Source organism: Hyperoodon ampullatus (genome assembly GCF_949752795.1).
Source record: "Hyperoodon ampullatus genome assembly, chromosome: 19".
NCBI lineage: Eukaryota > Metazoa > Chordata > Mammalia > Artiodactyla > Ziphiidae > Hyperoodon > Hyperoodon ampullatus.
The window spans coordinates 51,868,858-52,013,036 of record NC_136932.1 but is presented as its reverse complement, the minus strand read 5'-3'; the positions used below and the strand labels follow the sequence as shown (position 1 = coordinate 52,013,036).

The 144,179-nt window shown below is 44.7% G+C and overlaps 2 protein-coding genes across 4 annotated transcripts; both read left to right on the top strand.

Annotated features, from left to right (window-relative positions):
- Positions 1 to 15,675: 15,675 nt before the first annotated feature.
- On the top strand, positions 15,676 to 20,588 carry LHX1 (LIM homeobox 1; the record flags this gene model as incomplete). The annotated part of the gene is made up of 5 exons (XM_079724992.1): positions 15,676 to 15,845; positions 17,690 to 17,916; positions 18,015 to 18,292; positions 19,660 to 19,825; positions 20,209 to 20,588. The coding sequence occupies 5 exons, from the start codon at positions 15,676 to 15,678 to the stop codon at positions 20,586 to 20,588; spliced, it is 1,221 nt and encodes a 406-aa protein (XP_079581118.1).
- Positions 20,589 to 26,521: 5,933 nt separating this feature from the next.
- Positions 26,522 to 131,121, top strand: AATF (apoptosis antagonizing transcription factor; the record flags this gene model as incomplete). 3 transcript variants are annotated; one of them, XM_079725398.1, is made up of 13 exons in its annotated part: positions 26,522 to 26,612; positions 27,642 to 27,824; positions 29,311 to 29,410; positions 29,501 to 29,736; positions 30,194 to 30,331; positions 64,465 to 64,579; positions 66,129 to 66,336; positions 66,873 to 67,037; positions 69,895 to 69,978; positions 96,372 to 96,439; positions 98,656 to 98,736; positions 106,436 to 106,507; positions 130,826 to 131,121. In XM_079725398.1, 13 exons carry the CDS (start codon positions 26,522 to 26,524, stop codon positions 130,887 to 130,889), a joined length of 1,605 nt encoding a protein of 534 aa, XP_079581524.1. In that variant the 3' UTR covers positions 130,890 to 131,121. The 3 variants fall into 3 exon arrangements, with proteins under 3 accessions (XP_079581524.1, XP_079581522.1, XP_079581523.1); XM_079725396.1 differs by having other exon boundaries at positions 29,311 to 29,736; XM_079725397.1 differs by lacking the exon at positions 106,436 to 106,507 and having other exon boundaries at positions 29,311 to 29,736.
- Between the last annotated feature and the right edge of the window lie 13,058 nt (positions 131,122 to 144,179).

Here is a 144,179-nt window from a genome sequence, read left to right as displayed (position 1 = left end):
CTTACACCAAAGAGGGGCTCAAAGGGGAACAGCTTGCTACCACCTCTGCCGACCCTCTCCTCCCATGAAGACCTCAGGTCTGCAGATGGATCCAGAAGAATGGCTCAGAGAGGTGAAGTGACTTGCTCTAAGCCTCACAGCAAGTAAAGGGCAATCAAGATGGTTTCCTGACTGTGGCTGGATTTATGGGCACGTGTTTTCTGTAGAGTGAGCCAGGTCTGTGCCAGGGACTGGAAGGAGCCCAAGCTGCTCTTCTTCCATTACTAGAGGTGAGCTTCCTCATCCTCAACATCACCTTTAAAGGGAACGGAGCCCTGGTCCCATTCCATCTCTGAGGCTGCAGGGGACCAGATCATAGCAGATGGTGAAGGGGAGGGGAGGGGAAGGGAGGGGAAATGGAAAGGCGATTAGGCTTAAAGAATCTGAATTCTTCAGGTCTAATCCCAGTCTTACCACCAACTTGCTGTGTGACCTTGGGCAACCCAGCGCCCCTCTCTGAGCTTCAACTGCCTTATCTGCAAAACGGAGATAACATCTCTTTCAGAATTATTTTGAAGGTACTGGAAGAGCATCAAGCATAGCACCTGGTACATACTAGCTGCTCAAAATGATGGTAGGAGCAAAATGGGAGGTGATTTTATTTCCTTTACCCGGAGCTGTGCCCATTCCCCGGAACAAGGGGCTCCAATGCGCATTCAAGCAACTGGTTCTTCCCACTGAGAGGGCAAATCCATCATGTTCAGCAACTATTGGCCTCCCCCACCTGGTGTAAGGTTATTGGGGGGTCATGCCTCCACACCCTGTGTCCACTTTCTAGAAAGAGGCCCAAAGCCCGCCACCCTAGCCCTGTATGGCCCCTAGAGGCCTTTTGCTAAAAAAGGGGCCTTCTCTGACCTTCCCGATGGCCTATGTTCTTTCCAGCCAGAAAATTCTATGATCCTGTGACCCCTGAAAGCCCTGCCCTGCTAATGGTTTTATGATCTTCCCTATGGAATCCTCTCTTTGCCCTCCCTAACCCCCAGTCCCCTTTCAGTAGGTCCTAGTCAAAATAAACAACATTTATGACCAGAGCAGGATTCAAGGTCTGCACTGCAAACAAATGTGGAGCCCTTTGAAGGTGCCTGGGGAATCCATCACATCCTGGGGTGTGATGCTCCCCAGGGAAGGGGCACAGGCGTGGGAAGCTGGGCTCTGGATCTAGATTTAGAATCCGAGGATCCTGAGCTGCGTCTGGGGCTCCCTCCTCGGTACCAAGTCCGGCCTCCCTGCGAGGGACGGTGAGGAGAAGGGGGAAAGGACTGGGCAGGACCTGAGATGTCCACTGCGATCGGCAACATTTCTTGCCCTGTGTGCAGGCCCCCCTTGGGGGCCGAGACCAGATTTGGTATGTCGTCAGGGGAGACAATGAAAGGAGACAAAATGAAGGAGACGGAAAAATCGAGGCAGTTGGAGAAAAAACAAGCCTGAGCAGATGAGAGGGTGAGAGCCCAAACCACAGGGTTCTCTGGGCCCATCATGGCCTCCAGTGCTCACCTGGACAGTAGAGCAAAGGTAGGTGCATTGGGACAACCTTCCGAAGGAAGAAAACTAGTCCAAACGCCTTCAGGAGAAAGATCACCCCAGCCTGGCTTGCCTCCTGGGCCGGCCAGCAGAGCTACAGAGAGAGGGAGATTGTGGGAAAGAGCAAGACCCAGACTCCGTCCCGAGTCTCTCCGGGAGACCCTAACCTGGACTTGAGTGATGGTAACACTGATGGAGGAGTAGAAGCTGTGTGTCCAGAACGAACACCTCCTCCTCCGTCCCACCCGGGTGAAAGGCAGAGCCTCTCCCCTACGCTCTGTTAAGCATCCTCCAACTGAGAAAGGGGCCCACAGGCGGCAGCCCGCGTCGCCTCATCCCTGCCTCCTGCTTGCCATGTGGCTGAGATGCCTCAGCTGGACTCCGCCTCTTCCAGCAGGTGCGGCTGTGAGCAGATTTGTTTTCGAGAGGGACCGGCTCTGCCTGGGGAACTGTGGTTGCAGAATATTAAGGTAAGATTCCCAAAGGCCCAAGTCTGAGAGCAGCTTTCTAGGACACGCAGCTCAAGGCTTTTTCTTCAGCTAGCACACCAGCCTCCAGAACTGGGGCATGGGCCTAGGGGCTGGTGTTCTCTGACTCAGGGCTGGGGCAGGGGGACTTTCCCCAGGAGACCTGTGCCTCATCATGTACCCTACTAAAAATACCGTGCTACCTGACAGGTTGGGTGAGGAGCTAGACAGGAAGTATGTGCAGTTAACAAGGTATCGATCACACTTATCAGGGACCTGCTCATACTATTTGCAGCTATGGCAGATAATTAATATATGGAAGATTGGGACAAAGATGGAAGGGAACAAAGAGGGAGCTGGAAACGCAGTCCTGAGTTCTTCCAGCATAAATAGAATTTGTTCAGAAATTATCCTCTTCGGGGCTTCCCTGGTGGCGCAGTGGTTGAGAGTCCGCCTGCCGATGCAGGAGACATGGGTTCGTGCCCCGGTCCGGGAGGATCCCACATGCCGCAGAGCGGCTGGGCCCGTGAGCCATGGCCGCTGAGCTTGCGTGTCCGGAGCCTGTGCTCCGCAACGGGAGAGGCCACAGCAGTGAGAGGCTCGCGTACCGCCAAAAAAAAAAAAAATTATCCTCTTCCTAAACTGAAAGAAGAATAATTTTAATGACTTTTTATGATCTTATACAAGTGAATTAGAACTTTCGGCAGAGTACCCTGGTGCCCAGCACAGTGCTTTATAAATTAAAAGGTCCTCCGTGGCATAGAATTTTAGGGCTAGAAGGGCCTTGGAGAGCATCTAGGCCAGTGGATTCCAACATTGGTTGAACATAGAATCACCTGGGGCACTTTTTTTTTTTTTCTTTCTGGCCGCACCGCTCGGCTTGTGGGATCTTAGTTCCCTGACCAGGGATTGAACCCGGGCCCCAGAAGTGAAAGCACCGAGTCCTAACCACTGGACCACCAGGGAATTCCTTGGGGCACTTTTTAAAAAATGAAATGCCAGGTACTCACCTCCAGAGATTCTGATCTAATTGCTCTGGGGTGGAGCCCAGGTGTTTTATTTTTTAAAAGCTCCCCAGGTGTTTCTACTATGTAGGCAGGGTTGAGAACTACTGGTCTAGGCCAATACTTCAACTAACAGATGTAGAAACTGAGGCCCAGCGAGCAGATTACCTAGGCTCACACAGATCACTGGCAGCAGAACCAGGACCACAGAAGCCAATCAGATATCTGCCTCATTTGTTAAATGAGCAAACAACAGATTGATCCTCTTTTGGAGGCATCTCCTTCTGCAGAGACCAGCTACCCAACCCCTACATGCCAGCCCCACGTTTTCGTATTATTTTCATCAGAGGCCGGGCGGGCTGGCATCTTAACCTTACTCCTCCTGGCCTCCCATCCTGAAGGCCTCAGGGCTCATCCAAGGCAAACATGCAATTCAGACAATGTCCACCAGGTCTGGAGAGGAACAGGGCAGCTGTGGCACCTTGGCCATATGGAGTGTCAGTGTGTACCCAGGAGCAGGGGTGTGGGAGTGTGTGTGTGTGCAAATGTGCACATATACATAGATTCACACTTTTGTGGAGAGGACTCTTCTGCATGTGGGCATGCGTCTTTCCAGGCATGTGTGCACTCTCACTGAGAACATTTGCATGTGGACATATAAATATGCACATGTGGGATGGTACACATGTTCACATCAGCATCTGTCTACGCAGCAGGGTGGTTATGGGAGGAGATAACGCGTAAGTGTACCAGAGAGTCTAAAATGCTGGTATATGTGTCTGTAATTGTGTACTAGTGTATAAAGCTGCATCTACATTTACAGAATCGACATTTGCATTTACTGGTGGAGGCCTGTATATAACAATAGGTACGTGGCCAGCTGGCCATATGAGTATGTGTGACTGGCAGTCTGTGTGTTTGCGGTGCAAGTTTATGTGGAGAGAGAAAAGGTTTCTGCTGTTTTCATCACATTTCTCCTAAGGAATCACTGGGACATGTATGTGTGGAAAAACTGTATCTTTCATGCTTAGATGTATCTGGCATACATAAACAAAACATGATATTGTGCCAACTGAGATGCTACACATTAACATCGTATATCTATCATTGATAGAATTAAATAAGCCATGCAAGGCCCGGTAGCATTTCTTACAATTTTATTTAACACTGTTTCGGCCAAGCAGGTTTGGCAAACGCCACGTACACACTGTAGATTACCGCCACAAATGCATAATTTGTCGGATATGATATACAACACATGAGAAGTGTAACAGAGGGGCATCATCTAAAAACGCCAACTGTCCCCATCTTTGGGCTCAACTTAGTCTCCTTCCTTCCCCAAACCTGATTAAAACCCATCCCTTCGCACTTCCCTAGGAGGTCTGTGCATTTGTGGTGAAGAGAGATAAAATGAAGGGTGAGGATTTGGGGTGGGGGAAGAGATAACACTCTAAGACCTGGTCTCTGGAATGTTTCTACTCCTCCCCAGTCTGTCAGAGGCAGGCTCAAGCCCCAGCATGTGTTAAAACAGGGAGGCCGAAGAGAGCGTCTTTGTAGGTTTTTCAGCCCCTCGGGTTGACTGACGAAGTTATTCATTCAGAATGAGTAAAAAGAGCATTGAACTTATCAAACTGGTAGTAAATCCTTCATTAAGAGATTCATAGACGTGGTTCCCTGCTTCTCTTTCTTAAGGAGAAACAATATCCTCTCTTTAGCCCAAAGGAGAACAACCTTGCACATAGTTACAGGCCCACCAGCTCTCCTTTCAAAACGTGGGCTGACCGATGGCCTAAAACGTCAGCTAAATTATGAATGGCCTGAGAGAAAAGAAAATCTCAAGAGCTGGGAAGGCTGGGGTCCAAACTAGAACATGAGCAAGAAAATGGGAGAACCACCACTGAGGGCCATCCAAGCGGGAAATGCTCCCTGCCCAGCCACTGGGCCATGAAAAGAGGTCAAGATCCCACGTGGAACCTCCAAGCCCTGTTCTCTGGGATCTCTTCTTACCATCTGTGGGCTTCATTTTGGCTTGGCGCTACCAAGATTGAGACAAGGAACTCCCTACACCTGCCTTCCTGTGTTCTAAGTTTCTGTAACTTCCCTCCGACTGAGACTCCAGAGGCCTGTAAGGTAAAGACAAGCAGCCTAATTGGAACAGCGATTAGAACCGCCCCCGCCCCGCACTCCCCAAATCCTCTGTCACCTGCAGCAAAGCAGTCATCAGAACTATCTTTCCAGGCAGCCCCCGGCCCCTCTCCGCCAGCAGTGATATCAGCCAACCTGCTTCAGTGCCAGCACCAAAGAGTACTGTATCATCTTCACACGCTGAAGTCTCCAGAGCCTGATGCTGTGGGCTGGCTCCTGAGTGAATATAGAAAAAAGAAAGTTTCCTAATGTTTGGATTAGAAGTAAGAATGGGGAAAAGCATCCATCAATGTGTGTGCCCCTCCCCAGCAGGCACACACACACACACACACACACACACACACACGTCCATGCAGACAAATCATGAATCATCTCCGTGGCTGAACACTTTAAGCGTTCAGTAATATTCTCAGAGGCCCATGGTTTTCAGGCAAATCCCAGGTCTGTGCACAAGGACACTGCATAAATCCCTCCCCTTATGAAAGGCAAGTCTGAGCAGATGGGACCACTCTTAAGTACTGCAGAGCCCTCCCCATCTCTTGAGGCGCAGCAGGGGGCCAGCCCTACCAGCCCAGAGAGCAGAGATCAACAGAAGCTGCTCATTTTGAAGCGAATGTTCACATCCCCAACTCCTCTCTCTGAGGGAGGTGTCCTGTTTGACCACACAATCCTCCCTCCCCTCCCCCAAGGGGAAATCAGATCTTAAAGGGAGATTGGAGGAACCCACTGCAGACCAAGTGGTGGCCAGAGTTGGGAAAGCAAAGATGAGCATCAGAGAGCGATCCAGGGCTGGGAGGAGGTAAGAGGCAAAAGGGTCCCTCCAACCCAGTTTCTTTCCATGCTAAGTCTGGGGAAATAACCTCACAGCAATTCCACTTTCTGATAACCTGCCTCATTCATATTTATTCAACAATAGATTTTTTTTTTTTTTAAGAAGAAGGAAGGGCCAGATAACTAAACACTCGGCAGAGGTCGAGGCTTCCACCCCGTTCTCTGTCCAGCGCCCCACCTGCAGCCTAGGCCAGATATATATGCCACACCATCTACCACCCAGCCCCTACTCAGCTCCCCAGGTGTGTCAGAAAGAAAGAAGGCAGGTGGATGGAGAGAGAGAGACAGACCTGGGCACCCCAGGTGCTCCCCAGGAAATGCACGGACTGTGAAATTACAACAGGGCTGGACAACTTACCACCACGCTGGAACCCTTGGGGTACTGAAATAATTAACTTGCTAATCGGCTACACCTTGCTCTTTCCTTTCTTCCTGGAAAAAACAATTGCAAATCGCCTTCACATCAGGTTCCTATGTCAGTTACTTGGAGACAATCGACGCTTTGGAAGAAATACACTCTCTGCCTGCATTTAAACTGAAATGGGCCCTACCAAGTGAGGCCTCCTCATCCTCCCCACCCCTTCCCACCAGGCCTGGGGGGTAGGAGTGCCTAGAGACAATGTTTCTGGAGAGACAGAGGTTTTTTTTCTGTCCATGGCACAGAGCTTTTCCACCTCTGCTACGCTTTCTCGCTGTCGGTCCCCTTCAGCCTGCTTGCTGGCTCTAACCAGCCAAGATCCACGTGGAGAAAAGAGGATTGATTAGAATCGTAATAATAATCCCTGGCATTCCTCCGGTTTTAGCGTTTACAAAGTGTTTCCACACATTATCTCATTGGGTCAGAGGAGGTTGGAGCTGGAAGGGACCTGAGCAATTATGTAGCCAAATTCCCTCAGATTACAGATGGGGAAACTGACACCCCAAAAGGTTAAATGTATTCCCCAAAGGTCACGGCTAAGGACAGTGTGGCCAGATCCTCATGTTCACTGTCCAGAGACCCTGTGCTGTCTCCCATCCTCTGAAAAGAGGGAAACGGCATGATCACCTTTTTGCTCCACTGTGGATGTAAACCAAGAAAGCAAAAAATTACAAGAGTAGGACATGAGAATGAGTAAAAGCTACTCTCATAAGAAATGGTTTGTGGAGGCTGGGAGTGGAGGAGACTAGTGAACATGCTTCCCCGCCGTCTTTGTCTCTTCACTTCCCCTTCTCTCCAGGTTTAAAAATGTGAACATTACGCAGTTTGGGATCTAAGGCTTAATTCGGCCACAGGTCCCAGGGGAGGGGGCCGGGGTGGGAGGTGCTTTCCTTGGATTCAAATCTGGCACCTACACTCCCAGGATTCATAGCGTGATGGGCTCATGTGTGCACACGTGTGTCCACTCAAGACCTTGGATCTAGTGGTGAAAAACGGGCATCTTGATCCTTTCACAGATCAGATCATTTGCAAATTAATAGCTCTCCCCCCACTCCAGGCTCTGAGGAGGTGAAAAAAGATTTCTGGTGAAGGGAGAAACTAGAGTGGGAAAATATCAAATGGGACAAGGAAGCAAACTGACATTGGATTCTATAGGAAAATACTTCCCTGTGAATGGCACGTGCGTATTTCGACGTGGGTCTTGGCATTTCCATGGGGCTGCCTTGCCCCTGTTGGAAGGTAAGCGGTTCCTTTGTGTGTTCCGTTTATTACTAAGCCCAACTCTTTTCCCTCTAAAACTCCTTCTTCTCCCTGTTGAGCTGACCATGCTTCTGGATTTATGAAGAGAGATGTTTTAGCAGAAATCCCCCAGAGTGGCCCATCAGCCCTAAATCCCAGGCCCGCTCACCCCCCCAAGACCCCATGACACACAGCATGCCAACACGCTTTCCTGTTGCCTATGCATTAGCCATCCATTGTGGCAACCTGACATCTCTCACACATAAAACCGTAAGAGAGAAATAAAATATCTGTCTCTTGGCGAAAATAAAGCTTTGCCTCCCTCCTGATGTATAGGATATAAAATAAAGCCACAGCTCCAATAGTGGCTTTTCCTTATGCCGGAGTTGCCTTTGCACACACGGAGACAATGAAGACGGATGGTTTGGGACTGAGGCCCAACCTCCTGGGGCCGCCTTCACCCTGTTTTATTATCGTCTCTGCCCCCCCACCTCCCTGTCTTTTTCTTTCTTCTTCACTTTCTTTCCTTTCTGCTTTGGATGTGCCTTTTATATGCCCTTCTCTTTCTTTCCTCTGGAACTTTATTCCTCTTGCTCACTTTCTTTCTAAAGCATGACGGCAAGAGGGAGAGAAGAGCCAAGTTTCTCACTTTCTCAAATACATGCCCACCATCTCTCCCCACCTCCCTCTTCTCCAGACCCCCAACTCTCTCCGGACTGCCAGCCCCTAGGACGAATTTTGCTGTTACTGCTTGGGGATTTGCTTTGGTCAAATGTACAGATGTTCCCAAGGGACAATTAAAAATGTATTTAGTGGGGGGAGTGGATTTTTTTTTTTCCTGAGGAACTGCCCTCCCCCCTTTCCTCTCCCTAGACCGGGTGGTTTACGGATCTCAGCAATTATTTAGCCTCTAAGGAGCCAACGGAGCAAAACTGCCACCTCGAAGGGGCGAGAGTTGACATTCACCTCCCACACCCAAGCCTCAAAGCTGCATCATCAGACAGACTGTGGGCCTCGGGCCCCTTTGGCCCAACTCAGCTACCAGAGGTTTCGTCCCAGTGCAACCCTCTCTCCCCTGCCTCTCTCCCCAGTCCTGAGAACTGAGGGTGCTGTGGGGCAAATAAGAGGGGCCCCTCCCTGTGCTCACACAGAGAGAACCGTCGCCCTCGCAGTCACAGACATGGTCACCTTCCTGCCCTCTCACACGCCTGACACTCTCTCCCACGGTACATAGCGGCCACCTTTTTTCTCCTCTGTCCCCAGAGGCCTCACTCCTGCCAGGTGTGTGTTGCTCCCCTCTTGCGTCCCTCCACCCAAGTCTGAGTGGGTTTGTCCCCAGAAGCTTCTTACCATCCTTGCCCTGAACTCATCCCTCCTGCTGCTTCCTGACTCATTGGAAACCTCGACTGCTCTCCTAGGGGCTGCAGGACACGTCCCAGGTCGGGGAAGAGTAAGTAGTGACTGAAAGAAGGGGGTGCAGGGTCTGGGCTCCTGGGGGAACAACAGGGAGGGGGGAGCTTTGGTGTTGCCTGGAGGTAGGCAATGTCCAACAGAGGGGCAGTGGGTGGTTTCAGCCTCTGAGACTGATGAAGGGCGTGTGTGTGTGTGTGTGTGTGTGTCTGTCTGTGTGTGTGTGTGTGTGTGTGTGTGTGTAGGGCTCCTGGGCACCCCTAATCTGAGGAGAGCTTTCTTAATGCAAACATGGAGGCGCTGGTGAGGCAGCAACATCTATGGAACTCTGTCCCCCAAAAAGGGGGGGCTTAGAGCTGCCAAGTCCAGAGAGAACTCAATCCCAGTCCCAAAGGTGGTTAGCTTTGGGGTGTCTCTCTCTCTCTCTCTCTCTCCCCACCTGATGTCTCTCCAGATATCAGCAGTGACCACCACCATTAGGTAAGGGGAGAGAGTCAATTAGTGAGAGGATTAATTACTCGGAGGCACGAGCCCCGTTTGTCTTCCTTACCGGGTGTGAGTGTGTGCAGACAGAGGAACACGGGCACCCACCCAAATACACATTGTTGTCACGCTGTCTTAGACGTTTTATTTATTTGTTGGATTCCTGCCCGGAGCTGCTCACACGCTTTTCCACGGGCTCTGAGTCTCCCACCAAAAAGGCCGCCTCCTTTTCTCCTGCCTGCGATCCCGACTGTCACACACCAGACACCCTCCAGTCACTGCCAGGACCCGCCCGCAGCACCTGCTGGGTCCTGGGCTCTGAGCCTCTCCCCGCCGCCTTTTCTGTCGCTGGGTTTCTTTTCCTGCACTCCTCCACGCATTTCCCCCAGTATGTCTTTCCTCCTTTTATTCCCCGCTTACTTTTCCACAGTCCTTCTCCGTTTTCCTCTGGGTTTCTGCCCTTATTCGCTGTTCCCATCCCCCTGCCCTCACTTCTGTCTTTCTCTCTCTGTCCCGCCCAGACTCTCCGTCCCAGGCTCTCCGTGTCCTGTCTTTGCTCCGCGCGGCGGTGCTGACTTGCATCTGAGATCACCACGCTCGACCTGGCTCCCCGCTTCGTGCCCAGGGTGCCTCCAAGCCCTCGTGGGAAGCCTGGCGTTGTTTACCCAGCCCGAGCGCACACCGTGAAGGCCCGGCCGGATGCTGCCCTTTCCCGGCCTCGAGGTCCCCCGCCTCCCCCAACCCGGGCCTTAGAAACGTGGCCGGGCCAAGTACACAAAGGGGCAGGGTGACAAGACCCCCAAACTTCTCGCTTTCAGTAGCACACTGACCCAGGAATCTCGGGCAAACCCCCTAACTTGCGTTTCTTCCCCGCGAAGGAGATAATACCGATCCCCCCCTTACTATGTGGTTCTGGGCAGGTTGCGATAAAAGCTGTAAAGTGCTGCACGCAAGTAGATCATTTCCAGGAGAGAGTGTTGGAGTGAGATTAAGGCAACCCGAGGCACGAGCAAACGAGAGAGGGAAAGGAGAGGGCAAGGGGAGCGGCCGGATCAGATCCCGGGGACTCGGGCCAGCTTCCTGCGTCGCACGTGGCGTCCTCACCGAGTCTGTGCGGAGTTTGCGTGGCCTCCGGTACTGGAAGGGTCCCGGACGCGCCCGGCTCGCTCCCTCCTCCCTCTTCCTGGAAGGTGGCGGCTGGTCGCGCCCTATTGCTGCGGGCCCGGCGCAGGTACCCATCCAGAGCCCGCTCCGCCCCCAGGCGCCCCCTTTCGCGGCCTCACCGCCGGTTTCTGGAGGCCGCGGGCTGTACAGGAGCGCCCTGGGCGAGGAGGGAAGCGGCCGGGGCGGTGGGCGTTATCGGGACCAACAGCAGCCGACCTTGTCGGCAAGCTCGGGTCCTTGGGCCTCCCAAGCCACTCGTCGAGGAGGGAGGCCATGTAGGGCTCGGAATCAAGGAGGCGGCGGGAAGAAGGGGGGTGCAGGAAGGGGAGCCTTCAGCCCCCCAACTGCAGGGCGGCTGGGAAGAGCTGGCAGAACCTTCCCATGCCCCGTTGCCGGGCCAGGTCCCTCCTCTTGGGCTGATCCTCAAGGCGATTCTCATAGCAGAAACCTGTGATGTGAAAGCCGCTTCCAGGGCCCTCTGGGGTCTTTTCCAAGAGCGCCTGGGATGAGGTTCAGAGGATTCTGCGGCCACTGAGCGATGACTGGGCGGCAGATTGCCCCTCCCGGCACCCGGTGCAGGATTTACACCACCTGGCAGCCGGGCGCTGTGCGCGGTTGTGGGTATGGGAGACGTGAAGAGCTCTGGGGAGAAAGCGCCTGCGGACTTCAGGACGCAGGCAGTAAGCGTGGCGGAGAGGGCGAGGAGGCAAGGTTGGTGCCCTTGGCTGAGCAGACATGGGTTTAAAAGCAGAGCTGAGCTGAAAGCTTCGGAGACGGTCAGTTTTCTCTCCATGTCTCTGCGACCAATTACATTTAAAAATAAAAGCTCAATGGAAATGGGGGGAAAACCCATTAATCTGCTGTGCGGTCGCCTTGGAGGCGTTAAAATTGGACTTAAATTTCTAGAATCAGGAGCCAGGAGGCGCGCTTCGAGTTGCTCTCCCCGACGCCCTGCGAGACACCGGTTAGTTCCCGCGGACCCGTTCACTGAGCCATCTGGACCCCGGAGCCCGATGGCCTAGAGTCCGCGTCCTGCCCTCGCCTTCAACTCCCTTCCGCGCTAGTCCGCCCGCAGGGGGGGACCCTCTTTCCCCCACGTCGGGGTCCCCGCACCCCCAAACGGCTGCAGCAAACCTCCTCCAGCCCACTCGAAAGGAGGCGGCAGGCCTCGGGTTCAGGAAGGGCCGGCAGCCGGGTCCAGCTGTCGCCCCGTAAGTCCCCGCCGACTGCCCCCCACCCCCGCGGTCCCTCTGCTTTGCATGAGAAGGAGCCCAGCTGGGGCGGGGGCGGGGTGGAGCCACTCGGGACAGGGTCCGCTATAGATTCCAGAAAGGGGCGGTTGAGTTGAGGGCGCTGGCGGCGAGAACCAAGACAGCTGGGGGTGTGGGGGCGTGGTGGGGAGACCGTGGAGACCGCTCACAGGACCACCAGCCCCCCGCGGGCCTCACCCGGCGCAGCGGACTGGGGAGGTGCCTCCGGGACAGGGTGGAGGAGGCGAGGACCCCGCGCCACGCAGCTCTTAGCGCCTCCCCGGGTTCTGGAGTACGGGCTACGGGTCGGCTGGCTCCTGGAAATGCCGGGTCCGCGGGAGGAGCACAAAGCCAAGTCGCATCCTTCGAAGCCGGCCTGCTGGGTTGGAGAACCGCCCTCCGCATCCCCAGCTCTGCCCCGAGCCCCGGCCAGGGAGAGAGCCGCGTAGGGAGCTGTTGCGAGAGACAACCAGCCCCAACGCCGCCCTCCCCGCAGTGGGGAGCCAGAGGCCAGGTGTGTGTGGAGGGGGTGCGGAGAAGGCAAAAGGGCCCTCGCGCCCAGAGGTCAAGATGGGCGGAGCGCCAAAGAGCCTCACTGCCGGCCTTGGCTGCGGCTTCCAATGAAAAGGTGACGCGGGCGGCAAGGCGGGGGCTGCCGGCGGGCCTCGGGGGTGCAGCGCTGGGCGGGCAGAGGCTTAGAGGAAGGAAAAGAATGTTGGCAGAGTCCTAAAATCCCAGTCCACAGAGCGCAAACCAAATTCGCTGTAGCGGCTAACCGGTTCGTTCGAAGAGGGTATTCCATTTTGCAAAGAACTGGATTCCTTGCCTGCCACGTTCATAACAATTGCATTGCAGGGCGCATTTCTCCCAACTTAGCTCCGGCCCTGTGTGAGATGTCTGAACCCAGCACCGCGTGGGGGGTCAAAAGGCCATTCTCAAAATACCGGCTAGACCTTGCTGGCTGGCTGCCCACCCTTATTTCCTTCTACACTAGGGCCGAATGCGCCTAACACCCCTGCCCCCCAAAAACAAAAACGAGGAGCAAATGCGGGACTGCCCAGCCCTGCCACCTTCAGATTTCACTTGGGGAGAAGTGCCGGTTAGGCATAGAAATGGTGCTGTCGAAACGGAATTTGGTACTTGACTGGTGTGGGCCGCGGAACTAGAGTGACTTTTCGAGGCTAAGAGTCTCAGGACCCGGACCCGACCCCCACTTCTGGGAAAATCTGCCCCCGTGGGCAGTGGTCCCTAGTTTATACCCTGAAGAAAATTAGGGAAGTATAGGGTGCCTAAGACGTGAACTACCGGAGGTTGTTCTGCGCTTGTCCGGGGAAGCTGGTGCCAGCCCGGAGCCTGGAAAAGGGGACAGGGCGGCCGGGCCCGTACTCTGCACACCCCAATCCTCTGCAGCCTCGCCGTGGAGCCCCCAGGACGTCCCCGTTCCCACCGTCACTACCGCCACCCCCCAGCCGCCGCTACTGCCCCACGGTTTCCCGCCTAGTCTTTTGTTTTTGTATGGAAAAGGTGTCTCCGGATCACAGTTTTCTCACAACTTCTCGCCGGGGTTGCAACTCCTCAACCGAGGCGCTTCCCCACCCACTCTTTTCCCCCGCCCCGGCGCCGCGCCTCCGGTCTCCCCCGCCCCACCAGGAAACCGCCGGAATCAACTTTCCAAGACTGCGCTGCGGGAAACAGACACCCAGCTCTCCCAGAGACCCGGACCCTGTGGACTTTGGATGGATTGGGGGAGGGGGCACAGAAGGAGGGACCGGAGGAAGGAGATTGTGCTGCCAAACGCCCTCCCCCGCCCAGCTCCCCAAAAGACAAGCGCTGCGCCCGGGGCAAACTTCTAGGCCAAGAAAGCAAGAGGAAAAAAAAAAAAAAAAAAAAAAAAGCCAGCACCCGCTGAACTGCAAAGCCAAAGAGTGCACCTGGGCCGCCGAGGCTCCCGGACCCAGCTGCACCCCAACCTCCAACAAGCCTCGATCTTGGGTTACTGCCCCTCTCCGGCAGAACTCTGCCCTCCGCCTGCGCCTGCTCCCGCGCGCTCTCAGTCTCTCCCACCGAAACCGACGCCTTACCGGAGCAGCAGGGGACCCGGGCACCTCGCTGCCCGCCGCCCGCACCGCGCCGGGCCGCGGTTGCCGCCGCCACTGATCCTCTAAACGCGGTCTCCCGGCACTCTCCCCAGCCGGGGGATGCAGAATGGTTTACAGAGGGACCACGAGCCGCTGATTGGTCGCAGGCCGCCGTGACGTCGGCGGGCGCTGCATTAAGGCGAGGGGGCTTCCAGAGCCCAGCCAACAGCCAGGAGCAGTGACCGAGCCGCCGGAACTGGGGAGAGACGCGCCGGGGCAGCGGACTGGGCCAGGAGACCAGGGACAGAGGGACGCTTGTCCGGGGACAGCCTGCAACGAACTGCGGCCCGGAAGGCGAGAGCGGCGGCCCGTGCCGAGCTGTTCCAGCCGCACAGAACTGTAGCCGCTGCACCAGGACGTTTTTTAAAAAGCTCTTCAAGCTACTCCCCCTCCCCCCGACTCCTCCCGCTGCAAAAGAAAAGAAAAAAAAAAAGGAAGGAAGGAAAGAGGCTAGAAAGGAAACCCAGATTTGCCATCACAACGAAAAAAGAGGGGAAAAGGAAAAGAAAAGGAAGTCGAGAGACTGGGGTTGCACGCAGGCAGCTGGAGCGTGGGCCGAGCGATGTGGGGCTGCGCGCCCAGGCGGCCGCGAGTTGCTACTGGAGCCACGATGCACGGCCAGGCGCGGTGAGGAGCCAGACGGCACCCCTCCCCGAAGGAGTCCAGGCGCAGGGAGGGCCGTCCCGAGGAGACGGAGGCCGCCAGGCAGGCCACGGGCCGAGGTGACGGGGCTGGGGCGGCGGGGAGCGGGCGCGCGCACCTGGCTGCGTCCGCCCGGAGTTGTCCCTCTAACTGTCGATTGACACAAACACTTCTCCAGAAAGGGGGAAACCTAAGCAACGACAGCAATCAACAACGCGATCTTCCTCCTTTCCTCCCTCCCTCCCTTCCCCCGCGGCCTGCCCCCGCCCCCTCCCCCAGGCCCACCGCAGGCTCCCAGGGCATCCCGACCCGTTGCGCGGGGCCGACAGTTTAGGATCCAAAGCTTCCCTAGTCGTTTGGTTCTTCTCTTTTATAAAAAGAGGAGGGGAAATTCCGGTGACGGGCAGCCCTGCACACACACACACACACCCGCCCTCATACCCCGACAAAAGCAGATGCACTTTGACTTCTGACAGCTCTACCTCAAGCCCGAGAGAACTCAGCGGCGCTTTCCCTGCAAGCCGAGCTCGCCGCGTCGTCCTCTTCCTTCTCCGACTCCGTTTTATTTATTTATTTCCGTTCCCGTCGCCGTTCTCGGTGACCTTCACTCCTTCGCGGGCTCTGGGCAGAAGAGTCGCTTTCTCGCCCGCCGGAGACTCTTTCCTCGCCCCAGGAGCGGCGGCGGCGCTGCTGTGCCCCGGGGCCCCGGGACTGTCGGGCTGCACACTCCACCGAGGCGCCCCCCGCCCCCCATCAGCCTCCTCCCTCTCTCTGATTTTCCGGCGCGGGTTTCGGTTTGCACTGCCAAGTGTGTCTCCCCATTTTGGAGGGGCTGGGGAGTTCCTGCCGGTCGTCTTGGTGAATCATCCCCTCGGCTCTACCTGCGCTTCTCTCTCCGGGCCTCACCCGACCAAACCAAAGACCATGGTGCACTGTGCCGGCTGCAAAAGGCCCATCCTGGACCGCTTCCTCTTGAACGTGCTGGACAGGGCCTGGCACGTCAAGTGCGTCCAGTGCTGTGAATGTAAATGCAACCTGACCGAGAAGTGCTTCTCCCGGGAAGGCAAGCTCTACTGCAAAAACGACTTCTTCCGGTGAGTACTTCCTTCGCGCGCCTCTGCTGCTCCTTCCCCGCGGGCCCTTCCCAGCCAGCTTCGGATCAGAGGTCAGCGTGGCCGCGGCGGCCGCGTTAGGAGCTGCTTTTGGAGAGGGCAGCCAAGTCCCGGGGGCTCCCGCCTCTTCGCCAGCTGGCGCGCTGGGCTCCCCGGGACGCGGCCTGCTTTCGTCCTGGAAATTGTGGGTCTGGGCTTGGCTGCACGTGCCTGGGAAGAAAGAGTCTGAGCTCGCCTGTGAGCCAGAAGCCTCTCCAAGCTTGGAAGGAGGTAGCTCAGCCTCAGGAGATGTAGCCCCGGCTCCTGCCTTTCCCCTTGCAGAGCTCTCCAGCGACTGCATTCTCCGGGCCTCCCGGCTTTCCTCGTCCTCCAGGCTGAGCTTGGAAGCCCAGGCTAGCTCCATGCCACTGTCCTTTCCGTCTCCGAGAAGTCTTGGCGGGAACCGCCGAGCCTTTTGCATGGAGTGTCCGAGTCGCCTGCGGTGGCAGCGGCAGGGAAGCGCTCGGCCATGGTGCCTATCCTGCACGCCCCAGGGTCTTCCTGAAACCCGGTTGGGCCTCCCAGCGCCGACCTGGGCACACTACTGCACGGTAGCCTAGACCTTATCCGGCTGCCCGGGTTGGCGGGATGTTCGGCCTCCGCCCAACGCTGACCTCAGCTCTGAGGCCCAGGCTCCGCTCGGAGCTCTCCCAGGCTCTGCCCGCCACAGCCCGCCACCTCCTTGCCGAAACCTGAGGAAAAGCCGAGACCCGGGTCGTCGGAGCCGGGGGACTTCTCCCGACAACCCTCCTCCGTTTACATTTTAATTGAATCCTCCTAAAGTTACTATCTTGCCACCAAATCCACACAACACACGAGAACTGTAGCAAACTCGAATTGAAATTCCCTTGTGCCCGTTTGAAATCTCCCAGTTTACTTGGCTGACTTGGTCTCTGCTTTTCTCTGAGTTTGTGGTAACAGATCAAACTGGGGGACAGAGTGGGGGTTCGAAGCCACCCGGGTCGCTTTGCTCAGAGGCCTGGGACGCGCTGTCCCCAGTGCATGCCCGGGACGCGCGGCTCTGGTTGCGGCGGACCATGGAGCAAAGCTCTGTCCGCTGGTATTGCCGAGAGCAAGCGCAGGTTGAGCCTCTGGGCCTCGGCCGGTGCTGCCGGGCCTCCCGCTACTGGCGGGAGCCGAGCCAGGGAGCGGCGAACGGTGCCGACTGCCAGTGGGCCCCAGAAGCCTGGCTCCCGCGAAGCGCGGCCCGGCACCTAGAGCCCCCATGCGGTCTAGCTTGCGCCAACCTGCTGGGCTTTGGGCTTGAACGTGGCGACGGCCTGGCTGTGGCCATCCGGGCTCTCCGCGGCTGTTTGTTTACCCGCGGCTGGACTGGACCTTGCCAACCCCCAGCCCGTGCGCGCGTTCTTTTGCGACGAAGGAGAGGCAATATGGAGAAAAGCGGCGGTCGAGACGCATTTGTATGGCGCTCTAATTTTGTTCTCTGAATCTAATCGGAAAATAGGTGCCTCCCTCTCCCTTACCGTCGCCACCTTGCCGCCTTCTTCGGCAGCGCTTTTTCCCTCTGGAACAACGCTGGGCGAGAGGCTAGGGGTGGGGGCAGCTTGAGCTCCTTACTCCATCATTCTAACCATGCGTATCTCCTCCCTGACTTTTCACTGGTGCCCCGCGCTTTCTCCTGCCTTCTTGCCTGCTTAATCGGCATTCTGCCTCTCTTCTTGGCTCTCTCTCCCTTTCTCCTTTTCCTCTTTCCTATTTTCCTTCCTCCACTTTCTTTCTCCCTGTTTCTGTCTTCCCTTGGCCCTCGCCAACCTGCCCCCCTGCAGGTGTTTCGGTACCAAATGCGCAGGCTGCGCGCAGGGCATCTCCCCTAGCGACCTGGTGCGGAGAGCCCGGAGCAAAGTGTTTCACCTGAACTGCTTCACCTGCATGATGTGTAACAAGCAGCTCTCCACCGGCGAGGAGCTCTACATCATCGATGAGAACAAGTTCGTCTGCAAAGAGGATTACCTAAGCAACAGCAGCGTCGCCAAAGAGAACAGCCTCCACTCGGGTGAGGCCCTAATTCCCGGCTGCTTAGGGGCGGGTGGGTCCTGGGGGCAAGGAAGGGCCGCCACGGTTGCTGCTCACCTGTCCTTTCCCTCTCCCCAGCCACCACGGGCAGTGACCCCAGTTTGTCTCCGGACTCCCAAGACCCGTCGCAGGACGACGCCAAGGACTCGGAGAGCGCCAACGTGTCGGACAAGGAAGGCGGCAGCAATGAGAATGACGACCAGAACCTGGGGGCCAAGCGGAGAGGGCCGCGCACCACCATCAAGGCCAAGCAGCTGGAGACGCTGAAGGCCGCCTTTGCCGCTACACCCAAGCCCACGCGCCACATCCGCGAGCAGCTGGCTCAGGAGACTGGCCTCAACATGCGTGTCATTCAGGTCAGGGCCGGAGTGTGCCACTCAGTTTCCTAGAGGCCCACACAGCTACTCCGTGCAGGCCGAGCTGGGGCGGGGGGCTGTTTTGAGCAGCAGAGCGAGTCCCTGGAGGCTGGCGGAGGGGGAGGGGAGAGGCGCAGACACAACCCTACCCGGTTCGAACTTCGAAGCGTCGCCAGATGCGTAGAGCATCTGGAATTCCCTATACCTCCTCGTCTTCCTGGTCCAGCGCAGGTGAGAGTGGTGACGGTGGGGGAGGGACGGGGAGCGTGAGGCTGGAGGAGGGGACACTGTCGGACACTGCGACGAGAGTTGGGACCCATCTGTCTGCACTACCACCCCTGTTCGGGAGGAGCTAAGAGGTCGCTGTGCCTCCCGGAATTAATCGGTTCCGCTGGCTTCTGCACTACGTGATCTCCCTCTGCGGGTCCCCACCCCCAACTTTGTGGGTCTCTTGCCCCAGTGAAGCCCCAGAGCAGAGACTTGCCCTCCGAAGAGAGGTGGGCTGTCCAGGTTTGAAGGGAAGGTGGTCGGGGCGGGAGTCAGCTCTACCTCGGCCTGTCCAGAGTAGCATGCGATGGGAGGTGGCCATCCAGGCGGCTGCGCAGGTGCCCACTGTGAGGTCTTGAGACTGCGTGGGAACCGGGGCCCGAGTCCTGGGCCCAAGGTTAGGTGTCCGGTGCCTGGAGGCTCTGCGACGGTATGGGTGGATGTGCCTGGGAGGCTGTGTGCCTGGGCGCACTATTCAGGCTGCCCTCCACGGGGTCCCTCTGCCTCTGAAAGGTTGTGCGATCTTGTGCGCAGGGGAAGGGGAGGCTGCATGTCTGTGTCACTACCAGTGAGAGGCTGTGGATAAGTACGTTTGGCACCGGGAGATTGTACGTGGGTGGAAAAGGAGACTGTGGCTTTTGGTGTCACTATCTTTGGGAGACTGAGTGTCAACAGGAGGCTGTTTGGATCTCTGTCACTGTCATGCGGGGGAGGGGGCTGCCAGGGTCCCTGAAAGGGAAGCTGTGTGTCTGATACTATTTGGGGAGGTTGAGCCTCGGTGTGTACAGCCCCCGGGAAGCTGCAACTGTGTCGGTGGAATTATTAGAAACAACTCCAACTGCCTCATGTTGAGCAGGGCGGCTTGCCCAGGTTCCTCTGTCGGGAATCCGGTTCACCATGGGCGCAAGGGCCACCCTGCGCGGTCCTACTCAGAGACCGCGCCCCCCGCCCACCCATGTACAACACACAGACACACCACACGGCCCGGAATCCGCGAGTTAGACGGTGAGGGGCCAGGTCCGGCGGCGCACCCGAAGTCGGAGGTGGGGTCTCCGGGGCCTCACCGCCCCCCCACCGCCACCACCGCGTGTGTGCTTCAGGTCTGGTTCCAGAACCGACGGTCCAAGGAACGGAGGATGAAGCAGCTAAGCGCGCTGGGCGCCCGGCGCCACGCCTTCTTCCGCAGTCCGCGCCGGATGCGGCCGCTCGTGGACCGCCTGGAGCCGGGCGAGCTCATCCCCAACGGGCCCTTCTCATTCTATGGAGGTGGGTGCGCTGCCTAGGGGCAGGGCGCGGGCAGGGCGGGCGGGGTTGGCTTCGTCCGAAGCGGGTGGCAGCGCGGAGGCGCTTCTGGCTTTCTATAGAGAAGTGGAGAGTAGGGAAGAGATGGGTGGAGGCTGGGGAGTAAATCGAGGGGAGGTAGTGGGACCAGACCGAATTCCCGACCCTGAATGAGGCGAATGGGCAGGTAGGGAGCAGCTCCAGCGTTCGCACCCAGCCTTCTCCGTGCTCCCGGCCCGGCAGGGGAGCCCGGCGAGTGGCGACTTCCCCGAGTTGCCCTCCCCAGCCGGCTCGCGGGCACGCCTTCCCGCCCTGTCACCCCGCCCCACCCAGGGCCCCGCCCTGACAGCCTCCTCGCTGCTCCGCAGATTACCAGAGCGAGTACTACGCTCCCGGAGGCAACTACGATTTCTTCCCGCAAGGCCCTCCGTCCTCGCAGGCTCAGACGCCAGTAGACCTGCCTTTTGTGCCGTCGTCCGGGCCTTCCGGGACACCCCTGGGTGGCCTGGAGCACCCGCTGCCCGGCCACCACCCGTCGAGCGAGGCTCAGCGGTTCACCGACATCCTGGCGCATCCTCCCGGGGACTCGCCCAGCCCCGAGCCCAGCCTGCCCGGGCCTCTCCACTCAATGTCGGCCGAGGTCTTCGGGCCCAGCCCACCCTTCTCGTCGCTGTCGGTCAACGGCGGGGCGAGCTACGGAAACCACCTGTCTCATCCCCCCGAAATGAACGAGGCGGCCGTGTGGTAGCGGAGTCGCTCACGATCCGCGGAGTTCGTGGTTGTACAGAAACGAACCTTTATTTAAGAAAAACAGGAAAAAAAACAAAAAAAAACCATAAAAGCAAGTCACCCCCCCCCACTTCCTCCAGCTTGGGGGACCATTTTCCGTCTGGAGAGACCGGATGGGGAAGGGGGACACGAAATAGAATCCAAATCCGCCTGGAGGTAAAACGGATCCGTGCGCTGGCTGGCAAGGTGCGGAACTGGGGCTCCCGCAGGGAAACGCAGACCTCTCCCCACCTCCCACCTGGACCCGGATCCTCGGACAGACACCGCCGGCGTGAGCGAGAGCCCGACGGGCTGCATACAAACACCCACGGCAGCCGCAGGGGGCGGCCAGTCGGTGGTGACGCCAGGAGCCGCGGGGAGGGAGGCTGCGCCCGCAGCCGGTTGAGGGCGGTGAAGCGGCCGGGGCGCTCCCGGGCCAGCCAGGAGGGTTCTGGCTCTGGGAAATTTATTAGTGTTGTCTCAGAGTTCAGCAACAGCGACAACAAACTTATAGCTTCAGAAACGCCGACCTGCTGTGCATCAGGTGGGACTATATATATATATATTTTTTGTCTCTCTGGGTTTTTTGGTTTTTTTGTTTTTGCCAAAATTGCAAAATTCTAAATGTAAAGCCCTCAGTATCAACTCTTCTACCTTCACAAAGCTCTACACACACACACACACACACACACACACACACACACACACACACACACACACACACTCTCTCTCTCTCAATAGGATGGTCTCCAGCCAGACCTCTTAGTAAAATGACTTGAACATCAGCTGTACAAGAAAAGTATTCTACCTTTCACACACACAAAATTAAAAAAAAAAACTATTGAACTAAAAACAGTCAACTGTTTACGTATAACGTTAAATTCAGGAGTTCAGTGTTTTACTAATATATCCTGTTTTGAAACCTCTTGTTCAAAACAAAATGTTTTGAGCAATCAACCAAAATTGTTCATTTTCTTTTCCTGTAGATGTTCTGACAGATTTACAGGGCTCACAGCTCACTGTGCTAGTATGTAAAAAGGTGTTGTTTACACAAGGCAAAGAGAAAACGCGATATTCAGACACTTGCCAAATAGAGTAATTATAGCACAAATACTGTAAAGGTGCCTGGCACCACAACCTGAAAAAGTGTTTAAAAAAAAAAGTGTTACAAGGTTTAAAAAAAAACATCTTTGCTAATTTTTAGTCCTGTTGAACATTCATGGAATTGTTAATATGACTTATATAGACCCACACAGGTTTTATTTTTGTGTCTTTAAAATAAAAGTCCAAAATATTTAAATTTTATGGTCAAATATGCAGTCAACAGCTGCTACTTTTTTCTTTATATATTAAATTTCTCATATGTCTTTTATTGTTCTGATAAACCTAAGCTTGTGTGACCTCCAGTGCATATTAGACCATTCACTGTATGAAAGAAAACATGTTGAATAAATTTGTGAGTTTTTAATAAAAATAGAAAATCTGATGTTTAGATAACTGGTGTGTTATTTGATGTTTTAACAACTAGAATTGAGCTGTGACGGAGCCGAATGACCTCTCAGAAGCCCAGAGGAAGAGAGACAGGACTGGTGGATCTGTTTTTACCTTGGCTGTAGTTGAACCCCTTTGCTAATGCCAGCCGAGCTTTTCTCTGTGCCTTCCTGCTGTTATTAACTACAGATTTGCATTCCGTGAATTTTAACGGATACAATAGAAGAGATGTTTGCTGATAAGTTAATATAAAACTGGAAATAGAAATCAAATCCATGGCTAAAAATGAGTGGTCCCAGTCTGTCATTAAGCATGAGACCCCATGCACTCTCTCCCTCTCCCCTCTAAACAGGCAAAACCAGATTTCTGAACGTCAGTTACCTATAAATAGGTAGTTAGAGGTGGTCCTTTTCTATTTCAATTCATTTCCCATAGATAATCCTGCTTTCTAACTTGGTGGATTGAAAGATAACATAAAATGAATGTACAGCACAGCTATAAATGAAATACTTTAATCCCTTTCACAGAACTGATGTGAAATAGTTGTTTTATAGTATTTGTTTCATCTGAAGTTTCCCAGAAGGAAAACTATTTTGCTTGGCACAAGATACATATTACTTTCTCTGAAAGAGGAGTAAAAATAACCAATATAGAAATCAGATTTCAACTGAGAGTAGCCATAAGGTTCTGAAAAGTAGTTCAATCCCTTCCAAGTCTTCATTAAACATGGAAGGAATTTAAATATTTTATCTCCTGTGAAATATATGTGTGTGTTTTACTATCAGACACTACCACAGTTCCAGAATTTCTTTTCCATGTCACCTACGTTTCAGTCTGGATTCTTTATTTCCTTTTTTTTTTTTTTAAATCAAGGGTTTTACATGAAATGGTATGCAATTTCCAGTGTTGTTTTTATATTTTGTTAAGACACAACCAAGTGTATGTTTCTTGCTAAGAAGGCTTTAAAATAAATATTTCACTGCATCCACATGACAGCTTATTCAATGGAGAGGACTATGGGGTGGAATCTGACAGTGTTCTTTCAGAAATCCAAATTTATGAAATACTGGGGAGACTTTTGAAACTCCTAGCCTCTGCATGCAGCCCATTTGTTTACCTGCTTTGTATGCAGATCGCCTTGTTTTTGCCCTTTTAGCATTTATATACATTAAATCATAGCCAACTTATTCATTATAGCCAGCCTCCTTTAAAGACATTCATTTAACTGAACGTATGCTCATTGGGAAGCCACATTTTCCTATCAAGGCTGCTGAATTATTTAGCAGCTTTATTGTGGAATCCGGTACTTGATAAGCATTTTAGAGTTGGGTGCTCGGTGTGGACGCAGTTCTTCTCTCTGACTTCTCTCTGGCAGCAGCTCGGTCTTTCCCCTTGGAAGCTGTGTCCAGAACCCTAACGAATCCCTGGACAGGTGGCAAACTTCAGCAGTCAAATTTGGAGCCGCCCGAGGTGGGGAGGTCTAGGGATGTCAGGGACTGTTCTTGTTGCCATCAGAGCTGTGCTGCCCACCTCTGGCCCTGAGGTACAGAGGAGTGCTGCACCATCCCACTGTGCCTGGGCACTCCCCGGAGAGGCGTGTGGGTGGGAGGGGAGCGCCCAGGCGGTCCCCTCCGACCCCCAACGCCGTCTCCTCTCCTGCCTGGGCTTGGCAGCCTGGTTTCTCCCCGCAGCCATCTCAAAGCTGCCACCTCTGTGCCTCTAGCCACCTGCTCTCAGGGTTCCGGCGACTGGGAGCTGCCATCTGCCCTGGACGAGGGAGGCATAGCTCACCCACCTCTCTTTTCCAGGATGGGGGAAAGTGGGAACTGCTTTAGGGCTAGACAAGGTCGGGGAGGGCGATGCGTGGAGAGCCAGGACAGGCATTGGCAGGGGCCTGGGATGCTTGATAGTATCTGAGAAGAGAGAAAGGTAAGAACATGGTTTCCCTAAACTCTTGAACAGACAGGAGATTGGGACAATGGGGGTGGTGGTATCCCATGTCACCCCTGCCTATCCTCTGCTCCTCCTACATCTGTGTGCCACTTTGCAGCCCTTAGGCAGCAGGCAGAGGGACCATGAACTGGGAGACCCTCTGACCTTCTCTGGAGAGGACTGTTCTTTTCGGAGCGTGCTCGCATTTATTCCCTTCCCCCTCCTCATCTCATCTGCTCACATCTCAAGGGCAGTCAGGGTTTACATTTCTTCTAAGAGGTAGAGTTTTGGAAATAGCCCCTCCCATAGTCCACCTTCCATCTCCACTCCCACTCCCATCAGGAAACCTCTCCTCCCTTCTCAAGAAACTAGAATCAAGTAGGCAGGACCCCCCAGAGAGGGGATTTAGGAGGTTGTTGCCTCGTGCCTCCACATCTCTGAGCTGCATCTTAAGTCCTAGAACTCTTTCTGCTTTCCTCCACTCCTGGAGTCCCCTCCCTACTCTCAGGATGGGGTGAGAAAGCCAGGGAAGCATTTTGGGGGCCCTGGATTGTGTGCAGCAGGAGTAGGGTGGTCTTGATTTCTTCCCCAAAAGGCTTCCCAAGTCAGTAGGTGCCTGGACAGAGACGAGGCAGAAGAGTAGGGAAGCAGGCATTTTCTGCCCAGAATTAGCCAGCAGTGTCCTGTTTGCACGACAGCTAGAGGTACTCTCTGCCTTGCCTCACCTCCTGGCTCCTTTTCTCCCCTTTCTTTACCCCAAGGCCAGGTTCCTAAGCCTTATTAGTGTCCCATATAGGAAGGGAAGAGGACGGGGGAGGTAGTTTCCTAAATGTGGGGTGAGGGAAACATTTTTGTCCTTCAAAGCCCGGGGCCATGGCTGTCCCAGTCCGTGGAGCATGCTTTTACTCTGGAGGCCCCAGACGCAGGCACCAGACTGCAATTACAGGGGATATGGTTTGTTTTGTTTTGTTTTTGTTTTAAAGCTGTTTTCGACTGTATTCTATTGCAGGTGGTAAAAAGCAGTTTTCTTTGCCTCAGTGCCTTGCCTAGGGTGCCACCATCCTAGCCTGGAGTGCTTTCCCTTCCCGTGTCTGTGGGCATCTACCCCGAGGGCTTCCTGCCGCCACCTAGGAAGGGACATGGGACAAGTGGTCTCTTGTTGCTCTTGACGCTGGGGGCGTGTATGGAGACTAGGGAAGTCAGGGACCCTCATGTCCCTTGGGTTCCACAGGAGACACTGGAGAACTGAGGGTTCCCCAGGCTGTTCAACTGTGGGATCCAACTGGCCTCGGCTGTTCCCAGGAAGGGCACAGGGCACCCCTGACCCTGTTTTCTGGATCCATTTGAGGCAGTGTCCATTTAGGCGCTTCTAGGTCTTTACAGGTGACCTCAAACAGATACTGGAAGGATAGACCACCTTCTACTCCCCTGATCATCCCTTTTTGCAGTTTCTGTTTACATGTTTGTCTGCCCCCCTAGGCTGATCACTGCCAGAAGAGAATCTAACTTACTCCTCTTTGTATCTCATTTAGCAGTGCCTGCCACATAGCGGGCAGTCAGGGAATGCTTGATGAAGGAAAGAGCACATAAAGGGATTGTATTTTTCTATGCGCCTGGGTGCAGTTAAATTGATCCTATTGGGTCTTTATATTTTGAGTCTACCTGTGCCCCTCTAACTGTAGCCCTGAGTTTTCCCGCATTTGTGCACTACTTTCAAGTGTCTGAGTATGCCCTCATCGTTGAACAGCAAGGATATCAATACCGATGGGTGTGCAGTAGAGTAATCCCCACTCCACCCCTTTTCCCTGCACAGACAAGGCTACTTGCAGAAGCTACAGAATCGATCTTTATTTACGCACAGCTATAGCGCTTGCTAATTCCTATTAATAAAAATGCCAGCAGTGCACCGCACACTTACACATGCCCATCCCTGAGGCACGATTTCCAAATCGTGGCCATCGCGGGGCCAGAGGCGTGTGCCCGGCCCCAGACTCCTCCAAATTGTGAAATGCCAAACCTTCTTTTGGTCCCAGTCTGTGCGTGCCCTAAAGCACACGTAAGCGTCGAGACGCTTACCCTTGACTCCTCCTCCTTCCCAAATCAGCCACCACGGGTCACGGTTACACTACACTTTATTTCTGAGCAAATACTTTATACAAGAGGACACAGGCTGCACGCAACGCTGTCTCGACTCGGGGCCAGCAGCGGTGCCGTGCCCTTGCACGCTCCCGCGCTGCCCAACACACCCCCTCGGCGCACGCGCACGCGCACACGCGTCAGCCTTCCGGGCGCTTCCGCCTTCATCCTAGCAACGCCCGTAGTGACGCAAGCCCCGCCCCCTCCCGGGAGCCTTCCGGAAGTTGCCGGCCGGGAGCAGGGTGCACGGCTCCGGGCGTCCCTGGATGTGCTGGGGCTCAGTCTCTGGGCGAGAGGACTCGGAAGGGAGAGAGCGACATTCAGTAGCGCGGCGCAGGGCGAGGCCTGGTGACCATGGCGGGGCCGCAGCCTCTAGCACTACAGCTGGAACAGTTGTTGAACCCGCGACCGCGCGAGGCGGATCCTGAGGCCGACCTGGAGGAGGGTGAGGCCTGATGGGGGCAAGGCCACGTGCGGAGCCGTGGGCCGGGCCCAGTGCGGACCCGGGCGGTTTGTGAGGGGCCGGCAGCTGGGCCTCGCCGCCTAGCCTACTCTCCTTCCCCTTGCGCAGAGGAAAACTGCTTCCCGGGAGGGTGGCCCCCGGGGCTGGGGAGGAGGGCTTCGGAATCCTTCGGACGCGCGTTCTAGATTTGGTGCTCGGGTGGGCGGAGCGTCCGGAGGACTCAGGCTTGGGTTAACTGTTGATCCAGTGCTGTTGCAGGCAGCCAGAGTCTGGTAGCAGGTTGGAAGTTATCTTTCAGGATGCCCTTACTGGCATTGCGTTAGAAATGAGAAGAAAAAGTCTCATCCTTTTTTAAAAAAAAAACCTCTGCCTGTCCCTGAGAACCTACTTGGAGGATGAAGGAAGAAGTAGGCTTCCATGGTGCCGTTTCAGCCCTTTCAGGCTTCAGCACACTTGCTTAGCGGCTGACGAATGATATTTCTGATCTGTAAGCTGATGTTCAAGGTCTAGTTGGGAGTAATCCTCCTTTAGGCTTGAGTCAGAGAAGTGTGAGGAAGGGAGAATACGGAGGGATAAATGTGAGTGCTGGACCGTTTCTTAGGAATAATTAGTTGAGGGAACTGGGGCTGTTTAGCCAGGATACGCAAAAAAACCCCAAAAAACAAAAAACTCCCTGAGGGATGGGCTGGAGTGGGATAGAACATGATGATGGCTGACTTAAAATATTTGAGCTGACTGTCACACATGGAAGAGGGATTAGACTAGTTTTCTATGATCCAAGGCATGGAAATACATCCTTCTAGTAGATGCAGAGAGTCAGCTTTCTGTACAGGAACAGCAGCAGCAAGGTAGCAAGTGGTCTGCCTTGGGAGGTGATGACGTCCCTGTTCTTGGAAGTTGGTGGGGATTTTGTAGAGGACGTTCAGCGTGAATTTAAAGGGCTCAACAGGGTTACCATTAAAGTTTGTTCTAACCAGGAGATTCTGATTACTTTTCCCCCTCCCCCGACAGCCACTGCTGCCAGAGTGATTGACAGGTTTGATGATGGGGAAGATGATTTCCTGGCGGTGGGTAGCATTAGAAAGCTGGCATCAGCCTCCCTCTTGGACACAGACAAGAGGTACTCTGGCGAGACCACCTCTAGAAGAGCTTGGAAGGCAGACCATTGGGAGCAGACTCTGCCAGGTTCATCTGGTGAGTAGACGTATTTCCATGGTACTCTTTCTTTCCTGATTTTTTGGGGTTAAATTTTTTTTTTTTTTTTTGATGCTCTCTGCAGAACTAGTCCGGATGCCCCACTTACTGTCTTAGGAGAAACCACTGATTTGGCATTAGAAAGGGCCCTTTGAAGTACTGAATTTCACTTGGTAAGGAATCTGAAGTCTGGAGCTATTAAGTTGCTATACTCCTAATGTTTGCACTAATGGCTCACCCTAAAATGGAGTGAGAGAAAAGGCCTTGCATATTTGGATTTTGGAGAGGGCTATGTGTTGAAAAAGCATTGTGTCTGATGAGCATGCTACTCATGGATTTTGACCCTTTTCCTTTGGTTTGTCAAGTCTTGCATCGAGTCACTGGATAATATTAATTTGTGACACTCATCTTTTGCCAATGTAAAAATTTCATAATCCTTCCCTGTTCCCTCCAACAGTTAGGAGGATGTGAGCTTATAGTTTTAAAGATTGTGAGTTTCTCAGAGTGGAAGGAGGGGGCGGGATATGGTGATTATTGAGTGGATGCTATTTGTTTTCCTTTGGAGAGGTCAGAGGGACCGTGTTGAGAATCTACAGATAATATAAAAGAAACAGTCACTCATGTTGTGATATCCATGGTTTAGTCCCTGATACAGTCCTTGGGGCTCCCAGATGATAAGCTCATTTCATATTCTTTGCTTAGAGAATGATAAACAGACCAGTCCTGGGACCAGTATCATATTTATTGAGCTCTCACCATGTGTCAGGCACTGTGGTAAGTCCTTTAAATTCTAAGAGCCTGGTACATAGTAAGTCCTCAGAAAATGTTACCACCATATCATTACATGTATTATCTCATTTAATCCTCCCAACAGCCCTGTGAGGTTGGGACTGTTTATCCCCATTTTACAGATAAGGAAATTGAGGGGCACATTGGTTAAGTGGCAGATCAAAGGCTGTCTTTTCCTTATAACCTTGCTTAAATTCACTTGCTCCACAGTTAAAATCTCTTCCTCCTCTTGATTACCAAAACTTTGTCAAAGTGCTTTTAGTTCTTCTCTGTATTATAGTTTTTATGGGTCTGTCTTTCCCACTAGAGCCGTTCAGTAGGATAGGACCCATGTTTTTTGGTTTTTTGTTTGTTTGTTTGTTTATTTTTTTTTGGCCACGCCGTGTGGCACGCAGGGTCTTAGTTCCCCAACCAGGGATCGACCCCTAGCCCCCTCCATTGGAAGCGCGGAGTCTTAACCACTGGACCGCCAGGGAAGTCCCATAGGACCCATGTTTTATTCATTTTTGTTTCTCCCTTAGCATTTTAGAGATAGTAGCTGTGTAATAAATATTTGTTGAGTTGCATTGAAAACAGTAATACTTTTTTTTTTTTTGGATAGATGTCATGATCCTTTAGTTAAAATGAAAGACATGGCCTAGTATTTGTTTTAAGGTAACTTTTTTTTCTTTTTTTCCTTCTTCCCTCCCTTGTTTAGATAAAGAAATATCTGATGAGGAAGGGTCTGGAGATGGAGATTCAGAGGGTCTAGGCCTGGAGGAATCCAGTGAGGATGCCATGAGTGCTGAGGAACAGGAGTGTGGTGATGGTGACAGTAGCCTGGCCTGGAAAAAGAGGAGCAGAAGCCACTCCAGGAAGGCGTCGGGCTTCAGTGTCCAGAGCATCAGTGACTTTGAAAAGTTTACTGAGGGAATGGATGACCTCGGTAGCAGTGAGGAGGAGGAAGACGAAGAGCAGGAGAGTGGTATGGAGGAAGGGGATGGTGAGGAAGACTTTGAAGGTGAGAGTGAGGAAGACAAGGCTGAAGACAGGACCAGTGAGGATGACGGGGTGGTGATGACCTTCTCCGAGGTCAAAGTTTCCGAGGAAGTGGAGAAAGGCCAAGCTGTGAAGAACCAGATAGGTTTGTACACGGCTTGCTGTTTGCTTATTTTGAGTGTCCACATTTGATCTCCTTTTTGTTTGTTTGTGGCTGTTTGCTCTCACCTGTGTCCTTCCAATTAGTTGGTGATGTGCCCCACTTACCTAGAGGCCCAAAGCGCCGTTCCCCTGTGCTTGGCCTGCTATTGCTTCACTCAGCTGCTTTGCTGGTTCTGCTCTAGTACTTCTGGCAGCTGTGGAAGGTTGAAGAGAAGGGCGTTGTCTCCTCTCGTTGGGCTGTAGCATTCTCTCTCTCATGTAGCAAGTCAATTTGCGTCCAGACACCGGATTTATTTCCTGTAATAAATAGAGTGTTTCCATGGCATGAAGCTGATAAAGCCGTGCTGCTTAGGGACTGCTTTGATTTCCAGTCCCTCCCCCTCTGCCTGCCCCAGGAAGATTTTATTAACTGAGGAATGGAATTCTTTTTTCTTTCTCAGCACTGTGGGACCAGCTCTTGGAAGGAAGGATAAAGCTACAAAAAGCTCTGCTGACCACCAATCAGCTTCCTCAACCAGATGTTTTCCCCATTTTCAAGGACAAAGGTGGCCCAGAATTTGCCAGTGCCTTGAAAAACAGTAAGAATACTTATCCCATATTGTGATGCTTAAAACCACTGGGGTTCACTGGGATACACTGGGATTGTATTCACAGCACGACAGAGTTGAGAAGACTTGGCTTTAGTCATAATATGGTATAAATGGTGATTTTTAACTTAAAAAAATAGCAGTATAACCCTCTTATCAAATGAAGGCAACTTTGATCAAAACAGGTTGGGTGCTTGAGTCGTGTCTGTTCCTCTTTTTTCCAGCCCTGCTCTCACTTTCCCCTCCCCTCCTCTTGGCTTTCTGAGCTACTGCTTTACCGCTCAGGGAAAAACCACCGGCACAGGACGAAAGGGAGACAGTGAATGACTAACCTCAGTTCGTTTAACGTGTATATCATGTGCTTAAAGGACGCCTTTCTTTGTTGGGTGGTTTCTAGAACAAAATGCTGAGATGACCTTACTCCTGTCTCCCTTTGGGTTCCAGAGGGTGATGAAGGATGGTGACCGCAGAGGGAGGAAAAAGTTGTGAAAGAGAATTGCTGGGCTGTAAAGTCCAAGAATTTTAGAAGAACAAAGGAATTTAGCAATTATTTGGCTCCCAGCTCCCTCATTTTACAGAGCAGAGAGCCAAAGCCCAAAGAGAATGAGTTGCCCAAAGTTACAGAGCTCGATCATGCACGGCAGAGACAGCCTCCTCCAGCTTTTCTGCCTTACAATCTAGGGGCTGCCTTCGGCACCACGCTGCCTCCTGGGTGCCCAGTGGCACCAGAGGACTGGGGCCGAGGAGAGAGATGCGGAGTGAGCGCACAGAGGCTGGAATTTCCATCCCTTACTTGCACGCTGAGACTTAGTGTTGTCATTTGCTCTTGCAAACTTGTTTTTATAATATCGTGGAGTTAGCATGAGAAGGGGCCTGAGGAGGACAGCAGTCAGATTTGGCGTCTGCCTCTTGGTAGAATCACCTTAAACCATTTAAGATAAATGGGTAGGATTTCTAGGGTAAGGAATTGTGTGAACCTTTCTTGGCGGAGACTACTTGGTTTAATTAGGAATTACTTCCCAAGGGCCAGTCTTTAGATTGTGTGTCTTGACATACTTGAAGTCAGGAACCCTGCAGATACTGTGAGCGTGGGTCTTTTGTAGCCCCTCCAACAGCTCTTCCCCGCTTCCTCCCTCAAATAAATGATAGCTTGGTGGTTTTCAGCATTTTTGAGATTTTTGGAGCACACCTCTGTTATTTTTAACGCCCTAGTGCCCTGATTTCCGGTATGCCTTTGGAATGAGACCTAGATTAAATGTCTTAAATGTTTCACAATAAGGCCTTTTCCATGTTGTTACTCATTACTCTTCTTGTTTGAGCCAACCCTGCCCCCGCTTTTTTGGGGATTCATCTCAAAATGTAGATATTTTAAGGGTTTATCAGTGCTCGGTATAAGGGACACATTCTTACTCTTGGATACAGTTCAGTTTTTTTAGCTGTTTTAATGTTATTTAACTTTTATTTTGCAACAGTTCTGAGCATTTTAAACACTTAAAAAAAAAACTATTTTATTTTATTTTATTTTTTTGACCGTGCCATGTGGCATGTGGGATCTTAGTTCCCCCACCAGGGATCGAACCCACGTCGCCTACGTTGGGAGCGCCGTGCCTTGACCACTGGACCGCCAGGGAATTCCCCGACCTCTTTTTGTACTTAACCAATTGCCTCTTTGCCTGGTTGATGAATTCCAGTTAATCTGACAGATGTCTCCTAATCTGACGAGATGGGTTGCAGCGGAGGAGGGAGAAGAAAGGACTGTTTATTTGGTCTCACATATTCTAAGGTGGGAGGGTGGAGAGTTTTCTTTTGTTTGAAATTTTTATTGGAGTATAGTTCATTTACAATGTTGTGTTAGTTTCAGGTGTACAGCAAAGTGAATCAGTTATACATATATCCACTCTTTTTTAGATTCTTTTCCCACATAGGCCGTTGTGGAATTGAGTACTGAGTAGAGTTCCCTGTGCTATACAGTAGGTCCTTATTAGTTATCTAGGAGCGTTTTCTGGTTACCAGAATTTCTATGCATCTGAAGGGTAGCTAATTCTTGTTTCTACCTTTATGACAATATGATATAATACGTTGTGTATTTCCCTATCTTGGTGAGCAGAGTTTAAGAAAAACTTCTTGGTTACGTTACTGTGGGTGAACAATTTATGCTCTGTTATACAGCTGGTGTGGAACATAGGCTGAATGTGTACTGACCCCAGAACAAACACTGGAACTTCATTTCTTTAATTAAATCTCTTTTCACTTTGGTTGGTCTTACAGTAAGGTCAGACTGCCTGGGTTTAGATTCCATCTCAGCAGTGGATTAGCTGAGTGACCTGGAGCAAGTTACTTAACTTCACAGTAAGATGGGGATAATATGATTGTGAAGATTAAAGGACGTAATCGATATAAAGCATTAGCACAGTGTCTGGCACACTGCGCACCGCATATGTTACGTACATGTGTTCTCTTCTGCGGAAATAGGCATCTGGCAGTGTTCAGCCCCGTGAGTGACGGTCGTCACTGTAACTAACCATCGTCCCCACTGTCTCCAGTGTTTTTTGACTTTTTGTTAGTGTTCAGATTCCCTGTATGATTTAAATTAACCACTTGTTCTGGAAAATGGGTAGTGTTATATTCTTTTATTATTATTATTATTATTATTATTATTATTATTATTATTATTTTTTTTTTTTTTTTTTCCGTATGTGGGCCTCTCACTGTTGTGGCCTCTCCCGTTGCGGAGCACAGGCTCCGGACGCGCAGGCTCAACGGCCATGGCTCACGGGCCCAACCGCTCCGCGGCATGTGGGATCTTCCCAGACCGGGGCACGAACCCGTGTCCCCTGCATCGGCAGGCGGACTCTCAACCACTGCGCCACCAGGGAAGCCCTCTTTTATTATTATTTTTTAAAATAAATTTATTTGTTGACTTTTGGCTGCATTGGGTCTTCATTGCTGTGCGCGGGCTTTCTCTAGTTGTGTTGAGCGAGGGCTACCCTTCGTTATGGTGTGCAGGCTTCTCGTTGCGGAGCATGGGCTCTAGGCATGTGGGCTTCAGTAGTTGTGGCATGCAGTCTCAGTAGTTGTGGCTCGCGGGCTTTAGAGCGCAGGCTCAGTAGTTGTGGCACACGGGCTTCGTTGCTCCGCGGCTTGTGGGATCTTCCCGGACCAGGGCTCACACCCGTGTCCTCTGCATTGGCAGACGGATTCTCAACCACTGCACCACCAGGGAAGCCCAGTAGTGTTATATTCTACTGTAATACGATTCAGCTTTGGCCTCTATGACTGTGAGAAGGTGATCAGGCATTTCCTTATTGCCAGACCCAGCTGCTGCCTCCGTGAAGCTTTCAACCTTTCCTTGAAATTTTTCCCTTAGGTTTTGGCGCTACTGCATGTGATGTGTGGGTTCTCCTGCTTTTCTGACTCCTCTTTTATCCTCTCAGTGTCAGTTTCACTGCATTTAAGATCCTGTTCTCAGGCTGTGTTTTCTTGGCATATTCTCTCCTTGGCTCTGTCATTTACTCTCATAGTCCTAACAGTAGCCTCTAGAACAGAGCAGACTTCCAGCTGTATTTCAGCCACAGTCAAGTCCTGAGCAGCATGCCTTTGTACCCTAAGCACCTTAAACTCTACTTTTCAGAAACTAAACAAATATCTCCTTTCTTCCCCAACACACTTAGTCCTCAAATCACCCTGATATTACATGTTGGTGATTATACCTCTCGATGTGAAATAATTTCAGAGGCATTTTTTGATATTTAGTAGTTGCGTAAGTGGTAAGTCATGAAGTAACCTTAGCAAAATTAAGGGATTTTCCATGCACAAAACCATTCCTCTAAAGAGGTTAGCTTTTTCCTCTCTGATTTTCTTATAGCATTAGGAGGCAGTTCTTTTATGTTGGTAGCAGCAATGTATAAGGAAAAAGGCATGTTATTTAAGGAAACCTCAGCATGAGTTGTTTAAAACTTTTCATTATGGAATATATCAAACCTATATAAAAGTAGAGAGAATTGTATAGTGAACCCATATATCTTTACCAGCTAGACACTTATCAAGTCACGGCGTATCTTATTTCATCTACTTACACTAACTCACCCCCTACTTCTGCTTTATTTTGAAGCAAACACCAGACATCCTATCATTTTATCAGTAAATCAGCATGGATCTCTAAGAGAAAAGCATTTTTTAAAAAAAATCACAATATCATCCCACACAAAAACACTAACAGTGATTTCTTAATAAGCATAACTGGTTTGAATGGAGGGGGAATTGAGAGAGCATTCCTGTAACAGGTGCTCTCTATTGTCTTTTCAGAGTTTGCTCTATAGCTTTAAATGAAATGATTAAAGGGAAGCCAAACTTCAGCCATAATAAGTTGACCTTTTAGTGAAATGCATGTTATTAATGTACTTAATGAGATGCAGTACAGATTGCAGTGAGCACCATGTTTCATTATAGGTCTAAAATGCAATATCATTAAAGACCTTTAATAGAAACAATGGTTGACATTTTGATATTTCCTATAAGCAAAAACCCCCCAAGAACACAGTATAATGTAATATAAATATAGAGGAAGTGTCGAGCTTTTTTACTTGCTTAAGAGTATAAACACAAATTCCACTATTAAGAAGTTACGTTTTGTTGGTGCCCACCCCCCATCTTCCCACTTCTAGTTGCAGTTCACCCGCTCATCCCTCTGTGGCCCTTCCCCCAGCCCCTCAACTATTTTGACTTGAAGAGACTAAACATTTTAATGCCAATTTGACCACAGCACTAATAGACACCTTAAAGAACAACTTCTAAAATTTTGAGTAAGTCATGGCAATCGGAATCTTGATAGATAATGTTTCTGTTTTGTTTTTTAAATTTTATTTATTTTTAAGTAGGCAGTGTATTCACATGGCTCAAAATTCAAAAGATGCTAATGACTCTGTAGAGGAAATCCTCCTTCCCACCCCGTACCCCTGCCACCCAGTCCCCTATCCCATAGGCAACCAATATTGTCAGCAAAATTTCCCCCTTTGTTAATCACTTAGTTGCCTTAGGTGACAAATCCATGAACATCTATTTCAGTGTTAGCTCGATTAACGCTTTGTGGGTTCATGACCGAGTTCTCACAAATGATCTGTAGAACCCTGGAATATTCGTAATTACTTGGGATAGGTTTAAGTATTGCTTGGGACGAAGGCACTTGCAAGCTTCTCCAAGTGCAGCATTGTGTAGGATTAAGGACTCTTATTACTGTAGACTTCATCTAGCCAAGATGGTGTGAGGAAGATGGATCTTTTTGTTTCAGCTGATGGCTACTATTTTTTAAAATAGCTTTACTGTTCTAATTATAAAATCATGTCATGTCTACTTCAGAAATTCAGAAAATGCATAAGAGCATAAAGAAGAAAATAAGAATTACCTGTAATCTTACTACCCAGAGGTAACCAACAGTTGTCATTTTGATGAATATCCTTTCAGACCTTTTTCTGTGTTTACACACACATACATACACACACTTTTTTAAACAAACATGGAATCTTACACATATGTACTATTTTGTAAGCTTATTTTTTTCTACTTAACATATTTCATGTCAGAATATTGAGATGTACATCAGCATTTTCAGTGGCTACAGAATATTCCATTTTATTGATTTACTGCAGTTTATTTAGCCAATCTGTATTGATGGATACTCAGGTTTATTTCAGCCTTTCACTTTTATAAAGCATGCTTTGATAAACAGTCTTGTACGTACATATTGGAGCATTTTGCCTAAAAGTAGCACTGTCCAATATAAATACGGTTCAAGTCACATACGAATTTTAAATTTCCTAGTAATCAAATTTTTAGAAAATTGTAAGAAACAGGTAAAATTAATTTTTGTAACATATTTTACTTAATGCAGTATATAACAAATATTATAAGTTTAACATATAGTCAATATTTAAATACTAATGAGATATCTTACGTATATTTTTTCATGTCAAGTCTTTGAAATCCAGAGTGTATTCTACATTTAGTTCATCTCGATTTGGGCTAACCACATTTCAAGTCTTCAGTAGCCACATGTGACTAGTGGATACTGACTTGGACAGCACAGATCTACATTCCTGGAAATTCGATTGCTGGGACAAAGGGATTGTACTTTTGTTTCTTTTTTAAGCCTTTGGAAGATACTGCCAAGTTGGCCCTTAGAAGAATTATAACCATTTAATTCTCATCTGTAACAGTTGTTTTCCTGGACTCGTGCCACCACAGAGTATTATTGATCCTCTTATTTTTCCTAAACTGTAGGTGAGAAATGAAGACAATCATTTCTTGATAACTTTCTGTTTGATATTTACGTAATACCTCTTGACTTAGCTTTGAAATCTATGCTACGTTTGGTCTGTTTCTTAGAGAATGAGTTCTACGTAGGAAGACTTTTGGTCCCTATTGAGCTACTACCTAATTTGTCCAACGTGGTTAATTAGGCATTTAAACTATGTAGAAAGTAAAGTGGGGTCAACAGAGCAAGTGCTTTTCCAAAGCAACCGGGTGGGGGACCCAGGAGGAGAGTGTCAGATTCTTTCACCCACTCTGAAAAGATGAGCCCTAGATGGCTCACAGAGCTGTGGAAGCTCGAAAACTACTGCAGCCAATCTCATCAGAACATTTGTTTTATTGTTTTGGGTTTCTTAGGAATTAAGGTTGTCTTCAGGCCTGAAACAATCTTTAATTGTGATGAGTTAAATAAGGAAGCAACCCGGACTTGTAGTAGTACTAGTAGTAGGCAGTAGTAGTAATAGGTAGTACTAGTAGTAAGTAATAGTCATCATCATTGTCATCGTAGTAGTAGTAACATATGTAGTAGGATTGCCTTATCCACTGGATTCACAGTGAAGCCATACACATCAGTGTATGTTGGAGTCTCTTTATATGGACATTTTATGACCTCACCTTTAACCATATATGCCTGGCCAAAAGAAAAAGAGGGAGAGAGAAACAGCGTAAGTAGTGCCGGTGATTCTGCCTGCCGTCTTTTTCAGCGTGCTCACGCCCTGGAGTAAGCATGGGTGGCAGGTGGAATCTGTGGCTGCCATAGTTATTCTTTGTTCCGGGTACCTCTCCAGTGAGCATCTCGTCAGACAGACTGCGAATCTAGTGGTTACAGTTACAGCCTGCAGTCTCTGTCCAGCACGGTCCCCAAACATAATCATCTTGTGTTTAATCGACGAAGCGGCTGTAGTGTTTGAGGGGAAAAACTGACCATGTTGAACTTGCACAGAGACTGTGGCGCTGTACTTTCTGGGCAATTTTCGGGATTTTTAAAGCAGTTTTGTGAGAACTTGATTTTTGCTTTATGCTCAGACTTTAGAACCTGACCACTGCAAAAAGATGCTACTCTATTATTGTTATTTGTGTCTTAACACTTATCCTTAAATCACTTTATTAAAATTATACATGAATATGATAAATAGCACAGAAGCATTCAGGAAGACAACAGTCCTTTGCCTTACTTTCAGTCTCATTTTATTTCGTTTTCCTTTTATAATTTTAAATAATTTGTTTAGATCTCTATTTCTTGATTTCTTTATCCTCTGGTATGAAAGATGAGAATGCTACTGACAGGTTAAGACGAAGACTGAGCAGTGACCATTTTATTTAGCAACATGGTGGCCATCCTCTACCTTGATGAGCAGTTTTGGTGGAGTGGGAGGGATGCAGGCTTGACTGGGATGGGTTTGTGAGAGGACGGGAAAAAGGCATCTGAGGTAGTGAGTATAGACAACTCTTTCTAGGAATGTTACTTTAGAGGAGAGCAGAGAAATGGGAGGTTAGATGGCGAAGGATGTGGAGTCGAGATGAGTGTTTTGTTTTTGAGATGAGAGCAATAACAGCATGTTTGTATGTTGATAAGAATGATGCAGCAGAGGGGAAATTGATGATGATGGGGGGGATATCTGTAGCAATGTCCTTGAGGAGGTATGTGAGATGGGACTAGGACATCCTTAGAGAATGGTGGCCTTTGATAGTGGGGACAGTTTAATCGTAGTGACATGTGGGAAGACAGTATATGAGTAGACACAGATAGGTAGGAGTCTCCGAAAATTCTCTTTTGCTCGTTCTATTTTCTTTGAAATAGAAAGAAACCAAGGTCATACATTGCGAATGAGGAGTAAGGAAGGAGGTGGTAGAAATTTGGAGGAAAAGGTATGAGGTAGTCATTCCATTCTTCTTCCACTACATTTTTACATTCTTCCCTGCAACTGCAACCAAGATTCCCGTGCTCTATCCATATGTTGACCCTGGGAATTGAAAACCAGTCAACTGCATTTACAATATGTTCTTACCGTGTAAATAAGGGTATAATACCAGGGCAGGGAGGGACTGGAAAATGACTTTTTCTTCCCCGTGTGTTCAGAGGCCTGTCTGTAGGAGTATGTTGCTAGTTCAGTACAAGTGCCTAGTTCCTGGTTCAAGTAGATTTTTTATAACCCTCCATCAGTTGCTTAAAATCATGCTGTATTTTAGTTTGCTTTACATTTGTTTTTTTCTTCTTTTTCTTTTTTTGTGTTTTTTTTCTTTTTCTTTTTTTGTTTTTGTTTTTTGCCTCACATTTGGACTGTTTATCTATTATATCATTTTTTTCCTAGGTCTCTAGATTTTCTTTTTTCCCCTGATAGCTCAGTTTTATCATCTCAATCCTTCTTCCCCCATACTTCAAATCGTGCGGTCTCTCCTCTTACATTCTCCCAGTTTGAGTGGGTTGTTCTCTGGGTCTAGCGCACTGGGTCCTCCTGGGACTTCCTTTCCTTGCTCTTCTCGGGTGGAGCTGTGTTCTGGCTCTTCCTGTATCTCGGTTTGTCAGTTTGGTGCCAAACGTGGATGGGGAGTAAATGACCTGATTTTTTGCAGATTTAAAAATGCTCTGCTTCCTTTGTCATTGATATCGATATCTTCTTCATGGATTGGGTATACATTTCTGGGTTGAAAATTACTTTCGCTCAGAACTTGAAAGTACTGCCCTGTATAAGTTTCCTATTGTTTTTTGGTTTTAATATTTAATTATTATTTATTTATTTCGGCTGCACTGGGTCTTAGTTGCAGCATGCGGGATCTTTAGCTGTGGCATGCGAACTGTTAGTTGCGGCATGCATGCAGGATCTAGTTCCCCAACCAGGGATTGAACCCGGGTCCCCTGCATTGGGAGCTTTGGAGTCTTACCCACTGGACCTCCAGGGAAGTCCCAGTTTCCTATTGTTACTACAACAAATTACCACAAACTTGGTGGCTTAAAACAGCAGAACTTTATTGTCTCACAGTTCTGGAGGCTAGAAATCCTAAAACCCAGGTGGTCAGCAGGGCTGTGCTCCTTCCAGAGACTCTGGGGGAGCATCTGTTTCCTTGCTTTTTCCAGCTTCTTGAGGCTGCCTGCGTTCCTTGGCTCATGGCTCTTTTCCCTCTTCAAAACCAGCAATCCCATCACACCAAGTGTTCCTTTTCTGACTGACCCTATCGCCTCTCTCTGGTAAGGACTTCCTGTTTACATTGGGCCCACCTGGCTAACTCAGGATCCTCTCCCCATTGCAGATCCTTAACTTAATCACACCTGCGAGGAAGTCCTTTTGCCTTGTAAAGTAACGTATTCACAGGTTCTGGGGATGAGAATGGCATGTGGATGTCTTTGGGGACCATTGTTCAGCCTTCCACATGCCCTATTGTCTTCTCTCATCCAGATGTTGTCCAAGAGAAGGTGGTTGCTGGTTTGAGTCTCATTCCTTTGTAGGTGACTTGTTTTTGTTCTCTGGAAATGTTTGGGATCTTCTGTTTATTCTTGGTTTTCTGAAATTGCCCGAAGCTATGTCTAGGTATGGGTCCTTTATTATTCATTTTATTGAGTACTTACTGGGCCCTTTTAATCTGAAGATTGTGTGGTCTTTCAGTTTTGGGAAAATCTCTTCTCATATTTCTTTGCTAATTTCCTTCCCTCCATCATCTCTGCTCTCTTTTAGGTATTAAACTGGATTAGTGTTGTTTTTTTCTCTGACATGTTCCATCTTTCTGTGATTTTCTGTGTCTGTGTTCAGAAAAATTTTGAGTTTGATTTCCTAGTTCTTTTTTTTTTTTTTTTGCGGTACGCGGGCCTCTCACTGTTGTGGTCTCTCCTGTTGCGGAGCACAGGCTCCGGACACGCAGGCTCAGCAGCTGTGGCTCACGGGCCCAGCCGCTCCGCGGCATGTGGGATCTTCCCGGACCGGGGCACGAACCCATGTCCCCTGCATCTGCAGGCAGACTCTCAACCACTGTGCCACGAGGGAAGCCTGCAATCATATTTTTTTTTTTTTTTTAATTTTTTTTTATTAGTTTCTGCTTTATAACAAAGTGAATCAGTCATACATATACATCTGTTCCCACATCCCTTCCCTCATGCATCTCCCTCCCTCCCACCCTCCCCATCCCACCCCTCCAGGCGGTCACAAAGCACCGAGCTGATCTCCCTGTGCTCTGCGGCTGCTTCCCACTATCTATCTACCTTACGTTTGGTAGTGTATATATGTCCATGCCTCTCTTTCCCTTTGTCACAGCTTACCCTTCCCCTTCCCCATATCCTCAAGTCCATTCTCAAGTAGGTCTGTGTCTTTATTCCCGTTTTACCCCTAGGTTCTTCATGGCATTTTTTTTTTTTTTTAATTCCATATATATGTGTTAGCATACGGTATTTGTCTTTCTCTTTCTGACTTACTTCACTCTGTATGACAGACTCTAGGTCTATCCACCTCATTACAAATAGCTCAGTTTCGTTTCTTTTTATGGCTGAGTAATATTCCATTGTATATATGTGCCACATCTTCTTTATCCATTCATCCGATGATGGACACTTAGGTTGTTTCCAGCTCCGGGCTATTGTGAATAGAGCTGCAATGAACATTTTGGTACATGTCTCTTTTTGAATTATGGTTTTCTCAGGGTATATGCCTAGTAGTGGGATTGCTGGGTCATATGGTAGTTCTATTTGTAGTTTTTTAAGGAACCTCCATACTGTTCTCCATAGTGGCTGTACCAATTCACATTCCCACCAGCAGTGCAAGAGTGTTCCCTTTTCTCCACACCCTCTCCAGCATTTATTGTTTCTAGATTTCTTGATGATGGCCATTCTGACTGGTGTGAGATGATATCTCATTGTAGTTTTGATTTGCATTTCTCTAATGATTAATGATGTTGAGCATTCTTTCATGTGTTTGTTGGCAGTCTGTATATCTTCTTTGCAGAAATGCCTATTTAAGTCTTCTGCCCATTTTTGGATTGGGTTGTTTGTTTTTTTGCTATTGAGCTGCATGAGCTGTTTATAAATTTTGGAGATTAATCCTTTGTCAGTTGCTTCATTTGCAAATATTTTCTCCCATTCTGAGGGTTGTCTTTTGGTCTTGTTTATGGTTTCCTTTGCTGTGCAAAAGCTTTGAAGTTTCATTAGGTCCCATTTGTTTATCTTTGTTTTTATTTCCATTTCTCTAGGAGGTGGGTCCAAAAGGATCTTGCTGTGATTTATGTCATAGAGTGTTCTACCTATGTTTTCCTCTAAGAGTTTGATAGTTTCTGGCCTTACATTTAGGTCTTTAATCCTGCAATCATATTTTTAATCTCTAAAAGATCTTTTGTTTTCTGAGTGTTCTTTTTCTATATAATTAATATACTTAGAGTATATTATGTACATTTAAAGTTCTTTTGCTTTTGTTTTATATTCACTTTAGTTCTTAGAAGTATCCCTATCTCCACCAGCTTTTCTGTTTACTCTGGACTTTTTTCCTCTCTTTTACATTTTTATCCAAGTTTAAACATGTATACAATTTAAAGAGTCAAATAATTCTACAGAGCTTGTTATGAAAACTAATGTCTGCTGACTGTACACTCCACTACCTTGCCATACATAACCCACTCTCCTAAAGCAACAATTATATTTTAAATTACTATTATTGTTTTTTGAATTCATGAATTTATCTCCGTATCTCTAATTGACATGTTTCATTTCTACTAGATTTTTCAGTGTTAGGCGTTATTTATTGACTCCTCATTATGAAAATGCGGATTTAGCCCTTGTTCCTACTACACCCATGCACACTTTCTGTCCCTTCCTGGTTGTGTTGTAATTTGGTTAGATCAGTAGTCAGTGTTTACAGAATTATGTCTGTGTAAACACTGTTCACAGCTGAGCAGTGTAATATATATGCCGTGATTATTTTTCCTTTCCCACACATCATTTTGTTTTCTAGAGTTAATAACTGTTACTTTTTTGTTTATTTTGTTTTCTATGCTGTAATTCAAGCCTGAACTTTTCTCGTGTTGTCTAAATCTCCCCTCAAGATAATCAGTTGCATCAGCTCTTCTGCCAGCTTACCTTCCTAAAGAAGTCTCTCCCAGAACCTTTTTTTTAAAAAAATTTATTTATTTATTTTTGACTGCGTTGGGTCTTCGTTGCTATGTGTGGGCTTTCTCTAGTTGCGGTGAGCGGGGGCTACTCTTCGTTGCGGTGCACGGGCTTCGCATTGCGGTGGCTTCTCTTGTTGCGGAGCACGGGCTCTAGGCGCGTGGGCTTCAGTAGTTGTGGCTCGTGGGCTCTAGAGCGCAGGCTTCAGTAGTTGTGGCGCACGGGCTTAGTTGCTCCGCGGCATGTGGGATCTTCCCGGACCAGGGCTCGAACCTGTGTCCCCTGCATTGGCAGGCAGATTCTTAACCACTGTGCCACCAGGGAAGCCCCGTCGCCCAGAACCTTTTGACCTGCTCTAACCTGGACTGTTAGCCTTCTCCGGTGCCCGGCTGTCATGCTGGGATCTCCCTGCACCACCATCTGAGGGATTACCTTCTTCACTTCCCACTTGTGTGGATCTCCTTGTCAGGATCTTTCTTGGCTTATTCCCTTATTTTGGTGAAGCACACCCTCTAATAGCTTGCTGAGGAAGGATGCATGAGAGGGAAACTTTTTTAGACCTTGATTGTCTGAAAGTACCTTTACTCTATCATCACAATTGATTGACTCGCCGACTGTGTATAGAAGTCTATAGAATATTCCTTTGCCTTCCACCTTCCAAAGTTGCTGTTGGTGAGTCAGAAGCCATTCTGATCCCTGATCTTACAGTTTTTTCCTCCCTGTTTTGAATTCTTTGTCCAAAGAATTCTGGAATTTCATGATGCTGCACCTTGTTGTGGATGTGTTTCATCATTGTGCAGAGTGCCTGCAGGCCTTTTCAGGCTGGAGACTCGTATCTTTCAGTCCTCGGAAATTTTGTTAGCGATTTTTCTTCCCTCTGTTTTCTCTTCTTTTTCTGCAAGGCCTATCATTTAGTGTTAGACTTTTCCTCTGATTTTCTTTTTTTGTCTCTTCCGTTTTCCAGTTCTTTCTCTCTGTCTTTTTTCTTTCTTTTCTCTCCACCCCCCCCGCCCACTTCCTAAGACATTTCCTCAGCTTTATTTTCTCATCTGTTAAGTATTTTTATTTCTTGTCATACATTTTATTTCTCTCGGGATATACCTGGTGTGTATATATATGTGTGTGTATATATATATATATATATATATATATATGTAGTATTAAGAGTTCTTCCTGAGTAGTCTGTTTCCTCCAAGCTGCTTTCTTTTCTTTGTTTTAACCTGGGTGTAATATGTTAGATGTTTTCTTCAAATATTTGGTGATCTTTTGTCCACTGGTGACTTTCAAGAGTGGGTACTCAAAAGCTGATTAGCGGCTTTGTATGTTTGGATGAGGCTCTTTGTCTGTGGTTTCCATTGTAAAGTAATCTATCTGGGCCATGTGGGGAAACCCGCATGTCAGTATTTTTAGATCTTTGCTCTTTATGGGATCTTAGTTGCTAGAGAACTTCTAATCTCCTGTCTGGCAGCCAGCATTGTAGGAGGTGGGTAGGCTGGGGGTCTCAGCATTCAATCTGTGAACTTCTGCTTATTCCCCGTTTCGAGAATTATGCCCTTGCCTCAACTGTGTCTGGTGTCCCCCAGTCCAGAGACCCTGTGTTTAACTCTCTTCAAGGGATAAACCTCTAAACGTCTGCCTGAGTAAAGAGGTGTACTGACTGTTTGTAGCCCTACCTTCCTCTACTCTCCTAGAGGTGCCTGGCACTGCTAGTTCTTGAAGCTTCTGGGATTGTATTTGTGGACCGTGAGGGGATTGCTTCTTTTTCTTCACTGCCAGCACCAAGGTCAACTAGCTCAGGTTTGCTAAGTCACAGTTATTTGTCCATCTGCTTAAAAAAAAAAAACTGGGGCTTCCCTGGTGGCACAGTGGTTGAGAGTCCGCCTGCCGATGCAGGGGACACGGGTTCGTGCCCCGATACGGGAGGATCCCACATGCTGCGGAGCGGCTGGGCCCGTGAGCCATGGCCGCTGAGCCTGCGCGTCCGGAGCCCGTGCTCCGCAATGGGAGAGGCCACAACAGTGAGAGGCCCGCGTACCGCAAAAACAAAGCAAAACAAAAACACCTGGTTTATTGAGCTATAATTGACATACAGTAAACTGCATATAGGTCCCATTTCTGTAACCCTAACCCTGTAAACAGCATCCCTGGAAAGAGTTGTCTGTACTCACTGTCTTGAACCCCTTTCTCTTGTTCTGTCATGAATGCGTTCCAGTGAAGCCTGTATCCCTCTTGCTCCACCAAAACTGCTCCTCAGGGTCACAGGTGACCACCATGTTGCTGAGTTAAATGGTCAGTTCTCAGTCCTTGTCCTACTTCACCTGTCAGCAGCATCTGTACAGTTTGAGCTCTGTGTACACCCGAGGAACCCTCCCCACAGTCAAGACGGTGCACACATGCCTCGTCCCCAGAAGTCCCTCAGCCTCTTTGTAACCTCTTTCTGTCCCTCTCCATTCCTCGGCAACCGCTAATCTACTCTCTGTCACTGTAGATTAGCTTGCATTTTCTAGAGTTTTATATAAATGGAATCATGCAGTTTGTACTCTTTTTGTCTGTCTTTCACTCAGTGCAATAATTTTGAGATTCAGCCATGTTTTTGCCTATATCAGTAGTTCATTGCTGAGTAGTAGTATCATATGGATATAGCACATTTGCTTTGTTTTGTTTCTGGTTTTTAGCTGTTATGGATAAAGCTGCCGTGAACATTTGTGTGCATGTTTTTGTATGGACATATACTTCCATGCCTCCTGGCGAACTAAGAACGGAATGGCTGGGTCACATGGTAAATATGTTTAATTTTCATAGAAACTGCCAAGCTGTTTTCTAAAGTGGTTATACCATTTTACAATCCTCCCAGCAGTGTATAAAAGTTCCACTTGCTTCACATCCTTATTAACACTTGGCATGGTCAGTCTTTTTAATTTCAGACATTCTAATAACCGTGTAGTCATTGGCTTTTTAGCTTACAAAACTTAGTTGCTGTCATCTGTCTTATCCAGGTATACCTCAGAGATATTGCAGGTTCATTTCCAAACCACTGCAATAAAGTGAATATCTCAGTAAAGTGAGTCACATGACTGTTTTGGTTTCCCAGTGCATGTAAAAGTTATGGCCACACTATACTATTAAGTGTATAATAGCAATAGCATTATATCTAAAAAAAAATCTGCATACCTTAATTAGAAAACGCTTTAATGCTACAAAATGCTAACTGTCATCTGAGCCTTCAGTGAGTTGTAATCTTTTGGCCGGTGGAGGGTCTTGCCTTGTTGATGGCTGCTGACTGATTGCGGGGAGGCGGGAGGGTGGGGGGGCAAAGTTTGCCGCAGTGATTGACTCTTCCTTTCACGAATGATTTCTCTGTCGCAGGCGATGCTGTTTGATAGCGTTTTACTCAGAGTAGAACCTTTTTCACATTTGGAGTCAGTCCTCTCAAACCCTCCCACTGCTTTATCAGCTAAGTTCATGTAATGTTCTAAATCCTTTGTTGTCATTTCAAGAGTCAGTTGAGTTCACCGTCTTATATGGGCATGGTTTGTGGCACCCCGAGACAGTCACAACTGTAACATCAAACATCACTGATCACAGATCACCGAAACAGATATGATAATAATGGAAACGTTTGAAATACTGTGAGACTAACCAAACTGTGACACAGAGACACGAAGTGAGCAAATGCGTTGGGAAATGGTGCCTATAGACTCGCTCGATACAGGGTTGCCAGAAACCTTCAATTTGTAAAACACAGGGTATCTGCGAAGTGCAATGAAACAAGGTGTGCTTGTACTTTGTCCTTCCTTTGTGGGTTTGTTCCTTTTAAATTTATTTTAGCTAGTGGAATAAAATAGAGAGTTCAGAAGTAGATTCTCACAAATATAGGCAATTGGCTTTTCACAAAGGTGCAGAGGTAGTGGAGAAAAGATAGTCTTTTCAACAAATGGTGCTAGTACAATAGTACATTCACTTGCAAAAAAAGTGAACTTCAACTTACAGCTCATACTTCATACAAAAATTAACACAAAATAGTTCGTCAACTTGAATGTTAAGCATAAAACTATAAAGTGTTTTGAAGAACACATGGGAGAAAAATGTTCATGACCTTTTGTTAGAGAGCGTTCTTAGATCATCAAAAGCATAATCCTTAAAAGAAAAAACTGATGATTGGACTAAATCAGAAGTAAATCTTTTGCTCTGTGAAAGACGCATTAACAGAATGAAAAGAAAAGCTACAGACTGAAAGAAAATATTTGCAAATCACTCATCTGACAAAGGATTTGTGTCCAGGACTTATGAAGAACTCTCAAAACCCAACAATAAAAAATACCCTTTAAAAAAAAAGGGCAAAATTCTTGAACAGAAACTTTACCAAGGAAGATATATGATGACAAATAAGCACATGAAAAGATGTTTATTTAACATAATCATTAGTGTTGATGGAAATGCAAATTAAAACCACAAGGAGATGCCCCTATATACCTATGACAATGACTAAAAACAAACACCTGACAACATCAAGTGTCAGCAAGGGTTCAGAGCAACTGGAACTTCCATGCATTGATGGTGGGAATGCAGAATGGTATAGCCACTGTGGAAGAAAGCTAGTTTTTTATAAAGTTAAACGTATATTTACGAGATGATCCAGCAGTCCTACTTTTAGATATTTTCCCTAGAGAAATGAAAACATATGTCCACACAAAGACTTGTATGTGTGTGTTTCTAGCAACATTAATCGTAATCACCAAAAACTGGAAACGGCTCAAATGTCCTTCAGTAGACAAACGGATAAATTGTGGTACATTACTCAGCAATAGAAAGGAGCAAAATATTGATAAACGCAGAATCACTGATGAATCTCAAAGGTATTATGCTAGTGAAAGATGCCAGTCTCAAAATATTATACGTATACTTTAACATTCCATTTATATGGCATTTTGGAAAAAGTAAAACTAAAGGGATGGAGAATAGATCAGTGGCTGGCAGAGGTTAGGGGTGGGGGAAGGGTTTGACTACAAAGGGACAGCCCTGCTTTCTTCTTTGTTTCCTGTAAGTTTCTGTTTTCCTCTTCCGTAGACTCATTTCCTTGGAGTGTTTGGTGCCTAAATTTTGTCCGCCGGCTTGCCTCTGAACCCTTCCGCTTGGCTTGATTGTGAACATTTTGCTTAGATTGAGGGAGGGCTGTAAATAGTTGTGTGGTTATTCCCACATAACTCTGGGAATATTTCTTATGGTAATGGGTACATGATACAGTACTTCTAGGGATGGAGGAACGGGCTACATCAACCTATAGTGTCATTTTTGCTTGAAAAATATATATCTGGTACTAAAACCTTACATAGAAGAGAATAATAGATTATGCAGAGCTTCTAGATTTTGATGTGGGTTAGAACTGAAAAATGAGATGTCTTTAAACTCCTTTTCCTTCTCTCTTTGATAAGTGATATAATGTGGTTTGGACACTCAGAGATTCCTGAGATTCCAGGTTCTGGTTGATGATTTACTGCAAAATTGCTTATAAATTGAAGTAGAAAATGTTTTGCAGACCTGGCAGCTTTCTGGCTTCACACCCATTTGTCACCCAGCATTTCCCTTTGTGTATAGAACAAGAATTAATTAGACTGCACTGCAGGAAAAGTTTATGGCTATAATTTATATAGGATGAATTTCTTTTTAAAGAGACAGCATTGTTTTGTTATACCTATATACATATAAGTGTGTATATATATAAAGTGGGTTTTTTTCCTTAAAGCAGTGTCTGAGCTTCTGGAGTGAACAGTCATTTTTCTGCTTAATGCTAGATGTTGGTGGAATAGATGCTTTTATGGTGATTGCTTTCTGATTAAACTGTTGAGGTTTTTGTTTCTTGTTTTTAAATTCATTGTGTACTAGTGAGCAGGCCTCAGTTTTAGGTTTGCATTTTACACATTGGTCAGACTTGTCTGTTTTCCAGAGCTTTGTATTCGTTTGGTCTCTTTGAATACTTAGGATTGTGTCTTTTTTTTAGGGTCTTGCTCATTCAATTAATGTTTTCATAATCAATGCAAGTCAGAACTTGCAATTTGTTCCTGATTTGCACATTAAAGAGCTCCATTAATTAAGAATCTTGGTGTTTGGCATGTTCCTGCAGGATCTGTGCCTTATTTACATGGTAAGAGTGCAAGATGCAAGTTTCTCAGTTGTAGTGGCAATTGCAGTTAATCTTGCTTTTTCTTTTTCTTCTTCTTCTTTTTTTTTTTTTGGCTTGTGAATGACAATTAATTCACAACTCATTGAAACTACTTAGGGATACATTGTACCAAAGTAGGAGGGAGGGATCCAAATGTAGGGGGCCACAGGAAGAGAAGAAAGTAAATCCTTTGTTTAAAGGGGAAAAAAACCTCTGAAAGACATAGAGAATTTATGTGTTTGGTTTTTGTTGGTTGTTTCACTTGGCTAAATCTAGGAGGCATAATTCTGTTTACTCTGAATTTGCAGATTTTTTTTTCCTCTTGGTAATAGTAGTTGTACTGATAAATGAGGTTGCCTTTCATAATCCAAATAACCCCAGACACCTAGAAGAACATACCCCTGTGCTTATGTCAAGTATGCTGTTTCATAATATTCCTTTTTTGAGTTTCTTTTTCATGAAATCACTTTCCAAAGTGTTTGGGTTCTGTTACCATTTCTTTTGGACGCCTTGGTCAAAGCCGGAGATGGTCTCCATCTTGATATGTTAGATGGTATAAAAGCAGTTGGAAATGTGAAATCAGATCACCGGTTTAGCAGGTTCCTGCTTTCCAGTTTCAACCACGGCTAATGCTTACCTACTCATAATGTATTTTCCCAACAGTAGCTAGTCCATCTTTAAAAATACCATGAGAAGCTGAAAAGCATTTTTCGAAAGAGTGGAGACGTTTTTTCACCTGATATTTATGAAACTTGCTAGGGCTTTTATGGGACTTAATTTAATTTGTCCTTATAGTCTTCCATTACAATATATATGTAAAGTCTTTACATATATCTTTATATATAAAGGTATATATAAAATCTTCACTGTAAAAAAAAATACATAAACAGTAGAGATGTATGCAAAAGAAAAAGTGAAAGTTCTTCCACTTTCCCAAATCCCCATACCTCCTTCTCAGAGAAAACAATGGAGGTGTATTCTTCCAGCTATTTTAATATATTTAATATATACTTTCTTCCACTATATATATTTTTCCATTAAGCTTTAATGGAAGTTTAACAAGGAGAGGAGATTGGGAGGTGTGGGGGAAAAAAGCAAAGGCTATTATTATGTTAGTTATAAATTATCTTAGAGAAAGTCAGTATGTCATGATACCTTTAGACATAATTCTCTCTTGATTATTATAATTATTATATTTATTACCTGTCCCCAAATAAGTTTGCCCATATTACTTGCTTTGAAAGTTTGTTATGCTTGGAGTACACTTGACTTTTGTTTGAGTTCTTTGGTAATTTTTTTTTTTTTTTTTTTTTTTTTTTTTGTGGTACGCGGGCCTCTCACTGTTGTGGCCTCTCCCGTTGCGGAGCACAGGCTCCGGACGCGCAGGCTCAGCGGCCATGGCTCACGGGCCCAGCCGCTCCGCGGCATGTGGGATCTTCCCGGACCGGGGCACGAACCCGTGTCCCCTGCATCGGCAGGCAGACTCTCAACCACTGCGCCACCAGGGAAGCCCTCTTTGGTAATTTTTCATTTGCTCTCATGTAATATTGATTGTTTCGCTTGGTGTTTAGTCTCAAATCTCCCAGATTCTGTTTTTCTTGAGGCAGTTGAATAAATTTGCTTCTGGGTAAGTCCAAAATGCTACTATTTTGAGAAGAGTTTTTACTAGCTATTCATACTGTTTCATGCAAGGAAAATTTTTATAGGTGGAGGGGCTGTTCAGATAATATTAAAGATTCTTTCGTCCTTAAGATGGCACATAATCTGTGCTATGTGAATGTCAGCAGTGGTGGGGGTTTGGAAGAGGGCAGAGACAAACGTGCTAACTCGAGTGATTAGAAAGCATTTCCCGTGTCCTCAGTAAGGCTCATGCGGTAGAAGGACACGAGGGAAAAGAAATCAGAAGTGACCTTTTGATAATCGGATGGTTAATTTACTTCTTTCTATCTTGGTATTTTATTGAGCAAGTACAATGCAAGATGCCACTAGCCTCTAAAAATAATAAAAATAGCTCCCATTTGTTAGTTGTCACTACTCCCCATGCACTGTATTAAGTTTTTACGAATGTCTCATTTAGTTCTCCTGGCAGCCTGTGAAATAGGGGCTGGCTGATAACTGTGTTGTACAGAAGAGGAAATCAAGTCTTAGGTTAAGTAACCTGGTTAAGGCCACACAGTTAGAGGCAAGGCCAGTATGACGTCTGCTTTGCTTCAGAACCACTGCTCTAGGCCATCACTATGCACATAGTCTGAACTACTCTAATCTGTGTGGGTTTTTTTTTTAATCTTCTCTTTAAAGAAAGTATGAGGGAATAAAGAAATGGAATGAATGCCAAAGCTTAAAGGAATGAAGGCAGGAGAGATATGGAGATGAATTTGTTGTAAAACAGAAGGCTTAGAGTGTGAGTCGTAAATGTATCCTTCCAATTTTTCTAAAGATCATTCCTGCGTACTGCTTTTTCAGTAAGAGGGCTAGAAGGGCTCTTGGGGGATCAGATGATCTAGTCCCTCCCCTATAGGCAAGCAAGACTTTTTTTAAGTGATAAAGAAAAAGATAAAAATGTGTTTTTCTTATTATAAATGTGCTACATATTCATTATATAAAATTTAGAAAATGGCCAAGGGAAAGTAAGGAAATAATCTTCCTCAATCTCAGCAGCTGGAGTTATGTACTTTTAATATTTTGGTATATGGTATAAATATTTTCTGGTTTTCTTTCCCCCTGTGGGTGTGTAGTTAGAACAAAAATGGAACCATATTCTATATTCTGTTTTGCAGTCTGCTTTTTTCTACTTAACAGAGATCATGAATATTTTTCCATGTCATTAAATATTGTTCTACAGCATTATTTTTAATGGCAGCAGAGATTTTCCATCATATGGGTAGTTTAACTAGTTCTTTATTGTTGGACATTTGGATTGTTTCCAGGTTTTCATTTTTATAAATAATGCAATAAACATTATTATTAGTAAATTTTTACTCACATCTGTGATTACTTTGTTTCATAAAATAAATTTCTAGATGTGGAATTAGTATGTGTTCTAAGGATATACACAATTTTAAGGCATTTGATCTGTATGACCAAGTCGCCCTCCTGAAAAGCTAGATCAGTTTACATTCTCATCTTCTTTATATGAATGTCAGTTTCCCTTATCCTTGTCAACCCTGGATATTATAATTTTGTTTCATCTTTGTCACTTTGATAGGTGGAAAATGGTTTCTGCTTCTTTTAATTTGCGTTTTTAAAAAATTTACATTTCCCAGTGTTTAACGAGGGTAAACATTTTTTCCTTACATTTATTGGTCTTTCGCATTTCTTTTGTGAGTCATACAGGGAAAATTTTAAATTAGTTCTAGGGATGGGTTATCTCCTTGTCAATCAAATGTATGGCCACTTCTAATTTTTTTTAAATTTTATTTTAATCTGTCTTTTTGTTTGATTATTCTGTTGACAGGAAGAATGATATCTACCTCAGAAGACCTCTCTGTATTCTTGAATATATTTATTTAATCTTTATCAGCTTTTAAAAAAAATTATTAAAGTGAAGTTTGTAGTAAAAAAATATTCTTTTTCAAACAGTACTAATTATCCCCCTCCCCCTGACCTAATCCTGAAATACGTAACATGGATTGTGAAAGTCCTCTTTTTCCTTTCTATTAATAGTGCTCTTCAGAGAGAACTCTCTCTCGCAGTTTGGTGTATATTCTTCTAGGTATTTATGTCAATTTAACCTTTTTTTAAACCGTAAATGAGATCACGAGGATACGTTGAACTAGAACCATCTTCCCATGTTAATAAATATGCCTTTCTTACCTGTTCTTTTTTTTTTTAGGGAAGGATTTTTTAAAATTAATTTATTTATTTTTGGCTGTGTTGGGTCTTCGTTTCGTGCGAGGGCTTTCTCTAGTTGCGGCGAGCGGGGGCCACTCTTTATCGCGGTGCGCGGGCCTCTCACTATCGCGGCCTCTCGTTGCGGGACATAGGCTCCAGACGCGCAGGCTCAGCAGTTGTGGCTCACGGGCCCAGTTGCTCCGTGGCATGTGGGATCTTCCCAGACCAGGGCCCGAACCCGCGTCCCCCGCATTGGCAGGCAGATTCTCAACCACTGCGCCACCAGGGAAGCCCACCTGTTCTTTCTTTAAAAAAAAATACTATGCTCCCTTTGTTTTTATTTTTTTTCCTGAAGTATTTTAAAGTACTCATCATCATGGCATTTTGCTTCTAAATAGTTCTATAAATAGCTCTAAAAAGTAAGACTGTTTCCTATGTAACACTGTCATCTCCTCTAACCAAATCAATACCTCCTAACAGTCCTAAGTAATATGTCCACTCCATACTCAGATTACTTCAGTTATCCCCCAAAGTATTTATGGTTTAGTGTATTCAAACCAAATTCTGTTTATACTTACCCTTTTCAACAACTGCCCAGAAAGTTATCTGGCTAAATACTTTATACATGGGCGCTTAAGATGTTTGCTATTTTTACCTATTATAAATAATGCTAGGGCTTCCCTGGTGGCGCAGTGGTCAAGAGTCCGCCTGCCGATGCAGGGGACATGGGTCCGTGCCCCGGTCCGGAAAGATCCCACGTGCCGTGGAGCGGCTGGGCCCGTGAGCCATGGCCGCTGAGCCTGCACGTCCGGAGCCTGTGTTCCGCAACGGGAGAGGCCACAGCAGTGAGAGGCCCGCGTACCGCAAAAAAAAAAAAAAAAAAGCTAAAAATGTTTTTGTACCCACCTCTTTGCTTTCTTATCTGATTATTTCTCTAGAATTAATTTCTAGAAGTGGAATAGTAGGGTCAGGAGGTATGCGTGTGTAAAACTTTGATACATTTTGCCAGATTGCTTTCTGGATCTGTTGTGCTAATTAACTCTTATCAGTTGTGTATGGAGAGTGCCCCTTCACATTCTTGCCAGCATCAAGCACTATCAGAAAAGTATCACCTTGTTTTAATTTTTTTTTTTTTTAAGTAAGGCTAAGCATCTATCTGTTTTTGGATGTATTTGGCCGTTTGAATTTTGGAGACTATTAATCCATTTCTTTTTTTTTTTTTTTTTTTTTTTTTGTGGTACGCGGGCCTCTCACTGTTGTGGTCTCTCCCCTTGCGGAGCACAGGCTCTGGACGCGCAGGCTCAGCGGCCATGGCTCACGGGCCTAGCCGCTCTGCGGTATGTGGGATCTTCCCAGACCGGGGCACGAACCCGTGTCCCCTGCATCGGCAGGCAGACTCTCAACCACTGCGCCACCAGGGAAGCCCTAATCCATTTCTTAACATTTTCTTTTTTGGGTTAAGCAAATATTCTTTTATCTTGTCTTACAGGACCTGCCTTCCATCCATATGATTTGGGCTTTCTTTAGTTTCTCCCCATTGTTTTTTCAAGTGTGAGGACCAAATTTAGATACAGCATTTTAACAGAAACTCACTACTGTTTTTTGTTTGTTTGTTTTTTAAATTATTTATTTATTCGGCTGAGCTGGGTCTTAGTTGCAGCATGCAGGATCTAGTTCCCTGACCAGGGATTGAACCCGGGCCCCCTGCATTGGGGAGCGTGGAGTCTTAACCACTGGACCACCAGGGAAGTCCCCTCACTAGTGTTTTTTTATTGTGTCATGGTATGGAGGAGGGCAGTTTTGTCATTTTTTTGGAATTGAAAATTTCATTTCGTTTTCCAGGTAGTTTTGATACATATCCCATAAGGGTACATTGATCTAGAAAATGAAAAACTTACAGGTTTTTTTTTAAAGCTTGTAGTAGTGTTTCATTTTCTTCATCTGTATAATGGCGATATAATAATAGTATGTACCTGAAAGGATTGTTGTGAGGATTTAAATGAGTTACTACATGAAAAGTGCTCAGGCTAGTGTCTGGTACTTAGTAGGTCCTTGATAAGTGTTAGCTATTAATCTTAATAGCGGTAATAGTTTTTTTCTTAGGCTATAGCTCTGTGGCCACAGTATTTGTTTCCCTCTTCTTAAAAGGGCTATATAAATAAATACTGGTACTATACTTATAGTTAGTTCTTTGGAGATTTGAAATGCACACACAAAAAGCACATGCCAGGAAGAATATTAGGATGTCATTTTTATTCAGTTATTCATTCAACAATGTAGAGTCTGCCGTTTGCCAACACCCAGTATACCAAGGTGAGCGGTTCAGTCCCTGCCTCAGGATGCTCACAGCAAGATGTGGAGATAGGTAAACCACTTTTAAAGCATCATTTAAATGTTTTTACATGAAAGCAACGTCTCAACGTGTTTCATTTTTGGGTTGATGAAGAAGCAGTGCTTACCTTCACTAATACTAAAAGGAACGCAAATATCCCAATAATCTTTTATTTTCTGAGCCTCAGTTTATCCAAGTGGCGATAATGATTGTTTTCATGAGAATGCATTGTAACATGCCTAACAAAAATTGTTAATTATTTTCATGCTTGTAAGTTCTTAGATCTGTTACAGTGGTTTTGAGACTCTTAGGAGTAGCCTATACATCTTATAGTTGGCGTGTTCAAATAAGGAAAAAGTTAAGTTTGATTCCCTTGCTTCCGTTAACAAAAGGTCAGTTTGTTGAGGATACACAGTTATCGAAGGTAGCAGATAGGGAGTCCACATTTTGTTTGCTTGTCAGCATTTAGATTTGGAAATGATAGTGTAGTTAGATGTTCTGTCATGTGACTTGGGCATCAATTCTCTGGAACTGAAATATTTGTAGAGTACTTTTTATGGCCCAAGTGATGTGTTGGCTGCTAGAGTGGCAGGACAAGGTCTGTGTCTCAAGCTGCTTACAACGTGCACAGTACAATATGTGTTGTAGCAATGCTGTGAAGGATACTGAGAGAGGAAGGATTAACTGCATGGGAACCCCCACTTCCAGACCCATACTGTATAGAGAATTTGGGCACTTGGTTTGGGACAGTTCACTACCTGTTTATTTAAAGGATTTTTAATATGAAAGGATCAGACTATTTTATATGAATCAGAAGGTTACTTGGATTGTGGTTTTAATTTTATTTTTAACAAGTTCCCTTACTTCAGAGTTTAAACTTTAATAGCAGTTTAAATTGTAAGAGTAATATGTGCTTATAAAATATTCAAACAGTTCAAAAGTGTATCAAATAAAAATGAAAGTATCCCCACTCTCCCAAGGTAACTCCTATATGAGACAGTTTAAGCAATTACTGTGGTAAATAAACTTGGATTTTAAGTACCTCGTGCTCTGAGCATTTACCCTTTCTGTTTAAAGGGGAAAAATAAATTTCCCTTTTCAGGTAAGTACTCTGGAACAATGGAGGTTGTCTAGGAACTGTGAAATGGAAGGTAGCTAGTGGATTTCGGGAAGTACATTGATCAGTTAGATTGCTGTGTCCTGTAGGGCTTTTTAAGGATTTATTGACACACTTCATCAAGGTATTTGAGAGAGTGTTCAGGGAAACCTAAGAAATTCTGCACTTCTTTTCCCTTCCTTACACATTCATACCTGGTCAGAAATCACAGCTTGAGTGGGATGTCCCTCCACAGAACTCAAATGCACACTACCTATCATGTTACTTAGTGCGACAGTAATGTAAAATGGGAAGGATTTTTCCTTTGGTTTCTTTCTGTGAGGGGGCTCACCCAGCATATTTTATCCTATGTCTCTTCATCTCTCCCTTATTTCAACTTCCACTTACTCCCCAATTCCCTACATCATTCTCTTAAGAGAAAAAATAAGTTTTGTCCACTGAGTCCTCTTTCTTACTTGATTTAATATGTCTTAGGCTGAATGTTTCTCACAAAAATACTTTGCATTCAGAATTAGCCCATCAAATCGTGTCCTCCATAGACCCCTGCACAGACTGCATGCCTTCCGCCATGGGACTCCCTGAGGTCGGAAAACCCAAGTCTGCTTTTGGCTTAGTTGTCATGATTTTAGAATATAAGTCCCCACGCTCTGCTTTGGAAAAGTTATCCTGGTGGTGATTTTGTACCATTAAAAAAAAAAAATCCTACTTTTGGTTCACACAACCAACCAACACAGTGGGACGGAAAATCTTCTACTGTTTCAGTCGAAACATGGTCCTCCTAAGAGTACATCTGTTTCTCTAATAAATCGGGGGGATATGTATGTGCCCACACCTGTGTATGTGTATACCTATGTGGATATATAAAAATTGTAGTCGCACCCACACTGGAAATGATAGCGACTCATCCACACAGTGGGTGTTAAGGAATTTGTAACCTGCAGTGCTCTTTCTTACTGGTAACGGCATTCTGCTTGGGGAATATAGAACAAGCCCAAACAGTAATACTGACAGAATTCGGAATTATGATACAGTGCAGCCTTCACGTAATTCTTTGTTGAAGAAGTTAGGGCCTAAATGTTAAGGCTTATTGTTATTCTGAGTTGATAATCTCTGCCTTGCTTTAATAATTTTTCCTCATGCCTGGGTAGCCCGCGAGTTGCACAATAATCACTCACACAGCTTTGTAATCAATGCCCAAAGTAATAGGATTCCTCTGGCCACCGGCAATTAATAAATTTGTGTCTTTTTTAAAACACTAGCAAGTCGGGCCTGAAATACGACTGACTGGCTCTCCTCATTTGCATATTTATTGCAGTGGAAAAATTCTTACCAGATGATTGATGCTGAGCCTGCCTCTTGAATTCCAAGCAGCACATTATTATGAAATGAAAAATGCCGGCCATACAGTTGATTAAAGTTGAAGACAGTGGAATCGGTGTTTTTTAAGATTGTGGGAGAATTAAAGGCATATTTTAATGGATGTTGACAAGAAGTGAACTAACAAAAGCAAAGCAAAGGATTTGCTTGAAAAGATTTAATCAAACGTCTTTCTTGGGGGATTAATTGCTGGGGATGACTACTGCAAGTGGCAGGCTTGTATGGATTTGAATGAAAAGTATTGTCCTCAGGCCAGTATATCGTGTGTCCTTTTGACCTATAGTTTAGCTGCAGTCCTAGAGTTACTTTGGAAGGAGGAAAGAAAAAAAAAATGCTCTTGCAATCTGTATATTCTACCTCAGTGTATATATCTGGGGTAATAGGAATGTGGGAGTTTATATTACTTGCACATAAATAATTGTATGTTTGCATATTTACTTTAAAAATAATGGTGTGGATATTTAAAAACTGATAAGGTTTTTTACTTTATATTAGTGCGACAGTAGTGTAAAATGGGAATTTTACTTTATACATTTTATTTTATTTTACTTTATACATTTGCTCTTCCCGTTGCCCTCCATCCCCTTGCCAGAAGTTTTACGTATTGGTTTATAATCTAATTAATGAACTGTGTGCCCATGTCCAAACTTATTCTCTGCCTACAGTTTTGTTTACATCAAACAGCCTCGATGAATCAGGGAAAAAAATAAAGCTGTTAAGTGAAAATGGTTTTTAGATTGGTGACATTTTATATATAGAATGCTTGCATATGGGTAGCATGTAAATGAATACTTAATATAGGAATGTATGAATACTAGTTCAATCCTATTGCTGTAGATCAGAACAAGCAGAGCTAGAGATTTTCACCATGTGAAAGATGCTGATTTTGTGATAGTAATATACTTTCTCTTTCTACAGCATTAAAAAATTTGCAGAATACCTTAATATATAAAAGCATTTGTTATTTTCCACCTTAATTCTGCAAGATAAGCAGGCAAAGGATTATCTACATTTTATAGATGAGACCACTGGGACTTGGAGAGATTAAATTGGTCCACTCGGTGGAAAATGACTAGTTAGTGATAGTGTCAGTTAGGATACAGGGCTCTGGCCCTTAGTAAAGTACTCTTCCTTTTTAATCTCTACTTGGGAAATTATTCCTAAAGCCAGTGCCCAGGTGCTTGGGTTGAATCTTGGTAATAAGGTGAGGCATGTGTCCTTCTTAATCTCCTCTTAAGGGAAAAGCCTCTGGAAATGGACCATGTAAGACAAAATAAACATATATGTTCTCGACAGTCGTCATTTGTTTTGTGGCCAGGTGCCCTAACTTCTTCAACAAAGAATTACAAAGTGAAGGCTCCACTGTATCATAATTCCGAATTCTGTCAGTATTACTGTTTGGGCTTGTTCTTTTGAACAAGAAGAAAGTATCTGCAGCTTTTCTTAACTTTTAACTCTGACGCTAATTAGGAGAAAAACTAGAGGTGAACTAGAAACTGTTGATTCCATTCCCTTTCTCATTCATAGGGTTGAACAAATAGAATTCAGCCCTATATGAATGCTAAAGAGAGTTGCTTGTTTTGGTTTGGTTTTTGGCTGGGAAGAATTCACTATTGGATTGGAGCCTCTAGGAGAGAGTCTTTCCTCATCCTCGTCAGCTGTGGCTTCCAGGAGGCCTACCGCGACCAGCAGAGGATTGCTCATCATCTCTTCAGGTTTTACATAAAATTTTACTAGAAGGAAATGTGGCCCTAATATCACAAAGAAACGAGAATTGGGCTCTGGCTTCTAAATCTCTTCGCAGGAGGTTGTCCATGTGTTGGCCACTGGTGACTTGACTTTGATAAACATTTTTTTTTTTTTTTTTTTTTGGTGGTGGTTAGAAGCACAGAATTGCAGATTTCACCTCTGGTAGGTCTCTTGACACTTTGATGCATGGTGGTGCTATCCCTGAATGGAGCTTAAATACTTTAGGGCTACTTTCTGACTGGGTGAAGGGGTGTGTAAAATGAGAACATATGAGAGAGTATTAACAGAAAGGCACACTTTGATTTACTGATATTGGCTCTCTGCTTTCTTGTTGGATTGATATGCTGTCTAAGATATCTGCGATGGATTTTTTAAAACTGACTTGAACAATAAAAAAAGGGCTTGCGTAGCTACCTGAAAGTGGCCCTTAAAAGTAGTAGTCTTTTTGTTGGACGTTTTCCGAATTCTTGGTTATGTTACATGTGAGAGTCAAATTATGACTTGCTTGTTGGGGGCAAGCAGCTATAAACATTATGAACTGCTTTGCAGCTTCTTCCCTGCATGGTTCTTGATCTCATATTTTAGATCATGGACACATGGTACCTAGAGGAAGTAAGGGACAGGCACTTGATTTTCCTGTTCTGATGATTTTTTATTGTGGTAAAAAGACACATGACATGAAATTTACCATCCTGCTTTAAGTGTACAGTTCAGTAGTACTAAATATATTCACATTGTTGTGCAGCCAGTCTCCAGAACTTTTTGATTTTGCAGAACTAAAACGCTATACCCATTAAACAACAACTCTCCATTTCCCTCTCGCCCCAGCCCCTGGCAAGCACCGTTTCTGTTGCTATGAATTGGACTGTTCTAGGTACCTCATGTAAGTGGGATGATACAGTATTTGTCCTTCTGTGACTGGCTTATTTCACTTCGCATAATGTCCTCAAGGTTCATCCATGTGGTAACGTGTCAGAATTCCTCTCCTTTTTAAGGCTGAATAATATTCCATTGTTCTTCTGGACTAGGCTCCAGGTTGAAGGAATGTAGACGATTTTTTTCTGTAGAGAGATAGACTGGGATGGTAGAATTATTACTACTTTGGTCTTAGGATTTTTTTAAGGTGTTTTTAAAAATTGTGGTAAAATTGATATGACATAAAATTTACCATTTTAAAGTGTACAGTTCAGTAGCCAGTATTTGCATTGTTATGCAACCATTACCACTGTCCGTTTCAAAACCTTTTTCATCATCCCAAATTGAAACTCTGTGTCCATTAAACAATAAGTCCGGGCTTCCCTGGTGGCGCAGTGGTTGAGAGTCCGCCTGCTGATGCCGGGGACATGGGTTCGTGCCCCGGTCCGGGAAGATCCCACATGCCGCGGAGCGGCTAGGCCTGTGAGCCATGGTCGCTGAGCCTGTGCATCTGGAGCCTGTGCTCCGCAACAGGAGAGGCCACAACAGTGAGAGGTCCGTGTACCACAAAAAAAAAACCCCAAAAAACAAACAAAAAAACCCAGTAAGTCCCCATTCCCACCTCTCCCCAGCCCTTGGTAACCACCCTTCTATATTCTGTTTGACCATTTTTTTAGATATCTCATAGAAGTGTAATCACACAATATCTGTCCTTTTGCAACTGACTTATTTCACATAGCCTAATATTTTCAAGGTTTAGGCTTGGGAATTTTGAAGACTACTTTGCAAATGCAAAATTGATTTGTAGTTTCACTTTGGAGAACATGGGCTCTCTTAAGATGTAGCTGTTTCTAGAAAAGGAGGTAAAAACAGTGGTTCATATTTGCACAGAATTTGGATGAGAGGAGATTTCTGCGTTTTCATGGGCTTCCTTCCAAGTATTAGTGTCTCTTCTATTTTCTTAAGGTTCTGGCTGTAACATAACTTTCAGAACCTTAGCTATATGGAATCTCTGTTTATAATATTCAGCTCTTTTCATAGATGATCATTTGTGGTAACCTAATATTTGTAGTTATTTGTATTCTCTGCTTTCCTCATTACTTTAAAAATTTACATATGTATATATGCATAATTTTGCATTATCCTAGTTACACACTTAGCACATTTAAAGTAATTCTTGTCTTTAAAATTATTATATTTTTATTCTTTTTATTCTTCTTGCATACTACTCATCTTGTTTGTACCTAATCCGTTTCCCCAAAACTGTCCGAAGAATAATTCTGTGTTACTTTTTTATTCTTCATGAGAGTAACTTTTTATTTTTGTATTTGGTGGAAAGGTTTTTTTTGTTTGTTTGTTTTGTTAAGATTCAGAGTAACAGATTGAGAACCTGGGTTTAGAACACAAGGCATTTTGGATTTTTTTCAGGTAATATTTAGGTATTGCAGGTCCCCCCAAGTGGTGTGGATATGTACTGATTATAAAAGGATTAGAATGTGGAATTTAGAAAAGATGTGGTCAAGGGTCTTCTGTTACATTTAAACAAGCAAGTTGTATTTATATAGTCCTTTTTTGTTTGGATACAAGAACAGTATTTTATTTTATTATTTTTATTAATTAATTTTTTTTGGCTGTGTTGGGTCTTCGTTGCTGTGTGCGGGCTTCTCATTGCGGTGCCTCCTCTTGTTGCAGAGCACGGGCTCTAGGCGCGTAGGCTTCAGTAGTTGTGGCATGCGGGCTCAGTAGTTGTGGCTCGCAGGCTCTAGAGTGCAGGCTCAGTAGTTATGGTGCATGGGCTTAGTTGCTCCATGGTATGTGGGATCTTCCCGGACCAGGGATTGAACCCGTGTCCCCTGCATTGGCAGGCGGATTCTTTTTTTTTTTTTTTTTTGGCGGTATGCGGGCCTTTCACTGTTGGGGCCTCTCCCATTGCAGAGCACAGGCTCCGGATGCACAGGCTCAGCGACCATGGCTCACGGGCCCAGCTGCTCAATGGCATGTGGGATCTTCCCAGACCGGGGCACGAACCCACGTCCCCTGCATCGGCAGGCGGACTCTCAACTCCTGCGCCACCAGGGAAGCCCTGGCAGGCGGATTCTTAACCGCTGTGCCACCAGGGAAGTCCCTGCGACGGGTCTTAGTTGTGGCATGTGGGATCTTGGTTGCGGCATGCGGGATCTTTCATTGTGGCTCACGGGCTTCTCTAGTTACAGCGCTCAGGCTTCTCTCTAGTTGTGGCGCGTGGCCTCCAGGGCATGCAGGCTTGGTAGTTGTGGCGTGCAGGCTTACTTGCCCCGAGGCATGTGGGATCTTAGTTCCCTGACCAGGGATCGAACCCAAGTCCACTGCATTGGAAGGCGGATTCTTAACCACTGGACCACCAGGGAAGTCCCTATATAGTCTTATACAGAGATTATTGGAGGAATGCAAAGTAGCTGTTGGGTTATTGAGTTCCTTCTGACCAATCCGAGGAGGCTTTCTCAGGTAAGCTCTTAGCTGTATGTTGAAATGGAATGCTGCAGTGTGATCTGTTTGGAGAACTTGTCTGAGTCATGTGTTGGTGTCCCATATGAAATAGGTTGAGATGTAAAATAGTGAGGAAGCTACTCATGCTGGGCAAGGTAGAAGCAGAAGAGATAGAATCAAATTCATAAAAATCACTTAAACTGAAGTTCGTGTGGGCTGAAGTTAGTCTAGAATATAAAATAAAAATGAATGTAGGGATTGCTAAATGAGAGTAAGGATGCTTGTGAGAAGATTACAGTTACTTAAAGGAAAGTGGGAAGGAGTGATCGAAGCATAGCCAGAGACAGATGGACAACTGTTAGTGATAGGAAGTATGGAAACCACAGGATTTAGCAACTGACTGAATATATTGAATAAGGGCACCAAAATGTCAGTGATCTCCTGTGAAAACATTAAACAGAGGTGAGAGAATCAGACAAAGGAGAAGTATTAGGTTGGAAAAAAGAGTTTTGTTTCTGACGTGGTGTGTTTGAGGAAGTGATCGAGCATCCATGTGAAGATTTTCTTGGCAGTTGCTGGAAATGTGAAAGTTTGATTATAAAGAGAGATGTCTGAGTGCTGTCAAAACTTAACTAGTAGTTATCAATGTCTATTTAGCCCCTCTAGTAGGATTTTGCTGATAAAGAAGGTAAGAGTTTGGTTCTCAGAGGGCCAGATTTTATTCTGAAAGTTCTTGGTCATAGACTTTAAACTTAATCCTGACCAGCTTTATTACACGTGCATCCTTTTGGTTGTGAGGAAAATCAGGTAAGAACATATTCTTGGTGTGCAAATTTTTAATACACAGTTCAGTACAATGGAACCTCCATATCCTTGGGTTCCGCATCCATGGATTCAACCAACTTTGGATCAAAAATACTTGAAAAGAAAAAATGTCAGAACGTTCCAAAAAGCAAAACTTGAATTTGCAGCAACTCTAGCAACTATTTATGTAGTATTCACAACGATTTTTATAGCATTTACAGTGTACTAGTTGTACGTGATCTAGAGATGATTTAAAGTATGTGGGAGGATGCGAGTAGGTTACATGCAAATACTAGGCCCTTTCATATAGGGAACTTGAGCATCCATGGGTTTCGTTATCCTGGGGGAGAGCTCCTAGAACCAATCCCCTGTGGATATCGAGGGATGACTGTACTGCAAACAGTAAGTCATTAACTTGGGTTTCTGTTCGTGAACTGGAACCTTCCTTAAGGGTATGTGTTGGGAGATTGAATGAATGAGGCGGTAGCTCACACCAGCAAAGGAGATCTCCTGGGGGAGGGTGGTGGTGGTGGTGGTAGGGACCCCAGGACTAAGCTGTGCTCTTCAGAAGAGAAAGAATTACTTAAGGAGTTGATCAGTAAAGGGATAATCCAAGAGGTCAATGGGTAACCTGTAGAAAAATATCTGAGAAAGAAGCACCAAAGGAACAAAATGATTGGTTATGATGACAGGCAGGGAAGGAGTGTGTCAAACTTACTAAATTTAAGAACTCACAGTTTACTGCAGACGCTCTTCTAATCACCTTACACATTGTTACCTTGCTTGTTCCTCACAACGACCCTATGAGGTAGGCACTGTTATTATTTCCTTTCAGGAATTCTGTATTTCAGAGAGTTCTCAGTCCCGGCGTACCCTGTGCCCACCCCCTCAGCCAGTACTGCTCAGGAGTCCAGCGTCATAGGCATCACCTACTTTGGAGAACTATAGATAATTAACTGTTCCTTCTCTCTGCTTTATTTCCCAGGTCACAAGGCACTTAAAGCATTGTTGAGGTCATTGGTAGATCTTCAGGAAGAGTTGCTTTTCCAGTATCCAGACACTAGATACCTAGTAGATGGGACAAAGCCCAAAGCAGAAAGGTAAGGAGGGAATGGAACTATGGAATTGCTTATTTTCTTTTCATCTGAATGGTTTCCCATTATTTATGAAAAAGAAAGTCAAGTCCTTTCCAGGCAGATACCGGACTTAATGTTAGTAAAATAGAAAGAGCCTCTTACATTTAATTGGTGGCCAGGATGACACATAAATTGGGAATTAGGTTTTGGATTTTTATGCATAGTTGTGCCTAAGCTTCTTTGTAAGCTTCTGCAAAAATCTTGCCTTCTTTTTAGATCTAGTGAGATTATAGGTGAAAGCACATTTTTAACATGAACGCTTAATTAATGTTTGTGAAGCACTTTGTTGCCCATACATGGAATTGCCAGTCACAACTGTCGACTTTTCAGTGAAGGAAGAAGCAGTTATTGCGAAGGGTGGAAAAATTTCAGGAAATAGCAGAAGAAAACATGTTTTCCCTTCCTGAAATTATCCCAGTTGATGGAGGTTCTCCTCCACCTCCCCACTTTGTTTGAGCCTGCGGCATAGGGTACCTGCCTGCTGCTTTCCGTTGGGCTTCCTCTCTGCTCCGTACCTTTCTACTGAATTAGTTGGAATGACAAAGGAGAGGAGCTCACATTTAGAAAGCACTTCCTGTGCTCTGGGGTCAGTAGTCCAGGCAGTGTAGCTGGCTCCGTAGCTGTAGGCTCTAGTGCTCTCTCACACAGTTGAGGGTATTACAGCCTAGCTCGGATTCTGTGGCCTACCCCTTTGAGTTTTCTTCACATTCTGCTTCTCTTCGTTTGGTTCAACCAATATTACTCAGCTTTCCTGAGTAGTTAGTTACAGGGAGACATGTTTCCCTTTTTGATTTTGGGATTGAGGTCATAAAAGTATGATTGTATGCTTAATTTTTAAAGACCCTCCTGTAGCAGTATAGGCCTGGTTCATGTGCATTTCTAATAATATTTTGAACAACCTCATTTATTTTTATAGTTGGCTTACTTTTTAAAAAATATTTTGAAACCGTCTATTTTTATATTTATTTGAAAAGATACATGAGTTTTGTTTGACCTCACGAACGTTTTCTTCCAACAGCAACAAAAAAGCCGTCCTCACGTCTCCCGTGCTATTTAAGATGCAGACGGCATAGGGAAAGCCCAAATACTCTTGACTGCATGTGAGCCTAGGTTTTTGTTTTTTTTTTTTTTAAATTAATTAATTTTATTTTTGGCTGCATTGGGCCTTGGTTGCGTGTGGGCTTTCTCTAGTTGCAGTTGCATGGGCTTCTCATTGCGGTGGCTTCTTCTTGTTGCGGAGCGTGGGCTCTAGGTGCGCGGGCTTCAGTAGTTGTGGCACAAGGCCTCAGTAGTTGTGGCTCATGGGCTCCAGAGTGCAGGCTCAGTAGTTGTGGCGCACCGGCTTAGTTGCTCTGTGGGATGTGGGATCTTCCCGGTCCAGGGCTTGAACCCGTGTCCCCTGCATTGGCAGGCGGATTCTTAACCACTGCGCCACCAGGGAAGTCCCGTGCCTAAGTATTTATTTAGGTAACGTTTATTTACATTGGACTCAGTGTTCTTACTGGTTTTCCAGTGAGGAGGAGATTTCCAGTGAAGATGAAGAGCTCGTAGAAGAGAAGCAGCAGCAGCAGCAGAGGAGGGCCCCAGCAAAGAGGAAGCTGGAGACTGAGGACTACCCCAGCTTCATAGCGAAGCGCTTCGCCGACTTCACCGTCTACAGGAACCGTACGCTCCAGAAGTGGCATGATAAGACCAAGCTGGCTTCTGGAAAACTGGGGAAGGCAAGTGTGTGCACTCATGTGTGTAAGGCAGGTCATGGCAACCTGAAGCAGCTGTGAGAAATTGGAAGTACAGCTCCCTTATATGGATGATGCCTCAGTGTCATAGTAATCAGTCATTTCTGTAGAAAAATTTACTGAACCCTAATGCTAACCCTAACCCTAATCCATTGGGGTTTATACCATTCAGGCATGGGATTTCAACTTTATTAGAAAAAGTATTTTATTCTAGAAGTTGTGGTCTTGTAAGTATTGAAAATACAAAATACTTTAAAGAAATGGACTTTAAAACAATTATTATTAAAGGAGCAGAAGTTAATCTCTGGGTATAGGAAACTAATAAGACCTGCTTAGGGACTAATTTTTTTTTTTTTTCTGAGAACAGTTAGAGCCATTCACAAACTCAGTCTTTAACAGAAAGTCCCTCCTGGAAGGAGGATTGTCTGTTTCTCTGCTGACACAGAAAAATAGGAAAACCAACGTAGCTGCTTTCAGCAGAGACTTTCCATGTTATCTGACACTGCTTAACGTTGTTGCAGGGTTTTGGTGCCTTTGAACGTTCAATCTTGACTCAGATTGATCATATTCTGATGGACAAAGAAAGATTACTTCGAAGGACACAGACCAAGCGCTCTATCTACCGAGTTCTTGGCAAACCTGAGCCGGCAGCCCAGCCTGTCCCAGAGAGTTTGCCAGGACAGCCGGTAAGAACTGTGATGCATGATGATTATGGGAGCAGTTTCTAGGAGGCTAATTAACTGGAAAATCTTATCTCCTTGTAGATATTCCTCTGGGTATAAGAAGTCAGTGAAAGAAAGGGAAAAAAGCACTACTTTCCTAGATTGTTGAGAAACTGAGAATATGTGGGAGGGGAAAGTTTTTAAAAGATGAAGCTATTATTGTGTGTAGCCTTCTCTTTTTTTTTTTTAGATGTTGGGGGTAGGAGTTTATTAATTAATTTATTTATTTTTGCTGTGTTGGGTCTTCGTTTCTGTGCGAGGGTTTTCTCTAGTTGTGGCAAGCGGGGGCGACTCTTCATCGCGGTGCACGGGCTTCTCACTATCGCGGCCTCTCTTGTTGCGGAGCACAGGCTCTAGACACGCAGGCTCAGTAGTTGTGGCTCACAGGCCTAGTTGCTCCGCGGCATGTGGGATCCTCCCAGACCAGGGCTTGAACCCGTGTCCCCTGCATTAGCAGGCAGATTCTCAACCACTGCGCCAGCAGGGAAGCCCCGTAGCCTTCTCTTAATTTTGAGTTTGACCTGAGTCTGGTCATGGAAGCATTTGTAATCCAATTTTTTTAAATAAATTTATTTATTTTTAAAATTTATTTTTGGCTGTGTTGGGTTTTTGTTGCTGTGCACAGGCTTTCTCTAGTTGCGACGATCGGGGGCTACTCTTCGTTGCAGTGCGTGGGCTTCTCATTGTGGTGGCTTCTCTTGTTGTGGAGCATAGGCTCTAGGAATGCGGGCTTCAGTAGTTGTGGCTCATGGGCTCTAGAGTGCAGGCTCATTAGTTGTGGCTCACGGGCTTAGTTGCTCCGCGGCATGTGGGATCTTCCCGGACCAGGGCTCGAACTCGTGTCCCCTGCGTTGGCAGGCGGATTCTTAACCACTGTGCCACCAGGGGAGCCCTGTAATCCAATTTTTAAAATTCAGTTTTAAAGCTTTTTCTTTAGAAATGCCAGTATCGAAGCAAGCGTGTACTTTAGGCTTTCCTTTGGATGTTTAGACGCTCCAGAAGAGGATCCAGAATTGAAATAGGCAGATTCTTCTGTCTAAAGGAAACTCTCTTATTTATAGTAGGAATATATACTTAATATATTTCTTAAGTTCAGAAGAATTTATAAATTTCATTAATTTTATTTATTTATTTTTGGCTGGTTGGGTCTTCGTTGCTGCGCGTGGGCCCTCTCCAGTCGCAGCGAGCGGGGGCTACTCCTCGTTGCACTGCAGGGTCTTCTCATTGCAGTGGCTTCTCTTGCTGCAGAGCACGGGCTCTAGGCGCACGGGCTTCAGTAGTTGTAGCATGCAAGCTCAGTAGTTGTGGCTCGGGGGCTCTAGAGCGCAGGCTCAGTAGTTGTGGCACACAGGCTTAGATGCTCCGCGGCATGTGGGATCTTCCCGGATCAGGGCTTGAACCCTTGTCCCTTGCATTGGCAGGCGGATTCTTAACCACTGCACCACCAGGGAAGCCCAAGTTCAGAAGAATTTAAAATGAAAAGTAAAATTCCCCCTAGTCTAAAAACTCCACTCCTCAGGTTTAACCAATGTTCATAGTTGTAACACACTTTCAGGTATTTTCTATTTGTATATATAAATATGTATACACACACACACACACGCATATAACACGTATGCACTTATAAAAATATGGTTGTCTTTTTTTAACTAAATGGGTTGGATATATATACGTGTGTGTGTATAAATATATAAAATGTTTTTTTTAATTAATTTATTTATTTTTAAAGTTTAATTTTATTTTTTTCTGCTTTATAACAAATTTAATCAGTTACACATATACATATGTTCCCATATCCCCTCCCTTTTGTTATAAACTATATGTAAAAATCTTACAACTTTCTAAATTATTCTAGATACTTTTCCATGTCATTACATGGAGATCTACCTCATTTTTCCTAATGGCTAGAGTATTCCATTGTATGGATGTGTACTATAATTTATTTGAACAGTGGATATTTATGTTGTCTCTAGTTTTAGAAACAGTGCTATAGGAAACATTCCTGAGCATTTTTATTTTTGTATTTGTGTGAACATGTGGATAGACTTCTAGAAGTGGAAGTGTTAAATCAAAGAGAATATGCATTTTAAATCCTGATAGATGTTGTAAAATTGCCTCAAAAAGGCTGCATTAATTTCCAATCCCACCAGCTGTGTTTTCCTACTGAAGATTGCCAGTTTTAGAGGTGAAAAACGGTGTCTTCTCATTTTAATTTGCAGGTATTTAATTAGAATTAGATTAAACATATTTTTGTATAACTGTTGACTGCTTGTGTTTTTTTTCTGTCAAGTGCCTATTAATGTTTTGCCTATTTTTCAATTGCATTGTTTTTGTTCTTCAATTTTTTTAAATTAATTTATTTATTTACTTTTGGTTGCATTGGGTCTTCATTGCTGTGCGCAGGCTTTCTCTAGTTGTGGCGAGTGGGGACTGCTCTTAGTTGCGGTGTGTGGGCTTCTCATTGCAGTGGCTTCTCTTGTTGTGGAGCACGGGTTCTAGGCACGTGGGCTTCAGCAGTTGTGGCATGAGGGCTCAGTAGTTGTGGTTCGCGGGCTCTAGAGCGCAGGCTCAGTAGTTGTGGTGCACTGGCTTAGTTGCTCTGTGGCATGTGGGATCTTCCCAGACCAGGGCTTGAACCCATGTCCCCTGCATTGGCAGGTGGATTCTTAACCACTGCACCACTAGGGAAGTCCTTGTTCTTTAATTTGAAGAGCTCTTTATATCTTAAGGAAAATAGTGCTTTGACTGTTATACACATTATTTATAGTAGCTGCATTACTTTGGTAACCTCATTGGGATTTACTCCTTCTCATTGATATAGGAGATCCTTCCTCAAGCCCCTGCCAGTGCCCACCTGAAGGATCTGGATGAAGAAATCTTTGATGATGATGACTTTTACCACCAGGTATGATTTTTACACTCTTTTCTTTTGTTATAAATCAGGCTTTAGCATTTTACAACAGCTGATAGAATTCTCTGACCAAAAGGTAACTTACTTTGGAAGGATCGAGTCAGATAGGGAGTTAGAACTCTAGTGTGCAGAATCGACTTACTGTGTAGTTCTGGATTTAGTGCTTTACTTTTATATTTTTCCTTTTGAAATGAATATAGCTACAGCTACGTTGTTAGTTGTTTCAGAGTGTGAATTATATGTAAAACAGTTTCAACTTCTTTGCATCAGGTGGTTTATTCTCTCTCAGCAGCCTTTGATGATGTTAATGGAGGATTTTGTTTGTTTGTTTGGTTGTTTTCTTGTCCTGTTACTATTAGATAAGGAAATGGAGCTGAAGGGCCGGGATCCCAGAATTCTTGAATTGCACTTCTGGTTCTATTAACCTATTAAGTCTATTCTCTTAAAAATTTTGTGTATGTGTGCATGTTCACATCAGTTAAGTATTTATATTTATTGAGGTTGTCTGCTACTGTTGATTATAATAATAGTGTAGTGCTTTGAAGACAGAAGGAATTGCTAGAGGTTGAAATCTAGTCCCATTCTCAATATCTCTTCACAAACACTTCCCCCGTTCTTTCCCTGACGCTGTGATCTGCTGTTGTGCTGCTCTTTTTGATGATGGTGGTGACCGTTAAGGTAGGCTAAACATCCGGGCTGTTCTAAAGAACTAAAATAATTTCCTGTAATCCTGGGTCTCTTGATAAGTCATACTTCTTTATGAAATGTGCTTTAGGATGTACCCTCTCTAGCTCTGGAGAGTTGAGGATGCTGCTCAGCAGTGATAAACCAGTTTTGATTGAGCCATTATTTTATCAAGATGAATTTTTTTTCCTCTGCTGAATTTTTAGTGTTAACTTTTGCTGAAGAATTTGCAGGTGCTTGTTGGAGGTTTAGCTATGATGACAGTACTATGTAGTATATGGAATACGAAGGAAGGAACTTAGGAAAATTACACTGTGAAGCAAGTAGGACAAGTGATTCTATATTGGGGATGCCTCTGGTTTTGCCCTAAAAAAAAAAAGAGAGACTTTTTATTAATCTTGCTATTCACTCTGTGATGTTCAATAAAATTATTGCTGTTAAGTCTCAAAAGTAATGATGAGAGGGTATAGGAAAGAGGATGGATGTGGCCCCAGCTGTTCCTAGTCAGAGGTCCTAATTCTTTTTTTCCTTTTCTTCTCTTATTATATCCATTTGTCAGAAGAGTAGGGGATTCTGTTTTGTGCTAGAGTGTCTAAGGAAGTACCTGATATGGGATATTAATGCTGTATAATTGTGTGAGATCATGGGAGACAATCAAAAATATTCCAGTCTTCATTAATTGAAGTGTACATTGTTCAATGGAAAGTGCATCATAAATAGGCTTATAATAAAATAAACTGAAATTACTGGGGGGGAAGTTGCTTCTACTGGCAATCCTTAGTCTGAAAGATATATATATTTACATATATATATATTTTTTTTTGGCCTGGAGGTCTGCTGAAAAAGAAATAGCATTACTTGATTGGCCCTCTATCCCAATTAATAATTTTAACTTTGATAAATTCTGATTTCAGTTATGACTAGTCACATCTTAGCTTTTCCCCTTGCTGGTTAATTGGGGTGCTGGGGTTAATCTAAATTAAAACTTAAACTAATAGAGGTCAGCAAGACAGCTGAAACACCTGAGTGAAACAAATGGGGCTGCCAGGTGCAACTTTATCTTGGCTGTTTCCCAAGAGGGAAGTGGCAGCAAATTGGAGTTGTTTCAGCCTTCTGTAAAGGTGAATGATGGGTGACACTTGTTAATGTACAGCATCTCCGGAAGCACTCCAGATTGCTTTGCTGCCGTACCAACTGCTGTCATCCATGCACAGTCAGTAGGAACTGAACCAGTTGCCAACATCTGGCAGCACAGCAAGGAATGGGTGCAAGTCTCGAAACCCTGCAGATTCTAAATATGGTGCTTAGAAGTGTGCAGGCTTTAATCACTTACCACTCTTTGGCAGCAGGCTACGACAGCTTATCCTAGCCTCGTACATCACATCCCGACATCTGCTGAGCCGCAAGGCAGCTGCACATTCATTTTCTTTTCTTGCCTTTTCTCTTTGCCTCCTATTCCTCTTCTTCCCACTACCATCCCCCCTGCCCCGACCCTGCCTTCCTCCCTTCAGTTTTTCTCCCCCTCCCCAATATGCTTCTTGGGAGAGATGATCTGTAAAGATTACTGCTTCATTGTGTGCAAGTAATTGTGGTGATGCCAGGCCCTTGACAGACACAACGTAGCACCTGTTCTGCTGACCTGGTTAATTTCTTCTGTTGAGTGGGATTTGCCAGAGATTGGAACTGAAGCCAGTTCAATGATAAGGCTAAAGAAAATGGCTGTATGTTTTCTGTCACCTCCCAATTAAATTGGCTTCATAAAGTGCTTTCCTTTATTTGTCAGGGTAGTAAGCCTGAGCTAAGTGTTGCATTCAGAAGTGGTACAATGTATTACAATGGGCCTGTGAGTTTTCATTTGTGTTTTTTTATGTGGTCGTAGGGAAGAGCTGGGTGGTGAATATAATACATCTGCCTTTTTTTTTTTTTAAACCATACTTGAAGCCAGACTCTTTGGGTCCATGTTTTGTAAGGAAGAGATGATAGCCACATTGAATTTTAATGTTTCATTGTAAGGGTTTAAAGGCTTACTTGGTTAATTCAGGTGTCACAAGGCTTTGTAAATGCCCTCACCATTGAGAATGGTATTCAGGGTCAGAACACCCAACACATACACACTCTCTTTGTTTCACAATGGGCCTTAAGTTACTACAACTTAAAAAATATGTCTGCATTATTTAATAAAGTTACATGTATATGTGTATGTGTGTGTAAGCATATACATAGAGAGAGGGGGCACTGAGGAGTATCAGATATTGTAAGTAATCATACCGCTTTTGAGCTGAAAAGAACCACACAAGAACCTGAGTCCCTGAGACGTTAAGTAACTTCCTGCAAGTCATATAGTAAATGGCAGCACTAGTACTTGACCTCAAGACTGCTTAGGTCAAGTCCTGTTCTTCACATACCTTTATTTCTTAAACATTTCATTCGTGAGCCATAAAAAGACTTCACTATAGTATTACAGCTTTCAGTTCGTAAATAGCTAAGCTTCATTTTCTTAGAACCAGAAGAAATATTATGTGTGTTAGAAAGTAATTTTTTTCCCTTTGAAGGCAAATAATTTATTAAACTCCTGGTTTCTTAACAATTCTAATGAAAAAATTAGCCTTCTAGTTGTGTTACTGGTTTGTTTGGAAACTGGAGTTGCTGAAAGCCCGAAGTGTGCCCGGTGGTGACGGTTTCAGGAGGGAAACTGTTCACTGGCTGCAAACGTTGCCAAGTCTCACCCCCTGATGGAATCAGTTTGCATCTGGCTTAGCTCTCGTCAGAGCTCATCCCTGAAGATGATTTCACAAAATATGAAGGTTGCAAATGACCATGAAGGATGAGCCATTCAGAAATGTTTTCAGTATTTATTTTTCATTTTCACGATCCCGTTTGCTACTTTTTTAACATTAAGTGCTTTTAAGATGTGTTGTCTATATATCTCCATTTAAAGTTTTTGTTTGTTTTGATTTGCTTTTTTTAAACCATCCATTGATTTTTTACTTGATAGGCCTGAGTTCTTAAAGAATCGAGGAAGGACTAACGTTTACTGAACACTAGTTATGTGCCAGTTCCTGGACTGAGTAGACAGGTACTTGACTCACGTCTTTATTTAATCCTCCCAAGATCTCCATGTTGAGATATGACTGCACTTAGCAATAATATGCTGTGTAGTAAAGTGACTGGCTTTATTCTTTTCATAGCCAAGACCTCAAACTAGTTTCTTGTCACTTCATGAGGTATTTTGTTCTGAAAGGACTAATTGAGCTTAGATATTGACAGATTGGTACGTGGATTTCTGAGGGTTCATTAGGATTTTGTATGTTGCTTCTAGCTCTGTTTAGTTTTGATCTGGTTTGTCCTGTCACTTTGAATTTAACCAGGAGCGTCTGGAGAAAGGCATAATAGGTTCTGTTCTTTAGATGACCACTTTGATGGGTTAAATCTCTCCTTTCATTTGCCATCAGTACATGTCTGTAACTGACCATGCCACACGCTGGACTTTTGTGTCCAAGACATTTGATAGTGCCATAAACAAGTAATTACTAATTCAGTGAACTATTAAAAGTCAATAATGTTAAGAAATAGAGAAGAGGCAAGCTTTGTGACAAGCTGGTTTCATTAAATTGGTGAGTGATTAATACGGACGGCTGATGTCGTGGCTTTAATTGTATGCATTTAGATCGTAGTGTGAATAAGGGATGTGTGAAGCCATTCCTACGGTTAAGGCAATACTGTGTTCTTGTTGGCATGTATCTTTCCAGTGGTTCAGTTGATGGCTAAGAGTATGCTTTAAAGTTTGATTTAAACCTCCTCCTTTTAATTTGTTGTTGGAAAACAGATCCCTTCTGTTCAGAGCAGTATTTCATTTTTAGGTTGACTTTGAAATGTTGCTGTTATTTGAGATGTGGATGATGTTTCTTAAAATTTTGATAACATTTATTACATATAGACCTTTATGGTGACTTTAGAGAGGACGTGAATGTGAAGTACACAAATTTGAAGATTGAAATCACAGTTAAAGTTATAGGAGAGAGGGACTTCCCTGTTGGCGCAGTGGTTAAGAATCCTCCTGCCAATGCAGGGGACACAGGTTCGATCCCTGGTCCGGGAAGATCCCACATGCCACAGAGCAACTAAGCCTGTGCGCCACAACTACTGAGCCTGTGCGCCTTGAGCCCACGAGCCACAACTACTGAAGCCCGCACATCTAGAGCCCGTGCTCCACAACAAGAGAAGCCATCACAATGAGAAGCCTGTGCACCGCAATGAAGAGTAGCCCCCGCTCGCCGCAACTAGAGAAAGCCCGCGTGCAGCAACGAAGACCCAATGCAGCCAAAAAAAAAAAAAGTTATAGAAGAGAGTTAATCAGTTAGATTTCTTAAGACATAATAAAGGTGTTAAACAAACAAACTCCAAACCAATATCAATGTCCAATTAAACCTCAGTTTTAATAATTACAAGATTATTTTTTGACCATGTGTAAGAATTTTATTTGAGATGCATTCTAGTTCCTGTGCTGCTGTTGTTGATCTGTCAGTGTTTAGACCCAGTACAGTATCAGCATCGGCATTGGATGGCATTGGATGGCATTGGATGGCATTGGATTGCCAGCGTGGGCTCACTGTTGTGCAGGCTGCACAGAACAGGAGCCCAAAAGCCACACTTTAAATTCAAGGTCGAGAAATTTCATCACACGGCAGCGTCAGGGGAAGGCACACACGACTGGCCCTGATTTCTTTCAGTTTCCTTGCTTTAAAAAACACCGGAGCTCAATTTCATTTCTTTTTATGGCTGAGTAATATTCCATTGTCAGAAAGAGAAAGACAAATACTGTATGCTGACACATATATATGGAATTTAAGAAAAAAAAATGTCATGAAGAACGTAGGGGTAAGACAGGAATAAAGACACAGACCTACTAGAGAATGGACTTGAGGATATGGGGAGGGGGAAGGGTAAGCTGTGACAAAGTGAAAGAGGGGCATGGACATATATACACTACCAAACGTAAGGTAGATAGCTAGTGGGAAGCAGCCGCATAGCACAGGGAGATCAGCTCGGTGCTTTGTGACCGCCTGAGGGGTGGGATAGGGTGCGTGGGAGGGAGACGCAAAAGGGAGGGGATATGGGAACATATGTATATGTATAACTGATTAAATTTGTTATAAAGCAAAAATAAAAATAAAAAATAAAAAAATAAAAATAAAAAACACCGGAGGGCTTCCCTGGTGGCGCAGTGGTTGAGAGTCCGCCTGCCGATGCAGGGGACATGGGTTCGTGCCCTGGTCCAGGAAGACCCCACATGCCGCGGAGCGGCTAGGCCCGTGAGCCATTGCCGCTGAGCCTGCGCGTCCGGAGCCTGTGCGCCACAACGGGAGAGGCCACAACAGTGAGAGGCCCGCGTACCGCAACAAAACAAAACAAAATAAAAAAACAAAACAAAAAACACTGGAGCCTAACTTCAGTACTACCACTTCGTTTAGACAAAGGTAAAAAAACCTTGGAACAAAGCCTAATTAGTTCATTTGATGGAGCCAGCTAGGAAAGAGATAAGAATTGGCTTAGAACTCTCGAAGAAACTTTTCGAACACAAGGGGTACCTTGGCAGTTTACTAGGGAAATGTGTGGCCAAAATTGCCTTCTCTGTACTACTAATAAGCCCAATATCAGCTGGCTGAGTGTAAATTAAACACAGCACTCTAGCAGTATTTTAGTAGACCCAAGTAAAGAATTTACCACTTTAGAAATGGGGAACACTACGTGTTTACTAAAGTGGGCATGATGTCTCCTTGTGAAATTATATTCAATGTATAGCTCCTTTAACGTAAATTATAGGGACTTAATTGACTTAGCATAGAAAGGGGAAGTTAATAAGCATCTTAAAATATGTGTGTGTATTGTAGATCTAGAATAGAACCTAATTGCTGTAAAGTTAGATAGCGTCTTTGAAAATCATCAATGCCAAACTGACTTTTTACAAACTAGGGCCTAGAGGAAGTAAGTGACTAGGATACGATCACCCCATTTAGGACATTGAAACCCATGTGCTCTTGTTCCCAGTTTGATTTTCTTTCTAGCGTATTCTGCCGCCTTTTGATCTGACACACTTAAAAATCCACTTGAGTGTTTCCTTTTCAGATTTGTATCTGTTTAGGAAATTGGAGATCCAGTGTATCTGTTTGCATTCTGACAATTCACGTGTTACCACTTTTGTGCAATTATGAACTTCATTCACTTAACAACTGCTGTACCAGATGCTAGGTTTACAAAGACTAATAAGAGAAACCCCCTGCCCAAGGAATTTGTGTCATCTAACAAGAGCAAGATTCTCCTCAATTTTGGGGTTTTTTTTTTTGTTTGTTTGTTTGTTTTGTGGTACGCGGGCCTCTCACTGTTGTGGCCTCTCCCGTTGCGGAGCACAGGCTCCGGACGCGCAGGCTCAGCGGCCATGGCTCACGGGCCCAGCCGCTCCGCGGCATGTGGGATCTTCCCGGACCGGGGCACGAACCCGTGTCCCCTGCATCGGCAGGTGGACCCTCAACCACTGCGCCACCAGGGAAGCCCTCTCCTCAATTTTGTATAGTCACACAGCTCCTCTTGAAAAGTATGACTTTGGTAAAATTTAAGTGGAGAAAATAAATGGTGCAAGAGAGCAATCAGGTCATTGATATAAAAACGTACATGTAGTTGCCTAGTGTTGTCTTCTCACAAACGTGCCTCAGACATTCGTTAGCACACAGGTTTTTCCCTCAACAGACACCTAATCTAATTCCTAAAGTCATGTCTCAATAACCTGTAAAAGACTCTAAGAGATGCTGTTAGATATAAACTCTGGATAATAGTATAAATTCACTATTTTCCAGGCATATAGTCATTGTTAGAAGCCAGTATTGAGATGCCGGTATCCACTGAAACCTATTTCAGATTAGAAGAGCATTCAGGGGACTTCCCTGGTGGTCCAGTGGGTAAGACTCCGAGCTCCCAATGCAGGGGGCCTGGGTTCGATCCCTGGTCGGCAAACTAGATCCTGCATGCCGCAACTAAGAGTCTGCAGGCCGCAACTAAGCAGTCCGCACACTGCAACTGAGGCCTGGCACAGCCAAAATAAATAAGTAAATATTTAAAAAGAAGAAGAAGAAGAGCATTCAGGGAGACACTGCTTTGGGAAAGATCCCTGGTCTTCTCCTTACTTGCTGCAAGTAATAATAAATCCTTCCTTCTCCCCCCCGAAAAAAAAGGAAAAAAAGAAGAGCATATTCAGGTTGGTGATGGGTATTTGAGGGTTCATTTTGCTGTAGCCAACTTTTGTGTATTTTTGAAGTTTTCTGTAATAAAAAGTTACGGAGAAGAAAAGCCTTCAGATTTCTTTCTTCCATTAATTGATTCAGCAAATATGTGAGTATCTACTGTATATTATTGAGTAATTGTTGTTCTAGGCTGTGCTGCCTAATGCAGTAGCCGCTAGCCACGTGTAGCTATTTAAATTGTAGTTAATTCATTAAAATAAAGTTGAAAATTCAGTTTGTCAGTCATGCTAGCCACATTTCAAGTGCTGCAGCCACATGTGCTAGTGGCTACTGTAGTGGGCAGTGCAAACACTGAGCATTCCCAGCATCACAGAAAGGTCTCTTGGAGCTCTTTTAGGGGCTGGAACAAAGCCAGGTCCTGCCCTCATGAGCATTCATTCTAGCTTAGAGACAGGATGATAGTGTGACCCTGCAGTGGGAAACGATGAAAGAAGGGGGTCTAGGGTAGGGATGGGATGGTTACTGTTTTCACATAGGGTGGCCTGGGGATACGGTGATAGTTGAGCAGAGCCGGGAGGGCAGCGAGCAACAGAACCATGTAGGTGTTGGGGGGAAGAGTGTTGGGGACAAAGGGAATGGCAAGTGCCAAGTCTCTGAGACATTGCAGAGGCTGGCATGTTCCAGGAACATCGGGGAGGCCAGTGCCACTGGGGTGAGTAGGTAAGAAAGAGTGGGATAGGAGAGGAAGTCAGAGAGGTAATGGGAGGCCAGGTCCTGAAGGACCTTGTAGGCCACTGTAAAGGCTTTGGCTTTCGCTGTGATTGAGATGGGGAGCCACTAGAGGGTTTTGAACAGAGGAGTGACAAGATTGGACTAGTATTTTTAAAGAATCACTCTGAGGACTGTGTTGAGAATACACTCTAAGGAGGCAGGGTGGCAAACAGGAAATAGGAGACTCTCATGGTAGTCTGGGTAAGGGATGGTGGTAGCTGGAGCTAGGATGCTTTGAGAAGTGGTTGGACTCTGAATTTATGCTGAAAGTTCAACTGACAGGATTGGTTGATAGATTGTGTGTGGAGTGTGGGAAGAGAGGTGTCCAGGACTTTAAGGTTTTTGGTCTGAGCAATTGGATGGATGAAGTTGCTGTTTACTGAGATGGGGAAAAACAGTGAGAGAAGCTAGTTTGGAGGAGAAATCTGGAACTCAGCTTTGGTTATACTAGTTTTTTTTCCCCCCATGGACTGTGTTGGCTTTAATTATTTTGATTCTAAATCAGTTACATTAAGTTTAAGATACCTCTGAAGCATTCATAGGGAGTTGTTGAAGAGGTAGTTATGGACATAATTTTGGAGTTCGTGGAGAGGTCTGAACAGAAGGTGTGAGTCTTAGAGCCATCAGATTGTATTTAATACTGTGAGACTGGATGAGATCACCTAGGGACTGAAGGTAGAGAGAAAAAGGGAAGAGATTCAAAGCCTGAATCCTGGGGCATTCCAACATTTAGAGGCTGGGGAGAGAGAGGACCCAGCAAAGGTGTTTGAGAAGGTGAGAGAGAATAAAGGAAGAGTGATTTCCCAGGTTCCATATCAAAGTGTTTCAAGAAGGAGGGAATCCAGTATCATCCTGATACCAAAACCAGGCAAAAACATCATAAAGAAAGAAGATTGCAGACCAATATCGCTAACGAATATAGATGTAAAAGTCAACAATCTACTAGCAAACTCAGTCCAGCAACACATAAAAAAGATTATATACCATGACTAAGTGGGATTTAGCTAAGGAACGCAAGATTGTTTTAGCATCAAAGATCAATGTGGGACTTCCCTGGTGGCGCAGTGGTTAAGAATCTGCCTGCCAATGCAGGGGACACGGGTTTGATCCTTGGTCCGGGAAGATCCCACATGCTGCAGAGCAACTAAGCCCATGCACCACAACTGCTGAGCCTGCGCTCTAGAGCCTGCGAGCCACAGCTACTGAGCCCGTGCACCTAGAGCCTGTGCTCCGCAACAAAAGAAGCCACTGCAATGAGAAGCCCGCTTACCGCAAGGAAGAGTGGCCCCCGCTCGCCACAGCTAGAGAAAGCCTGTGTGCAGCAACGAAGACCCAACACAGCCAAAAATAAATAAAAATTTAAAAATCAGTTAATGTATGTATGTATACATATAGCTGATTCACTTTGTTGTGCAGCAGAAACTAACAACATTGTAAAGCAATTATACTCCAATAAAGGTATAAAAAAATCAATTAATGTAATATACCATATTGATAGATAAGGACCAGAACTACATGATCATCTCAATAGATGCAGAAAAATATTTGACATCCTTTCATGATTTAAAAAAAAACACTCAACAAACTAGGGATAGAAGAGAACTTCCTTACCTAGTGAAGAATATCTGTGAAAACCCATAGCTAACATCCTATTCAGTGGTAAGACAGAAACCTTTCCCCTAAGATTAGGAATAAGGCAAGGATGTCCACTCTTGCCACTAATATTCAACTTTGTAGTGGAGGTTCTAGCCAGGGCAGTTAGACAAGATAAAGAAATAAAAGGCATCCAAATTGGAAAAGAAGTAAAACTATCTCTTATTTGCAGATGGCATGATCCTATATATATAGAATCCCAAAGAAGCCACCAGAAAGCTGCTAGCTCTAATAAATAAATTCAGCAGAGTTGTAGGATACAAGATGAACACACAAAAATCAGTTGTGTTTCTATACACCAGCAGTAAGCAATCTGAAAAGGAAACTAAGAAAGCTGTTCCATTTATGATAGCATCCAAAAGAGTAAAATACCTGAGAATAAATTTAACCAAGAAGGTAAAAGACTTGTATGCGGAAAGCTATAAACATTGCTGAAGGAAATTTTAAAAGACCTAAATAAATGGAAAGCCATCCCATGTTCATGGATTAGAAGACTTCATATTGTTAAGATGACAGTACTCCCCTAATTGATCTACAGATTCAACATAATCTCTATCAAAATCCCAGCTGCCTTTCTGCAGAAATTGATGAGCTGATCCTAAAATTCATATGGAAATGCAAAGGACCCAGAATAGCTGAAACAGTCTTGAAAAAGATCAAAGTTGGAGGACTCATTAATTTCAAAACTTACCGCAGAGCTACAGTAATAAAGATGTTGTGGTACTGGTATAAGGTTAGGCATATAGATCAATAGAATACAATTGAGAATCCAGAAGTAAACCTTTACGTTTATGGTCAATTGATTTTTGACAGGGGTGCCAAGATAGTTCGATGGGGAGAGAAGTCTTTAGAGTGAACAACGCTAGGACAACTGGATATCCACATGCAGAAGAATGAAGTTAGAGCCCTCCCTCATACCTACACAAAGATTAACTTGAAGTAGATCATATACGTAAATACAAGAGCTAAAACTATAAAACTTTTAGAGGAAAACACAGGAATAAATCTTCATGACCTTTGGTTAGGAAATAGTTTCTTAAATATGACAACAAAAGCACAAGTGACAAAATGAAAAACAGATACATTGGACTTCATTGAAATTGAAAACTTTTGAGCTGTAAAAGTTACCATCAGGAGTGTGAAAAGACCCACAGAATGGGAGAAAATATTTGCAAATCATGTATTTGATAAAGGACTGGTATCTAGAATATATAAAGAACTCTTACACTCAATAATAAAAGTAAATAGCCTACTGAAAAATGGCAAATTATCTGAATAAACATTTTTCCAAAGAAGATATTTAAGTCACCAGTAAGGAAAAGATGCTCACTGTCATTAGTCTTTAGGGAAATGCAAACCAGAACAACAGTGAATACTACTTTTCACTGACTACTAGGATAGCTATAATCAAAAAAGACAGATGAGGGAATTCCGTGATGGTCCAGTGGTTAGGGCTCCATGCTTCCACTACAGGGGGCATGGGTTCCATCCCTGGTCTAGGAGCTAAGATCCCGAGTGCTGCACAGCACGGCCAGAAAGAAAAAAACCCAACAAACACCAAAACAGAAAAAAAGACAGATCATAAGCTTTGGGAGGGTATGGAGAATTTGGAACCCTCATACGTTGCTGGCGGGAATATAAATTGGTGCAGCCTCTATGGCATATAGTTTGGTAGTTGCTCAGATCATTAAATGTAGAGTTACCATATGACCTAGCAATTCTACTCTTAGGTATATACCCAAAAGAAATAAAATTATATGTCCACACAGAACTTGTACCTGAATATTTGCAGCATTATTCGTAATAGCCACAAAGGAAACAACCCAAATGGCTGTCAACTGATAAATGGATAAACAAAATGTGGTATATCCATATAATAGAATATTATTCGGCCATAAAGAGGATAAAGTACTGATCCTTGTTACAACCTGGATAAACCTTGAAAGCACTGTGATAAGTTAAGTGAAGCAAGGGATTCACAAAAGACCACCATATATTATATGATTTATGAAATGCTCTGAATAGGCACATTTATAGAAACAGAAAGTGGATTAGTGGTTGTTTAGGGCTGGGGGTGTTGGGGGTGAAATGGGGAGTAACAGCTAATGAGTAATGGGTTTCTTTTGGGAGTGATAAAAATATTCTAAAATTGATTGTGGTGATGGTTGCACAACTCGGTGAATATACAAAACTATTGAATCGTACAATTTTTTTTTTTTTTTTTTTGCGGTACGTGGGCCTCTCACTGCCGTGGCCTCTCCCGTTGCGGAGCACAGGCTCCGGACGCACAGGCTCAGCGGCCATGGCTCACGGGCCCAGCCCCTCCGCGGCATGTGGGATCTTCCCAGACCGGGGCACAAACCCATGTCCCCTGCATCGGCAGGCGGACTCATAACCACTGCGCCACCAGGGAAGCCCTGAATCGTACAGTTTGAATTGGTGAATTGTATGGTACGTGAATTGTATCTGAATAAAGTTGTTTTTTTTTTAAAGAAGAGAGTGACATACTATGTTAAATGTTGCAGATAGATCAAGTAAGATAAGGAGTGAGAATTGACCATTCGTTTTATTTATTTATTTATTAAAAATTTTTTTTTTTGTTTTTGATGTGGACCATTTTTAAAGTCTTTATTGAATTTGTTACAATATTGCTTCTGTTTTATGTTTTTGGTTTTTTGGCCGAGGGGCATGTGGGATCTTAGCCCCCCGACCAGGGATCGAACCCGCACCCCCTGCATTGGAAGGCGAAGTCGTAAGCACTGGACCGTCAGGGAAGTCCTGACCATTCGTTTTAGCACCGTGGAAGCCATTGGTGACCTTCACAAAAACTGTTTTGGTAGAGTGATGAAGTGGGTTCAGGCGAGAACAGAGGGAGAAGAGTTGGAGACAGTGAGTATAGACAGTCTCAAGGCGGCTTGCACTAAAGGGAACAAATGGGGTCGCAGAGGGTCAGGAGCGAGTCTTTTGTTTGGTTCTAAGGTAGACGTCCTTTGTATGCTGTTTGTTTCCTGATGGAAATGATCCAGTAGAGGACAACATGCATGTTTCAGGAATGAGGTCAGAATTGCTGGTGAGTACACAGTCGAGAGGGGTTGGTCTGATGGACAGTTCGTCCATAGGTATTGGAGGGAAGGCAGGTGTGTAGCTGCCCTTGCAAGTAGCTGTGGGGTAGGGGCATGTGGAGGTTCTTAGCGGAGTGCAGGGGCTGGAGGTTTGAGAAAAGAGGAGGTGTGGCAGAGTCACCTAAGCGAGCGGGAGAGTGAGTAGGTGGGGAACCGAGTGGAGTTATCGGGAGCGCTGAAGACCCACGTGAGGCTGGTGGAAATGATGTTAAAGTGAGTGAGACCAGTTCACTCCTTGTCTTGTTCTCCAGTCACCTCAGCCGCATGGATGCAGGTACTGAGATTTAACATGGTTTGGGGTTTTGCCAAGGAAGTACAGGTACATGATCCCTTATCTGCAATTCTGAAATTCAAAGAGTTCTGGAAACTCATAGTGTTTTGTTTTGTTTGTTTTGGTAAGTTTGGTAGAACATTGTGGTGGCAACATCTGAACTGAATGGTTCTGAAGCTATAGAAACCTATAAGGCTTTATTTGTTCCACTTAGTGGAAATGTTCATGTATTTTGCTGCATAAATATATTAATGTGTTTGACTTCGGGTTGCTGCCCCAGGCTTCACTGGGACGTTTATGGGGTATATACACTGTATCACCTTCCCCCAAATCGAAAAAGTTCTGGATTCCAAGACACATCAATCCTCACGGGATTGTGAATCTGTATGACAAAGGGACAGCGTGCAGGGGAGTCGAGGATGTTGACCAGGAGTGACTATCCTGATGGACTGTGGAATCACGTGCACCTGAGTAAGGAGAGAAGGGAGCGTGTGAGGAGAGGAGGAGGCGTGCTGAGAAGGTGGCAGGATCCATGGGTTATCGCTCCTGGTGGGGCTGAGGAATTATTGGAGTCTGAATCCCGGAAGGAGAGGTTGAGGTTTGTTTCAGCTGGGCTTTTAATCCTTAAAGGACCTAATTACAGAATACAAGTTAGTACTGCCCTTTCGGTTTCTTACTTGTGAATCCTTTTTAGTAAGATCTCCTCTAGTTCTGAATGACTCCCTCTTTATTCTTTCAGTACAAACGGTATGCTGTATGGTGTCATTAAAAGAATCATTGCCAAAGAATGCCCAGAAATAGTCAGTGATTGAGCTGGTGTCCCAAAGGATATATAAGCCCTCTCCTCACCTTTTTTATAGATAGAATAAATATATATACACAGACACCAGGACATCTGCCTGGTGACCAAGGGACAGAATACTGGAAATGGGGGCTGTTGGAAGTTCTAAACAATAGCACTCCTGGCACATTGTTACTTTTGGTATAGATTAAGGAAGAGTGGCTTAATGCAGTCACTTAGTCCTTGTACAATTCTTTCTATGTGTAGGAAAAAGAAAAGAAAAGCAAATTGGCAAAAAAGAAGTTCTTTAGCAGTCGAATTGCCTAATTCCCACTCCGTCTTCACACATCAGAGCCTAATACTGGTAGTGATTTACTTACACTTCTAGTTAATAATTAGACATTGGGAGACACTATATATCACACCTAATGGAACATATGGGGTCTGATGAGAAAGTTTTCTGTTTCGACTAATAAATTTTAACCCAAATGGCCAAGCCTAGTGAAATATCATGGCCTTTGAAATATTTTAGAACTGTGCTGAGAAAACAGTGTGACTTTATTCAGTGAATGGATTTATCATCCCTTCCAAATCACAGGCCTTAGCTCCAGCCCTGGAGTGGAGGCACGAGGCAACACTGAATCAGAACGTGGAAAAAGTAATCAAATCCTTAGAGAGCAAGGACAGTGAGGCGGAGTTAGGCTGACTTTTTCAGTGGTAGCCTCTAGCTGTACATTTTCTGATTTTAGTAAGCAGAGGTGGGTTATCTGTAACTTCAGTAGTCAGGTGCACTTGGGTTTTATTCATACACCCTGATTTCCCTCCACTCTTCCCTGTGTTATTATTCTGGTAAATATTGTAATTGCCACTGCAGAAGTTGGGTGCTTTTCATCTTTGATCACAATATCTAGAACGCAACTCTTTCCTTTTAGAAATATCATTGAATAGTCACTGTGTGCAAGGCCGTGCACGGAGTTCTGTGGGAGGAGAGAATTTGAGTGAGAGCGTACCCTGCCCTCAAGACACGTACAGCCAAGCAAGGGAGACGACATGGACATAGACAACCAGAGTGCTTGGTGAGGGGGTGATAAGGAATTCAGGAGAGGGAGAGATTAATAACAGTCTGGGAGAATTAGAGAAGGGCTGGGAGGAGACGGCGTTTGATCCAGGCCCTTGCAAAAGGATAGAGAGGGTGATCTGGAGGGTGAGGCTGCGGGGCAGGCTGAGGAGGAGGGGATTGTGGGAGCAGGGGTGGGGGTGTGGTCACAGGTCATGGAAAGGGAAGAGCAGTTAGTTGTCCTAATAGAATAAATGATAAGGGAGAGCATCGCTTTTGCCCCAATTTAGCATGGCCTAGTTTGGGAAAGCTCTGCAAGTAATAGCCTACTTTGCAAGTATTGACTCACTATTTTTTGTGAATCTTCTGTGCTTTTTACATTTTCTTCCTTCCATTCTGCTTTTCCTTCATTTCATACCTTATTTGTTATCCACTGTTGACAACAAGTAGAAAGGAACATTGAATTACTGTACTTGTTCATTGTTGTTGTTAGCAGCTGTTGTGATTCAGCTCTGGAAGGTGTTGAATTTTTTTGTCCCAAATTGCATTTTGTGATTATCTGATGAGTATTGTTATCTCATGTTGACAGTATTTCTCTTTATTGAAATACTTACATTTTACTAAGTGCTTTACTTTTAACATGTTTTAAAATCACAAATCAACTTTGTTGAGGTACAGTTATTATGAGGAAACTGAGTCTCACTCAGAGAGGTCATATAACTTGTCCCAAACTACGCAGCTAGTAACGGGCATAGCTGGAATTCAGAACCCAAATATGTCAGACTCCAAAGCCCTGGCGTTTTACGGACTCATTGGCAAATGTTTACAGTTATATTGAACCATGGGGCACACTCACGGAATTGAAAGCTCATATCTGGAAGCATGAGACCTTAGAAAATGGGAGATGGAAACCTGCAACTGAGATTTGACAAACCTATTTCATAGATAAAAGATATTTAAATAGAAAACACTATACTGAAATTAATTCAGATCTTTATTATAAAGATGTCAAGACACCTTTCTTGTAGTAAAAAACCAACTTGAAAATATTACAGGAAGGGGTCAGGGTGTGGGGGGTGGTTAGAGGAAGCACAAAAGATCTGTTTCCTCTCTTCTCTTCCCGAGAAGAACCAAGTTTTTCCTTTGGGAAATGAGACCCAAGAGGGAGGCTAGATCTACATCATTTTAACAGTAAAATAATGAGAGGTGTTTAAGATCTTTCCATTCATTTGGATTAAATAGTTTTGTTTTTGTTTTTTTTAATTCAGGTACTCTTGGGATGGTTAAAAAAAAGGGTAATTCCTACCCACTTAAACCACCCAGTTCTCTAGGCCCTGTGTGAGATGTGAGAGAAGGAGAATATTGTTTGAGGAGGAGGAGGTGCTGGTAATCGGTAGTGATAAAAACAAGGAGGTTCCTCAGTTGCTTGGGTAGGTAGTGGTGCTCTGGATTAGAGGCAGGGTATTACAAAGTACAATTTCTTTTGTTTAAAAACAAAAGGAGTGTGTGTGTGTGTGTGTGTGTGTGTGTGTGTGTGTGTGGTAAAGTAAACAAAAATTCAACATTTTCTGCCAGAAGCAATTTTTCCCCCTCTGTGTGTATGTATATTTATTGAGCTCCTTCTGTGGCCAGTGGACAGGATAGAGTGGTGAGCACAGTCAGATACATTCTCTGCTCTCTGTGAGGTAGACACTTGGCCAGTGGAGGAAATGGACAATAGGCATGTAATCCACTAATAAAATGTAAATTAAGTACAGCAAGAACATCATGTGAATGTGTATAGTGGGGTGCAGTTAAGAGAGGCTTTCCTGAGGAAACGGTGCTTGAGCTGAGATTTAGCGAATGAGGAGAGAAGGTGGGGTGTAAGCCGGTTAATGGCTAGGGAAGCGTGACCCAGGCAGTTGCAGGTGCAAAAAAGGGCTGCACGGTGGGAGCGAGCCTGGGAGCATTTCAGGTACAGAAGGAGTGCTGGTGGGACTGGAGCACCGAGGTGGAAGGTTAGGCTGGAGAGGTAGGTAAAGGGGCCTTTAGGCTGCAATAAGAATTGTATACTCTAGCGTACGTGCATTTTGAAAACATCACTCTGACTGTACGGAGCAGAACAAAATGAAGGAGGAGCGGGTGCAGATACCAGGAGCCCGCTACACTAACTCAGGTGAGAGCACGTCTGCTTCATTCTTCATTGCTTCCCCAGTGTGCTAAATGTTCATGGAGTGAATGAAGATGTTAACAGCCTATACTAGGGTACAGGCAGTGGACATAGAGAAAAACGGACAGGTTCATGAACTGGTGGATCACATATATAAGTCTCGGAGATAGATTAGATATTGAGTGTAAGGGAAAAGGAATTCCAGGGATAACTCTTAGGTCATTGAAGCCTTGAAAATAGAATGAAATTCTTGGGTGGGGAGCACATGGAGTGAGAAGAAAAGAAAGCTTGGGACTTCCCTGGTGGCGCAGTGGTTAGGAATCCACCTGCCAATGCAGGGGACACAGGTTCAAGCCCTGGTCCGGGAGGATCCCACATGCTGCGGAGCAACTGCGCCTGTGAGCCACAACTACTGAGCCTGCGTGCGACAGCTACTGAAGCCCGTGCTCCACAACAAGAGAGGCCACCGCAATGAGAAGCCCGCGTACCACAACGAAGAGTAGGCCCTGCTCACCGCAACCAGAGAAAGCCTGCGCAGAGGAACGAAGACCCAGCACAGCCAAAAATAAATAAATTGATTAATTAATTAATTTTAAAAAAAAGAAAGCTTGGAACCGAGTCTTGAGGGATGTTAGCATTTAATGTTTGGGTAGAGGAGCTGGCTGAATATGGCGTAAAACAAAGGAGGTGCCTCAAAGATGCCAAGAAACGGGTGTTTCAGGAAGGTGAGAATATGCAGCGTCACTTGCTGCTTCAAGAAGTCTAGAAGGATGAGTCGTGACAGATGTCCATTAGACACGGGCATCTTGAGACCCGGGCCTGAGGTGTTTCAGTAGAATAATGGAGCCAGAACTGTTGGGTGGTTCAGAGTTGGTTGAGGAGTGAGTGGGCAATGTGCAAAGGGGACAGAGAAAAAATAGTTACCTATGGACAGTGGGTCATCTTGTGGCGATTTTATACTATAGGTGTGGACAATATAGTGGATTTATCTTTTGTATGCTTCAAATATAGTATGAAAATTGCAGATGACTCCTTTTGGGTATAATTTGGAAGACTGGAGATCTGAGAACTAAAAAAAAAAGGGTAGTAAAGCAGGCGTTAGAGCAGAAATAGATATTTCTTCACTAAGAATTCTTGTGGGAGCTAGAGAGGAAGCTGTAGGAAGAGTAAACCCAAGCCTTGTGAATCCACTTTGTATATCTATCAGTAAGGGAGGGGCTGAAACACACGTAAGAGGGGTTGACTGCACTTCTTTCATGTGCTCTCTATGTATTGGGGAGGGAGTTTGAAAAATCCTGACTCAGTGAGGCTAAGTAAGTTACATACAGGGTTGCCCCAGCCTTTTTTCCATCTCAAGCATCTGTGGCTATGAACCATGGAAACCTGAGAGGTAGGAGTCAGTAACTGTGGGTTACAAATTCAGAAAGCCAGGGAATATGAGGCTATAAAACCAAATGCTTTAAAAATTACTTGGATTTTTGATAAGGGTGCCAAAACAATTCAGTGGGGAAAAGAATAGTCTTTGAAGGGACTTCCCTGGTGGCGCAGTGGTTAAGAATCCGCCTCCAATGCAGGGGACATGGGTTCCATCCCTGATCTGGGCAGATCCTACATGCTGCAGAGCAGCTAAGCCCGTGTGCCACAGCTCCTGAGCCTGCGCTCTAGAGCCTGTGCTCAGCAACAAGAGAAGCCACTGCAATGAGAAGCCCACGCACCACAACGAAGAGTAGCCCCCACTCGCCGCAACTAGAGAAAAGCCCACGCACTGCAACGAAGACCCAATGCAGCCAAAAAAAAAGCACAAAAAACAATGTATTCAAATAAAAGTAAATCTATAAAAAAAAAATCTGTTTTTTAAAAAAAAGAATAGTCTTTGAACAAACGGTGCATTTGGATATCCACATGCAATAGAATGAAGTTGGACCCCAACCTCATACCACACATAAAAGTTAACTCAAACGGTATCCTAGATCTAAATATAAGAACTAAAATTATAAAGCTCTTAGAAGAAAACATGGGAGTAAATATTCATGACCTTGGGTTAGGCAGTGGCTTCTTAGGTACAATACCAAATACGCCAATGACAAAAGAAAAAATTGGACCACATCAAAGTTAAAAACTTCGATGACAATCCACAGAATGGCTGTTAATAAGGGACTGGTATCCAGAGTATATAAAGAACTCTTAAAACTCAATCATAAAAAGACAACCTAATTAAAGAATGGGCAAAGCATCTGAATAGACATTTCTCCAAAGAAGATATGCAAATGGCCAGTAAGCACAGAACAATGATTAACTTCATTTGCCATCAGGGGAATGCAGATCAAAACCACAATGAGATAATACTTTACACCCACTAGGGTGGCTATAATGAAAAAGTCAGGTAATAGCAAGTGCTGGCAAGGATGTGGAGAAGTTGGACCCCTCATATGCTGGTAGTGGGAAGGTGAAGTGATGCAGCATCTTTGGAAGACAGTCTGGCAGTTCCTCAAAATGTTAAACGTAGAGTTAACTGTATGACCTAGCAATTCTCCTCTTAGGTATAAACCCACGAGAGATGGAAGCATGTATCCACACAAAGAGTAGTACATGAATGTCCATAGCAGCATTATTCATAATAGCCGTAAAGTGGAAGTAACCCAAATGTCCCTCAGTGGTGAATGGCTAAACAAAATGTGGTATATATATACAAAGGAATATTTTTTTATGCACATCATACAAAAATACTCTGTATGATGAATTTGATTACAAACATATGAAAATTTTAAGAATTTTTATTGGAGTATAGTTGATTTACAATGTTGTATTAGTTTCAGGTGTACAGCAAAGTGATTCAGTTATACATACACATCTATCCACTCTTTTTTTAGATTCTTTTCCCATATAGGCCATTACAGAGTATTGAGTAGAGTTCCCTGTGCTATACAGTTGGTCCTTATTAGTTATCTGCTTTATATATAGTAGTGCGTATGTGTCATTCCCAGTCTCCCAGTTTATCTCCCACCCCCTGCTTATCGTGACCGTAAGCTTGTTTTCTGCATCTGTGGCTCTACGCAGCGGTGGACGATGCCACGGCATCCACGAAGGAATGTTGTTACTCAGCCATAAAAAGGAAGGAAGTATCAACATATGCTACAATGTGAATAAAGCTTGAGAATCTGTTAAGTGAAATAAGCCAGTCCTAAAAGGCCGTATATTATATGATCCTCTTTATACGAGATGTCCAGAATGGGCATATCTATAAAGACAGGAGGATTAGTGGTTGCTTAGGGCTACTGGGGGTATGTGGCTGGTGGATACTGGGGATGACAGCTAGTATGGGGTTTCTTTTAGGCGGGATAAAAATGTTCTAAAATTAAATATGATTGCACAGTTCTGAATTTACTAGAAAGTGCTGAATTATATACACTCTGAATGGGTGAATTGTATGGTAAGTGAATTATAGCTCAATAAAGTTTTAAACAGTTATTTGGCTTTATCTGCAGCAAATCAAAATAAATGTTATTGGTATTATTTCTAGTATGTTTTCATGTTTTATTTTAGGGAACAGAAAAATATAAGAGCTTTTTTTTAAAAAAATAAATTTATTTGTTTATTTTTTGGCTGTGTTGGGTCTTCGTTGCTGCATGTGGGCTTTCTCTAGCTGTGGTGAGCAGGGGCTACTCTTCGTTGCAGTGCACGGGCTTCTCATTGCGGTGGCTTCTCTTGTTGCAGAGCACAGGCTCTAGGCACGCGGGCTTCAGTAGTTGTGGCACGCGGGCTCAGTAGTTGTGGCTGGCGGGCTCTAGAGCACAGGCTCAGTAGTTGTAGTGCATGGGCTTAGCTGCTCCGTGGCATGTGGGATCTTCCTGGACCAGGGCTCGAACCCATGTCCCCTGCATTGGCAGGCGGACTCTTAACCACTGCGCCACCAGGGAGGTCCTACTTGCATGGTTTTAAATAACGTGTTTATATGGCTGTTGATTTATTGATGTCCGTCATTTTTCAAATCCTCTCTTGATTTCCCATCGTGGTGGTGAGGGCCTGCTGCCTCCTCACTCCCAGTACATCAGTTCTCCATTCTTCTGTTGTACTTATTGTCGCAGTTTTGTGAAAACAATTGTTTCCAATATATGATTAAATAAATGTTCACAAGTGATGTACTATGATTACATTTCCTTACAAATTTGTTTTTTCCTAGAGCGAATAATACCCGCTTTTAAAAGGTGTACTTAACCTATCATGTTCCCCCTTCCTCCTGGAGCTCCCTGGGGCTGGGCCACCTGTGGTCCTGGGACTTGCCTCCCTTCTTGCCTGAGGTAGACCTGTTTTCTAACATCTCCTGTCTTCGTCCTTCTTTTTTTTTTTTTTTTTTTTTTTTGCGGTACGCGGGCCTCTCACCGCTGTGGCCTCTCCCGTTGCAGAGCACAGGCTCCGGACGCGCAGGCTCAGCGGCCATGGCTCACGGGCCCAGCCGCTCCGCGGCATGTGGGATCCCCCCAGACCGGGGCACGAACCCGCGTCCCCTGCATCGGCAGGCGGACACTCAGCCACTGCGCCACCAGGGAAGCCCTTCTTTCTTTTTTTTGTGTGCATTTGTTTCATTTGCTCTCTGCCTTGCTTTCTTAAGTCCCTTGTTTTTCTGTTTGTTTTGGTCTGTGTCTGAGGCTTTCCTCAGATGCTGGTGATCCTTAACTGTCCCTTTGTGTTTCAGAGTAAGGCATTCAAAAGTATGTCTGAAACCTGGGCAGAGCTTTCTGGCTCCTTTATATATAATTTTGCTGTGAACTAATGTCTTGGTTGTCAGAACGTGGAAATCTTATTTTCTGGGGAGACAGGGGATGACTATGCGGTTTCTCCAGAAAAGGCTTCTCTGCTCTCCTGCCTAGGAAGTTTTACACATGGTGCTAGCGTTCTGTGTAGAGGGGTGGGGGAAGGAGACAGAAGGTCCTAGAGGTGAGCATCGAGCCTTTCCCTTATGCCCCATCTCAGCCTTCCGTGCCTCATATCTCTCAGTTTGGAGCGTTTGTGGCTCCGTTCTTCCAGAGAGTAAAGCGTCTCCTCTCCCTGTGGGGTGGTCGCTTGGCTGTGCGGGATAATGGAGAAGGTCCAGTGGTTCTGTCCCCTCCCCCATCTTTCAGGGTAAGTGCCCTCCAAGAGCTCATCTCGCAGGGATTCTGTGGGCCTCATTAGCTCCTCCCTCACCTTTATTCCCCCTGGACATTTGGGTGATAACTTCCTTTTACTTCTTCATCTCCTGACTGTCTTTGAAAATTTTGTGGAAAGCTACTCTCATTAGCTCTCCCTTTTCTCTTCTTCCTTGCGGGTTAATACATTTATTTTTTCCCCTCTACTGTCTTTTAGAGGAGTTGAGAAGGGAGAAGAGATAGACTAATGTGTTCAAACTGCCATTTTTAACTGATTCTGGCATGCATTTTTCCAGGCAAAGTATTATAAATGTTGATTCGATTCTGAATAGTACTATCGGTGCCATTCCTCACATATGTTGTTATGGGTTAAATAGGTTTTTGTGGGCTGACCTGGAAACCCAACTACATCTATGATTTTCCCCTAGAACTAGAGAAACAATCAAGCCTTTCTGAATTGACTCTCTGGAGGAATTATAACAGACTGGAACAAAAATATTTCATATATCTCTCCATTTTCCAAATCACATAGAAAATTAGGACTATTGTATCATTATTGTTGAAATAAAAAGCTCCAGTAACTAACAGAAACTGGAATTTTAATGGAAAAGTTTGGTCATAAAGTTAAGCTGTGAAAATTGAACTGAGAAGCAAAGCTAAGTTCTTCAGCAGTATCCCTAAAACTTCATTATTCGGCAGCTTTTTTTTTTTTTTTTTTTTTTTTTTTTTTTTTTTTTTTTTTTTTTGCGGTACGCGGGCCTCTCACTGCCGTGGCCTCCCCCGTTGCGAAGCACAGGCTCCGGACGCGCAGGCCCAGCGGCCATGGCTCACGGGCCCAGCCGTTCCGCGGCATGTGGGATCCTCCCGGACCGGGGCACGAACCCGTGTCCCCTGCATCGGCAGGCGGACTCTCAACCACTGCGCCACCAGGGAAGCCCTCGGCAGCTTTTTTGAAAGCATTTTTCCTGATCAAATTTAAGCCCAGTGATAGTGAGAGCTGTGGGAAATAGCAATAGCCACGAGAAGCATTTGTTTACTTATTTTCTTGCTACTTTCTTATTCTTGCCTTGCACACAACAGGGTCTTCTGAAACATTGGACTGAATAAACTAGACTCAGCCAGTTAGACCAATAAAACTCTCTTCCTAACCATGAATCACTTGGGTAGTGAAAATGCAACCCAGAATATGTAAAGTACACAGGATGCTTGAGAGTAAATGCTGCACCAGCTTGGTGTTGGAACTGCAGAGACCACTGCGAGTGTAACAGACCCACTGCGGTCATGGGGCTCCCGTTTCCAGCCTCCCACGTTGTGCTGGGGCAGCTTTCCCTGAGCGCTCCTTCCTAGTGGCCGTGATGGCCCCCGTCTCAAGGGATCAGAGACTATTAGGAAAACCAGGAATCGTGGCTGTTATCTCTTATGTGGCTGGAACAAGGGAAGGGCAATGAGATGTAGTGATTCCATTATTTTCCTTCTTTTTTATTTTGTTTTCTCTTCTTTTTCTTTTTCTTTTTTATTAAAAGAAAAACATTATTTTTGTTAACCTCTCCCCCCGCACCCCCCGCCTCCCCTAACCTTGCTTTTGACATCATGTTGACTAGGAACCAGAGCCCGTTTTGGCTTAGCCTTAAGGGCAGCTGTTTACAGAGTAGCGGTGTTACATAGGATTCCTGTGTCGTGTGTCTGTGTAACACTGGATTTGGATCTTGTATTTAGCTGCCAGAAGTGACTGTGATGAAGTAGGGGAGATAAACTGATAGATTGGCTGCCAGAAAGATGTTGGGAGTCAATCAGATAAACAGGGCAGAGAAATAGCTTGCTGTTTTCTAGTGATAATAAACCAGAGGCCTCTGGTCCCCGCATTTTTAAACGTAATTGCCATCGTAGTAATAATGTAAGCAAATGAGAAAACATCACAGGAGGTTTTTTATTTGTGATTGAGATATCCTTTTCCCTTTTGCAATAAAGGTTCATCCTATATGGAAATGAATATTTTTACAAATTTGTTTTGCTTCTTCCAGTGCCTACTTACATAAACAAATGACAATTAGAGAGTGAACTACTTTCGCAGGAATTTATCCCTCCTTCCTCATCCTCCCACAGACTTTGGCTGTTTAACTTGATGAACTATCTATATTGCTCCCATGCCTTACCTACAAAATAATTACTTATTTTTGTGAAGAAACAAGTTTTAAAGTCAAACCTGTGTTATTGACAGGTGATAAGCAGGAAGGAGTTTATTTTAGTGTCTTCCCTTGGATTTCTCTCAGAAGTTTGTTTGTTTGTTTATTTATTTATTTATTTATGGCTGCGTTGGGTCTTCGTTGCTGCGCGCGGGCTTTCTCTAGTTGCGGCGAGCGCGGGCTACCCTTCATTGCGGTGCGCGGGCTTCTCATTGCGGTGGCTTCTCTTGCGGAGTGTGGGCTCTAGGCGCGTGGGCTTCAGTAGTTGTGGCACGAGGGCTCAGTAGTTGTGGCGCACAGGCTTAGCTGCTCTGCGGCATGTGGGATCTTCCCGGACCAGGGCTTGAACCCGTGTCCCCTGCATTGGCAGATGGATTCTTAACCACTGTGCCACCAGGGAAGTCCCTCTCAGAAGATTTTTGGAATTTTAATCTCTGTTGCTGTTTCCCTGCATATAGCCCTTGTGTAGGAGAGATGGTGTCTAGTTTTATTATTGTAATTTAAAATTCTCCTTCTTTAGTGTTTAACTTTTAAATCCATTGCTTCTTCTCACGTGGGACTTTAAGATCCAATGCAAGTTCTCCAGTCTGCGTGTAAGATACAGATTTAGGCTTTGATTGCATGCGGTGGGACACCCAGTATTAAGAGGAGAGTCGGAGAGTGATTTAGAGTTCCCATGGAGTTAGTTGTGGGGATGAGAGACTGGCTGTCTGTGCTGTGTTCCCAGTGTGCACATACGACTTTCTTTAGGCTCCTTCTTAAAGTTGTTGTGGCTGTGAATGTGTTGGTGTCATATACGGTTACATTATTTATTAGTAAGCATGCTAGGGTACCAGCTGTGGAAAGCAAGAGAGTGAAGTCCACACTTTTAGTTATATCTAATCAAGGCTTTTTGCCTAAGGAAGACCTTCCTGACTGCTGGAGGTTATAGGTCAGAAGTTAACCACGTACCGTTATCCTATTGGTGAGAAGCTGATGCATTTTCCTCTTTGCCACCCAGCCCTTCCCACCTGACCTTTTATAGATTCTCCACTGTTATCGATGAGGTGGACAAAACTAATCATAAAAACAATGAAGGGAATGTTGCATACTCATTGATCCATTTGAAATGAACTGCAGTACAATAAGTCTTTCAAATGGACTTTGTTCTCAGCTATTGCTTATAGCTCTTTTTAAAGATACATAAATATGAAAGGGTTAATGGGAATTCAGTCATGCTTCTGCCACTGAGTTGTCCCTTATTGATTGTAGTTTAGAGCTGTCACTATGCCATTCAGAATTCCTCCTGTGCCCTTTTAAAGTCAGTTGGTGCTGGGAGATGATAAATAAATCACTTGCTTTCCTTTTTCCCCTAGCTCCTTCGAGAACTCATAGAACGGAAGACCAGCTCCTTGGATCCCAATGATCAGGTGGCCATGGGAAGGTAATTTAGATATGGCTTTCTCTTCATGCAAGTAGCCTGTATAATAGTTTCTCCCTCTGAGTCTCCTTAATTCAGCCTCCAAGGTAACGATTGGCCCTATAATTATAAAAGTTGAGAGTTCCCTGGTGGCCTAGTGGTTAGGATTCCGGGCGTTCACTGCCGTGGCCCGGGTTCAGAGATCCCACATGTCATGCGGCACAGCCAAATAAAAAAAAAAAAAGTTAAGCAAGATAACAAGAGCTAGACAGACAAAGTGATGGAAATTGTTTACCCTACATTGCCTTAAGTGCAGTTTGAATAAGAGATTATAAAATGCCTATAGGTGTTTATTTTAGGGTTTATTTCACAAAGTCCTTCTTAATCTCTTTGCTCTCTGGTTTGGGCTGTGATTATATCTGTATCAATCTCTGACCAGTGGGTAAAAAGCATCCACCCAGATGCATGCTCTCAGCTGTCAGGACGTGGCACTGTGCACAACAAGTTCCTTGCTCTGGGAGAGTCTGCCCTAATTTAGACCTCCGCCCCTCCAGTGAAAGCTGTGGCACAATTAGAAATGGAACGTGGCGGCATTACCCAGATGTCAGGGTAGAATGGGAAGTAGTGAAGGAAGGCCCTTGTGTGTATGCTTCATCCTGTGGCTGGAAAATAAAAAGGACATTTAGAGTGCTACCTAATGAATAGTGTACATTTAAATGGCCATGAGCCATAATTTGCAAAAGCATGAAAGGAAACAAAAGCTGCAAGTGTCAGAATGGGATTCTAGGGCAGAGCAGCGTTTTGAGATCACAATGAAAAGTTTGTGTTGATGAAATAATTTTATGTGAGTAAAACGTATGAATTTTAGGGTAGGATGTTGATATTTTGTATGTCTCTGGAATGCTATAGAGAGCTGTTCACCATAAATTTAATGTGATAGAGCAAATTGCATTTAAGTGATGATTATATTGTACATTTATCTGACTTTACAATAAAATAGATTATGGTAATTAAGATTATATTAAGATTACAGTAATTGGATTTCCCTGGATTTTTTTTTTTTTTGATGTTAAATTTTCATTGTGTAAATCAGGTAAGATGAGTAGCTGCTGCTGTTTTTCCTTTTTTTCCCCCACATTTGTTCATATGAGCAATATATGAAGATTTTCTTAGCCCAGTATCTTTTATTTGAAAAATTAATTTCTTTTAATCTAAAACGACTGCAGACTACCAAATGTAAAATAGATAGCTGGTGGGAAGCGGCTGCATAGCACAGGGAGACGGTGCTTTGTGATCACCCAGAGGGGTGGGATAGGGAGGGTAGGAAGGAGACTCAAGAGGGAGGGGATATGGGGATATATGTATACGTATAGCTGATTCACTTTGTTATACAGTAGAAACTAACACACCATTGTAAAGCAATTATACTCCAATAAAGATGTTAAAAAAATAAAAGTAAAATAAAATGACTGCAGAATATATGAATCTTGTTTGGATCCTGATTCAAGCAAACTAACTGTAAAATTGAGACGACCTGGGAAATTTAGAGTGAATATTTGATAGTAAAGAATTATTGTCAGCTTTTTTTAGGTGTGACAGTGGTATTGAGATTATATTGGGGCTCTTGGTATTGAGATTATATTGCGGGAGAAAAAGCCCTTACCTTTGAACAACACATTCTGAAATATTATGGCTGAAATGAAAATTAAATAAATAAAATGACTGTAAAACTAGTATCAATAGTGGATAATTCTTAACACTTAGCAAAAAGTGGAAAGCACAAGAAAAAGCAGTTGGGCGTTAACAGCGGGAAAGTTAGATGTAAAGAATTCACGTGCTCAACCCAAACAGCAGCTGCAGTATTAGTCATAGAACAGGCCGAGCAGCTAAAACATTAAAAGCAAACCCAAGCATCTATACTCAGTTTGATGGGTTTTCCTGCAGACTGGTAGATTTAGTGCTTGTCACAGTAACTCCAAATACTAAGGAGCATTGTTAACCAAATTTGCTGTAGAATTTCCCAGCTGCCATTTGTTTTTGTTTTTGTTTTTGTTTCTTTAAGCCATTGCACAAATCCTCTTCCGTTGATTAGTCGCTTTGGCCCCAGACTGTCTTGAGGAAGTTGATGTAGGTTGATGATTTCTTTCTGCAGTGTTGTTAGTGAGAAAAATTCCCATTTGTCGATACATGTAACTATTTCCATTAGTGATGATGCATAACATCGCTTGTGAATTTCCTAGGCAGTGGCTTGCAATCCAGAAGTTACGAAGCAAAATCCACAAGAAAGTAGATAGGAAAGCCAGCAAAGGAAGGAAACTTCGGTGAGTTACTTTTTAGAAAAAATGTTCATCTTGTGTGTTGTTATCCTTATCTCTTCTCTTGCATGTTGGCTCTTACATCATTTTTCTATTTCTTTTGATGATTCTGTTTTTAAGGAGCAGAAAAATAACTAAAGCAATATTTGAGGCTTTTTTTGAGACTCCGTTTTTTTTTTTTTTTTTTACTCTGTAATGGAAAGATAGTTTCAGTTACTTCTTGTTCTACTGTTGTGAATGGATGGGTTAAATGATATTTGCATTTCCCTGAAAGAGAAATAATAAGGAAATAAGACAAGATCGTTGAAATTGCCTTAGTTTTAAAAAATGATTTCTTTAGAACAATATAAAAATTGTATTTTGGAGTCTTATTTAGACATAGAATTATATTGGTCCATTTTCCTGATGCCATACATGTACACAATATGCTAAAAAGGTAAAAATGAAGGATTCCAGAGAATGTTAACACTGTGCTTAAATGAGATGAGGAATATAATTTGTATGAGAACAGAGAGACATTTCTGAGTGTAGGAAAGCCCTCAACCCTGTGAACCCTTGAAGGAGTCTTAAAAGTATGGAGACAAAAGATGGGGCAAGAGTAGAAGTGACATTGCTATGCTTTCAGACTTAGATTCCTTGTAACTATTTTTGTATATTACATAATATCGCTCTCACAGGGCCTCAGTGTCAAAGAAACTACTTGTAATTCAGGTGCACACTGAAAAAAAAAAGTTAAACTCATTGTGTTAGGACAGTTTTAGGCAGATAGCTAATCCCACATCCTTATTAGAGCCTGCCTGTCATTAAATTCCCTTTAGACAAATGTGGATCTGTCTCATTTTTAAATATCTTCAGAGAAGCAGATTTCACTACTTCAATTAACCTGTTTTAGTATTTAACAAAACTCATCAGGAAATGCTTATTTTTCTTTAACTTTGCAGAAGTGCAAAGTAGCTTTTCATCATCTTGTGATTGAAAGTCACTTTCTTAAATCTCAGGTTAAATTGTTAGAATTTGTTTATGTTTTTTCATATGTTGAAGTTTCCAAGTCTTCATACTTCTCCAAGTTTGTTTTCAGTGTACTGGTTAAGAGCATGGTCTCAAGAGCCTGACTGCCTGAGTTTGAATCCCAGCTTTGACAGTCTGGGATATGACACTCTAGTAGTTACTCCGAACAAGACCCTTAAACTCTCTGTGCTAGTTTCTTCATCTGTAGAATGGGGATGATAATAGTACGAGACTTGTAGGGTTGCTGTGAGGTTTAAATGAGTAATTATATATACAGCTTTTAGAACAGTGCCAGGGACACAGCGAGCACTATATACGTGTCTGTTGCCATCAGTCCTATCATTATTATTGCTGTTATTATTCCAAGACTGGATCAGTCTCCTCCTGGAATGTTCATTTACTTACTCACTCACATGCCTCTTTTGTACCTGTCTCTTCTATACCCTTCCCCCACCCCGGAAGGATTTAAAGAAGAATGTTATTACTAGTACTTTGTAATTGACCAGGCTGATTAAGTACCTATTCTTTAATTTTGAGATTAGACTTTTCTCCAGTACTGTGCTTTTAAAATTATAGCTTTGAGAAAGACAAATACTCTGTGTTATCACTTGCGTGTGGAATCTAAAAAATGAAACAAACGAATGTACCTAACAAAACAGAAACAGGCTCACAGATACAGAGAACAAACCAGTGCTTACCAGTGGGGTGAGGGAAGGAGGGAGGGGCGAGATAAGGGTATGGGATTAAGAGACACAAACTACTGTGTATAAAATAAATAAGGAGCAAGCATATATTATACAGCACAGGGAATATAGCCATTATTTTATAATAACTTTAGATGGAGTATAATCTATAAAAATATTGAATCACTATGTTGTATACCTGAAACTAATAATATTATAGATCAACTGTACTTCTAATTAATTAATTTAATAGCTTTGTGAGGCTTTAAATTTTCTCTAGAGGGAGGAGCCCAGGATTTCAAATCAGGAGACTGGCTCTGTCTGGCTCTATGATTTTGGTTGCTCTTTATTCTCTGAGCCTCACTTTTCTCATTTAATAAGTGGAGATACTAATCCCTACTTTATAGATTTGGTTTGAGGATTAAAACAAGGTGAATATGTCTGGTACGTAGGAAGCATTCGAAAATGTTAGCTTCTTTGGTTTCTTATGTTTATCTGTTGACGTTGCTGTTGCAAATATATGCTCTTCAAAAGAACTGAGAGTGGCAAAAAGTGCCTTTTCTACATTATCATATTTTTATGAGTTTTAAAACTATTAGGGCAAGTAGCTATAATTGTGTGTCCCTTGAGGGCAAGTATTATACTGTTTTTTCAAGACAGTTCCAACCTTAACTGTCTACCGTAGTGCCTCGTAGACATGTTTTTGGATGATTATAACAGTAAAATTAACACGCTCGTCACGTAAGACTTTCTGTAAGATGCAGCATCCACACTTCACAGTGTGAAGTGAGCAGACTAGGAAGAGTTAGCCTAGGGAAAGGCCACAAAGAATAATGTTTGCCAAAACACAGACTTGAGAGTGTACACGTCCATTTTGGGAACTGCAGTTCATTTGTTTTGGCAGAGACTTAAACTGAGTATGGGGGAATGGCAGGAGATGAGGCTGTATGAATAAGTGAGTGCTAGATTGTGGGCAAGCTCAGAATTCGGACTTCATAGACTGTAGCAAGTCATTGAAAAATAAGGAAGCCTGAGCACCTGTCACAGATTGGAGGAGACTTAAAGAGACACCACAGTTAGGTGCAATGTGGGGTCCTAGGCTGGATCCTGGAAAAGAAAAAGGACACTAGGGAAAATTGGGTGAAGTTTGAATAAGGTCTATGGTTTAGTTAATAGTATTGTACCAATGTTAATTTCCTAATTTTGATAATTACACTATACTTGTGTAAGCTGTTAACATTAGAGGAAGCTAGGTGAGGATATACATGAGTTCTCTGCACTATTTTTGCAACTTTTCTATAAGCCTAAAATTACTGCCAAATAAGAAGTAAAAAGAAAAGTAATAAATAAGGTCATGTGCTTTGAATTGTTTTGCGGTTTTATCATCCGTATTCACCTGGCTCTCTTTGTGAACACGAATGTGCAGGATGTGGTCAGAATCAGAGTGATCTTGTTAGCAATAGCGACAACTAACATTTATAAAACTCTGTTGGGCACTGCAAAGCAATTTACATGCTGAGGTAGAAAAGGCATAGGCTCTGATGCTAAACTGTCCGGGTTTGAAATCTGACACTTCCACTTACTGGCCTTTAGACCTTGGGCAAGATACTTTACATCTTTGTGCTTCAGTTTTCTCATCTGTCAACCTAGCATGATGATAAAAGGCACATCTCATAGGATTGTTATGCAGATTGAATTAGCTAATTCATGTAAAGTAGTTCGGAAGGTAAGTAACTCACCCAGCGTTACAGAACTAGCAAGCACAAACTTGGATTTGAGCTAATTGGTCTGATTCCAGAGCCCATGCTTCTAACCTGTGGCTATTGAGTTATTTCTCTGGCCAGGACCTTTGCAGCCACCAAAATGATACCTTGGCTACATTAGAATTCTGCCATGATGGATTTAACAAGGGGCCCAGGCTAGATGAGAGTATCATAAATAACTTCCTTAAATTAGACCCCCAGAAGAGCTGGTAGGATGTCCCAACTGTCATCACTGGTACTAGATTCCACCAGTGAGCAAGCTTTGCTCTGTGTGATAGGGTTGGAGAGCGAAGAAATGTCCTAGCAAACATGAACATCACCTCGTGGAAACCTTACTTTAAATGGTAGCAGGTCAGTGGCATCATCCTGGTCAGACTGGGTGTGGCAATTTGCTAGTTGGATGCTAGAAAATAACTTATAAAAAAAAGAAATGTTTTGGTTTTGGGAAGTAATTATCATTATTGATTATCAGTCTTTTACTCAGCATTATCTGTAACTGGATTTGATCATGATTTAAGCAGAATTCATAACGTAAATGAATTAAGCTCTCGGGCCTTTAATAATGAGGTGTCATACTGTGTTTTGTGTTTGTCTATTCTTCAGCAACAAAATTATATTTATCTCTTCTTAGTATGGTTGGTAAAAGGTTTTAATACTAAAACATGCATCCATCCTCAGTAGCACTGAGATTAGGTAAAATGCATTGTATTAAGTACACATTACTAAATCTGATTACTTCTTAAAGCCTGTCTTTCATCATGCAGCTAATAGTTATTGAATATATTTTATTAAAGTGTAAAGGTATTCCACGGAGCAGTGCCATCCAATAAAAATACCTTTACATGTGTAATTTTAAATGTTCTAGTAGCCACAATTAAAAAAGGGAAAAAATGAAACAAGTGAACTTGATAATATATTTCACATAACCCAATATATAAAAAATATTATTTCAACAATTTATTGTTCTAAAAATTATTAGTGATATATTTTACATTTTTTTCATCTCAAGTTTTCAAAATCTGGAGCACATCTCAGTTTGGCACATTTCAGGTGCTCAGTAGCCACATGTGGCCAGTGACTCCCGGATTGGACAACACAACTATAAGGTATAGTTCATAGTCTTTGTCTAGACAGTAAATTAAACCTGTATTTGGACACAGCCAAGAATAGTTTTCATTTTTTCAGATGAACAGTGAAATTTGGCGAAGCCTAAAGACATTAAAATATATTTATTAATTGTACTTACACTTTATACTTAAATAAAAAGGTTATGTAAATAATTATATTCTTGTACATTAACATAACCTTTGGGAGGGCATTTAGCTTACTTTTTCAATTTTAAATATGCATACTTTTCGATTCACCAGCAAAGCAATTCCACATCTCAAAATTTATCCCATAGAAATGTGTGAACAAACATACAATAATTTATATATAAGAGTCTTCACTTTAGCTAAGTCAGAAAGAGAAAGACAAATACCATGTGATATCTCTTATATGTGGAATGTAAAATATGACACAAATGAACTTATCTACAAAACAGAAACATATGCACAGACATAGAGAACAGACTTGTGGTTGCCAAGTGGGGGGCAGTGGGGGAGGGGTGGGCTGGGGGTTTGGGATTAGCAGATGCAGACTAGTATATATAGAATGGATAAACAACAAGGTCCTACTGTATAGCACAGGAAATTATATTCAGTATCCTGCGATAAACCATACTGGAAAAGAATATGAAAAGGAATGTGTGTGTGTGTGTAACTGAATCACTTTGCTATGCAGCAGAAATTAACACAATTTTGTAAATCAACTATGTGTCAATAAAATGAATTTCTAAAAAAGTTTTAAAAAGTCTTCACTTTCGCACTGTTTAATATGGTTTTTAAAGGGGATAGGCTGTACAATGCCTATCAATAGGAGGTTTAATAAATTATGATATATTGACATGACAGAATATTCTGTAACTATGAAAAAGAATAGAATATGACAAAGTGGAAAAAAGCATAATGCAGAATATTAAGTATCTTACAGTCTCATTTTTATGTGAAAATATATAAAGTTTATATTTGTCTTATATACGGAGAATGCCACAGACAAACTTAACAATGATTAACAGTGATTTAATTAACAGTGATTATTCCTGGGGGATAGGACTACAGGGAACTTGTCAGCTCTCTATACATTTCCAAATTTGAAATTATATATTATTTCTTATAATTAGGAGATAGCGGACATTAAAAAAAAAGTATAGTGAACAGATATTTTGTTGCATCTTATAAAAAGTGAAGAATTGGAAGCAACATGAATGTTCAAATATATGAAAATATAGTTATGGTACTTCCATTCCTGGAATTTTGTATATAGCTTTGAGATACAATGCTAAGTGAAAACAAAGATATGAAATTATGTGTGTGTATGGATTACTATATAAAATGAACATAATTAACCAAAATATTAACAAAATAATAATATTAATAAATATTAATAACAGTTCTTCTCTAGGTGGAAGAACTATGTATGTATTTTTGTGTGTGCTCAGTTGGTTTGTTTTCCAAATTTTCTGTAATGAATTATGCTTTTTGTTTTACTCTTATAATGGGAAAAATCTCATCACTATTATTCTTTTAAATTCATTTGTTAAAAAAATGAATGAGGGCTTCCCTGGTGGTGCAGTGGTTGAGAGTCCTCCTGCCGATGCAGGGGACACGGGTTCGTGCCCCGGTCTGGGAGGATCCCACATGCCGCAGAGTGTCTGGGCCCGTGAGCCATGGCCGCTGGACCTGCGCGTCTGGATCCTGTGCTCTGCAGCGGGAGAGACCACAGCAGTGAGAGGCCCGCGTACAAAAAAAAAAAAAAGAAAAGAATGAAATTTGGGAGGCTTGGCTGTTGGTGGTGTAGTAGAGAATCAAATTCTTTGATGTGTGTAAAAATGTTTTTAAAACTGTAAAAAATTACACATGTGAAAATATTTATATCATATTTTTTTGTGGATAGTGTTTTGCCCAAGAACAAGTTTTTCTGGTTAGAATTTTATTGGGATGGGCTAAAAGTTCATTTGGGTTTTCCGTAACATGGAAAAACCCAAATGAACTTTTTGGCCAACCAATATCCTATGCATATTGTCCTTCAGCTTCTCCTTTTATAATGAACAGAAAGGGATGCCTTCTTTGAATTCTCTTTGGTGTAATTTCTTCTGTATAAAGTCAAATATTTGTTCAGCCCCCCTTCACCAGAGGATCTCAAAGCACTTTGTACAAAAATACCCCTTGTTTCTATTGGTGGGAGATGGAGGTGACATAACTTAAGTTTCTGTAACACCTTGACTGAAGACCTAGGGATCAGACTTGTCATGTACTCAGTTGCGCACGTCATTTAAAGATGGGCGAGGGGCTTCCCTGGTGGCTCAGTGGTTAGGAATCCGCCTGCCAATGCAGGGGACACGTGTTCGAGCCCTGCTCCGGGAAGATCCCACATGCCGCGGAGCAACTAAGCCCGAGTGCCACGACTACTGAGCCTGCGCTCTAGAGCCCGTGAGCCACAACTACTGAGCCCGTGTGCCGCAGCTACTGAAGCCCGCGCGCCTAGACCCCATGCTCCGCAACAAGAGAAGCCACCGCAGTGAGAAGCCTGCGCACCGCAGTGAAGAGTAGCCCCCGCTTGCCGCAACTAGAGAAAGCCCGCGCGCAGCAACGAAGATCCAGTGCAGCCAAAAAAAAAAAAAAGGCGAAACGAAAGACCCGGTGGAGCTAGTGAGTGAAGGTGATTCTAGAAGCCTTTTCTGACTCAGGGAGCTAGTGAGTGATGGTGGTGGTGAGGTGTTCCATTTGAATGGTATGCCACTACCTGTGCTACTGCCACTAGGTAGCTTTAATGACACTGAAAAATGATTAAGATGTGTGTAGAGGAGGGAAGATGAAGTAGTCATATCCTCATTGTCTTTGTCTGGAGTGATGTTTAAGGGCTAGTAGATTGCTCAAGGGCACGGGTGTATCTGCTCTTTTTTTGGGCTTTGGAGCTCTGTTGAACTACTGTCATTCACAATGTGCTTTTATCGCACTTTTCTCCTGTAGTTTTAAGGAAAAAGTGTTTTTATGGTCGTGAGTGGTTCGTGCCTATGAATTGTCCCCTGTTGCACTCTGGAGCCAGATATACCTGTGATCAGTTCTGGAGTTTGTTACCTGGTAGGGTGTATTTTCTTTTCTAGGTTAATAGTTACTAATGTTACTGCCTGTTTGTTTCCTACTTTATTAGGTTTCACATCCTTAGCAAGCTTCTGAGCTTCATGGCACCTATTGACCATACCACAATGAATGATGATGCCAGGTGAGTAATAGATTAATTATATGTCTCAAATGGCTTCATGACAGCCCGATATTGACCCGTTCTATAGCCTGTCGCCCTCTCCATTTCTTCTTATCAGTGAACCATTTGTCATTGGCATCATAGCAAGGGTCCTCGTCACATCTCTTCACTCCCATCATTACTGTAAGACCAAAACAAAATTTCCGTAAATCTCAGTGCTGCCTCTGGTGGGTTTTTTGTTTTTGCTGTTTTGTTTTGTTTTTAACTTTAGCCACCTGCCTAGGACGTCAGAGCTCTTCTCTAGACATATGGGTTAGGACAGCACACACACTTGCTTCATGTGTTTGGGGGTTTTATGCATATGTTCTCCTTTTAAAAATGGGTCTAGAGATTGCTCTAGAGATGTGCATTATGTTGTGTTTGTTCAGGCTGCTGTTGAGGTTTTTTTTATTTTGAGTATTTTTACAAAAGAAGTATGTGCTCATTTTACAAAGCTGAAACAAGATAGAAATGTGTACAGAAGAAAATGTATACGTGTACTCAGTTCGGAGATAAGCACTTTTTAGAGAATCATTCCTTCTGTATTTATTAGTTGGCATTCTACTACATCATAATATTTTTATAATATTATTTATCCATATTCCTTCTTGATTTATTTAGCATTTATTTATTCATTTATATCAGTATGGATTCATGCTCTCCTATTTTATTTTATTCAATTAATTATGATCCGTTACTGTCATTATTTATTTTGATTTAAAATTGTCTCAGGTTAATAGAAGCCTCTACAAGCTGGCTTGCATCTTTTTGAGATGTCCCCAGTTATTCCTTGAATGCTTCCTTACTTTCCACCACAGCAAGGTGTTCTAGGCTCATCTTATATTTTCTCTGCTCCAGCCCTGGAATCAGTCTTTCTCCAAGGAGTCCTCACTCTTTTTAGTGAATTGTGGTTTTTAGAACCTAAGGTCTGGGTGCTGGGGTGCTCATTGTTCTGGGTGTCTTTGTTCATAGGCTCTCTCAGCATATAGAGATAGGAAATGTGTGTATGTACACATACCCATACATAGGAGACAACCACTTTTGGTATCTCAGAATATTTCCTTTCAGTCTTTGAGTCCCCTTTTAGTATGTTCTTGTTTTTCTTTTTATATAATTAAAATTATATCCAACAATATAGAATTATATTCTGTATTGTGATTTTTTCTTTAAATATTTTGTATACTGTGACCATTTCATGTCATTAAAATTATTCAAAAATTTAAATGACTGTGTAATATTTTTATAATATTACCTATTTAGCCATTCACTAATTGTTGGAAATTTAAATTGTTTTTAATTATCATTGTTGTAATGCTGTGGTAGACATTTTAAAACATAAGTCTTCACCAAGTGAAATTATTGGTCATAACATAGGCACATGTGGGTTTTGCCAGCTTTATCCCTCAAGCTACATTCAACGTTTTTATTTGAAAGTATTTAGTTTGCTAATAAACCCCATCAGATTTCCCCCCTTGCTTGAAAAGTAGTAGATGTGCAAGTTTAGTTGAACACAATGATTATCAATTTTTTGTTTGCATTTTTTCAGTGCTTTGAGTACAAAATAGCTTACTGGTGGCGCTGAGTCCATTTATATGCACATCTTTGTAACTTCCTATGCTCTCCTGTGCTTTGCAAATGAATGCCTTTGTCTGGCTGGGTTTTGTTTGTTTGTTTTTCCATTTATTTCTGGGTCTGATCTGTTTTTAAAAATAATAGAGTGAGGGACTTCCCTGGTGGTGCAGTGGTTAAGAATCCGCCTGCCCATGCAGGGGACACAGGTTCGAGCCCTGGTCCAGGAAGATCCTACATGCCACAGAGCAACTAAGCCCATGCACCACAGCTACTGAGCCTGTGCTCTAGAGCCCAAGAGCCACAACTGCTGAGCCCCCGCTCCACAACTACTGAAGCCTGTGAGTCCTAGAGCCCATGCGCCGCAACTACTGAGCCCACGCGCTGCAACTACTGAGCCCATGCACCACAACTACTGAAGCCCATGCCCTCTAGGGCCCACGTGCCGCAACTACTGAGCCCACGTACTGCAACTACTGAGGCCTGTGCGCCTAGAGCCCATGCTCCGCAACAAGAGAAGCCACCGAGAAGCCACCACAATGAGAAGCCCGTGCACCGCAATGAAGAGTAGCCCCCGCTTGCCGCAACTAGAGAAAGCCTGTGTGCAGCAACGAAGACCCAGCGCAGCCAATAAATAAGTAAATAAATAAATAAAAGCAAGAGGAAAAAACGAATTAAAAAAATAATAGAGTAGGGCTTCCCTGGTGGCGCAGTGGTTGAGAGTCTGCCTGCCGATGCAGGGGACACGGGTTCTTGCCCTGGTCCGGGAAGATCCCACATGCTGCAGAGTGGCTCGGCCCATGAGCCATGGCCGCTGAGCCTGCGCGTCCGGAGCCTGTGCTCCGCAATGGGAGAGGCCACAACAGTGAGAGGCCCACGTATTGCAAATAATAATAATAATAATAATAATAGAGTAAAATGAATGCTTCTTAGGGTTCTCTGTCAGGATGACATGAAAAAATTACTTCAATAGAAAAGGAAAACTAGGCACTTAAAAACTAAAATCCATTAAGGTAACATTATTATCCCAGGCATAAAGTGAAATCTAGTTTTAAGTATTGGTGGCATCTTTTGAATATAGTACTACTAGATCATTTAGAAATCGATTGTCATTCCTAGCTGGGAGTTTTCTTGAATAACCTGATACCCCCGGACACTTAGTTTTCCAGAATCTTGTTTATTCACTCATAGTTTTTAAGGGTCTACTATATGCTAGACATAAAGTTTATTTGAAAACAACTTTATTATTTAGGATTATGTTGGGCTTGGTCTGCAAGAAACATAAAATATGACTACAGAGGTATAAGCAAATGGGAGTTTATTTTTCTGACAATAATCCTAGGGGTGGCAGGTAATTACTGCCATTGGTTTTTCCCTTCCCAGTAGTATTAAGGCCAACATACCTTGGTCTTCCCCCTGTGGTTGCAAGGTGGTTGCTGCAGCTTTAGCCATCACGTATGCATTCCAGGCAGGAAGAAGAGGAAAGGAGTGGTGTCAGCCATACTGATTTTCTTTTATCAGAATGCCCTCCAAAAACAACTTCTCATATCTCATTGGCCATAACTCTGTTATGTTGCCACTTCAGGTAGAGCAGGCAAGGGAGGAGGGGTTCGGAATGTGTTTGCTGGGTAACAGCGTGGCATTTGGTGTTTGTGGGGGAAAAAGCTCTCCCTTGTGGACGTTGCTAATTATCAGCATTGTTCTCCAGCTGGTTTAGCCACTTTGTAACAAGGAATTTAATAAAAGTGTTACAGCTGGAGAACTGAGCATTTGTTTTTACCAAGTACACTCCCTTTGCCTTGTGTTTCTTGAGGACACAGAGGCAGACATCCACGTTACTGCTCGTGCTCCAGAGTCTGAATAGGCCAGACTAACTATAGGCAGAGTAAGTGAGTATTAGCTCTTTCTGCTTCTGATATCAAATATTCCAGGGCCTGTAGGTAGTGTTAGGTAGTATCTTTTTTTAAAAAACTGTATCTTAAGAAGGAGGCCTTCATAGCTTGGCCTATTTTGTTTTTTGTTTAGGTAATTCCATAACTGGAAATAATCTAGCACTGTTCTATTTGGTTTCTCACTTTGTATGCCACAAAATATTGAGGAATGGGAAACTTTCATTTCAGCATCAGTGCATACTATTGATACTTTTCTCCAAGTGAATAGTTCTGGTTTTGATAAGTTACAGATATATCATTCTTTTTTTTTTTTTTTTTAAATAATGCTATAGATTTATTGAAGGTAAACTTCTGGGAAAATTCAACCCATTTTTATAGTTGTATCTATGGTAGAGTAGAACAAAGTTACAGATATGTCATTCTTGGTGTGCATGTATGAACAGAGAATTCTTTATGATTTTGAAGTAGAGAAAGGCTTTGTAAGCACGACACGAAGGCCAGAAGCCACGGGGAAAGTACTAGTAGCTCTGACTACGTAAGAGTCACAGTGAAAAAGATATCAGAGACAAAGTTATAAGTAAATGACAAACTGAGAAGACAAAGTTCAATGTAACATTACTGTGTAAGAATGCTATGGAAAGAGTTTTTACAGACCTCTAAGAATATCCCAATAAAAATAATGGGTAAAGCATACGTCAACAAGCAAACTTAGAAATCATAAAAGAAAAATCGAATGGCCCAAAAATATAAAGACTGTCAATCTCATTAATCAAATAAACGGATATTAAAATAATGAGATTTCATTTTTTTCTTATTGAATTGGAAAACATTAAAAGAGTGATAATCACTCATGTCGATGGTGTGAGGAAGCAGACGCTTTCATTTACTGTTGTTAGGAATGTAAATGGCAGAATCACTTTGGAGGGCTATTGGGCAGTGTTTTTCAAAAATTTAAATGTAAATGTATCTGTTGACCCAGAGAAATCCACTTCTAGGAATTGACCTAAGGAGACCTAAGGAAATAGGAAGTTTGCAAATATTTTTGTATCAAGGATCTTTATTGCAACATTGTTTATAATGGGGAAAAATAAGAAACAATCCAAATGACCGTCAGTAGGGAACTAGTTAAAATAAATCACAGAAAATCATTCATTGAAGTTATAAGCCACTGTTAAAGGAGGAAGTGGAGCTGTACATATTAACATAATGTTTAATAAGTAGGCTACAGAATACTATATCATAATCCTACTTTTGAGTAAATAAACATGTATGATTGAAGAAAACGTGGTGCCTTACCAAAAAAAATATTATACTGTCATGGAAAGATCTCCAGGTTATTTTGTTAACTAGGAAAAGAAACATCCATTTATGTAATATCCATTTATGTTTTTAAAATAAATATTCAACAGCTGTATATGTATACGAATGTATGGATACGTTATACATCAATAATATTTAAAATGTTTACCTATGGGGAAGGGACTGGGAGGAGGAAGGGGCAAAGGGAGATTGTCACCTTTTTTTGTTTCTCATACTTCTTTTTCGCTCTAATTTCTTGCCATGAGGATGCATTCATATTAAGTGTCACTAAAAAAAATAAGAAGCTCTGAAACAGTGTACACCAAACTCTTCACGTGTTTATTGCTGGGCAGGGTGGAGAGGAAGACATATTTTACTTTCTAGCCTATTCTTTCTGTAGTATTTGATTTTTTTTTTTTTTACATTTATCAACAGACTAGGACATGTTCATTGTGAAAAGTATAATATAAAGAGGAGGCGGGAAGGTCCTGCTTTTCTCTGTTGAAGTATTGCATAAATGAAAGAGCCTCTTCCCCTTAAGCCTTCTGCCCTGTGAGCCATTTGGATAAAACTGGCTTTTGATACCCTAGTAGCTTCAGTCCCAGCCACCCCTCCCCTTTTTAAATCATGGTCAAAAATTACATAACAAAATTTCCAGCCCCCCCCACTTTTTTTTTTTTTTTTTTGCGGTACCCGGGCCTCCCACTGCTGTGGCCTCTCTCGTTGCGGAGCACAGGCTCTGGACGCGCAGGCTCAGCGGCCATGGCTCACGGGCCCAGCCCCTCTGCGGCATGTGGGATTTTCCCGGACCAGGGCACGAACCCGTGTCCCCTGCATCGGCAGGCGGACACTCGACCACTGCGCCACCAGGGAAGCCCCTCCAGCCCTTTTGATTTCTTATTCTCAGAGGCCACTCTACCTGTGGTTCCTACCATACCCAGGTCTGGAGAGAGAAGCCCTTCTCTTTAGCTGTGTCTTGGGTCCAATTTGTTGTTCCACACATGTGCCTAAGTTGGATTAATACCCAGTATTAATAAAGAGAGGAGAAGCGGGGGGAATCCCAGTATGGTTACTCATCCTTGAATCCCCCATGTCCGTTGTCCAGTTCGAGCTCAAATTTGGACTTGGTCAAATTGAATTGAGACTAGAACATAGCTCTCATGAAGGGAGAGAAAGCAGAGATGTTTCACACAGGGTATTAAAATACCCTTAATGGAGGAAGAAGTACTATCTGTAAAAGGATCTTTAGAAAGGTAGTGGCGTCTTCCTATTTCTACTGATACATATTCTTTTCTCATGCTAGGAAATTTTCTCTTCGAGCAATCTATTTTTTAAAAAGTCTTTTTAAATGCAGAGCAGCCCAGTTTGCTCCTGTATTACCAGATTTCCCTTTGGGGCGTCTGTAGGTGAGCTTTGCATACTGATTTAAATGCCTTTACAGGCCCTCAGGTTTCCTTTGCTAGTGAAAGTCTCATGTGACCCCTGACACTTCTGCTGGTCCATATGAGGAGGTAGGCAGGTGGTTTCTATTGCAGGCCTGATGAACACTCCCAGTACTGGGGGGAGGGGCGTTGGTGGTATGGTGGTTAGCATAGCTGCCTTTCAGTACTGGGAGGAAAGAAAAGAAATTCAACTTTGCCCCTGTATCATGTGTTGCGTGCGAGAGAGGGGTTACCACGCATCTAAAAAGGATCGCTGGCTTTGCTGGACCCTCAGGTACTCTTGGCACGGGGCAGCACATCTCCCAGAGCAGCTCCTGTTTGCCCTTCAGAGTCATCTGTGCGAAGAGGGCAGAAGTGTCATGTGATGCCGTAGAGGCAGAGTTATCAGTGGGCTGAGGAGGACAAAGGGCTCGATGTCTCCTTGGCAGAGAATCCCTCTAAGCATATTGTCACCACTGAGAACAGGTCAGTGTGTTACTTGCATGATTTACAGGATTGCTGTTCACTTCTCTGACTATTGAAGTTATTCTAAGCTTATCAAGGACATTTTAGAAGCAGAGCTCACTTTACATGGTGTGAAAGCCCTGGAGTGCTGTTAGACCAGAGGGAGGGTGAAGGGAAAATTCAGGTGATCTTTTATTATGGTTCTAACAAAAGGAAGAATTTGTCGGTTGTGGAAATAATCATCTGGGGTTTTGCCTGTGTTTTTGAAAGATCCTCTGAGGCAGACTTTTAAAGAAGTTCGTTCTTTTTCGTTTGCTGAGTAGATGTAGGTCAGATAGTAAAATGCTAGTGTGACAAGTAGGAGAAGTAAATTCTGAGTAAGCCTCTGAGTCAGGTCGAGATGTGTTCCTCAGAACTAGCCACCGCCCCAGATTTGGGACGGGGAATGCATGGGAACTGCTTACTCTGTCGGCGTGGGTTTTGTTGTCAGCACAGAACGGGTCTAAGCGGCAGCAGTCAGCCTGGTGCCTAAGGAAATTGGTGTTTGCCTTGCATGTACTGCTGCTGCAGAGAGCATTTACTAGATAAACCCAGTTCTGGTACTGTTCATTGAAAGGGTAGGTTATGTATTTTCCTAAGAAGCTTTTTTTCTTATTACAAAAATGATAGCAATATCAACATTTTGTAGGTACTCCATTCCTTTGCAAAGAACTTCAATTGTCAGTAGGAACAGCAAGAATTTTCATTTTAACCCCCACTCTCTGCCCCCAGATAAAAAACCTCTTTCCCCTCTCCTTTTGTAAAGCTACTGGCTTTAGCAAGAACACAGAGAGAATCCTTTAATGATAACTGCTAAGCACCAAATACATTATTGTTTTACATCTGGAGTTTTAGAAATGTACAAATGTAATCCAGCCTTGTAAAGTGCTTTGTCAACATCACTGCCACGTTGTTCTTGAAGTGCCTCGGTATAATAGAATTTGTACAGGCAATTTATCTTCCGCGTGCCATTTTTGTGTGTGGGTCTGTACCCTAAGTATGGGCACATTCTACCACTCTCCTGATGGTGTTCTTTTCTCCCTAATTGGTAATCCAGAGGTTACTTAGACCATTTTTGATTCCCCGTTACCTACTTTACCCCCCCACCCTCTTTTATTAGCCATAATGCACTGAATCGAGGTGAAATATTCTGATGAAGTTTGCTCAGCATTTGAGAGCCCATTAGCTAATAACCCCAGAAATACCCTCCATAGAACATTTTTCGTTGGTTAAAAACTTGAGAGCAAGAATGGTTAAGATATAGATGTTTTCTCTGAGGCTTCTTATCTCCTAAAAAGACACAGGTGGTTCTGACAGGTGAAACAAGCCCGAGCAAATATGCAACATTGATCTAATCAGCAGGAACGAGCTCGAAACTTGCACTGGTGCTGTCTTTCCCCAGCGTCATTAAAGGCATCCATTACTCTTTTATTAGAGGTTCCCTCTCTTCCTTATCAGATTACAGAAAGAACATAACTCAGGGCAGTGATTTGATCTCTTGTTAAAGAGGATTACAGCTTTGCATTAACTCGGATTGACACAGTTTATAATTTGCTTGTTGATGCCCGGGAGGGCGGCATCACACGTTTGACCCCCCAGCAGTGCTGAAGGGAAAGGACCCCCATATATCATCATTAAAGATGGCGTCCAGCACGGAACGAGGGGGCCTGGGGCCTTCCTCCTCCAGAAACGTCAGAGGGACAAACAGAACATTCTCAAGGTCAAACCTGACACTTGGGCCAGAGTTTTAAAACTGGATTGCAAAGAAAGCACTGCTCTCGTTTCTTCCATATTTCCTGGTTCGCTGGTTTGCAGTCCTCACACAGTTCTGAAGAATTTGCATTCTCAAATTCAAGCCTTGGTTCCAAGCAGGTTGTAGAGAGAGAAAAGCACATTTCCTAGAAAGAGATTGTAGATGCTGAACAGATACATCTTTCCTCAGAATAGGGTTTCTTAACTATAGTGCTCATTTCTGCAGTCAAGTTCCCATCATTTCTTCAAAAGATTGTGAATCTTATTCTTCTCCCAAAGGGATATTTCACATTCATTAAAGTGAGTGTAAATGTTTCTCTTAAGGAATTATTATTTTTAAGTTTTTGTATTCTATTATTATTGTCTTTTAAAATGTAGTATCTTGGGCTTCCCTGGTGGCGTGGTGGTTGAGAGTCCGCCTGCCAACGCAGGGGACACGGGTTCGTGCCCCGGTCCGGGAAGATCCCACATGCCGCGGAGCAGCTGGACCCGTGAGCCATGGCCGCCGGGCCTGCGCTCCGCAACGGGAGAGGCCACAACAGTGAGAGGCCCGCGTACCGCAAAAAAAAAATAAAATAAAACGTAGTATCTTATAGATACTGTATTAGTCACAGTGAAGTAACTTGGAAGGAGGTAGGCAACACCTAATGTTTTTCACCTGAATTTAGATTAGTCATCCGTTCATATTATGAATACATTGCCCACAGTGATCACTGAGCCACCTGAGCAGCCTGGGTTGCTAAGATGTGCAGATGATCTCAGTTTTTGTGTTCATCCTTTGCTCTGATTTATCCACCCTAAGTCTGCCACCCTATTTCTGATTGGCAGTGAAATGGCATGGAACGATAACTTCATATTCCACTTATTATTATTTTTTTGGATCTCAGTTCCTTGACCAGGGATTGAACTCGGGCCACAGCAGTGAAAGCCTGGAATCCTAACCACTAGGCCACCAGGGAACTCCCTCAGATTCCACTTATTGAACATTTACTTTAGACACTGTTCTAAACTCTTGATATGTATTTTCATTCGGTCCTTATAAGAAACCACTGAAGTGGTTGACATTGTCTATGTTCTATGATAAGAATCCTGAGGCACAGAGCAATTGAGTAATTTGCCCAAGACAAACAGCAAGTTTGTAGGGGAGCTGGCTTATGCATCTGGGAGTGTGGCTCCTGACCCCTGCCCCTGTTTTCAAGAAATCAGCAAGCTTATTTATTTTATTTATTTATTTTTGGCTGTGTTGAGTCTTCGTTGCTGCACCTGGGCTTTCTCTAGTTGTGCTGAGCGGGAGCTACTCTTCGTTGTGGTGCGCCGGCTTCTCATTGTGGTGGCTTCTCTTGTTGCAGAGCATGGGCTCTAGGCGCGCGGGCTTCAGTAGTTGTGGCTCGCGGGCTGTAGAGTGCAGGCTCAGTAGCTGTGGAGCACGGGGCTTAGTTGCTCCGTAGCATGTGGGATCTTCCCGGACCAGGGCTCGAACCCGTGTCCCCTGCATTGGCAGGCGGATTCTTAACCACTGTGCCACCAGGGAAACCCAAGAAGTCAGCAAGCTTTTATGAGACAGGTGCGCTGCCTGCTGTGCTAAGAGGGCAGACAGCAAGCTTTTAGAAATACGTGGGAATCCTGTGCCAAAGGGAAGCTGCCTCCCCACCCCTGGCACACATACACAGAGCCTTTCTCTCCATTAAAAACTTGTTTGCATTAAAATGGTTCTTTCTTTCTGTTATAATAAAGATGCTTTCTATATAAGAAGGTTTTACCTATTAAGCCATTCACAGTTTAGTGTGAATCACTGAATTTCCAGGCCTGCTCTTACGGTTACACCATTCTTTGATTCCAAAGACCCTAAACCTCATAATTAGCTTTGAAACCTGGTCCAGTGTATTCAGTCCATTTGCTCTTGACAGTTCTCCTTCTTCCGGATTCAGGTGCCTGTCACCTTCTTTCCTTAGAGACTACATTTTTCCCCTATAATAAAAACAAAAGGGACTTCCCTGGCAGTCCAGGGGTTAAGACTTCGCCTTCCAGTGCAGGGGATGTGGGTTCGATCCTTGGTCAGGGAGCTAAGATCCCACATTACCTCACGGCCAAAAAACCAAAACATAATTCAGAAGCAATATTGTAACAAATTCGATAAAGACTTTAAAATGGTCCATATCAAAAAAAAAAAAAAATCTTGGGCTTCCCTGGTGGCACAGCAGTTAAGAATCCACCTGCCAGTGCAGGGGACACAGGTTCGAGCCCTGGTCTGGGAAGATCCCACATGCCACGGAGCAACTAAGCCCGTGCGCCACAGCTACTGAGCCTGCTCTCTAGACCCCACAAGCCACAACTACTGAGCCCACGCTCCTAGAGCCCATGCTCAGCAACAACAGAAGCCACTGCAATGAGAAGCCTACACACTGCAACGAAGAGTAGCCCCTGCTCTCCGCGACTAGAGAAAGCCCGCACGCAGCAACAAAGACCCAATGCAGCCAAAAATAAATAAATAAATAAATTTATTTTTAAAAAAAATCTTAAAAACAAAAACAACATTCTTATGGAAGAAAATTTGGAAAATACAGAAAGCACAAAGGAAATTCATGTTATCTGCTACTGGGAATTGAATATTATTACTACTACTAATATATTTTCTTGCAGAACTTTTTGTGTGTATATTTTATAAAGATATATTCATATATGTTTGAATCCCTTTTTCCAGTTAGCTTTATATTATAAGCATTTTAATACCATTAAATATTTTAAAGACATCTTAATGACTTTGTAATTTTCAATTATGGAATATTTATTCTTGGACGTTTAGGTTATTTCTGATTGTTTTTATTTCTCTTTAAGGAATGCTGCAGTGAACATATTTATATAGAAATCCATGTTTTAGGTTTTGCTTGTTCTTTAGGTTCTAAGGAGTAGAAGGATAATTCCTGGGTCAAAGGCAAAACCTTAAAAAAAATGTTTTTTTATTGCAGTATAGTTGTTTTACAATGTCGTGTTAGTTTCTGGTGTACAGCAAAGTGATTCAGTTATGTATGTACTTTCAGTGGTTCGTGATAGGTTGTACTGATTTACATCCCCCTCCCCCCACCTGAGGCTCATGTCATTTACCTTTGCTGATATGGAGAGTTCAATAACAGTGACACCTTACTGAGGCCCTACAGTGTGCTAGGCACTGGCCTAAGTATCTAATGTTTATTTTCACATTTAATCATAGCCTTGAAGAGTCTGTATATTTATTAATCATTTGTATTTCTGTTTTTATCCTTTGTCCCATTTTTTCTTTGGGTTTAATTTTTCTTTGCAGTTTGTGTGAATTCTACATATTATGATTATATACCATATTTCCTATTTTTTGTAGCTCTCCCCGTTTGCTCACCTGTTGGTATTAACGATCTTTATTGGTCATGTGTAAGTTTTACTTTTTATGTGATCTAATATATAACACCTTTTTCTTAGGAGTGTTTTTCATTGCTTTTATGCTTAGGCATTCCCTCCTGGATCCCAGGATGAGCTGTTCGCTGATATTTTCTCTTGCTTTTTTCTGATTTCTTACTTTTGGTCTGCTTGGAACTTTATTTTCGTATATCATTCAGTGGTCTCTACTCTCCAGTCCTACAGCTTCTTTGTGAGCCCAGATTTTTTTTCTTCCCACATAGACTGTTAAACACCAACAGCCTCTTGACCCCCCGTCTGATTTAATTAGTTCTGTGCATCATTGCCAGATTGCACCTTCCTAAAATACCACTTAGAAAATGCTATTCCTTGTCGCCTACAGCGTAAAAGCCATACTCGAACCTGCCACTCAAGGCCTGCAGCGATTTGTCACCCTGCTACCTTTCTCTCCTCATCACCTGGTTTGGTGTGCACTTTCCTTGTGCTGTCCTGCCGGCCCCTGAGGTCCCAGGACACACTCCCTCCTCCTCCCGCTCGTGTCTCTTAATTCTGCTCACAGGAACTGGAGCATCTCCTCACCCCTGCCCTGCCTGCATCCTTTCCTGTTGCAGGGTTCGTAGTCCTTGGTACACATCAGCCTTTCCAGAGAGCCTTTAATGGTTCCCCACCCCCGACTGAGGTGTGACTCTTCTGTCCTTGAACCCCTGTTTTATTTGTTCCTAACAGTACTTATTTCGGTTCACAGAAACACTTATTCGGGTTTTTTTCTTGCTAAGAATGCTTCATACTTATTGTACTTTAAGTCAAAGTACAATAGTATGCGTTTGTTTACTACAAAAAATTGGTATTATCGAGTTAGATGACTGGGAGAGATTTTAGTAAAAATGTATGGTATTATACTCATACATTTGCAATAATATATTTTGATTCCAATTGAATCCTGCCTTACTAACTATATAGCATTTTTGTAGCAGAAGTTTTATTTGCAAAACAATTTAAGTCTTTTCCCGGTTGATGTCAGCCTTCTCTGGGCTAGAGGACTGACTCGGGATCCTTGAGCACCTGTTCTGCCCCAGCTCACAGACAGTGTGACCTTGAAGAAATCTTGTCTCTGGGCCTTAGTTTCCTTCTTTATAAAGTTAAAATAGTCCTTCTTGCTCATTGGATTCTTGAGAATGAAATGTTCTTTGTAATTTCTTTGTTTCTGAGAAGGACTGTTTTAATGATATCTGTACAAATAGGTAAATAAACAAAATTTACATTTTCCCATGTGTACGTATTATGTCATTGTCCCTTTGCCTGCAACGCAGACATACCCATTTCTGTGCAAACCTGAGAAGAGTTGGCTGTAGGTCTCCTGTCTGAAGTGCCTTTAAAGGCCTTCAGCTTATGAGTCTGTTGCTTGTAAGCAATTTGCTGGTAAGATTATTTTTGCAGACAATCCCTATAAGATGAATGGACAAAGGCTTCTTGCCTCTTTTACTAAAATCTCTCCAAGTCATCTAACTCTAATATACAGATCTTCATCGATTTACAGTGGGGTTACATCTCGATAAACCCATTGCAGGTTGAAAATAGCATAAGTCGAAAATGCATTTAATACACCTCAGCTACTGACCTCACGCCTGAGCCTCGCCCGCCTTAACCGTGCTCAGAACACTCACATTAGCCTACAGTTGGGCAGAATCATCCAACACAAAGCCTATTTCGTAATAAAGTGTTGAGTGTCTCATGTCATTGATCGAATACTGTACTGAGAGTGAACAACGGGAGGGCTGTCTGGGCACAGGGTGGTTGTCAGTGTGTCGGTTGTCCACCCCCGTGATCGTGTGGCTGACCGGGGGCTGCGCTGCCCAGCATCACAAGAGGGGATCTGCCGCACATCCCCGGCCCGGGAAGAGAGAGGTCACGGTTCAGAACTGGAAGTACAGTTTCTACTAAGTGCACATTGCTTTCGCACCGTCGTAAAGTGGAAACATCCTGAGTCGAGCCGTTGTAAGTCGGGGACCGTCCGCACTTTGCTCTGTTCCCACGGCACTCTGTACACGGCAGTTCACCGGCAGTGCAGACCCTAATCCTCTTCGGGCTCTGTCTCCACGCGAGGATGTCGCACCGCCTGAAAGCCGGCTCCATAGTTTGTTCTTCGCTCCTGGCCACATTGGAAAAGCCCTAGAAATAAGGAGAGTCCAGCTCCGGGACTTGTCACGCCCAATCCTTTACTTAGAGAGTTTTGGAGGTCTTTTAACTTAGGATGAACCCTGGGAAAAGGTCTTTCAAGAAGACTCTTGTATTTCAGTTGCTCCCAAGAGTGTACACCACAAACTTGTACCATACTGTCGGTTTTCTCCTGCCCATCTTGGCTGTGATAACCATGCCGGGTTTGGTTTCTGGTGGCCCTTCTACAAATTATTCGTTACTGTGGAAACATGGAGTGTTCAGGCAGGGCTCTGTGATGACCAGTTCTCGTTGTAGGTCAGCTTTTTTGGAATGCTCTCAGGATTTGTTTGGTTTAAGAAGAAGACACTTCTGGAATGGCTGCTGTATGTGCATTAACAAGGCATAATAGTCCTTGGTTTCCTTTTGTTATTTCTAGTGTTGGTATTAAGTGTCGCAGCAAAAAAGGATATTTAGATAAAGGGCATTGCCTGAGTGTTCTTTGAGTTCCAGGTGCTCGGAAGCAGGGCATTTGTAATGGGAAGCTGTTACTAACCACCCTGGAAACGAGGTCTTGAATGAGCCAACCACACCTTGTGTTTCATCCATTGTCTTCCTCTGGGGAAAATAACACTTTATAAACATTAACTCTTTTACCCTCTGGGCACCTCCACTTAAAAGGTAAATACAACTGAAGGCTCTTTCTTCTCCAATATAGATGAGGAAACGTCAGCCCAGAGAGGGAAATTACTGGATCCGAGGAAGGGAGGCATTTGTGGCCTGGGGTGTTTGGAGTCCGCACAGTGGACCAGGCGGCCTGGTGGCCGCTGGCATCCAGGAGCCGCCCCTTTCTGCTTCCCGGAGGCGGGCGGGGGTTGGGCCCTCTGTCGCGCGTGGAACGTGAAAGGCTGCGGAGAGGAGCAGCTGTTCTTCAACGCTCTGTGCTCCTCTAAAAGGAGGGAGAAATCAATACACATTTTCTCCTACCGGCGCTGGCGGCGCTCGTCCTCCTCGTCCTCACCCAGCTCTCTATCCTGCAGGGGAGGCACAGCCGGGCAGCAAAACAGAGTCACCGGCTTCCGGGGGCAGAAATGCAAACCACTCATTTTGCACGGAGCAGCCAGGCTTTTAAAAACCAGTCTCATAACTGGCCGAGGTCATCAGATTGCTGACTTCAGCGACTAGCTGGTGAACCGAGGCGCATGGGTGGGGGCTGGCCCTGTTGCAGACACCCGGAAGCTGAGGGCTCCTGGGCACTCCTCCTGGGGATAGGTGCCCTGGCAGGTGTCTGGGAGAAACCTTTTTTCCAAATTTCTCTCCTCTGATTTACAGAGGAGAGGAGGAAGTTCTTTGAAGGAAACCATTAAAAACCAAGACAGAGTGACAGGTGGAGGGCCTCCGTTTGCATTCTATCAATTAATGTAAGTGAACTGTCCAGACAAGATCCCTATCTCAGGGAGGATTTTAGTTTTTAATCAGAAAATGTGGTGTTTTCACCTATAACTTTGTAGCTTCCTGCCATTAAACAGTTAAGTGTTGGACATGAATAACAGAGAATCTGCTGCCATGATTAACAAAGGTAGTTTAGGTGGCAGAATCGCCCTGCAGGGCCTGGTGCCGTCAGTGGCCAGTTTATTGGAGTTGGACACAGTGCCAAGGTGGGGACGTGGGCACTCCAGCTGTAGGCAGCTTTTGCACCCAGGAGACCGGCAGGGCTGAGAGCGTGGATGCGTTGGCCAGGGGAGGGGTCGAGAGAGAAGGGAAGAGGGCCTAGAACAGAACCCAGGAGAAGGGCTATGGGAGGAAGATAAAAAAGACCAAGAGGGCAGAGCAGAAACGGAACAGGGGCGGTCGCACCCTGGGGGGAGCATGTGGATGGTGGCCTTTGTGTCCTGCAGGCTGAGCCGAGCCCGGGGCGTGGCCGCCCAGAGTTGCTGCCGGTGTTTGTGTGCTCAGTAGTTGCTGCTTTTATGTTCGGATTAAGACTGGGTATTTTTGGTAAAGTAAATCCTCCAATATATCACCAGAAGTAATGGAATGCCTCGCTGAAACTCTGTGGGTTGAGGACAGATACCCTTGTTAATTTCTGTGTGTTTTGACCCCCTCAGAGTAGCCTTAAACTGGAGCTGAGAGAATCGTCATATGCCGGCCCCCGTCCGGTCCTGGGTCGTTGGGCAGCGGTCCTGATAGGGATACAAATGTAACTCAGTGTCAGCCTCCCTTTCCGTGGGGTTGAAGGAAGTGGTTCACATCTAAGCAGCGAAGCATCCCCTGGCTTTTAACAGGAGCTGTTAGAGGGGCTGCTGTTTGGACAAGGAGCTTCATCTTCCTGAAGCCAGCAGTCACAAAGCCGTAAACACAACACCAGCCAACTCTATTGCCAGCATCGCGGGGGCTTGGCGTTAATATTAAACATCGCCAGCAAGGCAGAGAGCTCCGCAGCCCAGCCACAGAATAAAAATAAATAAAAGTAAAGAGAAGACCCTGCTAAAAGCGGTGAGATGATTTGTCGTCTTTCCTTTGTGAGGCCATTTGTCTTCTCTCGCGTCAAATCTGTTATAAAACAGTCAAACTGTGAAAGTGGAAATCATCCCAGGAATATGGAATATTAATGCACAGGAGAGGAGGCGACATCCCTTTTGTCAACAGTCCCTCCCACCCCCCCCCTACTTTTTTGCAAGACCCACCAAGGTAAATTATTTTTCTTTAAAAGAATTTGAAAGACTTGAAACTAGTGGTAGGGATGATGGAAGTTTCCAGTGTTTTTCTTCCTCGTGTAAGTGGAGTGAATTTGTTAACTGGCTTGGGAGCAAGGAGGGAGCGCAAGTGGGGAGAAAACCTTTACAGATTCACCCCTCGCTCCCTCTCACCTCTCCTTCCTCCTCCCAGCCGTTCAGTTCCTTTGTTTGGGGCCTGAACCTGCATCTTTGAACATTTATAAATCTTGAGTCGGTCTGATCTTTAGGAGACGGGCCAGAGGCCGTGTCATCATCTGTAATTTAAAGCTGTAGGGCTAAAAGCATTTGCAGAGGTTTGAAGGACCTGGTTCTGACCTGACCAAAGGAGCGAAATGGAACAGACCTTCCCGAGTCTCCTTCAAGCGCTGGGGAGGATGGCGAGGAGAGCAGGCACTCCAGGTAATTTATGGCCACAGTTTGGTGGGAGCCTTGCTAGTTGCTTGGTCCACTGAGAAATGCGTCGTGTGCTGCCACCTTGTGGCAGATTTGGGCAGCTGCGGTGGGCTGCCTTGGAGCTTGTGAAGAGTTGAGCCTGGTTCTGATGGGAGATTGGCCTTGGGTCCAGATTTAGGTAATTAGTGATAGGTGAGGGCATTCTCTGAGTCACTATTACTTTGCTAACTTGATCCTGTTAAGAAATAAGACCTCATAAGACCTCAGTAAGAGAAGGTCGCTTTCTTCTCTTTTCATGTTTCTTGGGGGGGGGGAGGGGTGTGTGTGTGTGTGAGTGTGTGTGTGTGTGTGTGTGTGTGTGTGTGTGTGTGTGTGTGATTTTTGGTACGCCGGCGTTTCGGGAAAGAAGCCCGAGACCCACTTTTTGTTCAGTGCTGGCCTTTCAGCTGCACTCCAGACTTGTGAGTCTTCTGCTCGTCGTTTCTTTTCACGTCGTCCTACGTGATGCTCCCTCCTTACAGGACGTACTTCTTTCTGTCCCTTTGCCTGCGTCGTCTTCCTCACAACGAAGGCTCCCTGAGAGATGAAGGCCCGGAGGGTGGGCCCTGCCTCTGATCCCGCTGCTGTGGTGTGCGCGCGGCCCCCAGGAGCGCAGGGCAGCCTCCTGCCATCTGGACCAATATAGTTCCCCTCTTAGGTCACAGAAACAGTTCTCAGGCATCTTCCTCTCGCCTGTAAAGTCTCTGATACAGAGTAGAATGGATTGGGGTCAGAGGAAGCAGAAGGAATGAAAGATTAAGGGAGGTGCCGTCTCATCTCTAGTATTTGGGGGGCAGACCTCAAAGCAGCCAGAAGGTTAGGTTGGGAGGACCCCTTGGTTTGGTGCCAAGGGATGACTGGCAAGATATCTTTTTCAGTTGGCACTTGGGATGCCCTGGGCACATTGTCAGGCAGAACAGAGAGACTGGAAGCTCTGTGAGGGCAGGAAAGGACGGGCTGAGGACAGAGGAGGTGGTAGCGCTGGCCCCGCACACCTGGGCCGCCTGGACTGTCCAGACACGTGGGTATGGGCTCGGAGAGCGAGGGCCTCCCCGTCAGCTCTTTGGCAACCTGGAGGGCTCCGAGGGGTTCCGCCAGGCCAGCAGGAGAACTCCAGCTCTGTCATAGCGGGAATGGAGTGAACTGGTTCTTTTCACCCAGAAGAGACCAGATTTAGTCAGGGGAAGGCAGCAGTGGTTGAAATGCTGCCACGGGGAGGATCAAGGAGCCGTCCGTCCTGGCTCTGGAGGACTGGGCTGTGTGAGGGGTCCCACAGCAGCAGAGGGGCGCCCGGCGAGAGGGAGGACACTGCCACCTCTCCGAGCGGAGGGGGCTGTCCAGACAGAGTTACCTGATACGTTCACCTTCCCCACGCAGGTTCTGCCGCGTCATTCGTGTCTCTGTAATCCTACGAAAACCTAGCAGAGCAAATAGGCATTCTTGTGTATTTTATGAATTTATTATACCTTTGTGTTATACTTTGAGGCCAGGGACCATCCTCACCTAATACACATTTATAAGCTTCTGCCGCACTAATAAGTAAAATGTTTTCCAAACACAAACGTGAAAAAACATGCATCAGTAACATTGCCAATGATTTTTAAAAGTACATCTGCCGTCAGCAACCACAGTGGTCAGTGTGAGTCTCTGTTCTTGCTGTGTCTGTACTGACTCACAGGGATTCGGGTTTCGTCGAGGTTCTGCTGGACACGAGTGCTGCTGGAATTGGAGCCCTTCGTCTCACTTTCCCTTTGTGTATTTCGTCACCCTTGGATTCTCAAATGTATGTCTAAGACATCAAGTTCCGCAGAAGCACGCGGCACAGGGCCCTCGGGTGTGCAGGGAAGGGGAGGGGATCATGGGGGAGGGAGGGCCCCCCCGGCACACTCTGGGATGCGTCTTGTATATTTAGGGAGGACAGCCCCCCCACCCCCCCCAGTGAAGCAACTAATGAACAATCTCAAATTAATCAAGGACAAATTCTGTGTATAGTTTTAATCAGGAAAGTAGCGATACTGTTTCTACGGGCACACGCCGAAATCCCTGCATATCGTACTTGCTCGGAGAATGGGAGGTACTGTTGGAGGCTGTGCAGGTTTCTTTAGGGAGCGGTGGCCTGGCTGCTTTCTCCCTGCTGTCTGCTCGCGTTTGGCCACAGGGTGCAGCTTGGGGGAGTCCGGGCCTGAGGAGGGGGAGGAGGAGCGGGGTGTCTGGGGCGAGGCCTGCGCGGCTCCTTCAGTCCCACGCCCCACGCCCCCCCCCCGCACATATCCTCTGCAGGGTTCAGGTGCTCCTTTGTACTGTTTGCCCTGATGATGGCGTGAAAGCCCCTGGTCTGTGTCGCGGTCAGTGAGGAGTGCGCGTGGCTGGACGGCACCGTGACGCACGTCCACCCGCGTCTCGTTTAGGGCTGCTTCAAACCTCGCCCGCCACTCAAGTGATGGCATCTCACAGCCAGCTCTACTGGGCGCACTTAAGTCTCTTCACAAGAGTCACATAATAAATAAGCCGAATCCCAGTACACACACACACACGTACGCACACTCTCTCTGTCTTTATGGAAGATGGCTGCTAATCCATGATCATTTTTTTCCAGAGACAGGTTTTACGATAATATAGTAAAAATATTAAATTAGAAAATGCCTCACTAAGGGTTATAAAACCTTACTACATTAGAGATAGGTAATTATCCCCTCTATAGCCTAAATGACAGTTTAAAAGAAATAAAAATGTTAGTGCTCATTACTTGCTTTTGTAGGTTGCAATAAAGGGTGAGTTAAATTTTAATTCAAGGAAGAGCCCCTGCTATCGACCTTCTACCTTAGGTCCAAGTCCTGTTGATTACTCTGTAGGTTATTCTCCTGCATGATACCCACATTAATACATTTTCTACAGTGGACATTCCCACTGGCCATTGAGGCCAGGAGTGTGGGGGGAGGGTGACCGAGGGGGGAAGGCATTTCCGCTCAGTGATTCAAATCTTGATTCTTAATGTGATAGGGAGCAGGAATTATATATTTAAAAACCCAACTTCATTATGCATAGCCTTAAGGGGACCTCAAGTATTAAACTGTACACTTACCCTGGAGAATCGGATGGAGATGAGGTTAACCTGAAGGACTGATAGTTTAGCTTCTCTGGGTGGCTCAGTCCCGGTCAGGAAGGGTGCTGCAGGGGAAAATGCTTTGTGCAGCAGAAGGCAGTCCGACCCTCTGTCCCAGGGTGGCTTTTCATTACCGAGTTCTGTTTTTAGTTTTGTGTTCCTGCCTTGGGATGGGATAGGGATATGGACGCATCCTGTTTCTTTCCAGGTGCCTTCCTCTCCCCTGCGCACTGGCCCCAGGTCTAGCATCTGCCTGGGTTTGGGGCAACGCTCAGGACACCCTCCGCCTCAGTCTTCCTCCTGGGCCGTGCAGAGATCTTCCCACCGGAAAGGAGACACAGAGAGTTGGCAGGAATCAAATTTCCAGCTCTTTCCTGAGAGGCTCTCAGCAGCCCTGCCTGAGAGCCTGCCCGAACTGGAGCTGCCACTTCTCCTTCTCCCTCACCGTTGGCGGTTGTCCTCTCCAGACACGAAGCCCCTCCTTACCCTGACATGGGACGTTACTCTGGAGTGGGGAACCTCACAAAAGGACTGGTGAAAATACAGTATAGGGATTGCGACGGGCCGTGACCCAGGAAATTTCTGCCCTGCCGGTCAGGTGGCTTCCAGGTCTTCATTCTCAGCAAAATTGCAGGAGAACCTAATTGAGTTGTCAGCTGGTAGATCATTAAAACGAAGTTTTGGTGGTAGATCACTGTGACTGGGGGGGTGGTTAATTCAGAAGGACTTAAAAGAATTGAGTATCCTTGCTATAACAAAACTCTCCCATTCCCACGTCTGCTTGTTTGTGTGGCAAGGTTTCTCATCACTTCTGTCTGCAGAAACTAAAAAATAGGAATAGAATTGGTGCTGAGCCCTCTTTCATTCTAGCAATAAATTATATTCAACCATGGAATGGGAATGGAGGGGAAAGCCTCATCCATATCACTGAGAGAGAATTTCCAGTAACATTTTACATATTTATGTATATTAAAATGTTACCAAAATTATACTACATTTTATTATATTGTTATTGTATATATCCGTTGTATCCTAATAATAATTGTAATGATAACACAATCCAGAAGTAATTTTTAAAAATTACTTAGAGCCTTATGGTCCCAAGAAATTAAAATATTTCAACTTTTCAAATTTCAAAAAGTGTTTCAATTTGCATACTTATTTTTGTGGCCAAGAAGTATGATAGTGTGATCCATAAAAGACTTTCAAGCATAAAACAATTAGGACAAAAATCTGTAGGGAAAAATCAAATGGAAATACAAGTTTAAAAAGAGAAAGATGCTATACATTTTCCAAATTAAAGAGTTTGTTTATGGGTTAAGTGAGTGGTGATATCAGATCAGTATGGCATATAGATTCCACTGGGCATATTACAAAAGGGATGTGAGAGTTATTTTAAGGGTTGGTGGTCACAGATTTGTGGTAATGATATCCTTCGTGACTATTAACATCATCAAGAAAAATTTTATATGTCAACGTAAAAATGTGTGCAGGGGCTGCGGGATTTTGTAGAGTTCTGTTAGGGGGTACACAGAGAGGCTCGAGGACCAGACCCTGGACCCCACCCTTCGTGGCCGTGGTTTTCCCAGCTCCGTCCCCGGCGGGTCCTCCGCAGGGAAAAAGAGGGGCTGGGGCCTAGCTGAGCAGCCGGAGTCTGGGGGTCTTCATCCTGGTGGTGCTCCTGGACCCCAGGAGGGTCTGCTTTGTCCATCTCTAGAGTCCTTAGAGTTGGGGCTGAGGGGGATGGAGGCGGGGGAAGAGGAGACGGGAACAGAACAGTCGCTTAGGAGGCTGGCACCGCATTCTGGGTTAGAGACGGTGAGATCTGAAATCACGGAGCCTGGAGGAGCAGGGAGGTTTGAGAGACTTTGAACTGATTGGCGGTCATGGGTGAGGAAGACTTCAAGTTGAAACTGCTTGGGGATTCTTAGATTGGAATAATCCCTTACTCATATTTTCTCTCTTTTCTGTAAAAATATTTTAAGAACCCAGACCACTCAGCTTTCCAAGTTGCTTTGCCATGAACAGCTAGCTGCATGTTTGTCAGCTTTGCCCACCTGAGTGTGAAATGATGTTCTGTCAAAACATGGGTTTCAGCATTTCCCTCTCTGCTCCTGACACGTGAACCCTGCTGCGGGCAGTAACTGCCGCCTTCGCCCAGGCGGTTTGCTGATGTCACCGCGCGGAGAGGAAGCATTTGCTCAGTGGTAATGATGGGGTCTGGTGCAGCGAGCACGGTGAGGCTGCGAAGGGACGATTGTGAAGGGCTAAATGGCATGGCGCCTCTGCAGCTCCCTCTCGTCAGATGTCGCAGCCTTAAAGCCACACTGTCCTCTTTGTCATGGCGACTCTCCCCTTAACACCATTTAATTTCTTTGTGGAAATGGCTAGAGAGACTTGTACTTTTTGGCAAGTAGGCAGGCCATCGCGTGATAAAGTGACGCCTGGGCAGGGCATCGCTGTCCTTTATGTGATGGAGCTGGTGATTTGGCAGCCACTGCCTCTGGAAGGGAGGCTGCCTGCCTCTCATTTGCATGTGGTCTGAAGCTGCCTTCCGCCTTAGTACGCACATGTCCGGGGCCTGGCCAGGGCCGAGCCAGGCAGATGTGTACAGCTCAGGAACAAAAGAGACCCTGGAGCTCCGGGTGAACCTGCATCCTTTGTTTATAGGTCCAGGGGCACCATGGTTGGCTGAGGGCACCAGCAAATTCTTGCAATAAAATTCCTATAATAATACAGGAGACCCACTGTTTTCTGGCTGCACTTTCCCTGCCTGCCACGTGGTCCCCAGCATGATAAGATTTGTTTATATCCATGGCTTCTGCGGTTCCTTCTTTAAGACTTTTCCCTTTCAAAAAGTTTCAATATGCTATTCCTATTGCTGGGTTTTCTAATTATAATGTCTCTTTTGGTACACACCACCATAGTAAGGTGACTTCAGAAACACTTGTAAGTTTTTGTGTTGAAGTCTGGCTGGACCAAAAATAGCTGTTTGAAGGGTGGGGCTTTTTTTGTCTTCTGTTTTGTTTTGAAAATCAGATTTGCTGATGATGACTCTCAGATGGTGAGAGCAGTTCTGTTAGGAAAAGCCTGTTTTCCTAACAAGGAGGGCAGGCTGTAGATCTTGAAAACATAAGCAGAGCAGGCACAGCTTTCTCCGAGGTCGAGGTCGTTTACTCGCTGGTCCATGGCCTTCGCCCAGGTGCCTGCCCTCCTTCCCCGAGGGCACGGGCGTGGTCCCTGCCTCCCTGTGGGCTTGACCTGCTTGGACCCTCCTGGCTCCTGGCATCTCCACAGGGAGACTCTGCCCTCCATCCAGGGAAGTGTTCTGGAGCTGCGGGCTCGGTGCTGGTGCTGGGAGGGCCTTGCCCACCCCGACAGGTGCCTTTGGCCAGGTGGTGGTGGAAACAGAGGTGGCAAGTGGTCATTTACTTCATTTTCAGGGACGCAAGACCCTGGCATGTTAGGATTTTTTTTTTAACGTCAGACCCAGCTTTAGAAATAAATTAGCCAATCGAATTATTTATTAGATGGAGAATAGCGGAAGGGCCGGGGTATGGGGAAGAGCCTTGGTGCCCGAGCAGCTGCACGTGTGCTGGTAATTGGAATCTTGTTGCTGGGTCATTTTCATTGTTTTTCAAGTACTGCCAAGTCCAAGAAAATGTATGAAAACTGAATTATATCCCCTGCATCCCATGTCTGATTGAATCCTCCTCCTCATGTGGCAGTCTCATACATCCTATTAAAATATTCAATCTTGTTTTCTTACTTGAAGAGCCTGTGTGTAAAGGGCAAACTTATAGAAAACTCGTTCCCTGGAGACAGGGTATCCAGCCACTCTGGACTATTTACATATTCTGCTGTTTGGCCGCTTCTAAGTTCCTGCCCTCCTTCGTATTTGTGAATAAGAGCTGTGGGATGCATTTTTAATTATGTGGCTGTGTTTCCAATTGAAGAATCAGACTGGGGTATTTCCCAGCTTCTTGGTTCTTTTTTAACCTTGAAAAGTTAACCAACGCGTTAACCAGTTTGTTTCATTTGTCTTCCAGGACAGAGCTGTATCGATCTCTTTTTGGCCAACTCAACCCCCCTGACGAAGGCCACGGGGACTGATGGCGCCCATCTCCCTGTGGCCCGGGGCCTGAGGCAGGACCTCCGCACACCCAGCCCCACATAGAGGAACTCGGGAAATCCCGGGAACGTGTGCTGTTCAGAACACGGGCCTGACGAGTGCCTGGAAACCTGGAATCCAGCATCTGTGTCACCGGTGCGTCCGTGTGCAAAGGGCTCGCCCCCCCCCCACCACGGCCTTGAACCACCACAAATAAAGAGTGTTTTTACTGTCGCCGCCGCTGCCACACTCGATTCCTTAAGCAGCACAGAGTGAGTGATGTAGCGTTCCCGCAGGGTGACAGGTTCTTTGGGGGGGGTTTCATTGTTTTCCCAGCCAAATGGCCTTCTTTCACAATATAAAATACTTCATGGAAGGAATAATCCTAGGGTAGATGTGGCTTTCGGGGTGAGTTGTGTTTAGCGACTGATTGCGGCTGTGAGGAGCAGGGAGCCCCCCAAATCCTGTCAGCTGCGCCCCGGAGGCGTTGGAGCTTGGAGGCATCTGCCTATTTGTTGCTAAATACAAATCTCTGACTTCTTGTTTCCTCTTTTCACCCATAAAGATTCTTCCAGAGTCCTTTTCCATTCTCACCATTCCTAAATCACTTTATTGAGATTAGCTCTGGTGTAAATCTAGCAGGGGGAAATGATTCACTTGTTTTTCATCCAAAGGTCAAAAGCTGGAAATTAAATCCCCATAAGGGGGATTTATTGGCCTGCTGTGGTCAGTATGCAATGAGCCGATCTTGCATAAGTAATGTGTGCTGCCCGCACTCAAGGCCGACCGTCTCCTGGGTCCTTTGCCCAAATCTGTATTTTGAGCTATGGAATTAAAGGAATGTTGCGTACAGGCAGCTGAGGGCAGTTGTAGTTAATAACTAGTCATTGTTTTTAGAGTCAGGTTTTGGTATTGTTTTAAAATGTCAAAATCAAGTGACAGATTTTTGTGCCCAGGAATCCCACGTGTCATTGACGTGGTGTCTGGGGACTGCGACACAGCGCCTAGAGGCTGGGCTCCAAACCAAGTGAGTCTGGAATGTAATCTGCATCACAGTTTAGTATTAACATCTGAGTGTGTCTGCTGGGCTCGGCCGGGCCATATGGGGGGAGGAGGATTTCTCCATCTCACGTTAATTGGACCTTGGTACATCCTGATCTCTTTTTCTTGTCTTGGTAAGTTAACCTCTTGGGCTTGATTGTCAGAGAAACGTTTAATTTTCAGTGTGTCTCCAGTTACCTAAAAGATCACTCAACGGAAATAGAAGATTTCCCCCACAGTCACTCCCTTCACCGTGATCACTTTTTAAAATATAGACCATCCAACCCCATCCGTCTAGCCTGAGGATCCCGGATAAACCCACGTTAGAACAGCAAGTAAGTAACCTCTTAACCTGGCACTTCCCGTGAGCACGATGCAGACCCACGATTCCTAAAGAGATGGAACCTTTGTCACAGTCACTCTCTACCTGATGAAGAAAAAAATTTAAGCAGGTACTTCAAAATATTTGGAGTCCATCATGTTTAATTAAAATGAATTAAAATCAGGAGAGATGAGAAAGAACGGATAGAATTTTCAGTAAAGGGAGGCTTGCATTTTAAAATTCAGAGGACCACCCTCCTTCCAGCCAAGAATAAATTGGAAACTATTTTAATTGACACGGATACTGCAATTCAACTGTTACTAGAAAGACAGATTAGTTGATTGATTTGCATTTTAATAAAACGAATACTTTACATTTTGGTGGCTAATGCTGATTTTGAAATGAGTTGAGAACTGTTATCAAGAGTTTCAATCCAGGGCCCTTTTTCAGTGTTGACTGAAGCATTCCTCCCTTTTGTGCGGAGTTGGCTTATTTTCTTTTTGTCCAGTTGACTCCTTCACGCATGACCCTCCTAAACCACAGCCCCTGAAGACACCATCAGAGCAGTGAGGAAACCGCAGGGCCCACCCAGCCCAGGTTTGCACCCAGGGCCGGAAGCAGGCCGTGGGCTTTGCCCTTCGGGATAGAGAAGTTAAGGCTGGTTTCTCGTCTTAGTTTATTTTACGTCAAAAATTAATTACAGAAAAGTGGAAGGAACAGATGGAAATAAGACTCGGCTGTAGCTCCACCACTGAGCAGGATCCCCTTCTCGTAGTTGACCTGTATTCCTCCGTAGCCCTCTTCAGTATGGATGCTGTGATACCCAGTAGACTCCTCTCTGCGGGGAGGGCCCAGGGAGCAGTGCAGGTGGAAGACTTCGCTTTTCCTTCTGGACTGTTTGAAATGTTACCCTTTTAAAAACAGTAAAAACAAAATGTCCGTGCAGCATGTCCCCCTCCGCATAACACACAAGCGTTGTTGAGAACCAGTGGTACATTGTATTCTGCATTTTAATACTAATAGTAGAGGGGAAGGTTGTTTCCACGTTTTTGCAGATCTCATTGAAGTGTTTTAACTGCTAACTAATAATTCCATCGGGGGCATGTCTCTTCAGTACTGAACCAGGTCCCCTCTTGTTGAACACTTAAATTGTTATAATTATTTGCTATTATGAATAATGTTATAGGAAAATATTTGTGCATAAAGCTTGTTTGTTGTCTTTTTAAATTATTGGGTTTTTTGGCATAGATTTTTGGGAGTAAAGTGAACCAAGTGAAAGAGTCCAAATATTTCAAAGGCTCTTGGTCCGTATGACGGAGGCTTGTTTTAGGGCCCGTGCACTTCTCACCTGCCCTAGGCTGGACCATCTGCAACAAAGGGTGTTGAAAGGCAGAGAGGAGGTTGGCCCTGGAGTCTGATCCTGTCGTTTATTTCTTGCTCCCCAGGGAACCCTTCAAATCAGCATCCTCCTCTGGGAGGATTAAAGAGCTGCTGCCTGTAATGTGCTTTGAGATGCTCCAATGAAAGATGGTGGACAAATAGGAAGTGACACCATCCTCTCCCTCCCCGACCCTCCTATCTGTTTTCTGGCTGCTAGATCGCATATAATTTTCTCTCCACTCTCCCCACTGGTTTTCATGCTCTGGCTACTTTCAATGCCTTCATCCTGGGGATCTCTCTGGTGGGTTTTCCTTGCCTTGTATGGGTTTATGTTCCTCCCCATACTGTCTTTGGTGCGTAGGCATTCTTTCCAGGTCACCGACCAAGAACGCTTGTTGAGCATCATTTGGAAACCCTGAGAGCCAACAGAACACCAGAGAAAGCCAGCTCCGACCAGTTCAGCAACAGACACTGCATCTCCAGTTTGGAAAAGTAGTTTCCTTTTAGTGGTTGAGTTTCCTGGTCTCCGCATATGACTTCTCCAAGATTATTGCCTCTTTATCTCTTACCATTTCATCCAAAGGGAGCTGAGTTTGAGGCTCAATGGATCCAAATGGGACATTCGTCAATCTTCACCACCACGGAGGGGTCACTGTGTACGTGGGACACCAAGATCTGTGTCTCCCTGGGCCAGGCTCACAGGTGAGGCAGCTGCATCTCAGCAAAACTATAGAGAGTAGAGGTAAAGGGTGTCATGGAGAAGCCTGAGGCTGCGGCTGCAGAAATGTGGGTGTTCTATTGCCAGGGCAGCTTGCGCCCGTCTGCTGACACCCTGATAGGCTACCCTGTGCACATGGCGTTTAAGAAAGGCAAGTACAAGCAGTGAGCCTTGTCTAAAGTGAATGAACCTTGTTTTCTGCATCTGAGTTTGTGTTTTTACTTTTTGATTTATGTGTGTGTTTGTGTACCGGGATGGGGGGGCAGTTGTGCTAGGCATTAAGTTGAGTTTGCCTTGGTCATTCTTTTTTTGTTTGTTTAAATCTTATCTACCTCATTTCCTTTTTTTTTTTTTTTTTTTTTTTTTTGCTTTGTCTTTCTTCATAACATTTCAAAAATAATTTGAACTTACCAGTCATTTGGTAAGTTCATTAACTAATTCTTACGTCCAGGGGATCCATATCACCCTGCTGATTGGTATATGTTCAGTTTGTCCCACAGCTGTATTGATGAAGCCCTCGTTACCTGCTCCTTGTCTGGAGAGGAGGGAAGTGGTGCAAATGCAGAGTGAGTATGCCGTATCTAACTTCGTTTTTCTTGCATATCTGTAGATTTCCTTTACCAGGCCTTCCTTGCCCATCCTGTGGGGTCTGTTAATAATGTCATCGCCTCAGCGGCATTTATATTCCTTAGAAGTTTGCTTGGTTTATTTCCTTGGTTCAGGGTTCTCATTTCATTTGTTGAGGTCAAGGACACTGAATTCTCAGAAAAGAGAATTTAAAAGAACGTAGAGAGAAAAAAAAAATCCCACATTACCGATAGGGTAGAAAAAGAATATAAGGTCCCCAATAGGCACGGTGACAGTAACACATTAAGATTCCTGCCCACCCTCCTCCATCCCTGTCTTCCTCTTTATGGCTGGGCTGGAAAGGAGCTCAGGCTGCCCTCGGCCGGCAGGCTCCCCACCACGTGGTGCTGGCTGCTTCTGCCGCCCTCATCTACCCTCCCCGAGGTGTTTAGGGGTGTGTTACCCGGCTCTCACAGAGACTTGGGGGCACAGAATTCATCCTTGAGGGGGCTGATGTGACATTCTGAGTCAAGGACAGATTTGAACAGAAGGTGGCGTAGTGGCAAGAACCTTGGATCAGAACTCAGACCTGCCAGGGTGTGACCTTGAGGACGTCTTTTGACCTCTGGGGCTCAGAGGTCCTCCTCAGTACTGTGAGGGTCAGCCACGCTGGTTCCTGAGGACCTCCTCGTCCTAAAGCAGCTGTTTCTATGGAAAGGCAGCTTGGGTCTAGCACCGATGCAGGAATGTTTTTCCCGTCCATTCGTTCAGGTATGTGTTGACCTCCTGCTTTGTGGCAGGCGCTGGGGGAGGTTTGCGGGGCACAGGGTTGTTTGGACAGGTGACCTGGTCTCTAGTGGGGCTCTGTTCCCCCCTTCAGTCGAGTGAGTCCTGAATCCTCTAACTTCGGTCTGATCAGACCCATTACCTGCGCTGGAGTTGCCTCTGTTAATCCTGGCGGGACTCCTGGCAGCCCAGGCTCTGGCCGTTTTTCAGGCTCAGCATCACTCTCCCAGGGCTCCGGTTCTACAGGGCGAGAGCTCGGCCTGGCAGGACGGCAGCAGCCCTGGTGCTCGTGGGCTTCCAGGAGCCCGCCGACCCCGGGATGGCCAGGGGCGTTAGTACACAGGTGGGGCTGACGCTGAGCGCCCCGCACCTAGGCCGCTGCTCGGTGGCTCCCGCGCCTCCACGGTGAGGGCGGCTCCGGGCTCTAGGGCTGCTTCCTGCGCCCTCGTGGCCAGCTGCCCTCCCCTCTTCCCCTCCTGGGGAGCCTCTTCTAACCCCAGGCGCGTCCAGAGGGTCTAGGCCACAGCTGTCCAGTAGCACTTCCGGGGATGATGGGAGCCCAGGCCAGTCAGTAGTCACCAGCCCCGTGTGGCTTTTGAGCCCTTGCAGCGTGGCTGGTGGCTACCGGCTTGGCTAGATGAGGCCGATGCGGGTACTTCCCAGCCTTTCACAAGTCACCAGACGCCAGAGCTGGAGCCGGGTAAGTGCTAACAGGTGGGGCGGCGAGAGCTGCCGCTGTCCCGAGGCCGAAGGGCCCAGCCGGGTCGGGGACCCTGCTCCAGGCTCGGGCGGCGGCCGAGAGTGTGAACTGGGGCTCACGAGGGGGCAGGAAGCGAGGGGTTTCCCGCCTCGGTGCCCAGCGTGACCGAGGGGAGCCTGGGAGCGGACCCGGCCACACTCTCCTCCTGAGGGTTTCGGCGGGGAACGGACCCCCTGAGGCCAGAAAATTATTTTCCAGTTTGACCCTTGTGTCCTTTAACGTTGTAGCGCACTGCACTTGGTTTCAAGAGCTAAACGTAAGGCTAATGCGGAACACTTTCCATGTGATAACTCCGAGTTCATATTGTTGGGGGAGATAAGCCGTAGGAGCAGGTGCTTTTGAATTCACTTATCGGCGTTCGCGCAGCCTCCGCGCCGCCTCGCCCCCCACCTGGGCGCTGTGATGTTCCGGGAGGGTCTCGGCAGCGGAGGCTTTTCATCTGCCGACCTCGCTGCTAAGGTCAGGCCTTTGTTCGCGGCGGGAGCGCGGGCCCAGGTGTGCGCCGGCCGGAGGGGAGGGGAGGCGAGGCGAGGCGACGGGAGGGGAGGGAGCGCAGCCCTGCGGAGAGCGTGCGTGTGAAGCTCACATCCTGGTCTTCGTGGAGGAGGGTAAGGAGACGAATGCAATGCCTAGTTCTCAGTTATGTAATTAAACCGAGATGTGCCTTTCTGAAGGAACAAACAGAGGCCAAGGACAGCTTAATTGAAACCTTAAGATTGCTTCTCCAGGAGTGGCCCGAGCAAGCGGGCCGAGGCAGACTGTCACCGTCTGGCTGGCGGGCCACGTGACCCCGCAGGTGCCGTCCACGCGGGGCGGCGGGGGGTCGCTTGGCACCGGAGCCTCCGCTTCCTGGGAGGATGGATGAGCCTTTGGTTCCTCGGGTCCCAACGGGGAGGTCCACACGGGAACTGGCCGCGCTGATGCCGCCTGGGCTCGGCGCTGACCCTCCTGTCGCCCTGTGGGTCCCTAAAGAGCAGTGCCGTGCAGCTCCCCCCGACCGGCCTCGAGGGCCTTTAAAAGGCACGCGTCTCTCAGCGAGGCCGTCGGCCAGGCCGGCTGTTAGGAAGTCGTTCATTACCAGATAAGTGACGGCGAAACAGTGACGCTTTATTAACTGCAGACAGGGCTGCTCCTGAGAACCCCGGCGTGCGCTCTTGATACCTGTTTATCTACTTGCTCCGGACTGGAAGGACTCTCCTCCTCTCTCCTTCCCTCTCCCCCACCCCCAGAAGAGAATTTCCACTTTAAGACAAACAACTTCATTTACAAGTGTGTCTCTAATTAGCTGCAGAATTAGGAAAGCTGAGTTTTCCCCCATAGATTGGCTAAACCCTCGAGGGAGACTGGTGGGATAGAGAGAATCGCATTTCCAATTATTTTGTTGAATTGCTAATTTAGTTATTGTGCCTGGTGTAATTGTGATGGGTATTGGGTGTGCAATTCAATTTGTTTTAAATATTTGTGGGAAGGCTGATCAGTAATGGAGCTGACCTATTTTGTGGCCCAAACTGAGAAAAAAAAAGCCTAAAACACAACACCCACAAAGATATAGTTTGTTTCCATTTTTATTCTGATCTCTCTCATCCTCTTAAGACCATTGATGCAACAAAAGGATTAAATTAAAAGATGACAGCACTTTGATCTTCTCCCTTTGAAAGCTTAACTGTCCTTGGTCATTTAACATGCAGATATTTTAGGGTGGAGTTTCAGACGCAAGGCTGGAGTTGAGAGGTTTCTGCCTCCCGTAATTGCGCTTTTGTGTGTGCCTAGACGTGGTTTCGGTGGCTGACTTTCGTATGCGCGTGTATCAGGCGGTGGAGGTAGTGTCTGCAGCACCCAGGGCCAAATCAGTGCAGCTCCTGGGGCTGGGAGACCCTGTGGGAAGGCAGGCAGGCACCTTCCCTCCAGGCAGCGCCGCTCGCAGGGGTCGGCGACCCGGGCAGTGTTTGCACCTGCTCTGCCCCGGGTGGGCCCCGCTGGTGGTTAGTTGAGCCTGTGAGCTTGTGACCAGGGTTAGGTGTGAAGTCCCCTCACTGCTGGCTGTGACGCCAGGCGGAGCTCCCTGACGGCCGGCCAAGCTCGAATTTCCCTCTTCAGGGTCTCCCCACCACTCAGCCAGCATCTGGACCAGCAGGAGTACCTGTGATGTAATATTGTTCACACGCCTGTCGGGGGGCTGAGTAAATCAGTCCAGCCTGGGCCTGGAGCAGGCCTGTGGCTTGTAGGGAAGAGCGTCAGCTCGGGCTCTGCTGGGACTTGAGGCCACAGAAACAAAGTGCAGGATTCTGCCTGGTTGTTGTGAAACGTGCGTGTAAGTACCAAGTTTTGTGACGGCCAAGGTTGCTTGCAGGTGACTGGAGCCCTCGCCCCCGGTGTCATCCTGCTGGGCCCCTGCCGGGTCCCAGCAAAGCCTTCTCAGACACAGGCAGGGCTTGGTTGGGTGAGATCAGGGGGTGGTAGACCAGAATAGATTTGGAGGAAAAGTAGTAATAAAATGGGTCATAGAAGCAAAATGATCCTAAAAAGATCATTTTGTAACTCGATTAACTTAGAAAGGTACCAGGGTCAGTCTCTGTGTTTAGCTGCTGAACAGAAGTTTAAACTTTATTCCTACATGAGAGATCACCAGGGGTCTTGCTTTTCTCTCAACAAGACTTTCTCAAGGAACTGGGAGGGAAGAGCTAGTGGACACAGCTCTGGATCTGGAGGAGGATCTGAGTCCTATGGGAGGGTAGACAGGAAGACAGTCATTGCGCAAGCGATGCTGTGAGCGGACTATAAACCACTCCCTGGGGAGTCTGCGAGGGTCTCCGCACAGAGAACAGTGGGTGTCGGAGGAGGGGTTTGTGGAAACAGCAGCGGAGGCAGGAGGGCCGGCTGTTGGGTGCTGGTGGTAAGGTCAGTACACTCCTACGCCTTGCTGGTGACGGTTTTTTGCAGCTTTGATATTGAGGTGTAATTTACTTCACATAAAATCCACACATTGTAAATGTACAATTCCAGGATTTTTAGTAAGTTTGTAGAGCTGTGCTACCATCAACACACTCCATTTTTAGAACATTTCATCACCCCAGCAAATAACTTTGTGCTGGTTTGCAGTCAATCCTCAATCCCATCCCCGCCCCAGGGCAATGGCTGATCTGCTTTCTGTAGCTATAGATTTGTCTTTTCTGGATGTTTCATTTAAATAGGATCATATTGTACAATATGTAGTCTTTGTGTGCGGCTTCTTTCACTGAGCTTAAGGTTCATCCCGCAGAGCGTACGTGGTTAATTTGTTTCTTTTTGTTGCTGACTGGCACCCCGTGTATGGATACACCATATTTTATCTATCTCTTTGCCTATTGATGACCAGTTGGGTTGTTTCCAGATTTTGGCCGTTGTGTATAAAGCTGATATAAACAATCACAAGTCTTTGTGGAACATGTTTTCATTTCTCTTGGCTGGATACCTAGGTGTGGAATTTTTTTTTTTTTTAATTGGGGTATAGTTGCTTTACAATGTTGTGTTCGTTTCTGAATTGCTGGGTCATATGGTAAGTTTATGTTTAAGCTTTTGAGAAATGGCCAAAATGTTTTCCACAGTGGCTGCACCACTTTACACTCCCGCCAGCAATGTGAGAGTTCCAGTTGCTCCACAGCCTCACTTCTTATTGTCTATATTGTGATTATAGCCATTCTAGTGAGCAGTGGGCTCTCATTGTGGCTTTAATTTCTGTTTGCTTAATGGCTAGTGATGTGGAATGGCTTTTCATGTGTTTATTAGCCATTCATGTATCTGCCTTCTTTGGTGAAACGTCTTTTCAGATCTTTGGCTCATTTTTAATTGAGTTGCTTGTCTTATTACATCGTAAGAATTCTTTATATATTCTAAATACAGATTCCTTATCAGAAAATGATTTGCAAATATTTTCTCCCAGTCTGTAATGAGCCTTTTTATTTTCTTAACGTTGTCTTCTGAGTCAGAAACATTTAAAATTTTGATGTTCTAATTTATCAGTTTTTTTTCTTTTATGGATTGTTTTTGGTGTCAGATCTAAAAAATCTTCGCGTGACCCAAGGTCATAAAGATTTTTCTCCTGTTTTCCTCAGAAGTTTTATAGTTTCAACTCTTACATTTAGGTTTATAATCCATTTTGAGTTAATTTTTGCATATGATGTGAGGGTCTAAAAATATAATTTTGCATGTGCATATCCAACTGTCCCAGTATCATTTGTTGGAAAGACTATTCTTCCCCTTGTTGAACTGCCTTAACTCCTCTGTAGAAAATCAATTGACCATAAATATGAGGTTCTATTTGCCTGTTTTTACACCAGTGAAAGTTTTGTAATTGGATAGTTTAAGTCCTCTAAATTTTTATCAAAATCATTTTGGCTATTCTGGTCCATTGTATTTCCATGTATATTTTGGGATAAATTTGTTAATTTCTATAACAATGCCTGCTGGGATTTTGATAGGGATTACATTGAATCTATAGATCAATTTAAGGAGAATTGCCATCTTAACAATGTTGTCTTCCAATCCATGAACATGGAATATCTCATTTATTTATATTCAGTTTCTCTCGGCAGTGTTTTATAATTTTCAGTGTACACATCTTGCAGTTCTTTTGTCAAATTTATTCCTAAGTATTTTATTGTTTTTGATGATATTGTCAATGAAATGTTTTTCCTTAATTTCATTTTTGGATTGTTCCTTGCTAGTATATAGAAATGAAGTTGATTTTTTTGGTGGTTCTAGTTTTAAAAAACGGATTCCTCCCACAGGATCATTTCATCTGTGAATAAAGACAGTTTTAATACTTTCTTTCCAATATATAAGCCTTTAATTTTTATTTATTTAACCTATTGCACTGGCTAGAACCTCTGATACAATGCTGAGTAGAAGTGGCAAGGGTTAATATTCTTGCCTTATTCCTGATCTTAAGAGGAAAAACATTCAGTCTTTCACCATTAAGTATGACATTAGTTGAGGTTTTTCATAGATGCCCTTTGTCAGGTTGAGGAAATTCCTTTCTCTTCATAGTTTGTAGAAAATTTTTATCTGGAATGGCTGTTGGATTTTACGAAATGCTTTTTCTGCATCTATTAAGATGATCATGTGGTTTTTGTTCTTTATTCTATTAATATGGTGTATTACATTAATTCATTTGGATGTTTTAACACACTTTGCAGCCCTGGGATAAATCTCACCTGGCTGTGGTGTATAATTTTTTTTTTTTCTTTTTTTTTTTTTTTTTTTTTGCGGTATGCGGGCCTCTCACTGTTGTGGCCTCTCCCGTTGCGGAGCACAGGCTCCGCACGTGCAGACTCAGCGGCCATGGCTCACGGGCCCAGCCGCTCCGCGGCATGTGGGATCTTCCCAGACTGGGGCACAAACCCATGTCCTCTGCATCGGCAGGCCGACTCTCAACCACTGCGCCACCAGGGAAGCCCTGTGGTGTATAATTTTTAAAAAATATGTTGCTGGGTTCAATTTGCTAGTATTGCTAAGGATTTTTCTGTCTATCTTCACGAGAGATATTGGTCTATAGTTTTCCTTTCTTGTGATGTCTTTGTTGGCTTTGGTATCAGGATAATACTGGCCTCTAGAATGAATTGGAAAATGTTCTCTTCTGTTCTTCGAAAAAGCTTGTGAAAGGTTGGTATTTCTTCCTTAAATATTTGACAGCAAATTCAGCAGTGGAATCTTCCAGGACTGGGCTTTTCTTTGTGAGAAGGTTTTTAATTACTAATTTTTTTTTTTAACGTGTTAAAGGTCTATTCAGATTTTGTTTCTTCTCAAGTCAGTTTTGGAAAATTTGTGTCTTTCTAGGACATTTTATTTAAGTTGTCTAATTTGTTGACATAGAGTGGCTTATAAAATTCCTTTATAATCCTTTTAATTTCAGTACAAGGTCACTCGTAGGGTCTCCTCTTTCATTTCTGATTTTGGAAATTTTGTCTTCTCTCTTTTCATCTTGCTTGTCAATTAAAAAAATCTTTTCAAAGCACTGACTTTTGGTTTTATTAATTTTTCTCTATTTTTTGTTTTCTATCTCATCAGTTACCACTCTAGTCTTTATTTTTTCATTAATTCTGCTCGCTTTGGGTTCAGTTTGTTCTTTTTTTCCCCCCAGTTTCTTAGGATGGAAGTTATTGATCCAAGGGCCTGTTACTGTTGAATTGTCTATTTATTCTTTTTTTTTTCTGGCTGCATTGGGTCTTTGTTGCTGCGCGCAGGCTTTCTCTAGTTGTGGCGAGCAGGGGCTACTCTTTGTTGCGGTGTGCAGGCTTCCCACTGCAGTGGCTTCTCTTGTTGCAGAGCACGGGCTCTAGGCACGTGGGCTTCAGTAGTTGCAGTACATGGGCTCAATAGTTGTGGCTCGCGGGCTCTGGAGTGCAGGCTCAGTAGTTGTGGCACACGGGCTTAGTTGCTCCATGGCATGTGGGATCTTCCTGGACCAGGGATCGAACCTGTGTCCCCTGCATTGGCAGGTGGATTCTTAACCACTGTGCCACCTGGGAAGTCCTATTCTTTTATTTACTTCTGTTAATTTTTCCCTTATGTATTTTGGGGCTCTGTTTTTAGCTGTGTATACATTTATAATTGTTGTAGCTCCTAACAAATTGATGCTTTAATCATTATAATTTTTCCTCTTTGTCTCTAGTGATATTTATCTTAATGTATATTTTCTCCAGTGTTAATATAGTCACTCCAGCTCTCCTATGGTTACTGCTTATATGGTATATGGTTTTCTATACTTTGTCTTTGAATCTAAAGTGTGTTTCTTGTAGACAGCATAGAGTTGAGTTTTTTGTATCTAGTCTGATGGTCTCTGCCTCTTTTTTTTTTTTTTTTTTGTGGTACGCGGGCCTCTCACTGTTGTGGCCTCTCCCGCTGCGGAGCACAGGCTCTGGACGCGCAGGCTCAGCGGCCACGGCTCACAGACCCAGCCGCTCCGCGGCATGTGGGAACCTCCCGGACCAGGGCACGAACCCGTGTCCCCTGCATCGGCAGGCGGACTCTCAACCACTGCGCCACCAGGGAATCCCCAAGTCTCTGCCTTTTGATTGGAGTGTTTAGTCCTTTCAAACTTAGTGTAGTTACTGATAAGTTTTTTGTCCATTTGTTCCTCTTTTATTGCCTTCTTTTGTGTTAAGTAGTATGCCATTTTAATTCCATTGTTGTATTTACTATTTATTCTTTTAAAAAAATTGTGGTAAAATACTTAAATTTACTATCTTAACCATTTTAAAGTGTACAGTTCAGTAATGTTCAGTATATTCCCATTGTTGTGCAACAGATCTCCAGAACTTACTCATTTTGCAAAAACTGAAACTCTATACCCATTAAGCAATAACTCCCCATTTTCCTCTCCCTCAGCCCCTGGTAACCACCATTGTACATTCTTTTTCATGAATTTTGACTACTTTATTTTTTATTAAAAAAAAAATTTTGGCCACACCATGTGGCATGCAGGATCTTAGTTCCCCGACCAGAGATTGAGCCCGTGACCCCTACATTGGAAGGGCAGAGTGTTACCCACTGGACTACCAGGGAAACCCCTTGACTACTTTAGATATCTCATATAAATGGAATCATACTGTATTTGTCTTTTTTGTGACTGGCTTATTTCACAAAGCATAATGTTCTCTGCTTTCAATTCTTTTGGATATATATCTAGAATTGGGATTGTTGGGTCATACGGTAATTCTATTTTTAATTTTTTTGAGGAA